Genomic DNA, 140,576 nt, shown 5'->3' on the forward strand with positions numbered 1-140,576 from the left:
CCATCCACAGCCTCAGGATCAACTCTGACATCATAATCAAAAAGGCTGACAAAGGAGGTGCTGTCGTCATCATGAATAGGTCGGAATATGAACAAGAGTCTGCTAGGCAGCTCTCCAACACCACTTTCTACAAGCCATTACCCTCTGATCCCACTGAGGGTTACCAAAAGAAACTACACCATCTGCTCAAGAAACACCCTGAAAAAGCACAAGAACAAATCCGCATAGACACACCCCTAGAACCCTGACCTGGGGTATTCTATCAGCTACCCAAGATCCATAAACCTGGAAATCCTGGACGCCCCATCATCTCAGGCATTGGCACTCTGACAGCAGGATTGTCTGGCTATGTAGACTCCCTCCTCAGGCCCTACACTACCAGCACTCCCAGCTATCTTCGAGACACCACTGACTTCTTGAGGAAACTACACTCCATCTGTGATCTTCCTGAAAACACCATCCTAGCCACTATGTATGTAGAAGCCCTCTACACCAACATTCCACACAAAGATGGACTACAAGCCGTCAGGAACAGTATCCCTGATAATGTCACAGCAAACCTGGTGGCTGAACTTTGTGACTTTGTCCTCACCCATAACTATTTCACATTTGGGGACAATGTATACCTTCAGATCAGTGGCACTGCTATGGGTACCCGCATGGCCCCACACTATGCCAACATTTTTATGGCTGACTTAGAACAACACTTCCTCAGCTCTCGTCCCCTAATGCCCCTACTCTACTTGCACTACATTGATGACATCTTCATCATCTGGACCCATGGAAAAGAAGCCCTTGAGGAACTCCACCATGATTTCAACAATTTCCATCCCACCATCAACCTCAGCCTGGACCAGTCCACACAAGGGATCCACTTCCTGAACACTACGCTGCTAGTAAGCAATGGTCACATAAACACCACCCTATACCGGAAACCTACTGACTGCTATTCCTACCTACATGCCTCCAGCTTTCATCCAGACCACACCACACGATCCATTGTCTACAGCCAAGCTCTACGATACAACCTCATTTGCTCCAACCCCTCAGACAGAGACAAACACCTACAAGATCTTTATCAAGCGTTCTTACAACTACAATACCCACCTGATGAAGTGGAGAAACAGATTGACAGAGCCAGAAGAATACCCAGAAGTTACCTACTACAGGACAGACCCAACAAAGAAAATAACAGAACGCCACTAGCCATCACCTTCAGCCCCCAACTAAAACCTCTCTAACGCATCATCAAGGATCTACAACCTATCCTGAAGGACGACCCACCACTCTCACAGATCTTGGGAGACAGGCCAGTCCTTGCCTACAGACAGCCCCCCAACCTGAAGCAAATACTCACCAGCAACCACACACCACACAACAAAAACACTAACCCAGGAACCTATTCTTACAACAAAGCCCGTTGCCAACTGTGTCCACATATCTGTGCAGGGGACACCATCATAGGGCCTAATCACATCAGCCACACTATCAGAGGCTCGTTCACCTGTGCATCTACCAATGTGATATATGCCATCATGTGCCAGCAATGCCCCTCTGCCATGTACATTGGCCAAACTGGACAGTCTCTACATAAAAGAATAAATGGACACAAATCAGATGTCAAGAATTATAACATTCAAAAACTAATCGGAGAACACTTCAGTCTCTTTGGTCACTCGACTACAGACCTAAAAGTGGCAATTCTTTCAACAAAAAAAGCTTCAAAAACAGACTCCAACGAGAGACTGCTGAATTGGAATTAATTTGCAGACTGGACACAATTAACTTAGGCTTGAATAAAGACTGGGAGTGGATGTGTCATTACACAAAGTAAAACTATTTCCCCACCGCTTCCTCACACGTTCTTGTCAACTGCTGGAAATGGTCCTCCTTGATTATCACAACAAAAGGTTTTTTGTTTTTTTGTTCCCCCCTCCCCTTCCTGCTGGTAATAGCTCACCTTACCTGACATGCATTCGATGAAGTGAGCTGTAGCTCATGAAAGCTTATGCTCAGATAAATTTGTTAGTCTCTAAGGTGCCACAAGTACTCCTTTTCTTTAAGTCCATTAATGGCTATTAGCCAGGATGGGTAAGGAATGGTGTCCCTAGCCTCTGTCAAAGGGTGGAGATGGATGGCAGGAGAGAGATCTCTTGATCATTACCTGTTAGGTTCACTCCCTCTGAGGCACCTGGCATTGGCTACTGTTGGTAGACAGGATACTGGGTTGGATGGACCTTTGGTCTGACCCAGTATGGCCATTCTTATGTTCTTATGTTCTTAAGTGGCACTTGTCGGAGGGAAGCACAGCTGATACCCAAAGCCTGGGACACCGAGAGGTGAAGGCTCGAGGCCTAAGACCTGGAGGGGGAGCACTCAGAAGAGACCACATGAGGGGACAGAGGCACAGCTAGCCTGGAGCTACGATAGTGTTTTTTTTTATAAGATAGGGAGACCAAAGCATATTTGTACTTGGAGGGAAAGGCACATGCTGAGAGAGATTGAGAAGGAGAGTGAGAGGGGGTGAGGGAGTTAGGAGGAGTCACTTGGGCAGGAACAGAAGAGGGCATAGAGGAGGACAGCAGGAAGGATGTCTCAGTGTCTGGCAGAGGAGAAGGAGGAAAGTGTACTGGGAAGTGGGGAGTTCATCCTAGATCTTATCGCTAAGGCTCTTGTTCAAAACAAATTATTCTGGGGCAGTTCCATGGCCCGTGTTCTACAGGAGGTCAGACTAGATGATTACAATTGTCCCTTCTGGCCTTGGAATCTATGATTTTTTTTCTTTGAGGACATCAGCAAGGAAAGGGAGGAGGGAACAGGATAGGGAGGATCTGAGGAAGGAGACCAAGGGGGTGAAGAGGCAGCAAGAATTTGATAAAGGAGGAGAAGTAGAGACATTTAGCTAAGAAGATGGCAGAATTAGAGGAGGAAAGAGGGACCTGGGACTGGAAAACATCAGCATCATTCGTTATGAGACCGTCACCAGAGAGACTCAGCAGCACAAGAACAAGGGTATAGAAAATAGCTGTTGGGAGGTCAGGAAGGAAATTTTGTCAGGAAGGATTTTTCCCTGATGTATTCTGTTTTGTTTTTGTCTCCTTATTCTGAAGTATCAGAGAGGATCATGGCAGGATATGCGACACCAGATAGGGTGGGCCAGTGCTCTGAGGCAGTACTGAGAATTCTCTCAGGTGCCTGGCTGGCAGGTTCTGGCTCACATGCTCAGGGCCTGACCAATCATCATATGTGGGGCCGGGAAGAAATTTTCTCCAGAGGGGTGGGGGGGGAGGGAGGGGTCTGCAGCATGGGACGTGGGTCACTTGCTGGAATCAGCTGTGTATATGTCACCTAGTCAGTTCCTTGACACAGTGCGGGGCCTCAGGCATTGGTGGCACCTTGGTCTTTCCTACTCTCTGCTTGTGGCTTACCATAGTTTAGTCTCTTGAGGGCTGAAATACTTTAATCCAGGTTATTGGACTGAAAGAGGGGGTAACTGGGTGGATTTTTGGCCGGTGATGTGCAGGAAATCACACCAGAAGATCTTAAATTCTATGACTATGGGTGAGCCAGGCCATTATATTTTTCAGTGTAAGCAGGTGTAGGCTGGATCAGTACTTATATGGGAGACCTCCAGCGAATACCCACAATGCTACAGGTGTGCTCTCCCTATCTGAATCAGTACTAATACGCCAATGCCTCAGCATGATGGGAGGGGGGTGCCATGCTGCACATTTCATCTGGCATGTAAAATCAAAGTCCTGGCCCCTTGTGGTCACTACAGATTCCTTGGCTCTTTCCTCCATGAGCTGTGCTGTTAATCCCTGGGTCCTGAACATGCCATGATTCAGGCAATTCCTTTCTAGTTCCTTACAGTTTCGGCTTGGTCACTGAATTCCTTCTAATCTGTCCTAAATGCTGTTCAGTGTTGCTGTTTGACTATTCAACATATGCTATACATGACTCCAGAGTAGGGCTGCCAACCCTCCAGGATTGTCCTGGAGTCTCCAGGAATTAAAAATTAATCTTTCATTAAAGATTAGCTCATGTGATGAAACCTCCAGGAATATGTCTAACCAAAATTGCAGCTTTCTAACTGCTGAAAACTGAACACCCTTGCCCTGCCTTTCCCCAAGGTCCCACCCCTGCCCCACCCCTTCTCCGAAGCCCCAGCCCCTGCTCACTCCATCTCCACTCCCTCCGTTACTCGCTCTCCCCCAGCCTCATTCACTTGCTCATTTTCACCTGGCTGAGGGTGGATTTTTATGAGCTTGTGCTGTGCAGATTTTTCTATACAGTGCAAGACAGTATTATTTTGTGTTTATCTCCCAAAAGGGGTGTGCATGTGAGTGCTTGGGGAGTCCTCTCTCACACAGAGCTGACTTCAGTTTGTGCCTGCAGTGGGGTGTGGCCCTACCTGTGTGCATATGCTGCAAGAGGCTGGAGAACCTAATTCAGCAAAGCAGTGAGAGGGAACCCAGGCTGTTCAAGCAGGAGAGGCTCAGTGAAATCCCAGTACATCAGGTGGCATCCCAAAAGGGGGGTCCAACCCATCACACTGGGGATGAGGGGTTTGGGGTGCAGGAGGGAGTGCTGGGCTGGGGCCAAGGGGTTCACAGTGTCAGAGGAGCTCCAAGATGGGGCAGGCAGTTGGCGTGAGGGAGGGGTTCTGGGCTGAGGCAGGGGATTGGGGTGTGGGAGGGGGTACAGGCTCTGGGCTGGGGGTGCAGGCTCTGGGGTGGGGCCAGAAATGAGGGGGTCAGGGTGTGGGAGGGGACATGAGGCTGGGGCAGAGGGTTGGGGTGCAGGGGGGTTAGGGTTCTGGCTGGTGGTACAGGCTCTGGGGTGAGGCCAGGGATGAGGGGTTTGAGGTGCAAGAGGGGGCACCGAATTGGGGATGAGGGGTTCAGAGCGTGGGAGGGGACTCAGGGTGGAGGCAGAGAGTTGAGGTGCAGGAGGTGGTTCAGGGTGCGGGAACTGCAGCCAATGGGAGCTGCAGAGGCAGCAACTGTGGGTGGGGGCAGTGCATGGAGCCCCCTGGCTGTCCCTCTGCCTAGGAGCTGGAGGGACATGTCACAGCTTCCCAGGAGCCTCACAAAGTCAGGCATGGAGGCTGCCTGCCCCGCTGGTGCTGCAGGAGTTCCAGTCAAAAATTGGATGCCTGACAACCCTACTCCAGTCTGGATGAAGCAATCTCTGTATAGGCACAGCCTGCAAGTTTCTTGAAGAACTTGGTGGAAGGAAGGTGCTTTTTAATTATTAAAAAATCCAGGTGGGAGTGGAAGACAGTGAAATAAAAACACCTGATTCCTATAGCAGTGATTTTAATATTGACAGAACCTCACTGGTGCCAAGGCATGAATACAATCTGCACTCAGCACCCTCCAGGAAGCTCTACCACATTGCAAGCATCTCAAACAATAGTGCAAGAGATTTCAGAAGTCTTTATGACATCACCAAGACTTCAGCCAATAGCATGTTGGATTTCACAAGACTGCCTGACATTGTCAAGGCTTCACCCAATAGTGAAGGTGCATATGGAAACCTTAGAACATCAACAAAGCTTCAGTCAATGGCACAGAGGCTTTGGGAAGCTTTGATGATGTCACCAAGAATTCAACCATTACTATGGCAGTTTTGACATCACCATCCTTTATGACATCACAATGATTCAGCCAATGATGTGTGGGTGTTTGGATACCTATATGACATCACTGAGCCTTCAGCCAATAGGATAGTGGCATTCAGAGCCTTTACATCCCTGTTATCTTTTTGATCCAGTCTAGGTAGTTGATGACCTTGGTGTAGAAGCCATAGCTCTTGTGACAGCCGATGCCCCAGGAGACGATCCCGGTGGCTATCCAGCGCTCACTCGCTGAATCCTGCACAGTGAAGACACTCCCACTGTCCCCCTGGCAGGTATCTTTCCCCCCACTGGGCGAGCCAGCACAGAACATGTTCTCAGAGAACACCATGGCCTTCCCATTGACCTCCTTTTCCTGCAGCCATTTCTTGCAGGATCTCTGGTCACCCACTGGCAGTGATACATACTTCAGCCGGTCTGCGAGAACGTTTTTCTCTACCCCAAAACCGCTCACGTAGCCCATGTATCTTTCGGTGTAGAAAGTGCTGTTACTAGCATCTGGGAGGCAGACAGGCAGCAGGTTGGGGCCCAGTGGCACTGGGTCCCGCAGTTCGATTAGTGCAATGTCCCCATTGAAGTTGTTCTCATCATCAGGATCATAGTCAGGATGCACGGACACGTTGCGAACGGGGTGGTTACCCAGCTCATGGATCTTATTCACCTCCGTGTGGCCAAGGAACACTTCGGCCTTCTTAGCCACCTCGGCAGGGCTCATCCTCCCAACTGTCTCTGTCACTGACCTGCGTTCCTTGGGATAGATGGTGTGAGCAGCTGTCAGGATCCAGCGGTCACCCAGCAGCGCCCCACCCCCGAGCCCAAATATGTTTGTTTTCGCCTGCCATGGGAAGCTTCTCGGCGGTGCTGTGCTGCCACCGATGATCCGCTGGATTCCAGTGACGGGATTGTCTGGCTTCCCACACACTGTGGGGAGGGACAGGAACCAAAAAGGCTATTACATACTCTCTTCTCTGGCTGTCTCTCTCTTCACCCCATACCTTTCAGTTCCCTGCTCCCCTGCTCTCATGCTGTCTTTCCATCTGGATTTCTCCATCTCCTGCACTGCCACCTCCCTCACAGACAGTCCCACATTACTGTCAGTTCCACTTCTCCATCTCTCGCTCCCTCTCTGCTTGTCTCCCTTGGTTCGTGCTGACCCTCAAGGCATATTGCTGAGTGCTGAACACAGTGAGATGTTCCCTACTTACCTGGTAAACATATGGGGATGTCCTCATGGCCGTCTTCGTCTGCCCAGGAGCCCTGAGCGGAGCAGTTGTATGTATCTGAGGGAAAAGAGAAGAAGATAATGAAACCAAGGACTGCAGGGAGCGATCATCAGGCACAGGGGGAACGGGGAGATAGTCCCTCTGTCTAGGGCACTGGAACAACCCCACCTGGCATGCTCTGCTCAGCTCTGGGCCCCCCTCAGTTCCAGAGAGATAGTAACAAGTTTGAGGGAGCTCAGAGAAGAACCACAGAAACGCTCAGAGGGCTGGAGGGGATTGAGGGGTAATGATATGCTCATTGAAAGTTATATTATTCAGTCACTAGATGACCTGAGTGCTGAATAGAGTTCAGGGTGTGATCTCAGGTAAATTTGAGCTGGTTTAGCTGTATGCGTCATGTACAGCTGGTTTGTCTAACACATCCCTCCTGTGTAAGAAGGACTGGGATTCCTTGATTCCACATATCATGACACTGAGTTCTGGGAGAGATTCAAAGAGCTAAGTCCACCTGGCATGGAACAGTCATGACTAGAGAGGGGGTGGGAAAATGTGAGGATCTTTGCAAGTGTCTGATGGGTTCAAAATCTGAAGATTTTTTTTTTGAGTGGTTGGGGGGAGGTGAGAATAGGTTGAGACTGAGCCAAGGCAAAGGAGCTCAAGAGTCTTCCCCCTGCACTGGGAGCCAAAGGGATGCCAGAGCCCCATTCCAGAGCACAAGGAACTAGGAGCATGGGGAATGGATAGGGGGATGCTTCTAGCCTAGGCCCAAGGGGCTGCGTGGGGAGATGGGATCTGAGGGAGCATAGCAGGCACCGTCCCCAAGCACACCCCCCACAACTGTCCCCATCACACCCCCATGTGGCACAGCATGGCCCTGCAGTTCCACTGCCCCCCTCCCCCTTGGGTCTTGCAATGGTTTACTCTGAGATCACAGTACTTAGACCAAGATTACCCCTTTACTGGCTTATTTATTAACTTTTAAACAGAGCACAGAACTCTTTAGCTCCTCACCCCCACCCCTCTCCTGGGAGCCTGTGTGCTAATTCAGAGACAGGCCCCCTCTCTTAAAAGGTCAGGAGTCCCACAGCCCCCTCCTGGGCCTGTGCAATAATTTAGGCAGGCTTACTCTCCTTGCATTCAAGAGTTCCACCGCCTTCCTTCCAGTACTGTGCTAATTCAGGCCAGCTGCAGCCTTAAACCAGCTTCTCCCAGCTGGCCCTTTTTCAATTCATTTCTTCCAGCCCCGTATGAGGAAAGCTCAGCAGCCCTCCTGTTAGGAGAGACGAGGCAGCAAATACGCTGCCCTCCTTCCCAAGGCTCATCCTAATTGGCTGGGAGTAAAGGGAGCCTTGCCTCCACCCTACATTAGGAGGCTCCTGATCCCAGGCCCTTAAAGAGATAGTAGTCTTGGTTTTCCCCAAACACTAATTCCCCGGGACTGCTTCCTTTCTCCTGTATCTGCCTCTGCCATTCCCCAGGTCCTCGTGTTCCCCCAAACTCCTGGATCCTGAAAGAGCCAGGCCATGGAACATAGGTTGACTGATGCCTAGACTCTCTACTGCCCTTAAACGAGACGGACCACCCTTGTTACCAATGCTTTCCCAGCTCAGATTGCTATGGCTCTTCCTGGGTCAGAACTCACCGCTCCCTCTGTTGGTGACTATGCGGTAATAAGGCTCCTTGCACCGGTAGGTGATCACTGACTGGTAGTCGTTGTTCCCATGTTCGCTAACATAATTGAAGGCCCCGTTGGTGAGATTTTTGGGGTCACCACAGTTCACAACTACAAAAGAGAACAAGGAGAGCAGTCAAGGGGGAGCCACAGTGCTCACTGCAGCAATGAGGTTCAGAAACTCATGCAGGACTCAGTTGGAGCCCATGATGTGACGGAGGGATGGGGACTGTTCATGAGCCCGCTGGAGGGGATGCAGGGCCAGTCTCCATTTGGCAGAGACTAGAGTTGCTTAGAAAATGGAGAAAAAGGCACACAAAAATTCAAAGTTGTTCAAACCTGACCTATTTTTTTAATTTAATGACACTTTATCAACATTTTTATCAAAAAGGGTTACATATTTCAATAATAATTCTGATTAAAGTAATGAAAATATTGCAAAAACCAAAAGAAAAAAGAGATCAATAGGGTTTTTTTGCAATAGTTTTTAGGCGGGGGGAGGCTATTTTTGTACTAAACATGTTTTTATTTTAAAAATGTTGCCCAGCCCCAGTGGAAAGCATGGTGGCCATTTGACACCCCCCTGAGTGCAATGATTTTGGGGAGGGGTGGACTCAGTCTAGGGCCCAGTAGGACCTATGCCTAAGGACCACAATGCCTAAGATACTGCCAGAACTGGCATTTATGAGTCCTCTTGCTGACAATAGAAAGGCCAAGGACTATGTGGGTTATGGAGGATGTACTCCCCACTCACCCCCTGGGGTCAGGTATCGGTTCGGGGGGATAATCCATGTGTGGGGGTGGGATTATTGACTCACTTTCACACCGGGGCATGGGTCGGTGCCAAGTCCCATCATCCTGGCAGACAGCGGTGAAGGATGCCAACTTCTGGTCACCCTTCAGGAAAAAGAAGAGAAGAGCTGAGGACCACATGTAACCTCAGGTTCCTGCCCCCGACCCCAAATCATGGGGAGGGAGCCTCGTGTCTGCCTTCTCACTGCTGCCCAACTCTGCTCCTGATGTCCATCTCAGTGCCCTTCTGTGACCCATGAACGTTTCCTCCTTACCCAACCTACTACCCCTCCGTCACGCATTGGCCTTGGATACCCCTATTTCAGCAGGCTCATGCTGCAGCCTCTTTATCCCAGCCAGAAAAACTTGCAGTCACCAAACTGGTAAGCTCTGATTCTACCCCAGAGACACCTACTCCTGGGGATGGGGCACCTGTTCCTGTGAAAAGGCAGGGAGCGAAGAGGGGGGAGGAGATTGCAAGGAGGAAAAGAGGGAGAAGAGACTGGAAAGGAGGAGACTTCGGCAGAAGAGAAGAAGGGAGGAATGGAGAAGAGAGCAGAAGGGTGGGGAGAACAAGGGTCTCACCTCCATCAGTTCATACCCAGTCTGGCAGCTGACAATGAAGTAGTCACGAAATCTGTACAGGGGCTGCAGGTCTTTGATGAGGGTAAATTGGTCCTTTGGCACAGGCTGTGGGCACCTGATTCCTGTTGGGGAACACGCAAGGCTTTAGCAAGCAGCATGCTCAGGCCTGGAGTAGCTCTGGGAAGGGAGCCACTTACTCTCTGAGCTGTAGTGGATCCTCCACCCATGACTGAACCCTGACTCATCTGTGAAGAACAGCACATCCACCGCATTGCTGTTGGTTTCGATGCTGCCAGGTGACACCTTGCCACAGAACTCACCAATTTCTCTCCCATGTGCCTGGATCTGGAGAGGAAGAAAGCCAGAGCTAGAATCACACCAACAGGCCTCTCCACACCAGTACCCACTCCTCCCCTGCATCAGGCCAGACCAAGGGGCCCATATGCCCCAATGCCCCTCAGTGGGCCTGTGATCCATCTACTTTGGGGTCCCCATTGCCAGATCAGACTAATGGGCCAGTCCCTGCTTCTCCCAGCCTGGGGTCAGACCTATGGGTCCATCTAATCCTGAATCTAGGGAAGTGGAGAAGGATGAGGGATGAGGAAGTAAAATGGAGCAAAGAAGGACGTTTTCTGGTTAGAATCCAGGAATCACCCCCAGCACTGAGGGGTCTCGGAGGGGTCCAGAGCCCCATTGCACAGGATGCTGGGGACTAAGTACCCCGGAGGATGGACTGGGGAAAACAACTTTGCTGTGGACCCTGGGCATTCCCCCTTTTCTAATCTCTGCTCCCTCCTGCCAGCAGTGCTGGCCCTGAGAGCTTCTAGATTGTCGGGCTCAACGGGTAGTGATCAATGGCTCCATGTCTAGTTGGCAGCCGGTGTCAAGTGGAGTGCCCCAGGGGTCGGTCCTGGGGCCGGTTTTGTTCAATATCTTCATAAATGATCTGGAGGATGGTGTGGATTGCACTCTCAGCAAATTTGCAGATGATACTAAACTGGGAGGAGTGGTAGATACGCTGGAGGGGAGGGATAGGATACAGAAGGACCTAGACAAATTGGAGGATTGGGCCAAAAGAAATCTGATGAGGTTCAATAAGGATAAATGCAGGGTCCTGCACTTAGGATGGAAGAATCCAATGCACCGCTACAGACTAGGGACCGAATGGCTAGGCAGCAGTTCTGCGGAAAAGGACCTAGGGGTGACAGTGGACAAGAAGCTGGATATGAGTCAACAGTGTGCCCTTGTTGCCAAGAAGGCCAATGGCATTTTGGGATGTATAAGTAGGGGCATAGCGAGCAGATCGAGGGATGTGATCGTTCCCCTCTATTCGACACTGGTGAGGCCTCATCTGGAGTACTGTGTCCAGTTTTGGACCCCACACTACAAGAAGGATGTGGATAAATTGGAGAGAGTCCAGCGAAGGGCAACAAAAATGATTAGGGGTCTAGAGCACATGACTTATGAAGAGAGGCTGAGGGAGCTGGGATTGTTTAGTCTGCGGAAGAGAAGAACGAGGGGGGATTTGATAGCTGCTTTCAACTACCTGAAAGGGGGTTCCAAAGAGGATGGCTCTAGACTGTTCTCAATGGTAGCAGATGACAGAACGAGGAGTAATGGTCTCAAGTTGCAATGGGGGAGGTTTAGATTGGATATTAGGAAAAACTTTTTCACTAAGAGGGTGGTGAAACACTGGAATGCGTTACCTAGGGAGGTGGTAGAATCTCCTTCCTTAGAGGTTTTTAAGGTCAGGCTTGACAAAGCCCTGGCTGGGATGATTTAACTGGGAATTGGTCCTGCTTCGAGCAGGGGGTTGGACTAGATGACCTTCTGGGGTCCCTTCCAACCCTGATATTCTATGATTCTATGATTCCCTGGGAGAAGCAGGTTTGTTATGGTCTGATGGCAGGTGGGACACAGGTTTGGACTGGTTTCCAGTACCTTGAGCTGGTCGTAGGGACAGTGGACCTGCTGGTGATCATCGATATCAAAGGGCTCCAGGAACTTGAGGGTGATGGCCAGCCCCCTGTCCAGGCGGATGCTGTAGTTGCACCGCAGCTCCGCAGGGTAGGGCAGGGGGTACTCCGGGCTCGACAGGTACCCAGAGGTCTCTGTGAACAGCTCACTGCTGCACTCCACTTGGGGAGGAAAGAGAGCACCAGTTACAATGGGTACAAAGGAGGCAACCTCTCGTCCCACCAATTGCTTCCTAGGTCATTCCTCTTTCCCTTTCCCCTCTGGGCGGTGTCGAGCTGAAGAATGAAATTGTTTCTTTTCTTTAATTACTATTATTAATAAGACTCCATATTGTAACTCAAACTCCATTTTAAAATGCTTACTCCATTTTGGAAAATGCTGCTGTAATCTTATTAGTTTAGTTTAGATGTGTGAATGAGGTATGTATGGATAAGGGAATCAACCTCCAGCCCCAGCCTGTCCTGATGAAATAAAGTGTAAACACCAACAGCTGAAAATTCAGACAACAGCCCTAACAAAGTAAGAAGAGTCCACCCTCAAAAGAAAAGAACAAAAGTGCAATTGAAGGAAGATCAAAGCCAGGTCAGAGGCTGAAAGTCACGTCTGCAATCACACCGAACTCAGAGGCAGCATGACACAGCAAGACCTATAGACTCTGGATTCAAACTAAAAGCCTATAAAAAAGATTGGTGAGATGGAAGACTTTGGGTAACATTCTGCTGCCAACATTGAAGGTCATTGGTGCATGCCTGACAGAGACCCAGCCCTTCCTCGTGCCCGGCTTTCCTGGCCAGTTAGCCGCCACGAGCTATGAACCGAAGCTGCTAAATCAAGCCATGGACTCAAGCTACGTTCAGGACTAGTAACTATCCAGCTGCTGCAGAACATTTGATATATGTGTGTGTGTGTATAGGTATTAGGTATTAGCTATTGGTCATAGATCAAATTGTTATCATAATAAACGTGGCATCTTGCCTTGTCCCCTGAAACAACCTTGTGTAGTTTTATCTGCATAACAGCGGCTCCCACACTTGGGTCCTATTCCCCTGCGTCAATCTCTGCACCTTTCACTCACCTCGGCAGGAGTGGTGGTCGCTCTGCAGCTGGTAACCAGGGCGGCAGGAGCAGATGTAGCCACCCACATAGTTGTGGCAGAGGTGCTGGCACAGAGGCCCCTCGTCTTCCTCAAGGGCATTGCCATGGGCACACTCATCCAGATCTGAGGGGAGAGGGGGTGCCAGGCAAAGAGAAGAAAGAGTTAAACCTGACTGAAAGCTCTGTACTGGTGGTGCTGCGGGTCTGGCTACTGTCCTGGGGTCTCTGCCTGTTGGGGATGGGGCCCAGGGCTCCTCTGCATTCTCCTGGTGAGGAGCAGCCCTGTGTACCCCTCCTGCATGGTGTGGAGCTCTCATACTCACCCACAGCTTGGTAATAGGCCAGGAAGCCCTTGTAGGGGATAAGGGTGCCGTTCTCTTCGTTGGAGAAGTCAGAGTGGAACATCATCCTCATCCGGTTCCCTTTGGACACAAACTCCCTGACTCCTGGGTGGTTGCCTGTGGCTGAGCCTAGTTGGCCACAGTACCGGCCCAGGTCCTTCTTATCTGCTGTGATCTGTCAAGAAGAAAGCGGGAGGGGAAATCATGAGAATTCGTGAAGTTCAACTTGCTCCATGTATCACCATTACCTGGTCTATGCATCTCTAACTCCCTCCCTCTCCTTTGTGCCTGTTGGATAGCAAGGAGAGCCTGCTTGCTGTTGAAAAATGATTGTGCCCTGAGGTCACCAGCTTCCCCTCCCCAGCCCTACCCCAGGTCTCTGCTGCACGCACCTTGATGTAGTCATAGAGACAGGACTCAGACGGCTCCAGGTCGAACTGCCAGAAGTTCAACTTCACCACAAAGCCCTTTGGGACTGTAATGTCCCAGGTGCTGATGTTGTTGTTGGGGTACGGCTTGGGGTAACTGGGGGATGTGATCTCCCCAAAAAGCTTCCTTGGGGTTGGGCTGGAACTGACCACTCCAAAGAGGAGAGACCCCCACAGGAGGAGCAGGGGGAGCCTGTGAACACAATGTACATGGAGCATGAGTTACAGACCAGCCATAGATCTGGGCCTTATTCAACCAGTAGAAACTTCATGGGAGGCTCATGCGTAGTCCAATGGACCCCTGGGTACACTGGGTATCGACCAGGTGTTATAGAGCCAATAGAGACATAGGAGACATTGAAGAGACCCAAGATCCAATCAGGTACCAGCTGGGCATCAGGTACTAGCCAAGAATATGGTTCCCTCAGACCAGGAAGCCATTTCAAGGGAAACTAGGCACGAACCCCATGGGCACTGTCTGTTTGTTACACACCAGCCATGGACCTGGGTCTCTTGGAACCAGGGGGAGGAACAGTAAGAGATCCAGCCTTATAGGCTCTGAAGGTTTCCCTCCACCTGGCTTTGGGCCACCTGATTCAGCTTGTGTTTGTTAGCTTGGGAGCTTGCCCAGCTCAGCAGTTCAGGGTCCAAAGGTCCTCAGTATGGCGGGGAGTCATCCCCAGCCATGCCTGGGTCCCTCTCCTGTGACCCCCTGTTGAGGGAAGGGGTGGGGCCTGTGCAAGGTCTAGCTAATAACGTCTCCCTCTCCACAGGGTGTGGTATGGAAATCTGGGCAGGTTAGTTGTCCCTTCACATCCTGGTCCCAATCTCGGGGTTACTTGGGGAGTGAGGCCATTACGCTCCTCCAAAATACACTCATTCCCCTTCCCCGGAAGGAGATCAGCCAGGGGGGATTCAAACGCTGCACCACTTCGAACAGGAGGATTAATGGGATAATAGTGGGACATGGATTTAACCCCGTCCACCTCTCATCCTTCCCCAAGGAGTTGGACCCTTCAGTCCTCTCCCCCATAAAGATGCCACCACCTCCCTCCCCAGGCCAGATTGGCAGCACTCACATGTTCTTAGTCTTGTCTGATGTGTGTATGTCTCTCTCTCTCTCCCTCCAAGCGCTCTAACCAGGCGAGTTGTAATCAAATGCAAACTCTTAACCCTGCCAGATCTAATTCAACGAGGTGGGGGAAGACCCAGAGGAGAGGGACGGAAGAGAGACAGTTAGGTTACAAAGCGATTGGCATCGTGAATGGGTTTCATTAGTCCACATTCTGCTGCCCTCTGCTGTCTCTTTGCTGGAACTGTGGCCGTGAACTTTTTTTTTTTAAAGCAAGATCCAGCAGAGTTGTACACATTTGTGTGTGTGTATAGATAAGGTTGCTCAAGAGACACTTAACTGGAAATTTCCCTATATTAAAGTGCAATTTTGGGGGGAGTTTTGTTTTTAAAGGTGTCATAAAAAGGAAAAAGAAATAGGATTTGTGTTCTTCCTGCCCTTCTTTTTTGAGGCATTTTTCTTTTGTGGGAAGAAAGTTTGAAATGTTATTCTTAAAAAATTTAAAAACTGCTCCTTTTTACCTTAGAAATATCAATACTGCCAGGTCTTTGCCTTACTGTTTTGCTGAAGAGCTCCTCAGAGGTGTGAATCAGCAGCTTCCTTGATGAGGAAACAGGAATGTTAAATCTTTAACAAAGAGAAGTTTTCTTTCAGCTGTTTCTTCTGCATTTGTGTTAAATAAGTGTTAATGATAATAAACAAAGCTCAGAGAGTTTAAAACACTATGAATACAAATACCTTCCTCTCTCCCAATTAGTCAGGCCTCTCTGGTTGTTCTGCAGTTGTCTACAGAGTCTTCCAAGGGAAATAGGATGTACAAGAACTGAATTATGAATGTGAAAAAAAAACAGTAAAAACAAACAATTTTTCAGGCTTTCTTCATACAGTAGGGAAGAAGGCTCAAGCCCAATATTATTGTTCCTCTGTACATGAACTTTCAGTTTAGATTTTCCTGGCTTTCTAATGTTGGGGTCTCTAAAATGTCAATGATGTCTTACAGATTTTTCTTTAAAGACACTGATACTTCTCAAGCTTAACACTATTTTTCTGGGAATCCACAGTAAAGAGTCCAAGTCTATGAAAAGAGTCACAACAATGAAATAATGTAAGTGTCCGAGGGTGAAGGAAGCATTTCAAGATGTTTATGCATGTGTATTTAAGGCTGTAGAGAAACTGTACATTATACATATTGTTATATTGTCTGAAAAAGAACATGTGACCCTGTAATTAATGACTCTCATAATAATGTACACACACAGGACCAGAGTTAAGGTTAAATGGGCAATATTAACTCTGGCATTTCCTGACTTTTGAGTGCTTTGCTGTGCATGATGCACATTCTCAGGCAGCCTCAATCAAGACCCTGGAGGGAAGCTCTCTAGCACAGGACACCATCAGGAATGAAGCTCACAACCAATGGGCACAATCTGTAAGGAATTTCAGCCCTAGGACACTGCTAGGAGAGAAACTTGTAGCAATGGGGCACCAGTAGGAGGGAAGCTCACAGCCACAGGGCACCAATGGGGCCCAGTTTAGGGTCATAGAGCATTATTGGCAAGGAAGCTTGTAGCCATAGAGCATCAAAGCTTGCAGCTACAGGGCACTGTTTGCAGGGAAGTTTGCTGCCACCAGACATGACTGACAAGGAACCTTGTTCCCCCAGGGCACCGCTGGGAGGGAGAGTGATAAGACCCATGGGAATGACACCCATAGGACACTGTGTGAAAGCAGCTCATAACATCAGCTGGTAACATAACATCTGGGTACCCCACTCTCTTACAAAGGAACATCACTATGTGAAATGCAATTGTGTGTGTGAAAGGAGCCTAAGACTAGAATAGGGTGAGTGGGGGAAGTGTGTGTGCTACAAGTCAGGTCTGGGGTTTACTTGTTCATAAAGAAGGCAGAAATGTTTCAATACCAGGCCAGATGCCTCTCTTTTGTGGCATCAGCATGCCATGGGTGTGAGAATCTGTTTGCATGTGGCTGTCATGCCATTTCACTTCCATGGGAGTAGCTGTCTTTACAGCCGGTTACAGCTCCTAACCCTCTCTGTTCTCATGTGTACTTAGCATTAAGATTCTCCTCATAGGCTGATGGTTTCCCTGCAAAGCAGCTGTCTTGGGAATGCTGGTTTTGAATTCAGCTGTTGGAGAGAACATGAACTTTCCAGCTTAAAAGAGTCACTTGGACCTTTTGTGGAGGGCACAAGTAACCCTGAAAATTCTCCAAAAGCTTAATTTTCCAGAGGCTTGCTGGGCTCCCACCAGGGTGTGTTTATCAGGGACCCCCTCCCTCTGAGGCACTGCTTTCAAATGAATCTTTTACCCTACAGGAAACTTTCCCTTCCTCACCTGTACTCCTCACCCTTGGATTGCAGGGAGAGGCTGTGAGCACAGAGTGACTGGGGCAGCCAAGGTGAGGCAGATGGAGTGAGGGAGGAGAAGAGTCCATTGCCGGGGGCATGGGGACCAGTTCCAGTTTTCCTCCTTCAGTGGGAAGAAGGTCCTTCCAGGGTTGCCAACTTTTGGAATGTTGTAATAGTAATGTGTCCCATGAATTTTACATTTATTTTAAAGCCCCAGCTCCTGGGGGTCATGTGACTATATGAGACTCTCACCTTTCATTTTAAATAAATGAATTTCTAATTTCTAACCCTCAGTGTTGCAAAGAAAAGCTTGGAAATGTGACCCCTAAAGGTACAGAATTCCAAAAGCAAATACAGAGAAAACATTTATTATTGTATAAAATCCCATGACTTAGAATCCCTGTGATTTTGGGGGGTCTAACTCATTATTTTTGACTGTTTGGGCTGGTAATGTTGCTTCCCACGTGGTCCTTGGTTCCAATTCAGTTTCAATCCAGAGAGGCACTCAGAGGTCAAGGGAGGAGGGAGGTGCTGGATATCAGCAGTGGCCACTAGGGGTCAGCATGTGTCCTGAGAATGCTGGGGGTCCAGGCTTATAGGGCAGGATTACTCTCCTTCAGATGAATGGGCAGAGATGTGCTGGCCATGGAACCCTAGCTTCCTTCTGACCACGAGAGGTCTGGCCCCTGCCCTATTCTTCACCCCCCGCCCAGCCTGAAGAGAGCACAAGGTGAAGGTAGCCACGGGATCGCTCAGGCAAGACAAGCCCTAGGCCCCTCTCTGCACCAGCTGCTCCACAGCCCTGCCCCTGTGGGTGAGGCAGATTCACTTCCCATTTGGGCCCAGTTTCCCCCTTCCATCTGGAGTTCAGACAAGCAGTGACTGCACCACTCCACCTTTCTCCACCCCTCCCCTCTGGCTGCGATACCAGAGCTCTTATTCTGAAAGGATCTCACTGAAACCTGAAGCCACATTTCCCTCCCACTCCACAGACAGGCCTCCCTCACTTCCCCACCCCCATGACCTCCCTCCTTCTTTTCCTTCTCACACTGATTGGGACCCGCCTCATCCCACAGACTGCCCCAGCCATCAGAAATTCCCCCTCTCTTTTATTGTCCCCTCGCTTCTTTGCAGACAGATCTGGGGCTCTCCTCGCTGTGGAATTCGCCTGTGGATGGGTCTCAGCTTGTCTGCACAGCACATCACCACGGAGCACTAACCCTTGTGGGGGTACCTGGCCTCAGCTTCTCTCCCAGCACTGAGTAGGGACCAGAACGGAGAACCAAATCTGGGTCTCCCATATGACAGCACAGGGCCAGGGCACTAACCTTTAAGAGGCACCAAAACCAACTCTGCAGGTCTCCCAGTCCCCAGGGAGTGAGAGAGTGGGCTGGGGAATGTAAGCTGGGTGTCACATGCTTTGGCACCTAGATGCAAGATGAACTTAGACGGTAATAAGAAAACACAATTCAACAGAGGTTGTGGCCACTTGTATTTTTTATTCCAAAGAGTGGGGTGGGGGGGTGGGAGCAGATTTGATAGCTTTGGTCTTGACTCTGCAATGAAACTAGTTCTGTCCAAATGGGTTAGTGCCCAGTACTGGGAAGGTGTTGTGGTTACTTCACTTTCTGGAAGATCTGTACACAAACCTCATCTTCTGCTGTCATGCGCTTGGAAGAAGAAAGGGAGGGAGGGAGATAAAAGAAGAGACTTTGGGCAGGTCTGCTGGGGCTTCTCAGTTCAAACCCACAGTTCTCATGCTTTCTAGTCCTGGCTCCCCCTGCACACAGCACTGCCAATGCCCCTCAAACCTGACCCACACCAACCTCCCTGCTATTCCAGTCCTGACTGCCACCTGCATGCAGCTCTGCCAGTACCCCATAGGTCTCCCAGTGCCCCAGAGCCCTTACTCACAGCCTCCCTGCTATTGAACTCCTGCCCCCTATGCAGCTCTGGCAGTGCCCCATAGTTGTAACCCACAGCCTCTCTGGTATTGTATTCCTGCCCCTCACCCCACACAGCTCTGTCAGTGATCCATTGCCCTTACCCATAGCCTCCCTGTATTTCCATTTTTCTCTTTGTGCCTTAAGAGGTTTTGCTGAGGTTTTAAGTGTCACACATAGGAAACCTTGTGTCTGATTCATCTCTTCCCTTTTCCTCTCACAAAACCCCAGAAGCAACAGTTAAATTTCAGGGCAGGGCAGGGACATTGGCCAATTCACACTGAGCTCAGCCTAGTCAACTTTTGAACCCTACAGGAGGATGTTTGTGTGAAGTGGCCGTTGCCCAGAGAAACTCTGCATAACCTATGGGGCCTAGCTTGGGATCCAAGGCAGGGAGGAATGATCATCCCATTCTGAGCCTCTGGCATTCCCCCAGTGAATCCCCTCTTGAGACTCCCCTTTCTGGGGTGTTAGTGTGCCGCACCCTACTCAGAGCTCCGTCTCACCAGATGCAGATGGTCCCCCTCTAGCCAATGCCTCCAGCCCCGGTTCCTCTTCTCTCCTTGCTGCTCACACACCAGCTGATCCCCTTCCCAGGAGACGACTGTCTGAAAGGGGTTGGGGGAGAGACAGGCAACACTGTCAGGCATAGGAAAAGACCTTGTCTGCTTCTTTGTACTGTCACCTTTCTACACTGACCCACTAAGTGCCCCTCTCTCTAAGACATTTTCAAATGCAGCTCCTGTTTTGAAGGGTTTTTTTGTTGTGTTCCTAACTTTAGATCCCTTGGGTCTGTTTGTCATGTATGCTGAGCAACCTCAGTATCTTATAAGGTCAGACATTTCATGACATGCGATGAATCTGTTTGTTCCAGTGGATAAATCATCTGACTTTCTGATTTTTTTTCAGGGCATTGCTGCAGGGGATAGATTTAAGGGTATCTGGGTACTGAAATTTTAGACTTCTGGGCTCTATTGTTTATTTAACCTTAACTCTCATTTCCCTGCTCATCACACATATTCATCATTAGACCTGAACACATTAGCTATTAGCCCATCAGATCCAGCATAGCTCTGAGCTGAAGTCTACTCTGGCTCCTGCATCAGAAACAGGATTGTTCTGATTATTAGGCAAAGCCCGGGCCACTGGCCACAGTCAAGCTGCCCTTTAAGTCGCTGGTCTGTCCTCTCAGCCCTCTCACCAGGCACTTGCGTCCATCCACTGGCCCCAGGTCCTCTTCAAACTCCTTTCCCAGGTCAAAGTCCATGATGTAGTTGCGCAGTGAGGTGATTGTGCGGATGGTCATGTGATCTCCAGCATGGATTATCTCCTTGTCTGGCTTCAGGAAGCAAACCAGTTTTCTCAGGGCCACATTAATGTCTAGGTGGGGTGAGGTGGAGGAAACAGATCATGGGGTGTTGGCAGCAGTGAGCTTCCCATAGCAGTGCCCTTCCATGCTCCTCCTTGGTTCTCTTGCTACATTCTCCTTAATGACCCTCACTGCCCCATCAATACATCTCATTTTCTTCTCCAAGCAGGTTCCACCTGCCCAATTCAGACTGCCCACCCCTCCTGCACAGACTGGTGGATGTGCAAGGCTACAAACTGGGTTCATAGTCAGAGAGTTTAGGGCCAGAAAGTCCCACCAGATCATCTAGTCTGATCTCCCATGTATCACAGGTCACCAACACCACTCAGCACCCACACCCTAAACTGGACAACCATAATTAGACCAAAGTATTACAACTGCCAGGAGACTAGACTTTTGCGTGCCACAGGCAGAGAATAGGAGGGACCAGGGTGCACCACCTGTGTCTGAGGCCCCACAATGGCAGGGAAGTGATTATGTGAGAAATAACGGGAAAATCCTGGCTAGTGACCCACACCCACACGCTGTAGAAGAAGGCAGCTCCCCCCCGCCGTCACTGCCAAGCTGACCTGGGGGAAGATTCCTGACCCCACATAAGGCAATCAATTGGACCCTGAGCATGTGAGCAAGAACCAGCTAGCTAAGCATATGAGAGAGAATAATCAATGCCACCTCAGAGCCCTTGCCCGCACAACATCCCATCTCCAGCTGGGGCCATCTTTGATGCTTCAGAGGAAGGAGACAAAAAAGCCCCAAATCCCAGAACACGTGTGCCGGGGGAGAGGCGGGGTTCTCTTCCTGACCCCTGCAGGTGACTGGCTGAAACCCGGAAGCATGAGATTTTAGGAAGATCAGACATAAACCAGAAGGGAACTCAGGGCTACCGAGCCCTGCTCTCCGCCATCACAAACAACCCATCATACAATCCCTCTTAAATTTCTCCAGCTCTTTCGAAAAACTAATTGTTTGCTTCCCCCATCCCTAACTCCTGCTGGGAAACTGTTATAGAATCTTACTCCTCTGATGCTTAAAGTCAACGGGACGGGGCGGGGTCGAAAAATCCCACCCCCCTTGGGGTGCCCTGGGAGGTGACATCTTTGGAGAGGGAGGGGTGGAAAAGATAGAAGGGGGAAGCAACCAGGGAAGGGTGTGGTTACCTAAAGCCCGAAGGTAACCGTCCATGTTGTCTTGGGAGACGAATCGATAATAGCCGGTCAGATTGGGAGGCATCACAGGGCAGATGGGCAGAATTGATGGTTGGAATGAGACAAGGGAAGGAGAACAGAAGGGATGAGACCGAGACAAAGCTGGGGACCTTGGACTCCCTCCTCCTCTTTGGTTCCTCTCCTGCTTTCTTTCCCTTAGTCTTGGGGTGGGAGGTGTTATATAGCAGCCCCATGGACAGGCGTCTTGCTGCCGTAAGAGTCCCATTGTTCCTTACTGGGGAACACAGAAAGGGCTGGGGCTGGCTATGTTCCTGGCACCTCCACTTCAGTGTGGGAAGGACCAGTGGGAGCAACAAGCGATCAGACACCAGGCTGAGCTTCCCGGGCCTTCCACACTGGAATTTTTAACTCACGGGTGCCAACCAGGAAGTGTCTGGCCGGCCTCCTCTCTCCATAATTCAGACAGAGTGAGCTTTCTCACAGCAGTGCTCTGCCACTGCCTAACTCGGGAGACACCCCGGCAGCTGTGAGCTTCCCCACGGCAGTGCCCTGTCACTGCCCAACCCGGGAGACACCTGGGCACTTACTCCCTATCAGGTTGAGCTTCATGACTGCTGTGGCCAGGGCTGCTGACTGAGTCTGGGGAACCATGGGAAATTGGAGAGCAAGGGACCCATACTCGCTGCCGCCCTGCTATTTCGTCCCTTCCCAGCGCAGGTGCCCTCCACCCTTCACACACAGCTCTACCGCTGCCTCTCAGCACTACGCTGCAGCGCCCCCGCTATTTCAATCCACCCGCCCCCCGCCGCGCTGCCAGCGCCCCTGCAGAGCCCCTCACCAGGGGCTCTGGAACAGTTTGTTTAGTGCGGGTGCTGACAGCCTTTGAACCAAACCGTGAACCCTGTACAGGATGGAAACCACTTCACGTCAGGGGGTGCAGCAGCGCCCCTAGTTCCAGCACCTCTGCCCCTCATCCCCAGACTCTGCTCCCCCAGCCTCCTCGAGCTTGCAGCGAGGAGGGAAAGATTGTCTCCCACCCCTGTGCCTCGCCTCCCCACCATTGGTCCCTTCCCCCCCTGCAGCACCTGGCTCCCGCGCCCATCGCATTGGCTGCTGGCGCCCATCAGTCAGTGCTGGGCTCTGCTGACATCATGCTGCAGTAGAGGGGGTGGGCTGGGGCAGGGAGTGGAGCAGTGCGAGCTCGCTCCATCCATCCCTCCCTCCCCGCTCCGAGGGGCTGCGAGACCAGCCGGCCACCTGCTTAGAGCTCTGCGGCTCGGCGCCCTGCCCTCCGCCCCACAGAAGCCTGAGAGGAGTGAGAGCACAGAGGGGCGGCTGCACATCACCACGGAGCAGGAGGGAGCCGGCTTCCAGGATGGGCTACCCGCCGCCCGTCGCCTCCCTCTTCTTCCTATGTGCCTTGCTGGCCAGCAGTTTCTGCAACAAAGGTGAGCGGAGGCCCCCCAGGGCCAGGTGTCCCGGGGGGATGAGGGGTCCCTCCGGATTGTGGGCTGGAGCGCAGCGCTCGGGAGCCATCTGCTTTCCAGTCATGTCAAGAGATGACACGCAGCTGCGATCAGCTCATCAGATCCAGCTCCTGGCATGGCGGTGTCTCCAGCTCCCAGCTTGGTGCTGAGCGCTCTGCAGGATCCCTGGTTCTCTCTGTTCATTGCTCCGGTTCCTGTTCACATTGTCACTCTAGTTCTGTTACCCACTTTTCTTCTCTGTCTCCCTCGCTCTTTCCAGCTCTTTCTCACGTTCTCAGATCGCCTAGTTCTTTCTTCCTCCGAGTTTAGTTCTTCAATTCTTTCTCTCCCCACATATCCTTCCTTTATTTCAGCTCTCTGGCTGTAAGTACCTTGCTTTTTGTTTCTGTCTGTTGAAATACAACATGTAAAATAATTGAGCTATCCAGCACCACACAACATGCCTCTATCTCCATCCTTTGATCCTAGAATTGTCCTTCCAGCATCTGTCTATTTGATTGATTTAAATGGAAATATGTAACCTATGTGAGTTGCATATAAGAGCAAGAGTATTTTATGTGCTAAATATGGGGATACCAACCTAGAGCTCATACATTCTGAGCATGGATGTTGTCCAAAAACACATACAGAGAGAGAGGTTACAAGATCTATGGCTGTAGGCACAGATGGGGAGAGAGAGAGAATAATTTAATACGGCAGAGTAGCATACAAGGGGGCAGAAGGGATGCCTAGGAACCGGGAGTTCTGGGCCCCTTCGCTCCCCATCGGAAGATGCAAAGCTGGTTCTGGTTACTGGGTGCAGAGCTATGTGTGTATCAGTTTTGGAGGGGGTAACCCCCTTATTATTTATTTATTTATTTATTATTATTTGTACTGCGGTAGCACCTAGGGGCACAATCATGGATCAGAGCCCCCTTGAGCTAAGTGTCCTCCATTTCCCCTTGCATCTGCCTTTAACAAGTGTCTTTACCTCTCATGGGATCTTTCTTGGGGGTGGCAAGGGCCTTCCTCTGCCCCCAAATCTTCCCATGATCCCTGGAGACTCCCCTCCCAAGAAATCACCCCGGTGCCTTCCAATTGAGGGACGGATACAGTCAAGATTTATCCCTCTGCCATCAGCTTGTTGCCCCAGCAACGGGGCATACCTGGTATTTACAGCCATCTATTCCCACCTCTATTACATAGTTTATAAATCAGAACCTGGCTCAGAGTGGAACAGGATCAGGGCTTTTCTGTGGGAGGGTATGGTGAGATATGGAATTGCACACAGGAGGGGGTCCCGTTGCATACCGATGAGAATAAAGGGACAATGGATGTTTCTCTGGGTTTCAACACAATGCAGTATTAATCAATATGGTGAGATATAAATCCCAACCCACGGCCTTTCCTGCTACGCAGGCTGGATGTCCCCTTCTGATGCACCTTAGTCCTGACCTGGAGCCCTGCTTGCTGCCTGAGTCCTGGACTTGCTACACACAGCTCTGCCAATGCATCTCAATTCTGATCTGTGGAAATGAGTGGCTGACTCTTATAGGGGTCATGCTGAATCAGGACTGATCCCAATGCCCCAACATGGTGCAAGGCAAAGCTCTGCTGCAGGAAAGGACCCCTATATTAGAAATGGTGCCCTTGAGGTGAAAGGCTCTGTATCCTTTTCCCCAACCCCTCTGAGTCCATGCTGTGTGGTCAAGCATTGCCTAGGTGTGACTGTATCCTTATCTCCCTGGACAGGGGGTGGGGAAGGATTAGCTGGGAGATGGGGGTTGAAACTAGGCCATTGCATTATAATCCCTGAGACCCATTCAGCAGGGATTGGATGGTGGGGAGGCGGTGTTCATTTGTAATGATTTTCCTTCTCCCTCTCACTCCCTTCCTCCTCTTTTCTCTCTTTCCCTGCCCCGGAGCTTGTGTGATAAAGATTAATTTGCTATTTCTGGGCCTGTGACATTTTTCAGAGCCTCCTGTTGGCTGCTGTCTCGAAGCTGAGTCTGGCCAGGCTCCAGCCAACGAGATTAGCACTTCGGGCAACAAGGAGGGGCCAAGGGAATATGGGACATACCATGGAGCCAGGGATGAAGGAGAACGGGACTCATGGAGTGGGACATATGCATGGAGAGAGCAGCACAAAATATCTATTCTGGAGCCCTTCAAACCCTGGCCCCACAAAGAGGTGGGGCAGAAGTGGTCAGGTTGCTCCTCGGGAATATTCCCTATGGAGACCCTAAGGGCGGCTCTGTCCTCTAATAATGACTTATTAAGCTGGGGGCAGGGTGGGATTTAGTTCTTTGAATCTCTCCTCAGAACTTGACTCCTCCAGCCTCTGGAGAATTGCTGTGGCTCTTGTCTGAGCTCCCTCCTAGGAATGAGGGCCCCAGAACAGAGCACAGTATTCCCAGTGGAAGCTCTCCAGAGCCACATAGAGTGGAACTATCCCTCCCTACCCCTTATCAGCCTACTTTGGGCCCCCTTTATTTCAGGGTTGAGCATGGTGCCCCCAGCCTGCATCTAGGGAGCCATTAGCTCTATGATTGTGGCTAACTTGTTCATATCCTCCTCTTCCTGTACCCCCAAACCCCCTCAGCAAACAAGCACAAACCCTGGATTGAGGCTGAATACCAGGGCATCGTCATGGAGAATGATAACACAGTCCTGCTCAACCCACCGCTATTTGCTCTGGACAAGGATGCACCATTGCTCTATGCAGGTATCTGGGTAACAGGCTTGGGGTAGAGGAGATGGGGCGGACAGAATCAGAAAGAGAGAGAGGATTGGATTGTCGCTCAGCACAGGGACTTTACAGCACCTCTGGCAAGGGCCCCAGTGCAGGTTAGAACAGTGTATGGGCTGCCCTAACATGCATCAGTTGCCTGTGGCCCTGGGAGCCTTTCACAAAGCCAGGAACACCCTGGGCAAGACTCCTGCTTCCCCTAGGAATGCCCTGTACTGGGGGCTTCTGCAGAAGGTGATCTACCCTGGTAACGGGTGCCAGCAATGGCATAAAGAAGCCATGAGGCAAGCATGAATCCACATGCAGGGAGATAAAAGTGAGAGCATGAGAAGGGAATGGGTGAGGGAGAAAGGAAAGGGGTGTTCTCAAGATGAAATGGTGGGGGGGGGGCATAAGAATGGCCATAATGGGTCAGCCCAAAGGTCCATCTAGCCCAGTATCCTGTCTTCCGACAATGGACAATGCCAGATGCCCCAGAGGGAATGAATAGAACGGGTAATCATCAATTGATCCATCCCCTGTCGCCATTCCCAGCTTCTGGCAAACAGAGGTTAGGGACACCATCCCAGCCCATCTTGGCTAATAGCCATTGATTGACCTATCCTCCATGAACTTATCTAGTTCTTTTCTGAACCCTGTTATAGTCTTGGTCTTCACAACATCCTCCGTCAAAGAGTTCCACGGACTGACTCTGCGTTTTATGAAAAAATACTTCCTTTTGTTTGTTTTAAACCTGCTGCCTGTTAATTTCATGTGGTTCTTGTGATATGAGAAGGAGTAAATAACACTTCCTTATTTACTTTCTCCATACCAGTCAAGATTTTATAGACTTCTATCATATCCCTCCTTAGTCGTCTCTTTTCCAAGCTGACAAGTTTGGAAGAGGGACAAGTTGCAGAGAGATGGTGAGGTGTGGTGTAGATGGGCAAGGACTGGGTGGCAGGGGAAGGTAACTCCTTGCTGTCCTCATTGGCCTGTTCCTCTTCCCCTTTCTGTCTCTCTCCCTCTCCTCCCCTGCTCTGGGGGGCACCAGGTGAGATATGTGGCTTCCGGATCCATGGGGCAGGGGTGCCCTTTGAAGCTGTGATCCTGGACAAGGCCACGGGTGAGGGGCTGATCCGGGCCAAGGAGCCGATGGACTGTGAAGCACACAAGGAACACACCTTCACCATCCAGGCATACGACTGTGGAGAGGGACCTGATGGGACCAACACCAAGAAATCCCACAAGTGAGGCAGGAGTGGGGGGCTGTGGTGGCTGGAGCCTACCTCTTAACCTGCCAAAGCCCAAATGGGGCATTCAGTGTATCACAGAGACCCAATGTGAGGGGGGGGGCAGGGACACAAATGATTCATGCAGGAAACTAAAACTGCTGTGGGATTCTTTCCTCCAGTGTGAAGAACTCTTTCTAGAACCTCCAGTTCACCAGTCTGCATTTTTTATGCCAATCATTGCCAATAATAAAAGTGAGGGGACACCAAGTGTGTGTAGACTGTCAGTAACTATGGGGCTAAAATGAGTGACACCTTTGAAATGAGAGATGTCTGAGAGCTGTGTCCTAGGGGTCAGTGCTTTGTGCTGCTGTATAGGCCGGACCCTCAGGTTACATTACTAAGAACATAAGAATGGCCATACAGGAACAGACCAATGGGCCATCTAGGCCCAGGACCTGTCTTCCGACAGTGGCAGGTGCTAGATGCTCAGAGGGAATGAACAGAACAGGGCAAATTTATCAAGTGATCCATCCATTGTCGTCCAGTCCCAGATTCTGGTAGTCAGAGTTTTAGGGATACCCAGAGTATGGGGTTGCATGCGTGACCATCTTGGCTAACAGCCACTGATGGACCTATCCTCTATGAACTTATATAATTCTTTTTTAAACTCCATTACAGTTTTAGCCTTAACAACATCCCCTGGCAATGAGTTCCACAGGTTGACTGCACATTGCGTGAAAAAGCATTTCCTTATGCTTGTTTTAAACCTGCTGCCTATTAATTTAATTGGGTGACCCCTGATTCTTGCATTATGTGAAGGAGCAAATAATACTTCCTTAATCACTTTCTCAACACCATTCATGATTTTATAGATCTTTATCATATCCCCCTTTAGTCATCTCTTTTCCAAGCTGAATAGTCCCAATCATTTTAATCTCTCCTCATATGGAAGCTGTTCCATACCCCTAATAATTTTTGTTGCCCTTCTCTGCAATTTTTCCAATTCTAATATATCTTTTTGAGATGGGGTGACCAGAACTGCACACACTACTCAAGATGTGGGCATACCATGGATTTATATAGAGGCATTATGATATTTTCTGTCTTATTATCTATCCTTTTCCTAATGGTTCCTAACATTTTGTTAGCTTTTTTGACTGCTGCTGCACATTGAGCTCATGTTTCCAGAGAACTATCCTTAGTGAGTCCAAGATCTCTTTCTTGAGTGTTAATTTAGACCTCATCATTTTGCCACCTCACTCTTTACCCCTTTTCCAGATTATTTGTGAATATGTTGAACAGCACTGGTCCCAGTACAAATCCTTGGGGGATACTGCTACTTACCTATCTCCACTGTGAAAACTGACCCTTTGTTCCTACCCTTTGTTTCCTGTCTTTTAACCAGTTATTGATCCATGAGAGAACCTTCCCTCTTATCCCATGACAACTTACTTTGCTTAAGAGCCTTTGGTGAGGGACCTAGTTAAAGGCTTTCTGAAAGTCCAAGTGCATTGTATCCACTGGATCACCCTTGTCCACATGTTTGTTGACCTCCTCAAATAATTCTAATAGATTGGTGAGGCATGATTTCCCTTTACAAAAGCTGTGTTGACTCTTCCCCAACAAATCATGTTCATCTATGTGTCTGACAATTCTGTTCTTTGCTATAGTTTCAGCCAATTTCCATCCCAGTCTCTCTCTCATGAGAGAGGCTGGCCCAGAGCTCCCTAGAGGTCAGTGCTGCTGTGTGGAGACCCAAATCTCATTCCCTGTCCTGGACTTTAATTCTTTGAGTGCTGGGATGCGGCTGGCACTCCCTAGGGATCAGTGCCTTGGTCTGTCTTGCGGAAGACTAAGTTTCATTCCCTGATCTGGTCTCTTGCTTCCTCTATCACTGCCTCATCAACCAGCTGCTTATTCATCTCTGTCTCCATCAGGGCCACCGTGCACGTGCGGGTGAATGACGTGAATGAGTTTGCTCCGGTCTTTGTGGAGAAGTTATACCGTGTGACGGTGACCGAGGGGAAACTCTATGACCACATCCTGCGGGTGGAGGCCATTGACGGAGACTGCTCCCCCCAGTACAGCCAGATTTGCTATTATGAGATCCTCACCCCGAACATCCCCTTCCTGATTGACAATGATGGTGAGAACCTGCCTCTGTATCCCTCTGAGACCACAGTTCACCCCATGTGCCCCAAGCCACCTCTGCCTGGTCCATTCCTCCATGTATGTGTGCTGTGTGATCCTTTTAGCTTTCCTTACATTCCTCCAGCCATCTACCTTGGAGTAGAGACAGCAGCCCTTTTGTGTTCAGAAGTGTTTCAGCATGTTACTGAGCACAACAAAATGACATTGCATGATGACATAACTTTTTGGTTCTGCTGTGTTTGTTATTGTGATGGCTCAACAATAAACCTTATTTTAGAATGAGACTCTCCTTATGCGTTGTGAGTGGGGAAATGGAGCAATGTTCTGCTAATGTGCATTTCTGTTTCTTTCTCACTCTGTCTTCCTCTCCCTTCTTTTTCTCTTTCCCTGTCTCTTGACTCTTGTCTTTCTCTCTCTGTCTCAGTCTCTCTGCTCCCCCTCATAGAATCATAGAATATCAGGGTTGGAAGGGACCTCAGGAAGTCATCTAATCCAACCCCCTGCTCAAAGCAAGACCAATCCCCAATTTTTGCCACACATCCCTAAATGGCCCCCTCAAGGGTTGAACTCACAACCCTGGGTCAGTGCTCAAACCACTGAGCTATCCCTCCCCCCAATACCTGTCTCTCTCTCTCTCTCTACTAGGGAACATTGAGAACACAGAGAAGCTGCAATACAGTGGAGAGCACCTATACAAGTTCACAGTCACAGCCTACGATTGTGGCAAGAAGCGAGCATCTGATGATGCCGAAGTGGAGATCCAAGTGAAGCCCACCTGCAAACCCAGCTGGCAGGGTATGAAGCCTCCTCTCCCACTCAGCTCTCACCTTGACTTCCTTCTCACCCCAGCCCCTCCCATCATGGCCCAGCTACCCCACCCATACCAACATAAGCCTACCCTGTCACCCTATCCCCTTCCTTCTCATACCCTAACTCTTCCTCTATACCTTCCCCTTTCACCCTTCCTTCGTCTCCCCAAACCCATGCAGTGTAAAGACTCTCCCCCGACCCTAATCTGTCATGATAGTGTAAAGATCCTAACCTCTTACCTTTCACCTTACCCACCAACATCTTCAGACAAACACAAAGCTGATTGCAAATGTGTACAAATTTTCATGTATTTGCTTAACTACAGGCAAACTTATCAGACCCATGTGCTGTCATCCTATTACAAAGCTATGGGGTAACAAACATCAGTGTGGGGAGATCCCTGCTTGCATCTGTGGAAAGTCTTGAGTGTTTGCCAGGTGCCATATTATAGGTGGGGCTGGTCTATTATTAAGGTTGCCCAATGCTACCCATTATATGACCCTGTTTTCAGTTTCTTATAACTTTGCGAAACTTTAACTGTTAGGGCTGAAATTTCCCATGCCTGTTGCCTGCCTCCGCTTGAATTTTTTTTTTTTTAATTTCAGCCATTTCCAAATATGTTTTAAAAAATTCTAGTGACCTTTACTTTGGACAGTTCTAGAGCCCCTGTGCTTTGGAGCAAGGATTGAAATTTGCCAGGGAGTGGCCATTGTGTCAGGGATGTGCCCAGTGATGAGCTGCCAAAATTTTAACAACCGGTTCCCTCCTCACCCCACAAGGGGGTCGTGGCCCACCCCGCCCCCCAGGGACTCCTGCCCCATCCAACACCCCGCATTCCTTGATGCCCCCCCCAGATCCCTGCCCCATCCACCTCCATCCCCTGTCCCCTGACTGCCCCCAGAACTGGGCAGGAGGGTCTCATGGGCCACCATAGTGAGTGCCCACCCCGCCCCTAAGAGCCAGAGGGACCTGCCGGGGGGCGAGGTGGGGAGTCCTGGTGGTGCTTATCTGGGGCAGCTCCCAGGAAGCATCTGGCAGGTCCCTCTGGCTCCTAGGGGTAGGGGAGCGTAGCTGGGGGGGGAGCAGGGGGAGCGGCTGCTCCCCCCACTGATCACATCAAAAGTGGCGCCTTAGGTGCTGACTCTGTGGGTGCTCTGGGGCTGGAGCACCCACGGGGAAAATTGGGTGGGTGCAGAGCACCCACCGGCAGCTGCCCGGCCCCAGCTCACCTCACCTCCGCTCCTTCTCCTCCCCTGAATGCACCACCCCACTCTGCTTCTCCGCCCCCTCCCCCGGCTTCCCGCGAATCAGCTGTTCGTGTGGGAAGCGTGGGAGGGCTGAGAAGCAGGCGGTAGCTTCGCACTCAGGCCCAGGAGGCAGAGGTGAGCTGGGGTGGGGAGCGGTTCCCCTGTGCGCCCCCTCCCGGGTTACCTTCTGTGGCGCAGGCGGCCCTCCTCATGCCCCCCCACCCCAGCTCACCTCCGCTCCGCCTCCGCCTCCCTGGGCCTGAGTGCGAAGCCGCCGCCTGCTTCTCAGCCCCCCGGCTTCCCACGAATCAGCTGATTCGCGGGAAGCCGGGGGGGGAGGGGGGGGGCGGAGAAGCAGAGCGGGGCGGTGTGTTCAGGGGAGGAGGCAGAGGTGGAGCAGAGGTGAGCTGGGGCCGGGTGTGGGGTGGGGCGGGGAGCTGCCGCTGGGTGCTCTGCACCCATCAAATTTTCCCTGTGGGTGCTCCAGCCCCGGAGCACCCACAGAGTCGGTGCCTAAGGTGCCACTTTTGGCCAGTTGTTAAATTTAGAAGCCCTTTTAGAACTGGTTGTCCCTCGGGGGTCAACCGGTTCTAAAAGGGCTTCTAAATTTAACCGGTGCAAACTGGCTCCAGCTCACCACTGGATGTGCCTTTTGCTGTCCCTGTGAAAACCCAGCCAGATCTGGCCAAGTTATAAGGCTTTGAAAAATCACAGTTTGCTCATGCTCAGCACAGACTTACTGGAGTTTAACAGCTAAAATCTCCAAAGACCCCATCCGCACTGAGCATGCTCCACCCCCTCCCAGCTCCTAGTGCTGACTAGGATTGCCAACTTTCTATTGGCACAAAACCAAACACCCTTGCCCCGCCCCTTCCCCAAGGCCCTGCCCCCGTTCACTACATTCCCCCATCCCTCTGTGACTTGCTCAGTCACTTTCACTAGGTTGAGGCAGGGGGTTGGGGTGTGGGAGAGGGTGAGGGTGAGGGCTCTAAATGGGGGTGCAGGCTCTGGGGTGGGGCCGGGCATGAGGGGTTCAGGGTGAGGGAGGGGGAGTTTGTGGGGGGGCTCAGGGCTGGGGCAGATGGTAGGGGCTCAGAGTTGGGGCACGGGCTTACCTCAGGTGGCTCGCAGTCAGCAGCGCAGTGGGGCTAAGGCAGGCTGCCTGCCTGGGCTCCGCAGCACCACGGACTGGATTTTTAACGGCGCGGATCCCTTTTTGACCAGGTGTTCCAGTCGAAAACCGGACATCTGGTCACTTTAGTCCTGACCAGAGTGCATGTGCCATCTCCACAGAATGACTGAGCATGTTCCATCCGGTCCAGGGCTACAGGGGCACACCAGACTTTCCCTGTAATTGCTACTCCAGGGGAGGTGGGGCTGGACACTGGAACTGAGAACAGGAAGCCTGTGTCACCTGTGGTCTCAGTCACTCCCACCCTGTGCTGGCACTAGGCAGCATGGAGGAGGAAGCCATCTGATTCAAATGCAGAAGGTACAAAAGCTGGACCTGGGGTGCTGCTGGGGGAGTAGACTGGGATAAGATGCTGGGTGGGTTAGGGCAGAGATTAGGACTGGAGGCCATCAGGGGGCAGAGATTGAGAGCTGGGAGCCAGAGGTAAGCAGAGACTGGGACTGGCTGGGCAATGAGACTAGGTCTGGGAGCCATGGGAGGGAAATTTGGAGGTGGTGGGGAGGGAAAACTGAGATTGGATGAGGAGCTGAGGGAAGACTTGGATTGGCAGGGCAAGGAGACTGGGAGCATGGGTAGGCTGGGACTGGGATGGGGAGTCTGAAGGGGTGAGGCTAGAATTTACTGGACAAGAAGCTTGGGACTGGAATCAGAAGCCTGACAATTGGAGACTGGGACTGATTAGGAGAGGAAAATGGGACTGGGACAAGGAGCCAGTAGAGACAGGACTGGGATTGGGACAAGTTGGAAGGGATGGGGCAGAAGGGGTCAAGTCTGAGGGGGAACAGACAGAAGAGTCAGTGCCCACTAGAGTACACTCTCATCCAGAGCCTTGAATGGAACCCAGGATCTCAGAGTCTCACCATTCCTCAGCTGTCAGCAAATACCTGGTAAACCCACTGGCAGTGTGTCCCATGCCGCTCTAGTTCTGGTCCACACAGAGGATAACAACCTACTATTGCTCTCAGTTACTCCGTTAGCTCAAGTGGCAGGGGTCTTTGTGTTGGATCTAAAGTTTCCAACCCTGCTGAGGAACCATAAGGGTGTCAAATTCCATCATGTGTAATCATATTCTGTTTATTCAGTTTTATTTTTTAAAAAACTAGGAAATTACATTTAAAAAAAACCTTATGTTAAAAGAACATTGTCTGCAAAGTCTCACTCAGAAGTTAGGAAATGGCAGTATTAAGGTTGCATTAGAATAGTCTTTAATTGTGTGATCACTTACTCTTTTTTTCTTTTTCTTTTTTTTTTCTATAGAACCCCTGCCTTATTCAGAACACAGAATTGGTCATCATCTGAGATAAATCAGGGCTGTGTAGGGAAGAGGGCTGTTGTCTGTAGGACCTTTGCCTCATTTGTTGCAGAAATTGGAAGGCATGTACTGAAGGAAGCAGGGAGTTGCAGGAAGAGAAAAGAGGGTCTCATGGTTAAGGCTGCCCTGGAGAATTGGATTCTATGCCTGCCTCTGCCACAGAATGCCTCTGTGATACTGGGCAAATCACTTCATAGAAGATTAGGGTTGGAAGAGACCTCAGGAGGTCATCTAGTCCAGCCGCCTGCTCAAAGCAACTAAATCATCCCAGCAAGGGCTTTATCAAGCCGGGCCTTAAAAACATCTAACGATGGAGATTCCACCACCTCCCTAGGTAACCCATCCCAGTGCTTCCCCATCCTGCTAGTGAAATAGTTTTTCCTAATATCCAACCTAGACCTCCCCCACTGCAACTTGAGACCGTTGCTTCTTGTTCTGTCATCTGCCACAACTGAAAACAGCCTAGCTCCATCTTCTTTGGGAACCCCCCTTCAGGTAGTTGAAGGCTGCTATCAAATCCCCCCTCACTCTTCTCTTCTGCAGACTAAATAAGACCAGTTCCCTCAGCCTCTCCTCATAAGTCATGTGCCCCAGCCCCCTAATCATTTTTGTTGCCCTCCGTTGGACTCTCTCCAATTTGTCTACATCCTTTCTGTAGTGGGAGGCCCAAAACTGGATGCAGTACTCCAGATGTGGCCTCACCAGTGTCGAATAGAGGGGAATAATCACTTCCCTCAATCTGCTGGCAATGCGCCTACTAGTGCAGCCCAATATGCCTTTAGGCTTCTTGGCTAACGGCATATCCAGCTTCTTGTCCACTATAATCCCCAGGTCCTTTTCTGCAGAACTGCCACTTAGCCAGTCAGTCCCCAGCCTGTAGCAGTACGTGGGATTCTTCCAACTTAAGTGTAGGACTCTGCACTTGTCCTTGTTGAACCTCATCAGATTTCTTTTGGCCCAATCCTCCAATCTGGCTAGGTCTCTCTGGACCCTATCCCTACCCTCCAGCGTAGTATCATCTGCGAACTTGCTGAGGGTGCAATCCATCTCATCATCCAGATCATTAATGAAGATGTCAAACAAAACCTTTGGGGCACTACGCTTGATACTGGCTGCCAACTAGACATTGAGCCATTGATCACTACTCATTGAGCCCGATGATCTAGCCAGCTTTCTATCCACCTTATAGTCCATTCATCCAATCCATACTTTTTTAACTTGCTGGCAAGAATGCTGTGGGAGTCGGTATCAAAAGCTTTGCAAAACAGACTTTTCACAGGTGGTCACTAATTGTGTGTTCCTTGTTTTCTGGAGTCTGACTTGAGACCCTGGGTCTGATTTGCAAAAGTGCTGGGTACTCACAGCTGCAACTGAAGTTAATGGGAACTGTGCTCTGAACATATACATTTCTATATAATGCTAAGTACTCTGATTTTTCAAATTGGTGTTGGTGTTTCAAACAACAAATTGGGTGTTTCAAATTGGGCACCCAAAATTAGTGCTCACTTTTGCCCTTAATCTCTCAGTGCCTCAGTCACCCAGCTGTAAAATGGGGATAATACCACCCCCTTGTTTCACAGGGGTGTTGTGAAAATAAATTCATTGATGTTTGTGAAGTGCTCAGATACTGTAGTGATGAGCGCCATAGTAAAGTCCATGAGGAAATTAATTCTGCCTTCAGAGCAGGGTTTCAATAGTATGCAGTAAATGAGGCCTGGGGTCAGATATTGAATTACATGGAGAAAAGAAAGTATTGAATAGCTGCTTATTTAAAGAGCCCCCTCCATACTGTGCACTGAATGAAATGGGTCCTGTGGAACAGTATGTGATCATGTCACTTAAGATTGTGCCATAATGCATGTGCACAAGGAAGCAGAATTTCTGGCATACTTGTGAGTGCTTGGCTTTGCAACCTTAATGTAGTTTTTATGTGTGTTTATTATGAATACTGTATTTAGGTGACCACTGATTTTGGGTGCTTCAGTTTGAGACAACTTGGGCCTTTCAGAAGTGCTGAGCACACACAGGTCCCGCTGCAGTCAGTAGGAGCTGGGAGGATTCAGCACCTCTGAAAATCGGGCTGAGAGATGTCAAAAATCCAAGGGTCTCTGTGATATCCATCAGTACCAGGGCTATAAACACACAAAACCCACTCTCTAATCTCCTGTGAAATCTCCGCCTGTGTTGACCCCAGCTTTAGAAAACCCAGTGGATAGGTTAACTTTTCAATGTGGAAAGGGCCAAAAATCTGTCATTTCCAGGGAAAATCAGTAGTGGTGGAGGGTATGTGCCAGCTGCCCTGACCTGGGAAGGCCTCAGGGCAGGGCCCTTAACTCCTCTTTCTCTCTCTCTCTCTCCTCCAATAGGCTGGAATAAGCGGATTGAGTACATGCCAGGTGCAGGCAGTCTGGCACTGTTTCCCAGCATCCACCTGGAGACATGCGATGAGCCGCTGTGGAACATCCAAGCTACAGTGGAGCTGCAGACGAACCATGTGGCCAAAGGGTGTGATCGTGACAACTACTCAGAGAAGTCACTGCGCAAACTCTGTGGTGTGCATTACTCCTTCCCCAAGTGGAGCCAGGGTGTGGCGGGGGGTTTACCCTCCCTCACCCCACTCCACAGGGAGCCAAAGGGATGCAGACCTTCCAACTCCTGCACCAAGTAGAGCCTGGGGGATACCTGGCCCACCCCCACCCCCAGCACTGAGAGGGGTCATGGGACACTACCCACACACTGAAGGGAGAGGACCCCCTACACCTTCCTGCAGCCCCTGCCTTCCGGGGAGTCATGGACCTGTCCCTCAGCACTGAGGGGAGCCACTGGAACAATCCCTGCATCCTTTCCACCAAAGGAGCCCTAGGCAGCTCCCCCTGTCCCTCTCCTGATATCTCCCACTGGCCTGAGGGGAGCTGCCGGCAACCCCTCTGCATCCTCAGAGACCCCCGGCACCTTCCCAACCCCATGTCACACTCCACCCAGCCCCTTCTACTCTTCGTCCCTGTGAGTCTGTCTCTGCCTTGACATCTGTCTCTATCTCCGTTCTGTACCTCGGTAGGTGCTGCCTCAGGTGAGGTTGACCTGCTGCCTGTGTCCAGCCCCCTGGCCAACTGGACGGCACGGCTCTCAGTGCATTACAGCCAGGACAGCAGCCTTATCTACTGGTTCAATGGCAGCCAGGTGGCCCAGGTGCCTGTGGGCATTGGGGTGGGTGCTCACGAGAGGCTCAGTGACCACTTCACCCTGTCGCTGTGGATGAAACATGCTGTGGTGCCTGGCAAGGGCAAGAAGGAGGAGGAGACAGTAATCTGCAGTACGGTGCAGAGTGGTGAGACACCCTGGAGACAGACCCTCTTCCTGTGAGACTGATACTCCCCACCATGAACCCTCAGAATAGACTCTCCTTCCAGATGGGAATCTCTTCCCAGCTCCAGACTAGAATGGACCATTCCATCCTGGTGGGATTCTCTCCCTGCCCCCTTCCCCGGCCAGGCTGGGCTCCATTGTAAGTTCTGGGAGCAGCCAGCCCCAGGAGAGATACCCTGACCATATTGTAAGGGAGAGGGGGTGGAATGGTTTCTTCTGCACTATTCTGAGTGCAAGGCTCATGTCCTGTGTGATGAGTGGGTGGGATCTCAGCCCAGTTGCTCAAGCTAACCCAGCTCTCTAAGGGTCCCAGGCTAGTGCTTTGTGGACTTTTCTTTGATCTTTCATCTCCCTCTATGCCCCCTCTCCCTCTCTGCAGAGGATGGCTACTCTCACTACTCCCTGGCTGTGCATGGCTGCCGAATTGCTTTCCTATATTGGCCTTTGCTGGAGAGTGCGAGACCTGTCAAATTTCTGTGGAAGTTGGAGCAGGTGAGGAAGGATCTGCCTTTCTCTGTCTCTCTCTTTCTCCCTTCCTCTGCTTGCTGATCTCTCCTTCTGCCTTTCACAGGTCTGTGATGATGAATGGCATCATTATGCCCTCAACCTGGAGTTCCCCACTGTCACACTCTATGTGGATGGTGTGTCCTATGACCCTGCGCTCATCCATGACAATGGCCTCATCCATCCCCCGAGGCGGGAAATTTCCCTCATGATCGGAGCCTGCTGGGCTGGTGAGTGCCCTCCCTCAGTATTGCCCCAACGAAGGGGTGGACTGGAGAGGAGGCAGAAGGGTCCAGAAGATGTTCTACCTAATGCCAAGCAGTGGCCAATGCAATGAGAGCACTATGGCCAGCTCAAGAGGCATTCTCAGCATCAAAACCAGTGTGGTGCCCCCCAATGGACCAACCCAACAGTGTCTTGGTGCAACTCAGTGGGCAATGGCAGTACAGGCAGCATCCCTGTGGATACACCTGCACCTGCATGGATCCCCTCTAGGGTCAGAGGGGAGTTCAGTCTTTGTAGTCATTCAGTTCTTGGCCTCTGCTAAGGCTTCCAACAAGGAGGCCACTCAGTGCCAAGAGTGACGCTGGTTTCATTGATGAGGGTTCCTATATCATTAGGAATTGAACCGAGACACCTCATCTCATTCCAAATGGGAGGCAGGGTGGGAGGGCTGTGAATGGTGTCAGATAGGAAAAGACTCTAGGCCACTACAGACTTGGGGCCAGATTGGAGCCAACGCCCTGGAGATGAAAGGCTCCTTTCCCCAGTTCCCTGTTTTCCTGCAAGGTATATTCTAGTCCAGGGGTGGGCAAACGACGACCTAGGGGCCACATCTGGCCCTTCAGCTGTTTTAATGTGGCCCTCAAGCTCCCGCCGGGGAGTGTGGGCCAGGGCTTGCCCGGCTCCATGCCATAGCTCCCAGAAGCGGCGGCATGTCCCCTTTCCGATTGCTATGGGTAGGGGCAGCCAGGGGGCTCTGCACACTGCCCCTGCCCCAAGCACCACCCCCATAGCTCCCATTGATCAGGAACCATGGCCAATGGGAGCTGCAGGGGTGGCGCCTGCAGACAGGGCAGCGTGCTCAGTCCCCTGGCTGCCCCTACGTGTAGGAGTCAGAGGGAGGACATGACGCTACTTCCGGGAGCTGCTTGAGGTAAGCACCACCCGGATCCTGCCCCCCTATCCCCCTCCTGTGCCCCAACCCCGTGCCCTAGCCCTGATCCCCCTCCTGCCCTCTGAGCCCCTCTGTCCCAGCCCAGAGCACCCTCCTGCACCCCCAACCCCCCATCCTCAGCCCCACCCCAGAGCCCGCACCCCGAGCTGGAGCCCTCACCTCCTCCCACACCCCAACCCTCAATTTCATGAGCATTCATGGCCCACCATACAATTTCCATACCCAGATGTGGCCCTTGGGCCAAAAAGTTTGCCCACCCCTGTTCTAGTCCCTCTACTCAGAACCCTCAGGACTACAGTCAACTAAATGTAGCTGCAGTCTGTCTTCTCCACAGCAGGACTGAGCCCCATCTTGCAATCATGCCTCCTCTTGGACAGAGATCCTCTTATAGCACAGCACCCTACCATGTGTAAGCCACAAAAATTGTTCCGCTGCCCTGTGAGTTCCCCCTGGAATTATCTAGCTTTCAAACGGAAAAGCTAAGTGGCCTGTGAGAACTGGCTAAGATCGATAAGAAACATCAATCCATTAAGTTCATAAGGTCAATATTGGTGGGAGGCAGAAAAAACCCTATACATTCACCTCCACATCTGTCAGCCATCTGACTGTCCCCTCCCTGCTCTGCAATGTGAGGCCTTTGCTATTGAAGGGCCTAGTGCTGAGCAGAGTGTGCCAGCCAGGTGTCTCTCTCTTCCCTGGCTGACACAGCCCTCTTGTCTTTCCTGACCTTATAACTCACCTGCTCCCAAAGGCTGATACTTAGGCAATGATCGGAATGTTTTCCTCTTGCAGAGGAGAAAACCAAAGAGAAAATCAGAGGGAACGAGAACTCCACAGATCCTACACAAGGTATGGACTGGGGGTGAGGACTGCCCCCTTCTCCACCACGCATGACTTCCGTCCGCTTCTCGCATGGCATTTGTTCCACACAGCTCCCTCTCCCACCCCATCTTTTCTGGGAGGAAAACTCTTGTTATTTGGCAGCATACTGATCTCTGTGGAACGTGAGAGGACTGGTGCAGGGATCAGTGGAGCCTATTTTGGGGAGACTCAATATGTTTATCCTGTGGGAAACAGGTAAAATGGTCCCCACTCCTGATCATTAAAGCTGGTCACTGAGGACAGTGTGGGAAATGAAGAGCAGGGACACAGAAAATGCAACCTCTCCCTAAATTATCTAATGGGGATTTGACATTCTTTACGCCCTCATGAGAACCACAGTGAGCAAAACAAGACTGGGTGGGGGAAACCATCTCTGTCAAGGGCTCTGTGTCCTGGCAGACACTTCTCTCACTCTCTCCATCCTTATCTGCCTTAGTCTCTTTCCTTCTATCTGGGTTTCCCAGACTTTATTTCTCCCCCTTCCCTTAATCCCTCCTCCTTGTTGTCTTTGTCTTTCCCCATCCCACGCTCACTTTTGTCTCTCTCTACCTCCTGCATTCCTGTCTCCCTTACACTCTCACTTTCCTTCTCTTCTCTCCATCTCTGTTGCCTCTCTCTCTCTTGCTTCCCCTCCCCACCCCCCGCACTGTCTCTGTCTCTCACATCCTCCTCCTCCTCCTGTGTTCCCCTTAGGAGACCCTCTGCTGATTCACCACTACTTCCATGGTTACCTGGCTGGCTTCACCATGCGCCCCGGCAGCCTGGAGAGCCGGGAGGTGATTGAGTGCCTCTATGCCTGTCGTGAGGGGCTTGACTACAGTGACTTTGACAGCCTTGGCAAAGGGATGAAGGTATGCCCCCTCCTCAGCTCGCATGAACCTCCCCCACTCTCCCCTTCCGCCGTCTCCTGCTGCACCCCAGGAATCTCCCTGTACTCCTCTTCTGCGTCTCTTACTCCAGAATCAAAGCATCCACGAGGGACTCTTCAGTCCATTCTTTCCTTTCTCCCCCCCCCCCCGCATAGGTTCATGTTAATCCCTCCCAGTCCCTGCTCACACTGGAGGGTGACGATGTGGAAACCTTCAACCATGCAATCCAGCATGTGGTTTACATGAACTCGCTGCGCTTTGCCACGCCTGGAGTCCGGCCGCTCAAGCTCACCACCACTGTCAAGTGAGTGCAGAAACTCCAGGTGGAACCTCTCCCCCAGGCAAATTGGAGGGAATCTGTTGGAGTGTTATCCTACAATGTATCCCTTTGTAGCTCATAGCAAGTAGCACCTCATGCTAAGCTCACCAATCAGACAAGACTGTATTGTTAAAATTCACTACCCTTTGTTGCTTTTTAATTCGGGGTTGATACTCTCAAAATGTACAAGAATAAACCTAAAAAAAGTAGGAAAGTTTGTCCCAGTATATTTTGGGAGTATAAATATAATATGGATACAGAGCCATCACCAATGGCACTTGTGCACTGGCATCTGGTCGGACACCCCATTCGCTCTTGTTCGCTTTTGCTCTACCTATGGGTTGGAGCTTGTGGTGATGATGACATCACAGTGCCATCTCTAAATGCAATGGTGCAATTCCCAGAATACCACTCTGCAGAGCACAGAAGGTTGTGGGGAAGCACTTAGAAGCTGGCAGTCACAAGATGGTCCCCCCCTTGCCAACAGTACTAGAAAGGCGAGTTACCCCCTCCAGGATGAAGCTGGCAGACATTGGTGTGTAGGTACTAACACACTGTCCCGTTCCTCTGTCAGGTGCTTCAGTGAAGAATCATGTGTCTCTATCCCTGATGTGGAAGGCTACGTGGTGGTGCTGCAACCTGATGCCCCCCAGATCCTGCTGAGTGGTAATGCTCACTTTGCTCATCCTGCATCAGACTTTGAGAACCCTGATGGGGTCCCCCTGTTCCCTGACCTCCAGGTCACCTGCTCCATCTCTCACCAGATGAAGGCCAAGAAGGATGAGAGCTGGCATGGCACAGGTGAGTGGGGCACATGGAAAAGGGGCTTACTCACAAACAGGCAATGAGAACACAAAATAGGAAGTATTGTTACTTAGAAATTGGAAATGATGTCACTAGAACAGAAAATGACGTCTCTTAGTTACAGGAAGTGGTGTCACTACCAACACAGAAACAGAAAATAATTTTGCTTAGAAATAGGAAACAGTGTCACTGGAAAAACTTAAATGGGAAGTGACATATTTAGAAATAGGATGTGGTGTCACTTGAAACAGTTCTCTGTATTCCCAGAACCCCGTCTCTTTCTTTTCTTTCCCTGTGTTCAGCTCTACCCCACCCAGTTTCCTGCTTACATACTCACTCCGTGCTCCTCTCCCAGTCTCCTGTCCCCATCTGCTCCCACACTTTACCTCCCTTTCCAGAATCCATCACCTTACATTTTAACTCTGCCACCCCTATTGCCCTGAACTCTCCTCAGTCTTTCTCCTCCTTCTCTTTAGCCTCTCTCCTGCTCCCCACATGTCCCTGTCACCCTTAATCTCCTCTAACACCACACATTCTCCTGAATCCCCCCCATCTCCTTCACCACACCATGTTATCTTGCTTCTCAGCCTCTTCCTACATCCCCTTCAGATTCCCTTCCTGCACCCCACAGTCTCCTACCACACTCCTTCAGCCTCCCTCCTGCTGCCCACATTTCCTACGTTGCTCTTAGCATCCTGTCCAACCTCCCTAGAGCTATAGCCATCTTCCCTGAGGGCAGCCTGGCTTCAGTTCCATTTAAAAGAATGGGGATTAGTGGCCACTTTACTAGGGCAGCCTCACTTCCCCATGCAATTACTACTGTCTTGACTGAGGATAGGTTGGCTTTAGCCCCATTGAAAGTAATGAGAGATGGTGGCCATTTTCAATAAGGGAATATTTAAAAGAGTTATGCCAGCATTTTTAAGATCATTGTGTGGAATCTTTTTTTTAAAGTCTCATGTATCTGAGCTGGTAACACTGCAGTATCAACAGAACCATTCCAGGCAAGATGTGCTGTCACTAAAAATCCCCAAAGTGTCTCATTCTTAGAACATGAAGTAATTGTTTTAGCAAGCAGAAGCAATGTCATTAGAAGCAAGAAGTGGCAACCACACCAGCAAATAACATGACAGACAGGAAGATACCACTCACAGTGAGAACTGCCAACAGAAAGTGACATAATTAGCATGACGGCATAGTGCAGCACAGATGTGATGCAGACAAGGTCTCTTATTAAGTGGGTATCATGAGCTCTGTCCATTTTGAGCACTGGTTTTGCTTTTTTTGATCTCTTGATCCCTGTCTCTATACCTCTTAGTGACAGACACGCGAATGTCAGATGAGATTGTCCACAACCTGGATGGCTGTGAGATCTCCCTGGTGGGAGATGACCTGGACCCAGAGAGGGAATACCTGATCCTGGATGGAGCATCCCTGCAGCAGCGGGGCCTGGAGCTCATCAACACCTCTGCCTACTTCACCATCACAGGTAGACTCTCCCCCGGACAGGACTTCCTGTTTCCTGTCTCCTCCACTTCCTGCCAGTCACAGCCAAAAGAATTGCTTGCCAGATGTTAGAGATGAAGAAGCCTCAACACACTGACTGAGACCAGGGGAGGATTTGTCCTGTCCATCCATTCCCTGGACTCTTGGTTGAGTGATAGGGCTCCTGGTCTGGAAAGGGAGGCGTTACCCCAGGCTCACAGCGCTGCGGTGCGGGATCTGAGTTCCTTTCCTTTGATTCAGTTGTACTCTGCTCCCCTCCCCTTGTGGTCTGCACTTCTCCATTCCAGAAGTGTTTCCCATGTTGCCTGTGGGTGGCAGTGGATCCCACTGGTTGTGTGCAGGTGCATTTCCTAGTGGGGGGTTGGAATCCGACATGTGTGACTGTGGCTGCTGGACCCTACCTTACCTTCCCTGGACATTAATGATAGCCACTAGGGATTTCCTGGGCCCTTTGAGGTTGCAGACACCTCAAGGAAGCCACACCTAGCTCCGCTCCCTTTTAGGTATGAGCCTGGTTTGTCCTTCCCACACAACTTTTCTTTAGGCTCCACAGTGTTGTGTCAGGTGGACCTTGATCATTTGGAAATGGAAGCTCCCTTACCCCACACCTGAATCTGTCTCTCTCTACCCCTGGCCCCAGGCGTGGAGAGCATTGCGGTGTATGAGGAGATCCTCCGCCAGGTCTCATACCACATCAGACATGGCGCTGCCCTCTATGAAAGGAAATTCTGCCTTTCCTGCACCGAGATGAATGGACGCTACTCCAGCAACGAGTTTATTGTTGAGGTACAAAGCCATCAATGACTGTGTACGTGTGAAGGCCTGATCTCATTAAATCCAGAGACTGAATCTCTTCCTCTTCCCCTTCCACAGGTGAACGTCCTCCACAATATGAACCGGGCTGCTCATCCTAACCACATCCTCAATTCCCAGCAATTCATGCACCGAGGTCACCATCTACCAGAACTATCTGGGCACAGCCTGGCCAATGTCCATCACAACTCCAGTATGCAACCCTGATGATTTGGTGACAGCCTACATGCAGAATTATCCCAGGGGCAGATTTGTGTAGAAACCTACAGTGACTCCCTGCTGGCATGTCAGGACTGACCCCAGTACTAGGCAGCACTATGCTGCAAGGAGTGGTGTGATTGACTAAGCAGGGGGTGCTCTCCCCCAGAGTCAGAGCTGGCTGTGGTGTGGGGCTAGGGAAGAGGTGATGTTCAGATGAAATTTAAATCTGAAGCAACAGCTTCTCATGGTCACTGCAGATCTCCTCTCACTATTTCCGAGTCAGGTTATAAACCCTGGGCTCCTGGCAAAACCCAATACTGGGCGATTCCTTTCTGTCTCCGTATCCTCCCGTCTTAGTTTTAATCACCTAGAAGATTCTTCTTGGCTTTCTGTCATATACTGTCATTCATCAACTCCCAGAACTCAGTCCAGAGGTGGCTGCATTTTAATGCTTGGAGTAGTGGTTCATGAGGTTGGTTGATGTGCGTAATAGTCCTTTGAGATCCTCCTCCAGACAGGGCTAAGAAGAGTGGAGTGGCTGGGACTGCTTCATTTTACATTTCTCATAGAAACTCTGCACAGGGCTGATTAATGCAATTCCAGAGATGCCTCAGCAGCAGAGAGAAATTTAAAGAGCAGAGTCCAGGTTGAAGCTGATCTAAGAGGAGAACTGGGATTAGAAGGCAATGAACAAGGCAGATACAGGGAAGCAGCTCCAGACAGTGAGGGGGCTGCTGCAAAGGAAGTGGTGACTCTTGCTGCCAGAGGTGATAGAGAAGAGCAGGGAAGAGAGCAGTGGCCAGATTCATTGGTTCGCTTTGCTGCTTTGTGCTACTTTGCCAACACAAAGGAGCCGTAGAGCCAGCTTAACTGGCCCCAGGAGGAGAACAAGTGTGTGTGTGTGGGGGGGTTCCTGGCTTCTAGAAGTCTGCTGCTTGTGAGATAGGGGGCAGCTGGTACAAGTGGAAGCAGGCCACTACAGGCATGACCTGAGGAAGCTTAGTGCCCCCTTTGCCCCTCCCTTCCTCTGCTGCACTCACAGCAGTGCAGCCAGCCTGGAGAAGCTGCCCCTAAGTGTGCAATACTGACTGGAGCTACTCCATGGAGGGTCCAGCCAGGGTCTCAGCAAAGGAGGCAGCTAGGGCTAGAGGGCAGGGAAGTGAGGGCTGGGCTGGGGCACTCAGGAAGTCAAGTCTAGGAGGGCAGGGGAAGTACTGAGAGTTTATGAAGGCAGTGAGTGAGGATGGGACATGCTTGGCATGCGGGGCTGCAGCGCACATGAAGCTGGGCCTGCAGCCAGGCAAGGAGCAGAGGCAGATTCCTGCAGCTGGGGCTGCCCTATAGCAATACCCAAGTATCCCTGGCCTCTCACAGGTTAAAGGCAAGACAGTCTGGGAACCTTTGTTTGGTCAGATGTTTGTAACCTCCTTATCCCTCCCCCTCCAGTGGTCCCCAGTGCAGCCACCATCATCATCGTGGTGTGTGTGGGCTTCTTGGCACTCATGGTCATCCTGGGGATCCTGCGTATCCACTCCCTGCACCGCCAGGGGGCTGGGCACGAGGCTGCAGGGGCTGCTGGGGGAGGCCATGCAGGAGCCAGCAGCAAGGAGAGTGACATGTTCTGGGATGACTCAGCCCTCACCATCATCGTCAACCCCATGGAGGTGAGATGGGACAAGGAAGGTGGGGTTGGTTTCTGGTTGGCAATTGATGCTCTAAGCCAGAGGCAGGCAAACGTTTTGGCCTGAGGGCCACATTGGGTTTGGAATATTGTATGGAGGGCTGGATAGGGGAGGGGAGTGTGGCATGGCCTGCCCCCCCATTCCTCTCCCGCTTCTCGCCCCTACGGCCCTCCCCCAGGACCCCTGCCCCACCCAACCACCCCTTCTCTGTCCCCTGACCGCCCCTGGAACCCCTGCCCCTGACTGACCCCCCAGCCAACCCCCCCTTTCCTTCCTAACTACCCCCCCTCCCCCCAAGGACCCCTGCCCTATCCAACAACCCCTTCTCCCTGTCCCCTGACTGCCCCCGGAACTCCTGCCCCTGACTGCCCCCTGCCACCTTATCCAATCCCCCCTCTCCTTCCTGACTGCCTACCCTGGGACCCCTGCCCCCAGTCCCTACTGCCCCCTGCTGCCCTATCCAACCCCCCCCTCCTTCCTGACTGCCCACCCTGGGACCCCTGCCCCCATTCAACCCCTCTGTTCCCTGTCCCTACTGCCCCCCGCTGCCCTATCCAACCCCCCCCCCTCCTTCCTGACTGCCCACCCTGGGACCCCTGCCCCCATTCAACCCCTCTGTTCCCTGTCCCTACTGCCCCCTGCTGCCCTATCCAACCCCCCCCGCTGCCCTATCCAACCCCCCCTCCTTCCTGACTGCCCACCCTGGGACCCCTGCCCCCATTCAACCTCCCTGTTCCCCACCCTCTGACCACCCCCCTGAACTCTCCTGCCCTCTATCCAACCCACCCTGCTCCCTGCCCCCTTACCGTGCAGCACAGAGCACCAGGTCAGGCCGGGCTCTGCAGCTGCGCTGCCCCAGGAGCTCGCAGCCCCCGCCCGGAGCATTGCACCAGCGGCGCAGTGAGCTGAGGCTAGGGGCGGGGGCGAGCCTCGCAGGCCAGGGGCTCAGGGGCCAGGCAGGAGGGTCCCGCGGGCCGTAGTTTGCCCACCTCTACTCTAAGCCCTCTACTTACCCCCATGCCCCTTCTTCCCAGTCATACCAGAGCTGCCAGGAGAGGCCAGCAGCAAGTGGGGAGACCAGAGCTGTAGATGAAGTGGAGGAGGAGGATGACGACAGCAGCGACTCAGACACACCGGACACCCCAGGCAGTGATGACGGAGATGACCAGCACATTGTCGGCAAAAGAGATGGCCCCTGCTGCTACTAGGAGCCCTGTGCTGTGGGAGGAGGGAAGCAAGGATGCTAAAAAGATAGATTCCCCACCACCACCACCCAGCCTGAGGGGGTCACTGCCCTCTTCCCCTTTTTCTCTCTCCTTGTGTATATAAATACACATTTCCCCCAACCCCCCCTAATTTCTCTTGCCTGTTTCCTCTTCCTCTGCCATTTTCACTAGGGGGAGGGCACTTTCTACTCTTAACCCCTCTCTTCTTCTCCATAGCACCCCAGAAACACAGGCTGGGGCATGGGCTCCTTGCCCATACTCCCTCACATTAGGTCCCTCTCCTGAGGATGGGATAGTATAGGGACCCATGTGAAGGGAGTGGAGCGTTTAGGAGCAGCAGGGAAGAAGAAAACACCCACCAGCAAGGGTTGGGCAAGCGGGGTCAGCTGCAGGCCCCCACATATTATATATATATATATTGTATATTTTTTCAATGTTGTCATTTGAGGTTTATTCTTGTTTGATGCAAAAAACAAAAACAAAAAAACCCCCCACAAACCTGCAGCTTGTGTCGCTTTGTAAAATTGTCAATAACCCTAAACAAGTGAAGGAAGGAGGGAACGAGGTGGATTTTAAAATAAAAGGATTTAAAAAAAAAAGACTCAAGGCCTCTGGGATTCTTCATTCTGAAAGGCAGAGGCTGGAGTGGGTGCTTGAAGGGCAGCAGTTAGCCCTATAGGCCCTCTTGACTGGCAAAATGGCATGATTTTCCAACCTGTTACCTCCACTTAGGTAGCTGAAAACCATAGGTATTTTGTCCACAGCAGGGCCTTAGTTTTAGACAGTCTGGTCCCCCCGCAGTGGGTTCAAGGAGGTTGGGGGATTAGTCCCTCAGATACAGACTAAATTGAAAACATCAAATCTTATTTTTTCCCCATACACTTAAGTGTATTAACAAATCCCTCAACTTCAACGCTTGCATCCACCCTCTAAATGACATTCACAGGCACAAAACAGTATGTTTCACACACCAGGAATCCAGCTTGGTTTTTATATCTACTGTTCCTCATGTCACAGTACCTCCAGTAGAGGAAGGCAGAGCTGGGCCCTTGCAGGCTCCTTCCCTGCAAAGAACACACTTGAGAGAGGGATAGATGGGGCCTATAGTAACATAAGCTGCCCAGGCCAGAGCTCCCCCTGCCAGGATGCATCCTGCTTCTCTTGATACATGGGGCTGAGTTCTAACCCACTACCCTGGCCTCTCTTAAGAAGGGGAAAAAGGCAGAGTTAATTGCTCAGCTGTATGATTCTTTCCATAGGTGATTGCTCCCTTAAGGAGATAATGTAAGATGCCTGCTAAGTACCATGCACTAGGATGTCTATCAGTTAGGTTTGGAGAATCCTTTGGAAGAAGATAGAGTTGTAGGGGCTAGGACTCTGTATAGAGACCCTGACTATGTGTAGAATCCCAGGGAGTAGCTGAAGGAGTAGCAAAATCTGTTTGCTGCATCAGTTTCTTCAGATTTGTTTACTCTCCCTATCCACTGACTACATGTCCAGCTAGGCCCATAGGCCAGGCCCAAGAAGAGTAGAGCTCCTGGGGCTGTTAACTATACATGTACTTTCTAGTGATGGGGATGGCCAGCTAGGGAATATATAAAAATTTATTTATCCTCCTCTCTCTTTCTCCACTGCACTCCATGCTCTTGGGCTTTGCACTAGGATCCCCCACTGAACATATTCTAGCTGGTTTACTGCCACCTTAGAGCATCAGACCAGTTACACTTTCTGGAGGTTGATGCTAGAGGCCACGCACCATCCAGAACCACCACTCTGGCCTGAGAACTCTGCATCCTGTCAGCAGACAGTAGACTGCCACACACAAGTGCATCACCACGCAGGCCTCCTGCTACAGAGTGAGCAGCACTACCTTGTGGAACAGGAAAAACATGTCAGGTTACAAGACCTTGGCTCTCCCGTGCACAGCCAGCAGCCTCAACAAGGGGCTGGTGCATTTGTGCAGGGTCACAGTTTGGTGGCCAAGTGGATGATCAGTTCATAGGTAGCCATCATGATAGCTGTGTTGGGGATCTGGCGCATCATCTGGGCCAGGAGTCCTCGGTACAGAGCCAGGGGTCCCTCTTCTTGGGCCACCAGCCGCAGGGTCTGCAGAAAGGAGCGATAACGGGACCCTTCTTCCCGCAGCCGTGTCCGGACAACCTCTGGGAAAACAAAGGGATGGGACCTTAGCAGAGTCACCCTCCAGGCCAGGCCTCTCCCAGTAGGAGGGTGGTGGAGGGGAGGATGGAGCAGCTCACCGTGTGGGTATGCAATACATGAGGCACATGTCTTGGAGATGGCAGCAGCTGCCATGAGTCCAAAGAAATCATGGCTGTTAGGTGCAAGTGCAAAGGCTGTTGGGAGGAATGGCTGCTGCTCCCGCAGCTGTTGTTTCAGCGCCTCATAGATGACAAAATGGATGACTGTCTCGGAGACTCCAGCGTAGGAGGCACTGATTCCACGGTAAAATCCACGCAGGCCCTCAGTGCGGTACACTCGTATGGCACACTGGAGGGCATTACTGTGCTTCTCCCCCCTTGCCCTGCAGAGACCAAGGGGGGATTAGAATCACCCACACACAGCTCTGCCACTGCCCCTCAATACTGCTCAACAGCACATCCCCCACCCCTGCCAAAACATATACCCCTTGTTATTCCTGGCCTGGGTATCTCGCAGCTGTGTTTGGAAGCTCATTAATAACTGCTACTTTTCCAGTGTCCTGAAAGCACACATTCTGTCAGTGGGTCACCCCCAGCCCCATGCAGTCTGTGTGTACACACGTGCATGCGCTACCTTCCTTACCTGGCTTCCAGCTGCATCCTGGTTTTCACCAGCCAGATGGGATTGGTAAGTGTGGCGGAGGTGACCCCTAGGGAGAAGAAGGTCAGAGGTCATGACAGGTACCAGAGTGGTGCTACAACAGTGCAGACAGTTTGTGGGGAGTTACTGGTGGGTTAGCTCTTTGAATGCTAGTTAATCTGCAGCTGTGTACCAATTTGGGCATAGTTTGGGGGTCCCCTGGAAGTGCTCTGCTGGGAGTGAAGAGTTCTAAGGTGAAGTTGGCTCTGCTTCCCCTTACTGGGAGCCACCCATCCTGTGCACACCTCTGTATTTGGCACTGGTACAACCACAGCTGGAATACTGTGTCCTGGTCTGGTGTCCATAATTCAAGGAGGTTGATACATTGGAGCGTGCTCAGAGAAGAGCCAGGAGAACAATTAAAAGATTAGAAAACCTGTTTTACAGTGAGTGACTCAAGGAGCTCAATCTGATAATCTTAACAAAGGGTAGGTAGAGGGGTGACTTTGATCACAATTTATAAGTATCTACATGGGGAACAAATATTTAATAATGGGCTCCTCAGTCTGGCAGAGAAAGGTCCAATGGCTATAAATTGAAGCTAGACAAATTCATATGACAAATAAGGCATAATAACCATGAGGGTAATTAACCATTGGAACAATTTAGCAGAGGTCCTAGTCCTTGAGAGGTCCTTGACCATTTTTAAATCAAGATGGGATGTTTTTCTAAAATATGTGTTCTAGGAATTATTTTTGGGACATTCTGGCCTGTGTTATGCAGAAAGTCAGATGAGATGATCACAATGGTCCCTTCTGGCTTTGAAAACTATGAATCTCATCGGTTTCATTATAGCCTCATTTCCCCCACCCCTGGTGCCTGGAACCAGAAAGAAGGAGGCTGAACCTGGAAGGAGAGGCAGGAAACAATGAGACTTGCTGAGGATGGAGGGTCTCATTAGAGCAGAGGTCGGCAACCTTTTAGAAGTGGTGTGCCGAATCTTCATTTATTCACTTTAATTTAAGGTTTCGCGGGCCAATAATACATTAACGTTTTTTAGAAGGTCTCTCTCTATAAGTCTATATATTACATAACCAAACTGTTGTCGTACGTAAACAAGGTTTTCAAAATGTTTAAGAAGCTTCATTTAAAATTAAATTAAAATGCTGATCTTACACCACCGGCCTGCTCAGCCCGCTGCCTAGGCCAGCAGCGGGCTGAGCGGGGCCTGTGGCCGGAACCCCGGCTGGCAAGGGGCCGGCAACCAGAACCCCAGACCGGCAGTGGGCTGAGCAGTTCAGCCCGCTGGCAGTCTGGGGTTCCGTCCACGGGCTCCTGCCAGCCAGGATCCTGGCTGCTGGCCCCCCTCAGCCCACTGCCGGTCTGGGGTCCCAGCCCTGTCCATATAGAGTAGGTACCTACCTTCTCCCTGGTTCTAGCCATTCTCTTCCTCTCTCTGCACTGAGATGAGGGTGGGAGTGTGCTGAGAACAGGGCTGGGGGTGAAGGAGCAGGCTGGGGGTTGGGGTGCAGGGTCTGGCCAGGAGCTAGAATGAGGGAGGGGGCTCAGGGTTGGGGCAGGAGGTTTGGGTGTGGAGCACTTACCTGGGCAGCTCCCATTTGGTGTGAGGGGTGCAAGTGGGATTGTGGGGGTGTGTGTGTGCAGGAGCTCCTGTTTGGTGCTCAGGGTGGGAGTGGGGATATGAGGGGTGCAAGAGTCAGGGCATGGGGTGTGCGGGGGCTGGGTATGTATCGGGGGTGCCGGAGTCAGGGCTGGGGTCGTGGACTGGGGTCGTGGGGGTGCTCCCAGCCCCCTACCCTGAGCGGCTCACAGCAAGGGACTGGAGGGGATATGCTGATTCCACCCCCTTCCCCAAGGTCTCTGGAGCAGAGAGCGCGCTCCACTTTTCTCTTGCCCCTCTGTACCAAGGGCCATCAGCTGATCGGCTGCAGGGAGGGAGAGGAGGAGGGGCAGGAACCCAGCACGTTGGGGGAAGAGGCAGGGGGAGGGGGAAGCTTGCATGCCCTGCAAGGAGAGAGCGGTGGGGGGGGGGGTGGAGAAGAGCGGGCCAGGCAGGGTAGGATTTTTAATGGCAGGGTGCTCTCTGCCGGGGTAGGCAGAATGCAGTGTGCCATTTAAAGTTGGCTCGCGTGCCATCTTTGGCACGCGTGCCACAGGTTGCTGACCCCTGCACTAGAGAAAGGGAAGACAACAGGAGTAGGAAAGGCAGTGGGACTGCTGAGATTGTGTGTGTCGGTTAAGTTACCTGGGTCCCCTGTAGGGAACCCTGTTTCCCAAGGCAATCAAAGAGCTAATGTAGTGATACTCAGACTGAGGCTTGTGAGCCGCAAGTGGCTCTGTAGTGTCTCCTGAAGCTCTTTGCAGCGCACGATATTAAAACACTGGATTTAATTATTAACCAATCAGGATGCCTTTACTAGGTTATTAACCAATTGTAGTTGATAAAATAATAGTGGGTCAGTCATTTTGCTGTGAGAATTATATCTTAAAAAACTAAATATTTCCCATCATACTGTTTAAATATGAATCTACAGCACTATAGTAAATGAAATGATGAAGTGGCTTTTTTGGGTAAGGCTGATCGCTAATTTGTCTCCTGAACCCCACTGAGGTCTGAGCATCACTGGGCTAAGGCCTAGATCATTGACACTGAGAAGCAACATCAGGTGAATTAAGAGAGATTGTTTCTGTTGTGTTTCACTGACCTAGAAAGCTGCTGCAGCAGGATGAGGTGGGAGAAAGAGCTTCAGAAGGGCCAACAAAGAAACGAGGGGATTATGTGAATGAGAGTGGCCTGAGCAGTGACCCCAGATGGTCAAATACCCTCATGTTTACAGGGATCCCAGGCTGAATGGGCCCACTGGTCTAATCCGGCATTGGAGAAGCTCACCTGCACAGACTGCCGAGAGCACATGAACTTTCTTGGACTCAGGTCTGAAGACAACATTGAGCTTCTCCTTAGCCCCAGCATAGGCAGCAAAATAGATGGCCCTGGTTGGGGAGAGACATACATGTCCAGTAGCAATCCACCCGAGAGGAGTAACAGAAGCATAAAGGGACCTTGTTTCCACATAACTTAGCCCAGACAGACCCTGCACTGAGGATACCTCAGCCAACAGCCACACGTGGACACCAGGTGTCAACCCAAGCCTCACAAGGAATGGTGAGGGGCCTCCATTGAGTGTCCCCATGGAGGGGCCAGAGACTGCACTGTATCCAGGGCCTGGACACTGTGGGGAGGTGGGACAGTGACTGGTAAGGACCCTAGGAGAGTGTACCCTAGCGAGACCCTATTTGGGGGGGGGGGGGAAATATCCCCCCCGAGTGATTCTTACCTGGACGGGGCGACTCCAACAAGGTTGGGACCCAGGCCTCGGAAGAGGGAGCGGATTCCTTCCTTCTCCAGGATGGCCCTGTGGAAGAAAGGAATAAATAAAATCAGAGAAGGAGTGGGACCAGGCTGTCTGCTCTCCTAGTCCTCCTTCCCCTCCGTTTGTCCCTACCAGCCCTTCCGCTTTCTCTACATCTCATTCTCTCTGCATCTCTCCCTGGACTCCTTCCTCTCGCTCCTTTCCTCCACATTTATCTTGCTCCCCTCATTTTCTGTTCAGCCACTTCTTCACTCTCCCCTCAGTATTTCTTCATTTCCCCCAATTTACCTGCACAATCCAGAATCTGTTTATTCACCACCAGCTGTGACCTTTGTCCCAGCAGCTGCCTCTCAGAGCTTACCTTCATGTCAGTGCTGCACCGGTACCACTGTAGTGCTTTACTGAAGATGCTACTATTCCAACAGCAAGAGCTTCTCCTGTCAGTGTAGTTAATCCACCTTCGTGAGAGGTGGTAGCTATGTCAATGAGAGAAGCTCTCCGACTGTCACAGTTCTGTCTACACCTGGGGTTAGGTCAGCATAACTGTGGCTCGGGGTGTCCGATACAGATCTGTAGTAAAGACCTGGCCTCAGACTCAGAGGGTATGTCTACACTGCAATCAGACACCCACGGCTGGCCCCTGCCAGCTGACTCAGGCTTGTGGGGCTCTAGCTAGGGTGTAGACACTGCAGCTCAGGCTGCAACCCGAGCTCTGGGACCTTTCCACCCCACAGGGTCCTAGAGCTGAGACTCCAGCCCAAACCTGGACATCTACACTGCAATTAAACAGCTCCATGAGCCCAAGTCAGCTGGTATGGACCAGCTGTGGGTGTCTGACTGTAGTGTAGACATACACATAGCTGAGAGACAGGAAGCACACTGAGACACACCAAGACACACCCTGTGCCCTGAAGCCCTTTCCTCCATGACTTTCATCTCTAAGTCCCACTTCCATCCCCCACCCTTCTCCAATTGCTGGCTGGCTCTCCCAGCCTGAACTCCTCATGCTGCTAAATTGCCCATGCAAGTAACCCTTGTGACATTATTGACATGAACTGTGACTGTATAGATCATTGTTACAACCAGGGTCCTATGGTTGCACCTGGTCTTGTACAGAGGGGGTCAAGTGGGATGTTTATGGAAAGGTTATAGTTTGCTGGCTATGATTATGCTGTCTGTATGTGGGTATCATTTTTGTACTTGAAGTTATGAATATTGGCTATGTACTTGTATCTCAATGTGTTTGATTCTAAGTTGCCTCAGTGAAGCATTTAGTCAGCTTACTGAGAATAGTCCTCTCTCAGGAAGCGTCCACTCAAGAAACACTTAACTGACAATGGACTTTGGGAGACGCCAATCCACATCTGAGCTTTCCTGGGAAGGTTCAAAGTAACATGTAAACAGTGGCATCAGCTTGCAAAAAGCTGAATCATTCATGGACATGTGACTTGCCCAGGTAGCTACAAACTCCATCTTGTTGCTGTGATTTTGCACAGGAGAACAAAGGGGTTTCCACCCACAAGAGAAAGAATATTAAAGACCCTGGAAAGCCCTCCATTTTGTCTTCAGCTGGTTCAAGGGATGGCTTCTCCACCCCAGAGGGATGCCTGAAAGAAACTGGAACAAAGGACAGTAACTACGGGGGTGTTAGTGATTGCTCAACCCAGACTAGGAAGGAGTCCAAACTATGAAAGAAGCTTATTGGAACATCTCTGGGGGTGAGATTTCATCTGTAATCAGTTTCTTTATGTATTAGGTTTAGACTTACGTGTTCTGTTTTATTTTGCTTGGTAACTTACTTTGTTCTGTCTGTTATTACTTGGAACCACTTAAATCCTACTTTTTATATTTAATAAAATCAATTTTGCTTATTAATTAACCCAGAGTAAGTAATTGATACCTGGGGGAGCGAACAGCTGTGCATCTCTCTATCAGGGTTACAGAGGGTAGACAATTTAGGAGTTTACCCTGTATAAGCTTTATGCAGAGTAAAAGAGATTCATTGGGGGTTTGGATCCCATTGGGAGTTGGGTGTCTGGGTGCTGGAGACAGCAGCACTTCTTAAGCTGTTTTCAGTTAAGTCTGCAGGTTCAGGCCCTGGGTCTGTGTTGCAGCGGGTTAGCATGTCTGGCTCAACAAGGCAGGATTCCTAAGTCCCAAGCTGGCAGGGAAAACGGGCTCAGAGGTAGTCTCAGCACATCAGGTGACAGTCCCAAGGGGGACTCTGTGACCGAACCCGTCACAACCCCCTCCCCAGCTCACCTCATCAGCTGGAGCACGCCAGGTGAGGGTGAGGCTGGACGCACAAACCCCCCATTCAGCCCCTGCAGCTGCATCTCAGGAAGGCAGAGAGGGCGCAGGGCCAACGAGGATGACTGCAGACGTGTCTTCACCACTTCCAGGGGGCAGGTCAGGATGGCTCCAGCTGTGCCGCCACATCTGGGGAGACAGCGAGGGCAGATTGGAGTGAACAAGAGTTACTCCTCAGAAACAGGGGGCAGCAGCTCTGACCTCCCCTGCATTGTTTCCCTGTTGTCCAGGCCCTCTGGCCTTTGTCACGTGTGGCCTCTGGCTCTGGCACTAATTAACGTGCTGGCTCTAACAGCTCCTGGCCAGCCCTGCTCAGGTATCAGCATTTGAGAGAAGCTAAGACCAGGGAGAGGACTCAAACTCACGACCTTTGCACCGGAGCTGCCCACAGCAAATAGCTCAGCTGCCCAGTCCCACCATAGGACTTTGCTGATGACGTCAGCAGCTGACTTGACAGCCCTGAAGAGGGTATGAGCTGCAGGTCCCCAGAGCAGATTCAGTCCCTGCATTAGCAGGGCCAGTGCCCACATTTTGTCCACATGCCTCAGCTTGCCATGGAGGAACCCCCCTTTTAGTCTGGAACCCATTCACTCCTGGGCAATTGCTGAAGCTGCCACTGAAGGAGCCAGTTAGTAACAATTGCACTTGTCCCACCAGGCCTGGGCTGACATCCACCAAACTGGTTTATAACATAAAAGCCACTAATGGCTTATATGACTTATGGTCACTTTTGACCCAGGGCCAGACTGGCTCTGGTGCCCTAGAGATGAATGGGATACAGGGACTTTCTCCAGTCCCTTTGAGGCAGACAGACCCCACAATATAAGGCCAGACTAGAATCAGAAAAATCAGAAGGCCCCATAGTCCATGCCCATGGTTTGTCCGTTCAGGGCCTTTGGATGAGCCTGGCTTGTTTGCACCCCAAAAGACTTGCTTACAGAGATGAATTCTAGCTGGTGACCCTGGCCCTTAGTAGTGGTGGGTGGGGCAAGGGGAGTTGAGAAGCTGACAGATTTTTCTTGGGATTGGGATTTTTAAGTCTCTTTCTCCGACTACCTGAACATTTTGCCCTCCACTTTGTGTCCAAAGGCACATGGAGGGTAAAATTCTAAGCAGAGGTCCCAGGGAGAGAGGCAGCATGATGGTTATTTGAGGTAACAGCCTAAGAGATCTGATGATTCAAACTGATATTTACAGAGGAAGTTACCCAGCAAGGTCAGATCTAGTGTGGGGAGCCTCAGAGTGGGAAGCAGAGAATGGCTGATGGGCATCAATAGAGCTGTGTGGAGGCAGAGGACTGCAATACCATGGGGTCTGATCTCTATGGCTGGAGTTCTGAAGAATGGTCTGACACTGTCGGGGGAGGAGACGGACAGAGGCGCACCCTGGAGGGTCAGACTTGCAAGCTATACCTCTCCCCTTCCAACCCCGCGTTCCCTGTCCCCTGCGTCCTCTCCCCCCTTCCTCCATCGCTGTCTCTCCTTCCTTCCTTCTCCTCTCCAGCATTTTCCTCCCTCGCTCCCTCCCCAGAGACAAGGGAAGTGCCTGGGAAATGCAACCGAGGCAGGTCGCCAGAGAGCCAGCCCTGCTCTCTCATGAGAAGATGCGCTCGGCCTCAAGTCCAGGGTACGGGCTTGTGATAAAGTGCAGGCAGCCACACCTTGCCACGGACCTCTCCCCGGCAGAGGGAGGCTGGAAGTTTCCTGTGGGGGTGATTCCCAAGCCCTCTGATTCCGGCTCCTTGATTTATTTGCCCCAGAAGTTTTCCCTGGCAGGAGAAAGGAACCAAAGATGAACCCTCCTTGCGTGCACAGCTGGGTTGCCATGAGGCAACCTGCACACAGAATGGGACAGAGCTGCCCAATGTAGTGTGTGGAAGAGACAGAGAACAAGGGAGACCCGGGTACAGGGTAAGGCGGCTTAGGGGAATGGACCGAACTGCGCCCCATCCCATTTTGGATGAAGCAAAAAAAAAATATTGGGGGGCACTGCTTTTTAGCACCCCCAAATCTTGGCGCCCTAGGCAGCTGCTTAGTTTGCCTAGTGGTTATACCGGCCCTGCCTGCAGTTGAAATGGTTAAAAACTGTAATGACATCAAATGCAGACAGCAACTCCAGCAGTGAGCAGGGCTGCCCATTGCATAAGTATTACATTCTAGCCCTATCTTCCCATATTATTTTTGGCTTGGTAAGAACGGTCCCATCATGGCACCTGATGTCTTTTAGTGTCATCAGTAGCAATTACAGCTGGCAGGAGCCTGGGGATTGGACACAATTTAGCTAGAGAGCCAGTATCAGGTTCAAAAGGCAACTCTGGGACACCCAGTTCAGGGTGGTGTGGAGAACTCAGCTGAACAGCCTGACAACATATGAGACGCAAAAGTCAGCCCCACCTGAGTCCCACGTCAGATCATTGAGTGTTGTACAGTCTGGAGGGCTCGGAAGTAAATCTTGATAGTCATTTAGGGCATCAGAGCAAGGAGTTAAATAGCAAAAGGCACATGGGCAAAAATAAAACCTATCAATGCATCTATACCAAGTTGAGAAGCCTGAAGACAAAAGTTAGGTGAACTACAATGCCAGGCTATGGAAGAGGAGCTTATTGTCAGAGGCATTACTGAAACACAGATGACTTACAAAGCAATGAGATACCACAGTTAAGGCTAAGATTGTGTCACAGAATCTGTGACTTCCAGAGACCTCTGTGCATTTTCTGCTTCATCCCTGCCATGGGCAGATTCTGCAACTCCCAGCCACCGTGTGTAGGACCCCAGAGCCGCAGCAGGGGTTGGTGATGGACCCCCACTCCCTCCCTCCCCATTTTGTCAGTTATTTTTAGTAAGAGTCAGGGACAGGTCATGGGCTTCCGTTAATTTTTGTTTATTGCCCATGACCTTCACTAAAAATAACCGTGACAAAATTCTTAGCCTTAACCGTAGTACCTGGCTATGAACTATATGCAGAGGACAGATGTCATAACCATACAGCCAAGAGTAGCCTAGAATTCCCCCTTACCTGTAAGGGATTAAGAAGCTCAAATAACCTGGTTGGCACCTGACCAAAAGAACCAATGGGGAAAGAAGATACTTTCAAATGGTGGGGGGGGGGAGGGGGGAGAGAGAGAGAGAGAGAGAAGAGGAAGCTTTGTTTGTGCTCTTTATTTGTGTGTTTTTTCTGCACTGAGGGGAGTCAGTCAGAAATCCATCTCCTCCAAACAATCCTGAACCAGTCTCTAATATTAAAAAAAAAAAAAGTAAGTAAAAGCCAGGCAAGGTGTGTTCGATTATCTTTTGTTTTAGCTTGTGAATCTTCTCTTTGCTATAGGGAGGTTTATTCCTGTTTTTTGTAACTTTGAAACTAAGCCTAGAGGGAGTTCCTCTGTGTTTTTAAATCTTTTGTTACCCTGTAAAGTTTTCTTCCATCCTGATTTTACAGGAGGTGATTCTTTTACCTTTTCTTTAAATAAAATTCTTCTAAGAACCTAATTGATTTTCAGTGTCCTCAAGACCCAGGAGTTTGGGTCTGTGATCACTTGTAACCAAATTGGTTAGGACAGGGGTCAGCACCAATGAAAAGTGGTGTGCCGAGTCTTCATTTATTCAGTTTAAGGTTTTGCGTGCCAATAATACATTTTAACGTTGTTTAGAAGGTCTCTCTCTATAAGCCTATATATTATAACACTAAACTATTGTCGTATGTAAACAAGGTTTTCAAAATGTTTAAGAAGCTTCATTTAAAATTAAATTAAAATGCTGATCTTACGCAGCCGGCCCGCTCGGCCTGTTGCCGGCCTGGGGTTCTGTTCAACTTAGGCTGGAAGCGGGCTGAGCGGGGCCTGCGGCCAGGACGCGGGCTGAGCGGGGCCGGTGGCCGGGACCCCAGACCGGCAGTGGGCTGAGCGGGGCCGGTGGCCGGGACCCCAGACCGGCAGTGGGCTGAGCGGGGCCGGTGGCCGGGACCCCAGACCGGCAGTGGGCTGAGCGGGGCCGGTGGCCGGGACCCCAGACCGGCAGTGGGCTGAGCGGCTCAGCCCGCTGCCACTCGGCCCACTGCCAGTCTGGGGTTCCGTCCGCGGGCTCCTGCCAGCCAGGGTCCCGGCTGCTGGCCCCGCTCAGCCCTGTCCACATAGAGTAGGTACCTACCTTCTCCCTGGTTCTAGCCATTCTCTTCCTCTCTCTGCACTGAGATGAGGGTGGGAGTGTGCTGAGAACAGGGCTGGGGGTGAAGGACCAGGCTGGGGGTTGGGGTGCAGGGTCTGGCCAGGAGCTAGAATGAGGGAGGGGGCTCAGGGGTGGGGCAGGAGATTTGGGTGTGGAGCGCTTACCTGGGCAGCTCCCATTTGGTACAAGGGGTGCAGGTGGGAATGTGTGTGTGTGGGGGGGGGGGGTGCAGGAGCTCCCGTTTGGTGCTCAGGGTGGGAGTGGCAATGTGGGGGGTGCAAGAGTCAGGGCATGAGGTGTGGGGGGGCTGGGTATGTGTGGGGGGTGCCGGAGTCAGGGCAGGGTGTGTGTGAGGAGGGTGCAGGAGTCAGGACAGGGGGCTGGGGGGGGGGCTGGATATGCATGGGGGGTGCCGGAGTCAGGGCTGGGTGTGTGTGTGTGTGGGGGGGGGGGGTGCTCCCTGCCCCCTGCCCTGAGCGGCTCATAGCAGGGGGCTGGAGGGGATATGCCGATTCCACTCCCTTCCCCAAGGTCCCCGGAGCAGAGAGCGCACTGTGGCTCCGCTTTTCCCTCCCCCCCTCCGTAGCAAGGGCCATCAGCTGATCGGCCACAAGGAGGGAGAAGAGGAGGGGCAGGAACCCAGCACGTGGGGGAAGCTTGCCTGCCCTGCAAGGAGAGAGCGGTGGGCGGAAAAGAGCGGGCCGGGCAGGATTTTTAGTGGCGCGCTGCTATCTGTCCGGGTCTGGCAGACAGCAGCATGCCATTCAAAATTGGCTTGTGTGCCGTGTTTGGCATGCGTGCCATAGGTTGCCGACCCCTGGGTTAGGATATTATTCTCAAGCCTCCCCAGGAAAGGAGGTGTAAGGGCTTGGGGGGATACTTTGGGGGAATAGGGACTCCAAGTGGTCCTTTCCCTGAACCTTTGTCTAAATCACTTGGTGGTGGCAGCACACCATCCATCCAAGGACAAATACAGATTTGTGCCTTGGGGAAGTTTTAACCTAAGCTGGTAGGAATAAGCTGAGAGGGTCTTTCATGTGGGTCCCCACATCTGTACCCCAGAGTGGGGAGGGAACCCTGACAACAGATTAGGTAGTAGAGGGGAGGGAGCAGTGCTAGACCCAAGGGATTCAACTATGATAAACCAATTTGAATGGATGCAAATCCCAAGACATAAGAATACAAGTATATAAGCAGGGTTTCACTCCCTGCCTGCAGATCAGGGAAAGGTTTTTGAGTGCAGTGGTGAGTGGCACCACAGAGGCATCACAGAGGCAACAAAGTCCAATAAAATGCTACTAAATGGGTGATTTCAACTGGGCAAATGTCACAATGAGACAAAGTTTAGAGAAGCAATTTCTTGGTACTTTAAAGGATTACTTCTTGGAAAAACTAGTGCTACAGCACACAGGAGGAGAGGCTATTCATAACTTAGCTGTGTGTAACACACAATTTATTCAAGTAATAACTGTAGCTGAGTCACTTAATACTAATGACCGCAATATCATCCTAAGGGGAGCAAAGATACTAAGAACTTGCATAGAAAGGAGGATTTAAAAATAAAAAAGTGAGGAACCTAGTCAAAAAGGCTACAAGGTCAAAAGCAAAGAAATTAAAATCCTTAAGTGAATTATAGAAGCTGCTTAAGCAACCATAAGGGAGCCCCAATTGAAATGCAGATCTGTATACTGGTATTGCTAAATGGCAAGGCTCAAGAGGTTCTCTCAGGGTGCTAAAGACTAGAAGTATATCAGGAACAAAAGGTTTCAGAGTAGCAGCCGCGTTAGTCTGTATCCGCAAAAAGAACAGGAGTATTTGTGGCATCTTAGAGACTAACAAATTTAAATTTAAAATTTGTTAATCTCCAAGGTGCCACTAGTACTCCTGTTCTTTTATCAGGAATAAAAGATATTCTAACAATAGCATAGCTCCAATACTAAATGGGGATGGTAAAATGATTCATAATTACGCAGAAAAAGCAGAAGTGTTCAATAAATATTTCTTTTCTGTGTTTGGAAAGAAGCAGGATTATGTACTCCTATCACAAGGATGGCAAATACCTTCTAGTCCTTTAGTAACTAAAGAGGATGTTAAATACTATCCACCAGAGACAAAAAATTTATCAGCAGGCCCAGATAGCCTCTGAGAGCAAGAGATGTCCTTAACCTGCACCCAAGCATCCTAAATTAAATTGGCTATCTTTTAATAAATTTTTGAACACCAGGAAAATTCCAAAAGACTGGAAGAGTGTTAATGTTGTGCCAAAATTTAGGAAGGGCAAGGGGATAGCCTGGGATACTATAGGCTGGTTAGCCTGACATCAAACCTGGGCAAAATAAGGGAAAAGAGGATATGGGAGTCAATCAATAAAGAATTAAATTATGGGAATTTAATGTCAATCAACATGGTTTTATGAAAAATCGTTTGTCAAACTAACTTGATTTCATCCTTTGATGAGATTGCAAGTTTGGTTGATAAAGGTAACTATATAAGTGCAATAGTCAGACTTTTGTAAGGCATTTGACTTAGTACCTGACATTCTGATTAAAAAATTAGCACTGTACAGTACCAAAGCACACGTTAAACGGATTAAGAACTGACTAGCCAACAGATCTCAAAAAGAAGTTATCTATAGAGAAATCATCTAATTGGGAGGGGGTTGGTGTCTAGTGGGGTGATGCTGTTCAATATTTTCATCAATGATGTGGAAGTAAATATAAAAATCACTGCTGATCAAATTTGCAGATAACGCTAAGACTGGCAGTGATAAATAATGAGGACAGGCCGGTCACAGAAAACAATCTGGATTTTTTGGTAAACTGGGCCCATTCAAACAAAATAATTTTAATACAGCCAAAAGCTGTATCTAGAAAAAAGAATGCAGGCCATACCTACAGAATGGGGGACTGTACCTGGAGATGCCATAACTATGAAAAGAATTTAGAAGTCATTGTGAACCAACAACTTAACATGCACTCCCAGAGAGATGTTGTGGCAAAAAAGTCTAATACGATCCTAGAATGCGTAAACAAGGAAGTAGTCAGCAGGAACAGGGAGTGATTTTACCTCTGTATATGGCATTGGTGAGACTAATACAGTAATGGTTCATCCAATTCTGGTGTCCGCATTTTAAAAAAGATATTGAAAAATCTGGCGAGGGTGCAGAGAAGAGCCACAGAAATGACTCAAGGGCTAGAAACAATGCCTTATAGTGAGAGACTTAAAGAGATCAATCAAAAAGAAGATTAAGATGTGACTTGATTACAGTGTCTGTACCTACATGGGGAGAAAATATCAGGTACTAAAGGTCTATTTAATCTAGTGGAAAAATGCCTAACAAGAACCAAAGGCTAGAATTTAAATCCAGACAAAAATGCAAATTAGAGCCGAAGCACAAACTGTTAGCAGCAAGGGTGATTTAACCACTGGAAACAACTACCAAAGGAAGCAGTGGATTTCCCAACCCTTGATGTCTTCAAATCAAGACTGGAAGACTGTCTGGAAGATATGCTTTAGTCAGTTTGGGCTCTGTCAAGGTTCCTCCCCCACTCTGAACTCTAGGGTACAGATGTGGGGACCTGCATGAAAAACCTCCTAAGCTTATCTTTACCAGCTTAGGTCAAAACTTCCCCAAGGTACAAAATATTCCACCCTTTTGTCCTTGGATTGGCCGCTACCACCACCAAACAAATACTGGTTACTGGGGAAGAGCTGTTTGGACACGTCTTTCCCCCCCAAAATACTTCCCAAAAACCTTGCACCCTACTTCCTGGACAAGGTTTGGTAAAAAGCCTCACCAATCTGCCTAGGTGACTACAGACCCAGACCCTTGGATCTTAAGAACAATGAACAATCCTCCCAACACTTGCACCCTCCCTTTCCTGGGAAATGTTGGATAAAAAGCCTCACCAATTTGCATAGGTGACCACAGACCCAAACCCCTGGATCTGCGAACAATGAAAAAGCATTCAGTTTTCTTACAAGAAGACTTTTAATAAAAATAGAATTAGAAATAAGAAATCCCCCCTGTAAAATCAGGATGGTAAATACCTTACAGGGTAATTAGATTCAAAACATAGAGAACCCCTCTAGGCAAAAACCTTAAGTTACAAAAAAGATACACAGACAGAAATAGTTATTCTATTCAGCACAATTCTTTTCTCAGCCATTTAAAGAAATCATAATCTAACACATACCTAGCTAGATTACTTACTAAAAGTTCTAAGGCTTCATTCCTGGTCTATCCCCGGCAAAGACAAAATATAGACAGACACACAAACCCTTTGTTTCTCTCCCTCCTCCCAGCTTTTGAAAGTATCTTGTCTCCTCATTGGTCATTTTGGTCAGGTGCCAGCGAGGTTACCTTTAGCTTCTTAACCCTTTACAGGTGAGAGGAGATTTCCTCTGGCCAGGAGGGATTTTAAAGGGGTTTACCCTTCCCTTTATATTTATGACAGGCTCAATACAATGTACGTGTAATGGTATGACCTGTGTTTGCAGAAGGTCAAGTTGGATGATCCAATGGTCCTTTTTGGCCTTACAATCAATGAATCGGGTAAAGAAGCAATGCAGTTTCTTTGCATGAGTCTTCATGCAGGATGAAAGATGTTGGGGCGAGGATGTTGGCGCGATATCTAACACAGACCTGCTCTTTTGTGGTAACAAAGCGGAGGCACTGCCAGAAACTGACATCTCAAAAGAGGAGATGCTGGAATAAACTGGTAAATTAAAGAACAAGTCACCAGGAGTAGATGGCGCACCCATGTATTCTGAGGAATTTAAGAATGAAGAGGCTGAGTTGCTAATAGGAATATGCAACCTAATTAAAATCAGCTACTGTACTGGAGGGTAGCAACTGTTGTACCAATCCCTGAAAAAGGCACTAAGAGTGATCCTGGGAATTACAGATCAGTGAGTCTTACCTCTGTACCAGGAAAACTGACTGAAATAATAATTAAAAATAGCATTATGAACCCTTTGTGTGAACAAAACAGGGACAAACCACCACAGCTTCTGCAAAGGGAAATCTGTTATAATTCTTTGAACTTATCAATAAAATAGCGAATTAAGGAGAACTGGCTGACGTAGCTTTCAAAAAGCCTTTATTAAAGACCCTCACAAGAAGCTGTAAAGGAAAGCAAGCAGCATGGGGTGAGAGGTGAACTTCTGTCATGGAACGGAAACTAAGAGAAAACAAAGAGTAGTATAAATAGCCAATTTTCATCATGGCAAAAGGTTAGGAATGAGCTGCCTTGTTCTATACTAGGATTGATATTGTTTAGTTAATGATTTGGAAAGCAGGGAGGGGTGAACAGTGAGGTGGTAAAATTTTTAAATGACAATTATTTAGATTAGTCAAGACTGGAGAAGACTGAGGAACTTCAGAAGGATCTAACCAAGTGAGGTGAATAGACAAAATAAAAGTAGATTAGATTCAGGCATGACAAATGCAAGGCAATGCACACTGCAAGGAATCATCGGAATTCCTCCTACATCTTACTGGGTTCTCAATTAACTGTAACCTAGGTGCCCTTGTGGTCAATAAAAATCTCTGTTCCATGGGCAGTGGCAATCAAAAATTCCAATAAAATGTTACGATGCAGAGGAATGGGATGGAGAATAATACTGGAGCTATTCCAACATCTTTATAAAAGTAACGGAATGCCCTCACATAGAACACTGTGTTCATCTCTGGTCACCCTCTCTGGAAAATGACATAGATGGAACAGAGCCAGGGTATGGAGATGGGGAGCAAAAATGGCTTGAGGCCTGGAGAGGATTAGGAGGCAAGACTGAAAAGACTAGTTTAGAGAGATTAAGAGGGGATATGATAAAGGTATACAAAATAACAATGGGAACTGAGAGGGTAGGTGGGGTACTCTTTACTCTCACAATAAAAGGCTATGCATCCGATGAAGTGAGCTGTAGCTCACGAAAGCTCATGCTCAAATAAACTGGTTAGTCTCTAAGGTGCCACAAGTACTCCTTTTCTTTTTTCTTTTTACGAATACAGACTAACATGGCTGTTACTCTGAAACCTGTCAATAAAAGGCAGCAAATTGAAAACCAATAAAACACTTCATACACGCATAATTACCCTGAGGAATTCATGGTCACAAGATAATCAGAGTCCAAGACCTTAATGGGATTAAAAAAAAAAAAAGGAGCTGACATTTATATGGATAATGAGAACTTCAGTTACATTAGTAAGGATTAAAACCTCCGGAAGTTTGGAAGGGATCTAACCTCTCCAGTTCAGGGAACAAGCTGACTTCTAGCCATTGGGGGTCAGGAGGAAACTTTCCTGGGGGGAGAAGAGAGGAAGATAGGTTCCCCTGCAGGGTTTCCTGCCCTTTCCTCTAAAACTGCTGGTACTAGCCACTATCAGAGACAGGGCACTGGACTAAACAAACCGTTGGTTGGACTCAATTCAGAAATTCCCATGAGATACAGTTGCTGAGCTCAGTGAAATATAAGGGCAAATAGAAACTGGATATCTGAATATAATAATAATATTTTGCTCTTTGCTGGCACCAATAATTGGAGCATTACAAAACACTTTAAAACATTAATAATTTAGGTCTCACCCTCACCGTATCAGACAAATAGCTGCTATTTTCCCCTCTTGTATAAAAGGGGAAAATGAGACAAAGAGGTGCGAAGGGACTTGCTTAAGGTCTCACAGCCAGTCACTGACAGAACTGGGATTAGATCACACACACCCCAATTCACCTATTCCCATAGCTGGGAACAAAACCTTGATTCTTGACTCCCAGGCCTCCTCTAGCCATCAGTGACCAGGCCCCATTCCCTTCTAACATTAGCCAAGTGCAAAAGCTACAACACAATGTAAAACAGAAGATATACAGGAATTTGTCCTTTATTTTGCTAATCATAAGGTTTGTTCTTGGGGAGCAGCCAAGATGTCCCTGGACTGACTATGCTGAGATGAGTCCTGATCCAATTCTCATTCCCCAACTCCCCTCAATCTCTGCACCCACACATTTCCTGCTGAATTCAGGTGGGTGATCTAGGTGGAAAAACTGGCCTAGCAACCAAGCAGCCTCACTCTCTAAGGTTCTATTCTACATAAGTACAGTCCTATCCACTTGCACAAGGTACCACATACACGTTCAACATGATTAAGCCTACACTTGAGACTGGAATAGGAGAGTGTAAGTCAGGACTGAAGCGCATTGCCAGTAACCAGGGAGTGGGGAAGGATAGGATTCTCTGCACTGAACCCTTTAGCAGGGAGCCAGAATTTATGGAACTGGAATGTGCAGGGGAGGAGGCGCCATCTCTTTTCTCGTGTTCCAGCCACCATGAGGGTGAGGGACAGAGGGAGATTCATGCAGAGAATCTGGGGCTGATGTGTCCCTAATCCCACACCGTGCTCCCTTCAGGAGAGGATGGAGAGAGGCAAGGTATACAGAAGCAATCACTGAAAGGGAAGAACACAGGGTGTACAACTATCACACTACATGAGGGTGTAGTGTGAGAGTTGGGGAGACTGGAGACTCATGTCCCCATCTGGCCTTGAGAATGGACGAGTCAGGGATTTGGTGGGATAACAAGGAAAGAGACAGGGGTTTTACAGCCCAGATGTGTGGGAGGAATCTGGCACTCAAGAGGGACAGCAGAGAAATACATGCAAATGTGCCCCAGAAACAGAAGGCAAGGCATCTGGGAGAGGAATAGGTGAGACAAGTGTGTACCCCCAGAAGCAGGGTTGGGGTCAGGCATGTGGGGGACAACACAGATACAAGATTTCTACCTTAGAAATGGGAAAGCACATGTGGGGGACACTCAGGAGAAGGCACAATAAGAGATACACAGTTGAACCCGCCCAACTAAGAAAAGGAGAGGATCCAGATAATGGGGTGACAGATATAGGGATGGGTATCCCCTAAACTCAAGTTGATGGGACCATGACACAACCCAGAGAAGGGGTATCCCAGTCACTGCCGCGTGGCTCGGGGGGGGGGGGGAGGGGAGATTTCACATCCCAAAGCACAGTGTCCGTAGTCTGTGCCTGCCTGCAGCTGCCCCAGTAGATTCTGTTGATTATGGGAGGGGAGAGAACTGTGACTATGGGCTCGGGACAAAGAACTCTTGAGCCCTAGCCCCCTCCCTAGCCCCGTCCCTAGGAGGAGCCCTGCTAGCTCCCCTAGCCGTGGTGTTGGTGGATGTGGTGAGCTCTTCAGTCCCCTCCCCTCTGGGTCCCGCCTGGGCTTCCTCCGGGCTGGTTTGCTCAGCCTAAGAGACAGGGCCACGTGCGCAGAAACAAAACTCATGCGTTTCCCGCCCCCATTCCCTCCTTCATGCCGCAGCGGAAGGCCTGCGGGCCAGGAACCGCGGGGGGAGGCTCCCCGCAGTGCAAGGGGAAAACCAACCCGCGAGCCCCGCCCGCCTCAGGGTCGCTCGCTCGCTCACCCTCCTGCGAGCAGGTGCAGCAGCGTGCTCCGACAGGGCATCACCGCCGCGCTCTGCCTCTAGAGCTTCTGTCCACCAGCGGGAGCCCGCGATTACCCCCGGACCGCAAGCGCCGCGCTACGCTCCTTGCTTCCGCCCAGCGGCGCAGCCCCCCTCTCCCATTGGTCCCCAGCCGACCGCTCCGCCGTGACGCAATGGCCGGACGAGTAAGGCGCCCCGCCCGAGCGGAAACAGTTTGTCCTTTGTCAGGTTAGGTGCCTGACATCGGAGAGTCAGGATCCGCCTGTTTCGATTGGACGCCCGCTGCCAGCCCGGCCCTGCCAGCCCCGAGCGCGGCTCGCTGGCCCAGGGGATCTCCGGCGTGGGAGGCGGAGGGTGGCATGCCTGGGGCGCACATCGTGTGTGTGGGCGGGAGTGGATTGTCGAGCGGCCGGTGTTTTCGGCCCTCGCACAGGTCGGGAACAGGAGGGCGCTGCAGTGGAGTCTTGGGAGTGTCGTGGGGCGCAGGGGCCGAGAAGAGTACAAGCTGGGAAAGGTCTCCCGCAGATGGAGAGGGGCACAGGCTGGGGTGGGGGATTGGGAAAGGCAGTAAAACAGGTGGGTTGCCTGCGGAGTTCATATCTTAACGGTTAAGGATTCAACATGTCTGAAATGCCCCTGTATGGTTTTCCTGCTTCCTTGCCATTTTCTAAACTCTACCTCCGAGTGAAACGTGCCTGTTTTTTGTTTTTGTGTTTCAATCTAGCCATAGCTCCTGCGGAAAGATAGATTAACTGCAAGCTTCAGGACTCTCCCTTGCTTTCCCTGTATATCTAAGGGTGCCAGCAACGACTGATAATAAAATTCTCACTCTCTCTGTAGCACCTTCCGTCCTAGGAACTCAGAGGTCTTTGCAAAAAAGCAATTAATCCAATGTCACAACAAAAGAATCTCATTATCCTTAATGCAAAATGGGGAAACTGAGGCACATAAAAGCAAAGTACCTTGTCCAAGATTGATAGCAGGGAAGTGATAGAGCCAGGAACAGAACCCAGGTGTCCTATGTTCTATTCTTCATGCTCAATCAACCAAAGCCACAGTCTCTCTGTGCTAATGTATAATTTTATATGAAATCTGGCTAGTACACACTAGAGGCAGAAAAGTCTCCTGAAAGGATTAAGTCCCTGGCTTTGTATGTAAAAGATTGCCTAGACTTGATACTGCAGTTTGAACATCAGTGTACATAGGAGATGAGAGCTCTTTAGCCCAAGAAATTGTGTGTGCTTCCACAGACTCTTTGTTTTATGGGTCTGAATTGATTCAGAATCTGCACACAAATCATGTTCACCATAACACTGCCCTCTTATACTGCAGGTTTCAGGTCACCTGTGGGATTTGGGATACTCTTAGTTATTCTAATGTCATGTTTTTCTTCATTGTGTTTTAATAGCGGCTGGTGCAGGTGCTAGCTTGGCAGCCTCTGGGAGCTGAATCATCTGTACAGTGAGTATAGCCTGGGCAGTGGCAGGCCAAGCTCCCCATCCCCCAGTAACATGCCTCAAGGGTGTGTCTACACAGCAATACAAGATGTAATTGCAGCATGGGTAGACATATGTGCCCTAGCACAGCTAAGAATAGCAGAGTCAAACAGTGGCTCAGGATTCAGTGTGGGGTGTGCAAGCATCTTGGGAATGCTGGGTATATATTTGCATTGCTAGGCTGTGCTGAAGCCTGTGGCACCACATCTACACTATTTTTAGCCGTGCTAGTGCTAGTAAAGCTAACGCACATATGTCTACCAGTGCTGCAGTCACACTTAGGATTGCAGTGTAGACATACGCACAGGAGAGATGGTAATTCAGTCCTGGGTCTTTCTGGTGAGACCACCAAAAAACAGCCAATTAGAGCTCTGTGGACAGGCCTCATTACTTTTATGTTCTCCCTCTTGGGTGGAATCACACAATATTCCAACTCTCAGATCAGGAAGTGGGCTGTAGTCCCCTGTGTACCATCCATGATTTCTTAGCCAGGTCCAAGTCTAACTGGGTTTTGGCCCCTGCTGTAGATTTCTCTTTAGGAGCTATAACTATTGATTTTTAAAGTGACCAAGTAGGTTCCTTAAAGAAAAGTATTTTTTGTTCAGAACCATGGCATTCAGTGAAACAGCTTCTTAAGACAATAACAGTCTATATGCATTTATGTCTTGCCTATGGCTTAAGCAGGCCTAGCTTATTCCAGACTCCCCACTTCTGGACTCTGAGATGCAACATATTTCCATGCAGATCCAGTGTCTCCCTGTCTCATTGGAAGCTTTGCTCTTAATAGTTCCAAAGCACTTTGTTTAGATTTCTCTCCTGGATCCCCCTCCCTTGAGTCACCAGCTAGGCAGTGTCCCAAGCAAGGTAGAAGTAAAACTTCAAAGGAGCTCACAACTTTATTGTTTTTGAGTACCTGCAACATTGTTTGCTTTCTGCCCAGTGTAGCCAACTTTCCAAAGATTTAGCTCTGATAGTCACATAGCAAACAATACAACAGCAATCCACAAGCAGATGGACATGTGATATTCATAAAAGCAGCTTCCACATTCTCCATGGTGTCTATTCAGGAATCCTTCAGTGAGCTCTGAAATTCAGACACCTTTGGAGCAGGGCACAGCAGTTATTAATACAGGGATCTCATCTCACCTACCTCTGAAATGAGCCAAGAATACAAGGGATCTTCACCAGACTGAAATAAAGGCTCCTGAAGGGGTAGAGAATCCCAGTATGTCACTGTTTCCCCACCACATCCTCTGATAAGGAGGCAAAGAAAACCAGTATGTTCCTATCCCGTCAATGTAATAGCTGTTGGGAGAGGGAAGGGGATAGAAAATCTTGATCCCACCCCCCCAACACCTGCTGAGGCAGGGTTACAGAATTAAAGTATGTCCCAGTCCTCCCAGTGTGGGAGCTACTGTTTGATATCAGAGCAGCAGGATTCACAGTTCTTAGATCTGTCATTCCCTGAAACTGTTCTGCCCTGTGCTGGTCATAACACAGAAGTAAATGAGAAGACCCAAATTGCAGGGACATAGGCTGGAGCATTCAGACCCTGGAATCTAAACCTGCAGGAGACTTTCCCCTCTGACTCGGTACTGATCCCCCACCCCCATTGCCAACAGGGTGCATAGGCTGCTTTGCTGCAAGGAGTAATGTGGGTGACACATTGGAGAGTTCTTCCTTCTGAGCCAGTTCTGATCCCACGCTTTTACAATGGATGATCTTCTGGCCAAGATGCTGGAGACCAAGCAGATGAGCTTTTGCCAGCCTCCACAGTAAGATGGGGGGGACTGGAGGGCTGGGGGAAGAAATGGCTGTCCTCTGCTCAGGGGATTAGGGCTTCTGTCAGCCCCCACCCCCATCCCCCAGCAAGGTGGTATGTCTTGAGGGGCACCAAAAGAGGGAAGGGAAGGGTGTGTCTGATGATCAGGAGGTTAGGGCTTCTCTAATCCTCATGGAGAGTTGGGCTTGTTACTGAGCTTCTTCTCTTTCTCTCCTGCATCTAGGGTGACCAGACAGCAAATGTGAAAAATCGGGACAGGGGTCGGGGGTAATAGGAGCCTATATAAGAAAAAGACCCTAAAATCGGGACATCTGGTCACCCTACCTGCATCCCAGGTGTGGCAGCCCTGGCTCTGTCTGAGAACTCCCTGGGCAGCTTTCTCATGATGGTTGGTGCTAAAGAGTTTCTTTGGTTGCTTTCTCAGGGTGCCTACTGTGACACCCTGGCACCCCAATATTCACCACTGTCATAGAATAGAATCATAGAATATCAGGGTTGGAAGGGACCTCAGGAGGTCATCTAGTCCAGCCCCCTGCTCAAAGCAGGACCAATCCCCAACTAAATCATCCCAGCCAGGGCTTTGTCAAGCCTGACCTTAAAAACCTCTAAGGAAGGAGATTCCACCACCTCCCTAGGTAACCCATTCCAGTGCTTCACCACCCTCCTAGTGAAAAAGTTTTTCCTAATATCCAACCTAAACCTCCTCCACTGCAACTTGAGACCATTACTCCTCGTTCTGTCATATAATTAGGATATGTTTTGCACAAAGTGTGCCTTGTGATATATCTTTCTAAAATTTTTGGTCTTCTACACATTAATATCTCGTTGGATTGTATGTGCTATCGTATGTGAAGTTATGAAGTTTGGCTATGTATGTGTTATTGAAATATGTTGTGAGGTTGAAAACACCCACAAGCAGCCTTTCAGGTACAACAATAAAAAGGCCAAACAATGTCAATGTCTTATTGAGGAAATGCACACAGGCACAAGGATTACCCCAGGAACTGTGTACAATAGAAATGTCTCAGAGCTATCACTACACAATGGGAACTGTTTGACCCAGGTCACAGCAAAAGAGCTTTCCAGCAAGTGGGAAGAAGATATAAAAGGGAGAAATGACATCATGATGGTACCTCACTCCTCCTACAACTCACCTGGAAACACCTGAGGAACAAAGACTGAACTGGGGGAAGTGATGGTCCCAGGCTAAAGGGATTTCTAGCCTGTGTATGAAAACCTGGGAAACCCAAGCTGCAAAGCAAAGGCAGCTTGTGCCTTAAGAATTTGCCAGTCTGTTTATCGCTCAGGATGAGAATTTGCTAATTCATATCCTACCTATCTAGTATGTTAAGCCCAGTTTGCATTATTGTTTATTTACTAGGTAATCTGCTTTGATCTGTTTGCTATCATTTATAATCACTTAAAATCTATCTTTTGTAGTTAATACATTTATTTTATGTTTTAATCCAAACCAGTGTGCATTTGAGCTTGGTTACCACAAGTGTGCATGGTCCTCTTCACATTGAGGGAGGGGCAGACCGGATGTTAAACCCATATACTGGTCAGATTTGACCAGGGCAGGATGGTACTGCTCTGGGGTCCTAGGCTGGGAGGCTGGTGGTTAGAACGCCTGCATGTAACCGCAGCTGGGTGTGTCCCTACCTGTGTGAATGCTGGTGAAAGTGCAAGCTTGTAGGGCTTTGCAGCTTGTCACAGTAGCACAGTGTAAGAGGGAGCCCAAGCTGGTGAGTCAGAGGGCTCAGGTACCCCAGTTCCAGGTAGCACCCCGGGGGGAACCCGTCACACCTACCCCTTTAGGAACTCTCATTGGTAGTCTTTCAGGGTGTCTGGCCCTTTAAGAGCTCTTTAGTCCTATCCTCTCAGGTGACCAATGTCTTTAAAAACTCCTGGGATTATCCTCCAGACTAGAGCTATTTATAAAGTCTCCTCTGGGTTCCTGGCCTTTTGAGGGCTGGTCTGTCATGTTGCCATGATGAAATTAATTTATAGTGCATAACAAGAACTTTATGGAATCTATAGACTTCAATGGCACTGTTTAAATTAACGGTCTACATATAGACATCTACATAGATTACATGCAAATAAACTATGCTAAAAGAAAATTATTTAGGTCACAATACCAAGCATTCAAAAGTTAGGAATATCAGAATTAAGGTTCTCGGTGCAACCTGAATCTAGCACCCTTGTGCATATCAATTATGATATCATCTTTAAAGGCATGTTTTTACAACAGGACTGCTGTGTCTTTCAGTAGACAGGAAGGGAGGTGCTCAAGGAATGAAGCGTTGCCAACTCCTGTGATTACATCACAAGTTTCATGATATTTGGTATTTTTTCTAGCCCTTGTGGCTGTGGAGACAATCTTGACAGCAATACCTCAAAAGGCTCAAAACCCAGAAAGCAAACAAAAAGAACCCAGCATTTATTATTTTTAAAATATCATGATTTTGGGACCTGACTCATGATTTTTGAACACTTGGGGTCAGCAATAATGGGAATGAAGCAGCTGTTCAATATTTCTTATTTCCCCTCATCTTTTACTATGTGGCCCTTTGCCTTATTTACTGCATAGCTTCCATGTCCTGCATTATTTCTTATTATTTATTTCTTCATGGGATTTTTTTGATACTCATCAGCATAGTATCTGAGCCTCCCAAATATTAATAAAAGGCTCTCCACATCTCTACTATGAAATAAGAGAGCACTATTATTCCTATTTTATAGATGGGGAAACTGAGACAGACTTTCCTGAGGCCACACAGGGAATCAATGGCAAAACAAGAATTAGAACTCAGAAATTTCTTAATTACTGAGTCTGTGCACATGCTTCCAGACCACACAGTATTACTGCCAGAGGTGCTGAGCACCCACAGCTCTTATTGACCTCTGTTGCAGTTGTGAGCACTCAGCATTTCTGTGAATCAAGTCCCAAGCTGGTCTGTCTCAAGTTGAGCATTCAGAAATTAAGGAATGCAGTTAGTGGCCACCTGCTAATATTCTGATTTAAATAACTTGTCCAACATCACATGGGAAACTTGTGGCAGAAGCAGGGATGGGACTGAGTTCTCTTCTACAGTATTAACTTGCCTAAGCCACAAGACCATCTTTTCTCTTCTTGCAGCCCTTCCTTCCTCATAATCTTTACGTGTCTTCCAACTTCTGCAAAAATGAGGCAGGGATCCTACAAACAGCCTCATTCACTGCACAACCCTGATTCATTCCTTGTGCACCTAGCATTCTGTGCACTGAATTAAGGGTATCCCATAGTGCTCTCTCAGGGTGGTATTCTCACATGGTGCCTTCTTTGGTCTTTAGAGTTCTCTGGTCTTGCCCTCTCAAATCACCTGTCACTTTAAGAGTTTCCTGTACTGCTGGCTCTGGTCGTTTGATCAATGGAAAGCTTCTTGTATTACTTTAGCACATGTAATATGGGCTCATAAAAATCAAAGGATTTATCAGGACACTGAAAGTAAAACTCCAGCACACACAAGCTGGACTTGATTTCCTCCTAGAACCATGAGCAGATTAGATACAACAACATAATATGAAAACAAGACAAGAATTTAGTAGTAAGGTAAAAGATATAGCACCACCTCCTCATGGAGGGGCTGTCAACACTGATCATTACACATGGTAGCTAGCCCTTTAAGAGCTTGTGGGGTGGCCTCTCAGAACACCTAGACCTAGCACTTCACAAACTTCCTGGTGCTGCTCTGATTTGGCTCCTGCCCCCCTTCTGGTGCTGCTGTCCCCCTTCTGGTGCTGCATCCACCCCGTCAAGTCATTCTAGGGGTGGCCACACCACAACCTGTGAGGCCCAGGCCTGCAGTGCGGTTCCTTCTCCTGGGGGGAAAGGCCCCCCTTCTGGTGCTGCTGTCCCCCTTCTGGTGCTGCTGTCTTAAGCTTTGTCTTCACTAGGAAAGAAAGGCTCCTCCATCTGGGTTACCTTGATCAGCTAATGTGTTAGAACTACAACAGCCTTGGCTACATTAGGGTGTCAGCATACATATATTGACATGATCTGGCTAACATATGCTTCAAACACACCTTTCTTCCTAGTGGAGACATGGCCTAAGTGGGGTTGACCCCTTAAGAGAGCTTCTAGGTTCCCTGAAGTGGTGCCTAGCTCTTTAACAGCTTCCTGCACTGCTCTATTGCATTGCCTCACCCGCTAAGCCCTGGGTGGGTTTCTCTCTCAGGGAGAGGGTGAAAAGCTTTTTGTGCTGCTGTGCCATATTCTCTGGCCTTCTAAGAGCTCACTGGGCTGCTCGTTTAGGCAGCCTGGTCCTTTAAGAGCATTCTGGTGGTACTGCTCTGTTAGGGTGCAGAGGCCGTGGGGCGGCGGGGCTTCTTCTCAGGGTGCGTGGCCCTTTAAGAACTCCCATAGCTGTTCTTTCTTGCTGCCTGGTCCTTGAAACTTCTCTTTTCTCCTGGGACTTGTCTAAACACCGAAATTGCACCGGTTTAACTCAAATCAGTTAAAACACTACTTGAATTAAATCCTGTTTATTTAGAGCCGTTTAGTGCAACTTCTGAGTTTAGACGGGGTAGGGGCCCCTGTGTGAATGGCGCTGTAAGAGAGCGCTACCTCGCAGAGGGTGCCTGCCGCTGGCTCTTTAACACTTCCCCTGCCCGCCGCTGCCCTCGTAGAGCGCTTGTCCCTTTAAGAGCTAGCCCCGCCCCCAGGTGCCTGGTGAGTGTTGCAAAAGCTACGGTAGGGGCAGAGCCAAGGTAGCGTATGGAAAGAGGGGAGCCCCCAGTCCCCCTTCCCTGCCCCTAGCTGGGGTGGGTGAGCTCCGGGCCCTCGTGAGACAGTGAGATGTCTGGCTGACCGGGGCGGCTGAGGCCTTGCAGCTCTGGGGAGTGGGTTGCATCTGCCCAAGCGCAAGGGGACGGACAATGAGGCCCCCGGGGAAAGGGAGGCCCAGCAAATGACAGCGTGTGTGTGTCAGGGGTAGCAAAGGGTGGGGGAGGATGACTAGGTGAAGTGAGTGAGACAGCGGGACGGCGGCGGCAAGAGCTGGGGAAGGTGGGGATCCCTCCCAAGGGCAGATGCAGGAAGGATGGGGGCGGGGGGGGCTTTCTCATGGCGTCCGCAGCAATTTCCTTCTGCATCCCCCCCCGTCAAGTCATTCTAGGGGTGGCCACACCACGACCTGTGAGGCCCAGGCCTGCAGTGCGGTTCCTTCTCCTGGGGGGAAAGGCGCTCTCGGCCCCCATGGTCATTCGGTCCTTGGCCTTTGCTCAGGCTGGGGGTGGAGTCTGTAACATGTGTACCCGTCATGCAGCTCAGATGAGACCCCACTAGCTTGTTTATGGAGCAGATGAGTGCTCTGCATCCCAAAGCCCTACCATCACGTGTGCTTTGTTTCCTCCCCCCCCAGACGGGGTGAGGTGCAGTGCTCCCTGCACTCATCATGGCCATGAGGGAGCTGGTGGAGCCTGAGTGCGGGGGTTCTAACCCCCTTATGAAGCTGGCTGGCCACTTCACCCAGGACAAGGCCCTGCGGCAGGAGGGGCTCCGACGTCCCTTGGCCCGGCCCCCTGCAGGTCTTGGGGCAGAGGCAGTGAGTACTGGGGAATGGGGAGTCCATCTGATGCTGATGTGAGGAGTGTTGGCATTTCTGTTATGTTGTGAATGAGGGGCAGGGATGCACTGGGGGTTTGGGGAGTGGAGGTGTGTCTGAGCACACTGGGAGGCTGTCAGGACAGGTGAGAGTGTGGAGGTTGGGAGGGGGCTGTCATCTTAGTGGGAGAAGGGCTATGAGGGATCATGGGGCCTAAGCAGGGGATCTGTCTGGGTAGGATGTTAGTCCTGCTGTGTGTGTGGTGTGGGTCTGTCATGAGTGGGGGTATGGTACAAGTCAGTCCCATGGTAGTGGGGAGGTGATGCTGGAGGCCAGGTCCCATCACTGGGGTGATTGTTTGGCGTCTTTTCCCACAGGTGACCAAACCTTTGGGAGTGGCCTCTGAAGATGAGGTAAGAACAATTGTATCTCTCCCCTTATCATCTTTCTCACTGCTACATTCTCTCTGATCCCTCTTCACTCTTCCTGTGTCTCATTCCCTTTTTGCCCTCCCTTCTTTCTCTCCTGTTTTCAGTTCCAGAGCTCCTGCTGGGTATTTCTCATCACAGACTCTCTTTTTCTCTCCCTGGCAGCTGGCTGGAGAATTCCTACAAGAGCAGAATGCCCCCCTGCTCTCCCGTGCCCCGCAAACCTTTAAAATGGATGATCTGCTGGCTGAGATGCAGGAGATCGAGCAATCAAGCTTCCGCCAAGCCCCACAGCGAGGTGAGGGGAGAGGGGGAAGGACTAGGGGCATTGGGGCTTCTGCCAGGCCCTCCTTCCTCTCCTCCCCTCCCCCCCCCCCCAAGGTGGTATGTCTTGAGGGGAACTGAGAGAGAAGGCCTGCTGAGCTAGGGCAGGGGGTATCTGAAGATTAAGAGGCTAGGCTTTCTCTAATCCTCATGGGGGTGGAGCACTTGGGGCTTGTCACTGAACCATCCCCATCTCTTGCTCTTTCCCAGCTCCAGGTGTGGCAGCCCTGGCTCTATCTGAGAACTGGGCCCAGGAATTTCTGGGGGCCGCGTATACTACAACTGATGTCTCCCCAGATTACAATGAGGCTGACTGGTCGCAGGAGTTCATTGCGGAGGTGACAGGTGAAGGCTCACCTTGTGTGTTTGGGTTGGGTGTTGCCTGGTAGCATGCCCCCCTCCGTTCTCCCATGCAGGGGTTGTCTGTTGTGTGTGAGATTAGAGTGCATCTGGTAGATGCAGCAGATAGTATTCAGAGTAGGGCACTCCGCCCTAGCAGCTTGCCTCGGTGGGAATGTCACTCTTTTATACAATTTGAGGGACGAAATTAACCTGATTTAGAGTTTAGGGCCAGAAGGGACCACCAGATCATCTACTCCAGAGGTGGGCAAACCCATGGGACCATCCTGCCCGGCTCATGAGCTCCCGGCCGGGGAGGCTAGCCCCCAGCCCCTCCCCTGCTGTCCGCCCTCCCCCGCAGCCCACTGTGCCACCAGTGCTCTGGGCGGCAGGGCTATGAGCTCCTGCTGGGCAGCACAGCACTATGGCTGGCTCCGGCCGGGCGGCGCGGCTGCCAGTCCTGGTGCTCTAACCAGCACAGTATGGGGATGGGGAGCAGGGGGGTTGGATAAGGGGCAGGTGGTCCCGGGGGGCAGTCAGGGAGCAGGGGGTGGTTGGATAGGCTTGGGAGTCCTGGGGGGCCTGTCAGGGGGTGTGGATAGGAGTCTGAGAGCAGGGGAGGTTGGATAGGGCGGAGGTCCCGGGGAGGGGGGCAGTTAGGGGTGTGGGGAGTCCTGGGAGGGGGCGGTCAGGGGACAAGGAGCAGGGGGGTTTGAATGGGTTGGGGGTTCTGAGGGGGGCAGTTAGGGGTGGGGGCCAGGCTGTTTGGGGAGGCACAGCCTTCCCTACCTTGCCCTCCATACAGTTTCGGAACCCTGATGTGGCCCTCAGGCCAAAAAGTTTGCCCACCCCGATTTAGTCTGACCTCGTGTATGTCACGGGCCACCAGCACCTGCACTCTGGTCTCATTTTAGTTGTTGGGTTTAAAGTATTACAGCCCCCAGGAGACTAGAGTATTGTGTGTATTAGTAAATCATGCAAGCAACCCCATGTGGGCCTTCCTATTGGGGTGCAGGAATGTCTTATTTTGGTTTAGCTAAAATCTTTTGGGAACAGGTTTAATCTAAAGTAAGATGCTCTTACACTGAAATAAGAGTGTCCAGAGAGAAGTTTGCACCAGTTTAACTAATTTGGTTTAAAAAACTTTAATTTAAACTAGTGCAGCTTTTCCACATAGACAAGGCCGAATCGCTGGTCTCTCCCTGGCTACATGTAGCTCTCTGATGCTCCTTGTTGGGGTGAAACTTGGGTCCTGGCCCAGAGGGGAATATTTTGTTGAATGTTTCAGCCAAATCTGTTGTTCAGTTTCTGTGATCTGTGAGGAGAGGGGAAAAAAAAAATCAGTGTTTCCCACTTCAAAATAAATGTTGTGGGGTCCTTTCTGTGCCTGAAAACAAATGCAATTAATGTTTCCTACTGGGAGGGGAATACTCTGCTTCCCACCAGCCAATACTCTAGCCAATATCTCCGGTCCCTTGTTGCACCAGCTGGGGAAGTGACTTGACCAAGGTCACACAGCATGTAGAAGATGTGGGATCGACTCTAGTCTCCTCCGCTCTAACCAACAGAATCTCTACCTTAAACTGTTGGGCAGCAGTTAAACGGCTGCTATGCCCCACCCCAGAGGTGGCTTCTTTTCATTGATCAGTGAAACTGTCCATATTTATTCCTTTCATACACCTGTTGGAAACAGGCATCATAATTAACATTTATGATGATCCTGAGAGGCTCTGATGAAAGGAGCTAGAAATTTACAGTGCATTATTTGTTTTCCTGATGCATACAGCAGCCCACTTTGCTGCTGTCCATGTGGGATGAGACTATATTTTTGCAAATGCAAAAAAAGTTTTGTTTTTTTAATATAAAAAAGTAAGAAAATTGGCACTTTGCCTAAAATGAAATCTGTCTGCATAGATTAGTTGAATCTGAGGTTTGTTTTATTTTCAAGTAAACAAACAAAACTAAGGAAATGAATGGCAAGAAACCTCTGTTAATGTAACAATCTGGACTACAAATCTAACTGTAAATTGGAGAGATCCAAATTGAAGTTTCTCTGAGCAGTGTTCTATTTTGTCTTCTTGGTTCCTCACTCTTCTCCCACCACCCAATCACCTGTACAGACCCTCTGTCTGTATCTCCTGCCAAGTGGGCAGAAGAATATCTGGAGCAGTCAGAGGAGAAGTTGTGGCTGGGGGAAACAGAAGACCAGTCACTGGCAGATAAGTGGTGAGTTTCTCTGTTCTTCCCTCCTACATCCACTAATGTCCAGGGTGGGTGAGGTGTTGGAGATGACGGAAATCCACTCTGATCTCAGAACTTTTGGGTCTCAGCCAAGTTCTCAGATCCTTGGTTGAAGAAAGCGGAAGAGGCAGAGCCTCCTCCACCCAAGACTGGCCATTTCTACTACAACAACATAACTAAACACGGGGATCCTGGTTTCATAGGGCTTGTCTACACTGTGGCAATAGATGCATCGGCGGTCGATTTAGCGAGTCTAGTGAAGACCTGCTAAATCAACAGCTGATTGCTCTCCCGTGGACTCCTGTACTCCACCTGATCGAGAAGAGTAAGAGGAGTCAACGGGAGAGGGTCGCCCATCGACAGCATGTAGTGTGGATCCTGCAGTAAGTAGATCTAAGCTACATCGATTTGAGTTACACGATTCACATAATTCAAATAGCGTAGCTTAGACTGACTTTTCCCTTTACTGTAGACAAGGCCATAGAGTTTAAGGCCAGAAGGGACATTATGATCATTTAGTCTGACCTCCTGCATAAGACGAGAACAGAAGGTTAGATTCACAAAGGTACTTAAGTGCCGAAACACCAGATTTAGGTGCCCAAGTTCCAGTTTTAGGCTCCATTGCAACTCACACTCCTGCCAAACTCTGTAGGTACCTAAACTTACTCGGTGTCTACGTTTGCAGGGTAAAAGTTCCCCATGTTCCTAAGTTTCTGGGCATGTGTATAGTTGCCTCAGAGTAGGTGTCTGGGCACCTAAGCCCCAGAACGATTCACAAACTCAGGGAAGATCAATGTTCACCTGTCTAAGTCCTGTGGGTGCCCAATCCAGTAGATGTGCTCAGAGGCTGCCTACTGCATCAGGTCCCATTCAAAATCCATCTGGAGACGATGGTGGTGACAGCAGCCCCTTATAACTTTTAGCCCAGTGGTTAGAGCACTTGTCTAGGATGTGGGAGAGGCAATTTAATTCCCTCCTCTGCCATAGGGGAGAACAGATTTGCACAGGGGTCTCCCACCTCTCAGGTGTGTGCTCTAACCACTGGGCGATAGGATATTCTGGTGTGGGGCTCTGAGCCTCTCCTGCTGAAGCTGTTCTATTGTAGATAAATAATTTTAAAAATTCATGGGAGCCAGGGGACTGGACTTAGGGTCTCCCACCTCCCAGGTGAGTGCTCTAACCACCAGGCTACAGAGTCATTCTCTCTCCCTCTGGCCAATTACCCTTTTTTAAGAGTGGGCCTGGTGTGGCAGTGCCATCTGTGCCATAGTATAACCGGTACTGAATCTCAGACATTTTTCATTTTGATCACGCACCTCTACATGACTATATGCATTGCCATACACACCTCTCAGCCCCCAGTATTTCACATTGAGCTGTACGCCCATGTGTGTTTACCAGTGTCCACAGTGAGTAGAAGTTTCATAGTTATCAGGGAAACTCCCCACAGATTTATCTCCTTCCTCATTCAGATCTTCTGTAGGCATGTCTCCAGTACCACCCTATTACACCAGTCACAGTATGTGGTCCTAGTCTCAGCTCAAAGTTCTAAAGCCAGCAGATACCTGATCAATTCTGACAAATCCCTCCCTCAGCACTCCTCCTACCATTTGAGCAAGCTACTTGCAAACACCATTTCCCGCAAGTGAGGACTTAGGCTGGTGTCTTCAGATTCCCACGGCCTTTCTCCCTCTGCTTCTAGTCTACTACTTGATCACCACCACCTCTCCCCATGCTTGTTTCCTTTCTACTTTGGACATGCTCCCCAACCAGCTGGGGCTATTCTCCCACTGCAAGCCTGACCTGCTTCTTCTTTCCCTGCTTCCCTTGACATTCCTTTCCTACTGGTGACCTCTGTTCCTTGAGGTTAATTCCAGTTTCTTTATCTGCTCTCGCTTAATGGCCCCCAGTAGTCACAGAGCACCTGCAGCTTCTCTCACGGTAGCCATGGGGCCAATTGCCAGAGGCCAGCCTTAGATAGTTGTAGCTACTAGTCAAGGGAGGGGTGGCAATTCCAAGGCTGAGCATGCTTGAACCTTGCAATGGTGGCACTAGGGACTCTAAATCCTCAGCGCTGGCCCTAGGCAGTTGCAGACTCTGCAGTTAAGCACTTCCCTCCTCTAGGCCGTGTCTTTAAGTACCTGAGATGCCCATCACCTGCAGCAGAGGCCACCAATTCCCACGCACCACTCGGTTACCACATAGTCGTGCAGCCTGAATGATTTTGGAGGCTGGGGTGCCAGGAGGTTCCCATCCCCGAGCAGCAGCTCTGCAACACGCTCACATGGCCCCCCTCTGCTGTGGGAGCAGGACCTTGTGAAGACAGTGGAGTTACCCTGTGTAAACCATTTCTGTCCAAAACCTGTTGAAGTGAGTGGGAGTCTTTTTTCATTATTTTTAATGGGCTGTGTATAGAAGCAAAGGACCCCATCCTAGACTTTAGGAACAAAGTGCATTCTATGCTGCACAGGTTTACTGTTGTAACAGGAAGGTCTCACATTACCTAGTGAATAAGCAACACCTCCCACAGCACCTAACTTTTTCTGAGAGGCTTCCCACCCAATTACTAAATGTAAACCTGCTTCACTTACAAGGGCTGAAAATATCAGGTAGTATGGTCACAAAAGCAAGGCACTTCTGAATTCAGTAGGAATTTTGGATGTGCACAGAACACAGACAGGACTGGTTCCTGCATGGTTACAGAACTGCAGTAAAGTGGAACAATTTTCAGCTTGTGTGATTGGAGGATATTTGGATCCATATTATAATACTGTCCTACATAAATGAGGAAGAGTTGAGGTGCCTTTATTATTCTTTTGTTCCACTCTTCGTGTCTATGGGGAATTTGCCAATACAATATTACTGTCTTCCTTTTAAACAAACACAACTTAAAAAAAAAACGGTAATGGCTGTTGAAAATAGCAATTCCAGTCCTAGTTAGTGCTGGGGAGATGCCAGCATTTGTTGCTCAATTTTATCCTACTTTTTCTACAGCAAATTACAGTGGATCAGCATATTTGATTTGGGAGAAATGAAGTAACAGCAGCCTAAATTGAGCTTGAGCACTCCTGAATTTTAAGGGTGTTCAAATCTGGAAGGCAGGTGCTAGATTCCCTTTCTGAATACTAGATAAATCTAGAAAGGAAAAGTCAATTACCACTTCCATGGCTCAGAAGTGGAAATCCTACATGCCTGGTACTGTATCTAAAGCTGCCCAGGTCCTCTGGTAGAGCCTCCCCTCCCTTACTTTTCATTTTAACTTCTAGTGGGATCCACATACCTCCCTTGCTAGGCTTCAGATAGAGAGGTGCACTGTCCATTTAGTCCACCCAATTCCTTCTTTGGGGGCTGCCAGGCGAGGTCACACCAGCATCCCTAATCCAGTCTGGGGAAGTCTTCTGAGGGTGATGTCTGGGCCAAAGCCTTCTACTCCTTGGGCATACTTGTTCCCCATTCACAGTGCCACCCCCTTCTAATAGCCAGTACTCCATTCATAGCAAGCTGTGGTGCATGGGGTCTCAGCTTCCTCACTCCCTCCCCCGCCCTTTCCTGTTGATAGCTGCCAAGGGAATGCTGGGAAATGTAGTTACTTCCCTGCTCCAGGGCTGGCTCTATAGGCAGGGAACTGGCCAAGGAACTACAGCTCCCAGGGCCCTGTGAGTTCTCAGCTCCCATGCTGGATCCCTGCTGCTCCGAGGCTCTGCTGGGAGAGGAGAGGAAGTGAGTGTTATGGGGCTCCTTCTGAGCTTGGGCCTGGCGCTATGGCACCATTGGCGCCATGGTAAAGCTGGTACTATTCCTAACTTGTTTTCACAAGAAATACCTTACGTGCTGAAGAGTCTGACTCCAGGAGAGGGGCTTCTGGCTGTGGATCACTAGCAGACGCAGGTGCCTATCTCTGTGCCCTGCTTAGGTGACTCCTCACCGAGTCTACTGGCTTTTGTGAATCACATTCTAAGGTGCCCGTCTTTCTTCAATCATTGTACAGGGAGCCTGGATGCCTGACTCTGGCTTTATGGATCACAGTGTTGTTCCTGTGATTTTTCTGGGTGCCCGAAAGTTAGGCATTGCAGTGCTCCACAGAACACCACCTAAATTCCTTTGTGAATCTAGCCCAGGGATGTCAGCACAAAGACCAGTAACTTCTGTTTGAGCTAGAGCATATCCATTAGAAAGATATTGAGCCTTGCTTTAAAGATGTCAAGTAATGGAGAATCCACTGCATTTCTAGGAAGTTATTCTAATGGCTAGTTATCCTTGCTGTTTAAAAAAAGTTGCACTTCATCTTCAATCTAAATGTATCTAGCTTCGTTTTCCAGCCATTGGATCTTGTTTTGTCTTTGTTGGCTAGATTAAAGAGCTCTCTCCCATCAGATATCTTCTTCCTGTGTAGCTACTTATAGACAGTGACTAAGTTACCCCTTCACCTTCTCCTTAATAAGCTAAATAGTCTTAAGTCACTAGAATGCTGGTTTTCCAGACCTCGAATCTTTCTTGTTCTTTTCTGAACCCTTTCCCATTTTGCAATATCGTCTTTCAAATGTAGACACCAGAACTAGACATTTCCAGGAATGGCTTCACCTATGTGTATACAGAAGTAAAGCCGCCACTCCTACACCTGTTTGCTATTCCCATGTTTATATGTCCAAGGATTGCATTTGCCCTCTTAGCCAAACTTTGCACTAGGAGTGCCTGTTCAGTTGATTATCCACCCTGATCCTACATCCTTTCCAGAGTCACTATTCTCCAGGACACAGCCCCAATCCTGTAGGTGTGACCTCTGTTCTTTATGCCTAGATATCTGACCTTGGTTTTGGCAGAATTAAAACATATGTTGTTTGAATGTAACCAGCTTATCAAGGGATCCAGATTGCTCTATATAATTGATTTATCCTTATTATTTCACTCCACCAATCTGTGTCATCTGGCACAGTTATCACAGCAATGACTTCCAGATTGTTGATAAAGATACTGAATAGTGTTGGACGAAGAACAGATCATGTGGGCTCTCCAGCCCTAGGAACTATTGTGTGGCCTGATGCAGAGAGAGGGGCAGACTGTGAATAAATATGGAGCCCCCTACTGCTAAGTTTCAGCTCAGACTCTGTCTGTCTCTCTGGTAACAGGTATGAGGAATATCAACCTGAGGATGATCTTAAGAAAACTGCCAACGATTTCCTTTCTAAAGTGGATGACCCCAAACTCAACAATTCTGAGGTGAGACATGCCATGGAGCCCCACCAAGGGGGAGAGGGGAGACCTCCTGCCATTCTGCGTCTCCCCTCTTTTCTCCCTCTAGTTCTGGGGGTTGAGCCCTACAACCCCCAGGATCATGCCTTCCACCATACAACTCCGATGATCCCCTTTTCCTTCTGGTTCTATTGATTCTGGGGGCCCAGATCTGCCTAGCAAATATGGAGAGTTTGGTGAGGGTTGTTGGTGAAGGTTTCTTCCCACATTTCATTTCTTTGCCGCAGTTCCTAAAGTTTGTCCGCCAGATCGGAGACGGGAGGGTGTCGATCGAGGCTAATCAGGTGACCCTGACCCCCAGAGACCAAGATCAGGCAGAGCAGTGGGCAGCTGAGTTTATACAGCAGCAGGTAGGACCCCAGCCCCAGCTGCTCACAGGTGTGCAAACTTCCTTGCAGCACTGCCCAGCCTGGGAGAGGGGAGGAACAATGGCAGGGTGAACTTTCTTTCAACAGGGTCCTGTTAACACTCAGCCAACAGTGGCGTGGGGCTCCCAGAGCATGAGCTTCTCCAGAGCAGTGCCTAACCAGGAGCAGGGATGGGCTCTGGCAGTGTGAACTTCCTCACAGTGATGCCTTGGCAGGTGGGAGACTCCAGAACATGTCTGCTCCATTGCAGTATCCCTGTGCAATTAGTGCTCACTTGCAGAGAGAGAGAGAGAGAGGGGGTCCTTACAGTACCCACTGCTGGAGGGGAAGATGCATTGCATTGCTTTTTAATCTTACAGTCTCAAGGTGCTACATGTTATTTCCTTCCCTCTAGGGGGTGTCGGATGCCTGGGTGGATCAGTTCAGCCGAACTGGGAATGCGTCAACTCTGGATACAGAATTTGAGCAGGCCAAGACTGCTCTAGAGGTAAAACTGGAGGGGAGAGTGTGACGTTCCCCTCTGGTGTTACCTGGACCGGTGATCTGCTAAGGCACTCCAATCCTTGACTCTGGGAGTCAGCCTTGCCCTGCTCTGCTGTTAGAACCCCCCGCTCCTGGGCTGTTCATGCACAGCCTCTGGCATGTAAGCTGCTTGGATTGTGCAACCGAATGACACTAGCCAATATCTCCAGTCCCAGACAGAACCCTAGGAACCTCCTGTGATAGGGTGGGTCACAGAGACCCCCTTGGGACTGCCACCTGATGTGCTGGGACTACCTCTGAGCCCGTTTTCCCTAATAGCTTGGGACTTCAGTACCCTGCCTTGTTGAGCCAGACACACTAGCCTGCTACAAACACAGCCCCAGGTCTGAACCACGTCCCCCAAAAGTTGCCAGCTTCACTGAAAACAGCTTTAGAAGTGTTCCTTTCTCCAGCACCCAGATACCCAGTTCCCAATGGGGTCCAAACCCAAATAAATCTGTTTTACTCTGTATAAAGCTTATACAGGGTAAACTCATAAATTGTTCGCCATGTATAACACTGATAGAGAGAGAGAGAGACACAGCTGTTTGCTCCCCCAGGAATTAATTACTTGCTCTGGGTTAATTAATAAGTAAAAAGTGATTTTATTAAATATAAAAAGTAGGATTTAAGTGGTTCCAAGTAATAACAGACAGAACGAAGTAAATTACCAAGCAAAATAAAACAAAACATGTAAGTCTAAGCCTAATACAGTAGGAAACTAAATGCAGGTAAATCTCACCCTCAGAGATGTTCCAATAAGCTTTTTTTACAGGCTAGACTCCTTCCTGGTCTGGGTCCAGCAATCACTCTCACCCCTGTAGTTACTGTCCTTTGTTCCAGTTTCTTTCAGGCATCTCTTTGGGGTGGAAAGGCTATCTTCTGAGCCAGCTGAAGACAAAATGGAGGGGCTTCCAGGGCCTTATATAGTCTCTCTTGTGCAACATCACAGCCACAAGATGGGGTCTCTAGCCACCTGGGCAAGTCACATGTCTGAATGATTCAGCTTTTTGCAGGCCGACGCCACTGTTTACATGTTAGTTTGAACGTTCCCAGGAAAGCTGAGATGTGGATTGGCTTCTCCCAAAGTCCATTGTTAGTTAAGTACTCCCAATTACTTGAATAACCCCTTCACACTATGTTGACCAAATTTGCCTTATGTGTTTCCTACAGCAAACACTTAAATACAAGCGTAGAGCCAATGCTCATAACTTCATATATAAAAATGATACATGCATATAAATAGGATGAATATATTCCATAGATCATAACCTTTGCAAAGATATGTTACATGGCATATCTAGCATAAAACATATTCCAGTTATGTCATATTTACACTCATAAATATATTTCTATAAAGCATTATGGGGTGCAATGTCACACATCCGTCTTGCAGTGTCCAGTTATGCCCACTGGACACTGCAAGCTTATATGAGTTCATCAGTTTAACAAAGAAATTGATATGTACCAGGCTTGTTATCCTAAGGGGAGTCTCTGACATGCTTCAAACGCACTGCTTCAGGTAGAATAAACAAACAGATTTATTAACTATAAAGATAGATTTTAAATGATTATAAGCCAAAGCATATACTTGCATAACAAGTCGGATTTGGTCAAATGAAATAAAAGCAAAACGCATTCTAAGCTGATCTTAACACTTTCAATGCCCTTACAAACTTAGATGCTTCTCACCACAGGCTGGCTGGTTGTCCTTCAGCCAGGCTCTCCCCTTTTATCAGCACTTCAGTCGCTTGGTGGTGATGTCTGTAGATGGAGGCGGAAGACAGAGGTAGAGCGTGGCAAACGTCTCTCCCTTTTATCATGTTCTTTCTTCCCTCTTGGCTTGCGCCCCCTCCCCCCCCCCTTCACAGTCAGGTGAGCATTACCTCAACACAGTCCCAAACTGACCAAAGGAGGGGGGGACTCACTCGAGAGTCATAGAATCATAGAATATCAGGGTTGGAAGGGACCTCAGGAGGTCATCTAGTCCAGCCCCCTGCTCAAAGCAGGACCAATCCCCAATTAAATCATCCCAGCCAGGGCTTCTAAGGAAGGAGATTCTACCACCTCCCTAGGTAACGCATTCCAGTGTTTCACCACCCTCCTAGTGAAAAAGTTTTTCCTAATATCCAACCTAAACCTCCCCCACTGCAACTTGAGACCATTACTCCTTGTCCTGTCATCTTCTACCACTGAGAATAGTCTAGAACCATCCTCTCTGGAACCACCTCTCAGGTAGTTGGAAGCAGCTATCAAATCCCCCCTCATTCTTCTCTTCTGCAGACTAAACAATCCCAGTTCCCTCAGCCTCTCCTCATAAGTCATGTGTTCCAGACCCCTAATCATTTTTGTTGCCCTTCGCTGGACTCTCTCCAATTTATCCACATCCTTCTTGTAGTGTGGGGCCCAAAACTGGACACAGTACTCCAGATGAGGCCTCACCAATGTCGAATAGAGGGGAACGATCACGTCCCTCGATCTGCTCGCTATGCCCCTACTTATACATCCCAAAATGCCATTGGCCTTCTTGGCAACAAGGGCACACTGCTGACTCATATCCAGCTTCTCGTCCACTGTAACCCCTAAGTCCTTTTCCGCAGAACTACTGCCTAGCCATTCGGTCCCTAGTCTGTAGCTGTGCATTGGGTTCTTCCGTCCTAAGTGCAGGGTCCTGCACTTATCCTTGTTGAACCTCATCAGGTTTCTTTTGGCCCAATCCTCCAATTTGTCTAGGTCCCTCTGTATCCTATCTCTGCCCTCCAACGTATCTACCACTCCTCCCAGTTTAGTATCATCCGCAAATTTGCTAAGAGTGCAATCCACACCATCCTCCAGATCATTTATGAAGATATTGAACAAAACCGGCCCCAGGACTGACCCCTGGGGCACTCCACTTGACACCGGCTGCCAACTAGACATGGAGCCATTGATCACTACCCGTTGAGCCCGACAATCTAGCCAACTTTCTACCCACCTTATAGTCCATTCATCCAGCCCATACTTCTTTAACTTGCTGACAAGAATACTGTGGGAGACCGTGTCAAAAGCTTTGCTAAAGTCAAGAAACAATACATCCACTGCTTTCCCTTCATCCACAGAATCAGTAATCTCATCATAGAAGGCGATTAGATTAGTCAGGCATGACCTTCCCTTGGTGAATCCATGCTGACTGTTCCTGATCACTTTCCTCTCGTGTAAGTGCTTCAGGATTGATTCCTTGAGGACCTGCTCCATGATTTTTCCGGGGACTGAGGTGAGACTGACTGGCCTGTAGTTCCCAGGATCCTCCTTCTTCCCTTTTTTAAAGATTGGCACTACATTAGCCTTTTTCCAGTCATCTGGGACTTCCCCCGTTCGCCAGGAGTTTTCAAAGATAATGGCCAATGGCTCTGCAATCACATCCGCCAATTCCTTTAGCACTCTCGGATGCAACTCATCCGGCCCCATGGACTTGTGCACGTCCAGCTTTTCTAAATAGTCCCTAACCACCTCTTTCTCCACAGGGGGCTGGCCATCTACTCCCCATGTTGCGATGCCCAGCGCAGCAGTCTGGGAGCTGTCCTAGTTAGTGAAGACAGAGGCAAAAAAAGCATTGAGCACATTAGCTTTTTCCACATCCTCTGTCACTAGGTTGCCTCCCTCATTCAGTAAGGGGCCCACACTTTCCTTGGCTTTCTTCTTGTTGCCAACATACCTGAAGAAACCCTTCTTGTTACTCTTGACATCTCTTGCTAGCTGCAGCTCCAGGTGCGATTTGGCCCTCCTGATATCTTTCCTACATGCCCGAGCAATATTTTTATACTCTTCCCTGGTCATATGTCCAACCTTCCACTTCTTGTAAGCTTCTTTTTTATGTTTAAGATCCGCTAGGATTTCACCATTAAGCCAAGCTGGTCGCCTGCCATATTTACTATTCTTTCGACTCATCGGGATGGTTTGTCCCTGTAACCTCAACAGGGATTCCTTGAAATACAGCCAGCTCTCCTGGACTCCTTTCCCCTTCATGTTAGTCCCCCAGGGGATCCTACCCATCCGCTCCCTGAGGGAGTCGAAGTCTGCTTTCCTGAAGTCCAGGGTCCGTATCCTGCTGCTTACCTTTCTTCCCTGTGTCAGGATCCTGAACTCGACCATCTCATGGTCACTGCCTCCCAGATTCCCATCCACTTTTGCTTCCCCCACTAATTCTTCCATGTTTGTGAGCAGCAGGTCAAGAAAAGCTCCCCCCCTAGTTGGCTCGTCTAGCACTTGCACCAGGAAATTGTCCCCTACACTTTCCAAAAACTTCCTGGATTGTCTATGCACCGCTGTATTGCTCTCCCAGCAAATATCAGGAAAATTAAAGTCACCCATGAGAACCAGGGCGTGCGATCTAGTAGCTTCTGCGAGTTGCCGGAAGAAAGCCTCATCCACCTCATCCCCCTGATCTGGTGGTCTATAGCAGACTCCCACCACTACATCACTCTTATTACTCACACTTCTAAACTTAATCCAGAGACACTCAGGTTTTTCTGCAGTTTCGTACCGGAGCTCTGAGCAGTCATACTGCTCCCTTACATACAGTGCTACTCCCCCACCTTTTCTGCCCTGCCTGTCCTTCCTGAACAGTTTATAACCATCCATGACAGTACTCCAGTCATGTGAGTTATCCCACCAAGTCTCCGTTTTTCCAATCACATCATAATTCCCTAACTTTGCCAGGACCTCCAGTTCTCCCTGCTTGTTGCCCAGGCTTTGTGCATTTGTATATAGGCACTTGAGATAACCTGCTGATCGCCCCTTGTTCTCAGTATGAGGCAGGAGCCCTCCCCTCTCACACGCTCCTGCTTGTGCTTCCTCCCGGTATCCCGCTTCCCCACTTACCTCAGGGCTTTGGTCTCCTTCCCTCGGTGAACCTAGTTTAAAGCCCTCCTCACTAGGTTAGCCAGCCTGCTCGCAAAGATGCTCTTCCCTCTCTTCGTAAGATGGAGCCCATCTCTGCCCAGCACTCCTCCTTCATGGAACACAATCCCATGGTCAAAGAATCCAAAGCCTTCTCTCCGACACCACCTGTGTAGCCATTCGTTGACTTCCACGATTCGACAGTCCCTGCCCTGGCCTTTTCCTTCCACGGGGAGGATGGACGAGAACACCACTTGCGCCTCAAACTCCTTTATCCTTCTTCCCAGAGCCACATAGTCCACAGTGATCCGCTCAAGGTCATTCTTGGCAGTATCATTGGTGCCCACGTGGAGAAGCAGGAAGGGGTAGCGATCCGAGGGCTTGATGAGTCTCGGCAGTCTCTCCGTCACGAATCTTAGCCCCTGGCAAGCAGCAGACTTCTCGGTTTTCCCCGTCAGGGCGGCAGATAGATGACTCAGTCCCCCGGAGGAGAGAATCCCCGACCACCACCACCCGCCTCCTTCTCTTGGGAGTGGTGGTCGTGGAACCCCCAACCTCAGGACATCGCATCTCATGCCTTCCAACCAGCGGGGTCTCCTTCTGCTTTCTCCCCCCAGACGTATCGTCTGGTCCACTCTCCGCAATGGTACCTGTGGAGAGAACATGAAAGCGGTTAGTTACCTGTGTCCAGGAGATCCTCTGTTGTTGCCTAGGCTAGTGTCCTTTGTTCCTGTGATGCTGGGCTGAGTTTGTCCCATACATGCCCCGATGAGGTGTGAACTGCCTCTCTGCTCTTGGGGAGTTTTTGCATGGACTTGCTTTAAGCCATGAGGACACATTTTCAGCCTCATAACTATATACATGAAATTATAATCTCTAACATTACTTTAACAACAATTACTATAACATCACTATAACAACAATGCTCAGTGCATCATGAATCTTCTGAAGACGCCCAACATGACAAACTTTGCATTGGATACCACACAATCATTTTATAAGGATGAACATGGGGGTGTAAGGTGTTCCCACGAGGTACAGAATGTCACACAGAGATTGGGGTATGAAGGGTGCTTTAGGGCCCCAGAACTGGCTGAGCCCCCTTTCTTGCCATGTAGGGGAGAGATGAGGAGGAGGAGGGCTCAGAGCTCTAGAGAGCGGAATCTCCAGGGAACATGTAGGGGGAGTTCAGCAGGGTGCTATCCTTTAACCTCCTCCTCCTCCTCCTCTCTTCAGTCAGATGTGGATTTCTGGGACAAGCTTCAGGCAGAGTGGGAGGAGATGGCCAAGCGAGATGCAGAGGCTCACCCTTGGCTCTCAGATTATGAGGACCTCAGTACCTCCTCCTATGACAAGGTAATGGGGGGGCAGTGAATGTAGGTCTGAGTGCTGTGCTGGGCAGTTTTGAGAGCTTCCAAAATCCCTTCTCCCAGGCTGGGTACTGAGAGGGCTGCTGTCCCACTCCTCTTAGTGTCAAAGGCCAGGCACTGTTCCTAACAGCCAGTCTCTTGTCTGGGCATGGGTGGGGCACTGCTGTGAGGAAGTTTGCTGTTGCCAGAGACTCTGTCAATACCTTTGAGCAGGGGTCAGACTGGAAAAAATGTATGGGTGGTTCTTGCCAAAGCCCTGCCCACTGCTGAAGATGCAAATCAATTGTAACACACCAGCAGTTAATTCTGGTGCTCCCCACAACACAAGCCATTTCTTTCTGTGTCCCCTATATTGATGGAGACTCCCTAAATTTGGTAAACTTACACACAGCCCTGCACAACTGATACATCTCTCCTCAGGCTGGGGCATGGGATCATTCACCCCAGACTGAGTGGGGAGCAGAGGGGGCAGGAGCTGTTTTGCCCCAGTCTGCTGTGAGCTGGCACACTCCAACCCTGTGCTCTCAGGAGGGAAATACCAGCCACTCCATGTGCTGAGGTACCAACTGTTCATCACCCATTGCAGTGTCTCTGGCTGTTGGAGCTGAAAGGGGTGGGAGAAGATAGTAGCGGGCTTGCAGAAGTGTTGATACGGCACGTGGGCGCGCATCAGCTGTTTCTGAGTCATGCCCTTGACCCACCTGTCTCCTGCCCATAGTGTTAACCCCTTGTTTTCTGTCTCTGGTAGGGTTACCACTTTGAGAAGGACAATCCCATGAGGGATCATCCACAGGCATTTGAAGAGGGGCTGAAGTGCCTGGAGAAGGGTGACCTCCCCAATGCTGTCTTGCTCTTTGAGGCTGCGGTGCAGCAGAAACCTGACCACATGGAGGTGAGCGGGGCAAGGAGAGCAGGGCTTCTCCAGGTATCTTGCCATTTGGAGCCTGGCCAGCTCCCGAAGCAAGGTCAGGCTGGGTCAGTCTAGGGATGGGAAACCCACTTGTCACAGTTTCAAAGCAACTGCACTTGGATCCTCACTTTCGTGGCCCACTCCAGGGGTGCTCAGCCTTGTCTCAGGTTTCTAGCCCTCACCTGTCCTGGGCAGGGCACCCATGTCCCACTCCTTTCTGGCTGGGAGTTTTACAGCTGCACAGCTCCCTGCCATACACTGTCGCCAGCAGGCCAGTCTGCCTAATGGCCAGAGCCTCTGCGTTGCTTTCTCTCCACAGACAACAGTGTTTTCACCAGTGACTACACAGCTCTCCCAAAGCAAAGTACATTTATTCTAGGGCAAAAGCATCACAGAGAAACCATGTTAAAAACAATAAAAGTTCTTACCCACTTGCTAAGTACAGCAGCAATCACCCACCTTCCACATGTAGAGTCTGGTAAGCCAACGCCCTTCCAATCCTTCCGCAAGGCTTGGGCCTCCCCTTGGACAGAAGGTCCTGCCCGTTTGCTGAATCAAAATGAAGGTCCTGAATATCTTTAAACTCAGCCTTTTATACCAGAAGCCCTTTCTTTCACTTGATCTCTGGAAGATCCAGCTTGTATCATTATATGCAAACCTCCCTTAGGTAAGGTGCTTCTCTGGAGATGTTTACAATCCCCAGGGTAATCACCCCCATTGTTTTTAGCTCCTGGAGGAGCTGGGGTAACCTGCCCCCATGGAGTAGAACATGATCATACAGAGAACTTTCATGAATGTAATACAAGGGTCCCCCGAGATACGGTCTGGATTTGCAATATGGCCCACCACTCCAGTGCTGGGGCAGCTGTGCTGCAGGGGGTGGTGTGGCTGACTCCAGTTCTCAGGTGTGTAACTCTGGCTGTGTACTTGTATGTGAACCCCAGGGGGCTCACTGAGAAGATGGTCAAGCTGTGTGCACCTGACCTATGGTTCAGAAGGTCTCCCAATGTAAAGCTGATTAGAATCTTGGGGATATAACTGAGATGGGTCAGGTTCTAGGGTATCTGTCTTCCTGAAGCACCAGACTCCCTGCATGAGATGCTGAAGTCCTTACCGTGGTGGCATTGGAGTCACGAGGTTAGTGATGCTCAGTGTCTTCAACAGCCACACAAATGCTGAGTCTTTTGAGTCAGCTGAGGACTTGACAGCTAGGGCGGGTCGGTCCTAGGCATCTGGCTCAACTCATAGACAGCTGGCCTCACTTCTGATTTGGTGTCCTGATTAGGACTGGAGGTTGGACAACTGGAGAGCTTACCCATGTCCTGGCCAGATCACTATCTCTTGTGGTTTGAGGTCAGGGCACGCTGCTCCATTTGGGTGAAGACCAGTTCTGACAATCTGCTGTCAGCAATGGGAATGAAACACTTGAGGGAGATAAACATGCCACTCTATCAGTGGTTTGATAGGACTATGGGCTCCTGTCCTTGCCATTGATTATGTGGTCTCTTAGGCACCCACTTCCTTGGCTTTGTCCTTACAAGTCACCATGGTTTAGACTCTAGAGGGCCAGTGACAGACTGAGAGGGAATATTGCTGGAATGGCCATGGTGGAAGTCTTGGGCCCATTCTGCATGGTGTGCTATGGCTGTGCAGGAGACAAAGAAGGGATGCTTTGCCTTCATCCTAGTATTCACAGTGCCCTGATCAGGAGGCTGGTCTGAGTCCTTGCTGTGAGAATGAAATTAAGATTCGGATGAAACTCTGTTTTCCTGGGGACAGGGCAGTGTTCTGAGGGCACACATGTTCAATCAGCTCTGCTTGAGTCTCAGGTAGGTAGTTTCACACTGAGGCTCTGGAAGGGAGGGGGCACTTAGTCATCACCTGTGTTGGCTCATGAAGGCCATTGACAAGTGGCTGGGTCCATTGCTGGTGGAGAGCAACACTTCTCTTTAAGAGAGCAGGGTACTGGCTTCCCTGCTTAAGGGAACTTTTGTATGGCTTATGCTTGTTACTTCATGCTGTCAGTCCAGCCAACTGTCAGCCTGGATCAAACCTTCCGTTTCTGAGTGAGATGATGGAACACACTTGGGGTGGGGAGTGAGACAACTCGTGATATCTAGCTGATTTAAACCTCTTAACGTTAGTCAATTAGGGGGCAGCTGTGGGTGCAGCAAGGACGCTGTGTTAGCTACATGGGTAGCTCTGGTGATGGATGAAGATCAAATCAGGTGTCAATGCTGCTATATTTAGTTCTCTCAGCTGCCTCAGTACTGTCGATCATGACATAATGAATTGCCTGTGGACCACAGCAGGCTGCTTGTGACTGAGTCTTTTATTTCTTAGCATTCCTACTCCAATATTCTGTCCACTGGGCTGTGCTACCTCTCGGAAGCCCTCAATGGCCGGAGACCTGCTTCTTTCTTCCTCACCCTGCAGTCTAGTCCCAGTTGTGATGGGTGGAGGTGCTAAAGCTGGAGCCCCCAGGGTTTAGCAGAGAGGGGACTGCTGGTAGCATATTGTGTGTGGGGACAACTCACTCCCCCTCCACCTTTCCAAATAGCCCAAACCTGCTGACTTCCAGGATGCATTGCAGAGCCCACCTGTTTTCCTGGGGAGTGTGGGAGAGGTGAGGGTGCTTATGCGGGGTTAGTTAACACGGGCTCTGTGGAGTGGGCTGAGGCTGCTGACTTGGGTACATCTATTTTTAATCTCCAAAAAAGGTGCCCAGGGCACAAGATGGTGCCTTTAATTGTACTTGCAATGTGAAGAAGTATAAATAAGTTTCTCTGTTTCTGCATCAGGCCTGGCAGTACCTGGGAACCACCCAAGCAGAGAATGAACAAGAGCTGTCTGCAATCAGTGCCCTCAGGCAGTGAGTAGCTGATGAAGAGGGGATCTAAAGCAGGACTCCTGGGTTCTGCTCATGGCTCCTAGAGGGGCTGGCTTGCTGGCCACTAATGACAGACCATATCTCAGTTGCCCCACTTGCACTGGAACTTTGTTCAGCCTTTTTTTTTTTCCCCTGAACCAAATGCAAACTCGGAATGATAAGTTTACTGTGGGCTGCTGTAACCAGCTGGTTTCTGACCCAATCAAGGTCTCCTGCCCCCTAATGGATCCTTCCTTAATTTGCCTGGACACTGGCGCTTGCTGTTCAGCCTGTTTATAGCCCACCCATGTGGCTGGAAAAGAGTTCTTAAAAGGCCACTGAAGCTTCCTATCCACATCTCCAAAGATGCGAATGCTGTGCGCTCTCTCCCACTCTGTCCTGCAGGTGCCTGGAGCTGCAGCCAGGGAACCTCACTGCACTCATGGCTTTGGCCGTCAGCTTCACCAATGAGTCTCTACAGAAGCAGGCATGCGAAACCCTGCGTGACTGGCTGCGCCACAAGCCAGCCTATGCCCACCTGATGGGGAAGGAGCCGGAAGGGAGCAGCTTGGCATCCAGCTTGGGGTCCTCCAAGCGCATCCTGGGCTCCCTACTGTCTGAGTGAGTCTGGGTGATGGGGAAACTGGGGGAGGTGCAAAATATCCCAGTCCTGCTTGTGGTCTTGTAGCTGGGTCCATTAGGGTGGGGGTGACCCCAGGAAGAGTTGCGGGGAGCTTGTACCCGTCAATGGATGAGTTCCCTCGTTCTCTCCCTCCCTAGCTCCTTGTTCATGGAGGTGAAGGACCTGTTCCTGGCAGCCGTGCGCAGTGACCCCTCGGCCGTGGACCCCGATGTGCAGTGCGGCCTGGGCGTCCTCTTCAACCTGAGCGGCGAGTACGAGAAGGCCGTGGACTGTTTCAGTGCCGCGCTGAGCGTGTGCCCCAACGTAAGGGGGCAGAGTGGGTTTGGGGGGGGAGGGGCTGATTCAGGATCCTGTGTGTGTATGGGGAAGTGGGGCTGGGCTCTGCCCTGGGGGGAAAGGCCGGTGGGGTGAGCAGCAGGCTGACCTGAGGGGGTGGGTAGGTTTGAATGCTGGGTGGAGTGGGGAAGAGATAGGGTGGGATGCCTGATGCCCCTGTCACTTGCTTCCGGCCCCTTGTTCCAGGATCACCTCCTGTGGAACAAGCTGGGTGCCACTCTGGCCAATGGGAATCGCAGTGAGGAGGCTGTGGCTGCCTATCGCCGGGCACTGGAGCTGCAGCCAGGCTACATCCGTTCCCGCTACAACCTGGGCATCAGCTGCATCAACTTGGGGGCCCATCGGTGAGTGGGAACGAGGGGCCAGCTGGGGGTTGGGTGCTGGCGGTTGGGTGCCAGGTCTGCTATGACCAAGTATCAGTGGGGGCCAATCAGTTAGTTGGGGGGGGAGCTAGGGGCTATTGGTGAGGATGTTCCACTTGGTCCCTTTGGGTGTAGGATGTGCTCCTTAACCCTGGCAAGGAGGGAGCAGAGAATGTTTGTCTGCCCCAGGAGCAAAGTACCAGCCAACATGTCTCCCACACCCTCAGTTCTCAGTATCAAAGGGAGGGAGCATCTCAGAACTACGGAAAGGATCTGTTGCAGTGATTGCCTTCAAGCTTGCGCCTGGAGGTGAGGCTGTCAAGCCACGTCCATTAAAGCTTAGACATTGGCTCCATTGGTCCTGTGGGCCAGTGATGAGGGGTGTGAGGTGCAGCGGTAAGAAGAATGGCTGGAGGAAGTGTGGAAGGGTGATTATTGAGCCATCCAAAGGGGATCTAGAGGGTCCTTCTCACCCATAGGATGTGCAAACCTTCCCAATTAACTGTCTCCCTCCCTCCCTCCCTCCCTCCCTCCCTGGTCATGCTGGTAGTGAGGCAGTGGAGCACTTCCTGGAGGCCCTGCACATGCAGCAGAAGAGCCGGGGCCCACGAGGCCAGCAAGGTGCCATGTCTGACAACATCTGGAGTACCCTCCGCATGGCCCTCTCCATGCTGGGCCAGAGTGATCTGTATGGGGCAGCCGATGCCCGTGACCTTCCCACCCTGCTCCAGGCCTTTGGCCTCCAGCAGTGACTCGAGGACGGGCTCCCCTGTGAGTGCAGGGTGGGCCCAGGCCAGTAGTTATGTCCCACAGGCCCCTTCTGGGGGAAAAAAAAGTTTACTGGGGTTCACACACATCTATTCTTCAGTTGCTGGGGGCAAGTCATTGGCTGCCATTTCTGTAGGACCTCCCACGGTAGAGGGTAACTTCTCTCACCTGCATCTTGTGGCCTGAGCATCTGTGAGCAGCTCACGTGGCACCATCTCCCCACAGGACTCTGACCCTCCACAGGGACGTGAGCTGCTGGCACTGGGAAGCAAATCAGTGGGGGGTGGAAGGGATGGGGAAATAGGAACGTATCAGGATCACTTCTTATAAGATAAAATAAAAAGCTTGCGTTTGTGATACCCTCCAATAGTAGCCCCAGTTGCTCATGTCAGACCCTGTCATAACAATGCTGTCCAGCTGAGACTGTCGGCTCAAGCAACTGGCTCTGGGTGTGCCGGTTAGGGTTAGAAAGTAGGATTACTTTCTAGTGCTGGGGCTGCCTGTCCTGGTTTGCTGTGGGGTCTGAGAGTGTCTGGGCTACTAACCCTGGGTCTTTCCCAACTGAGCATGGAGCCCCACCCCCACCACGTGTGTGCAGTGGGTAGGTCACTTTGTGAGGCTTGTAGGTTTTTTTTCCCTTCTTCCAGGTACTGGTAACAGTGTCCTGGTTCTGAGCATCTCACTGGGCTCGTGCTCACTTGGGATTTGGGAGAAGGCTCTGAGACTGCAGTGGGGAGAAGAGTCCCTGGGGCTGAGTTCAGGGGGGTCACCCAGGGACTGGGGGAAAGCTGGCTAACTATAAAAGCACCTTGGCCAAAAGCAGGGTGGGGGTAAGGTCTTAAGTTTCACTTGATTGTCTGTTATTGTAGAATAAATTGGGAATTATTTTCTCTGTGCAGATGGTCCTCCCCAGCCTGTAATTGAATCTTGTGAATTATAAATATCTGTATATGATTTTTGGAGGGAAAGTTTTTTTTAATTGTAAAATATTTTGTATAATAGAAGGGAAAAAATTAAACTCATCAAAATATTGTAGTGTCTGGCTGTGTGTGTGTATTGGAAGGGTGTACGAGCATTCGTGTGGGGAAGCTCCTGTGGAATTGGAGAGGATGCTACCCCTGCTCTGGGATGGTTCGACATCCACAGAAAGGATGTTGGGGTAGAGTGTAACTGTAGAGGGTTGCTGCTGATGTCTGTGTCTCCCCCTACCCTGCACCTTTGTGGGACATTAAGGCAGTCTAGGCCCCCACCACTTGGAGTTCTGGTGCCAGACAAAGGCCCCCAATCTGCGCAATAGTCAGTGGCAAAGGTGGTCTTAGATGGGCTCCCCCAGAGAGTGAGGGGAGGTAGCCTAGCACCCCCCTTGAGTACTTTATCTTGGGGCAGGTGGGTGGGTGGGTTCTTTGGCTGGGTCTGCTGCACTTTTCTCCTGCCATGTGCAGAGCCCCTGTTGGGGTGGGGTTGGTGGAGCTCATCAGAGTGGTGGTCTTGGTATTAACACCCTGTTCAGATGAATGGGGCAGTTTCTACCTCTCAGAGCTGGTGATTCAGGTGCTCCATGGATGCCCCGGCATCAGTTCTGCTCAGGCCATGTTTTCCAGCTTTTCTTGCTAACCATGAAGGCTAGAAACTTTTTTAATAGTGAAAGCTGAGCTTTTGCTGTGGTCACAACTGTGGGAGTTGGGACCCTGGGCATCACAGACCTACACCTATGACGTAATCTGTCACTGTCTGGGACCAGAATGTACTCTTGCTGCCCTGGGCCCCTTCCCCATTTCAGTGGGGAAGAATTGGACAGGGAAGCTTTCTCAGAGCTGGATCAGGAGAGTGACCATGTGCATGGACCTGTCTCATATAGGTCTCTTCCTTCTCCCTGCCCCCCAGTGCCACGTCTTCATACTCTAGCTGTTGTGGGAGGAAGGGAGGGGTGTGATGGGGAAAATGTTAAATATGCTACCAACCTGCATCTCTGCACAGGACACAGCCCTCATAGCTTTGCCCCTACAAGGGGGCTTTGCACTGGTATTCCTCAGAGCTGGAGACTTTTCTAAGAAGTCTGACAGCTGCTTCTGTGGCAAGGGTCTCCCCCTATCCCAGATCAGCTCATCCGAAGGAAGGGGTTAATCTCTTTAAAATGCCAGGTGCACTGAGCTGCAGCCATTCTGGGATCACCAGGTAACATAGGTCTGGGGGCAGTGAATGTTCATCCAGCACAGCATGGCCTCTCACTGCTCTCATATGTGGCCCCTCGCACAATTGGCACTCTATGCTGGGAGAAGCACTGGCCCAAGGGCTTCCCAAGCCCTTTCAGCACCAGGCTCGAGCCTCCTTGCCCTGCTGCACTAAAGGACTGCCTGTGTAACTTCTCCCTGTGGAAAGACCCTGGCTCAGCTCTAAGGCCTAAATATTCAGAAGCATCCACTGCTTTTGGGTGCCCACCACACCTGGGGGCTGAACACCCACATCTTTCCTGGCCTTCAGAAGGAGGGTTAGATAGGTGTAAACTTCCTGCCTGTCTTTGGAGCTTTCCAGCCTTATTGCTACATTTCTTCAGCTGCAGTGACATCTAGTGGTGAATCCAGAGCTGTGTACCCTTTGACTCAATGTTTTCTTGCTTGTCTCAAAGTTCACAGCATGTGAAAAGAGCCCAGGAGCCTGGCCTGCTTGTCTTTGATTCATACCTGTTTCCTTTTAGTGTGACACTCAGGGCCCGAGTTCCAGCCAGAGGGATTTCATTCTGCTTCTTATGGCAGCAAAGCCGTCATTGAGCTGAATTCCTAAAGATGAATTTTTATTGGTACTTGTAGCTGAGGCCAAATGGGGCTAGGTTCTTTAGTGTCCAAGTTTGAATTTACAAATGTCCCCCTTCTATTCCAGTGGTGGGCTCCCTACACAGCTCTGCCAATACCCCTCAGTCCTGCAGCCCCTTCTATTCCAGTCCTGGGCTCCCCACACAGCTCTGCTGAAACTTTCAGGTCAGCATAGTGGCATAACAGTACTGTGTGAGCATTATGAAGCACTGGGTATATTTTCTGATTGCAATACTATGAGCTGTGAAGCAGAAGCTTCCACAACCACCTGCTGTGCACTGAAGTAGCCCTGGGACTTGCTACCTTCCCTTTCCCTCACTGCAAGCTGAGGTTGGGGACCTGTTTGTACTATCAGTGCTAGGGCTCAGGAACAATTGCTAGGAAAGAAAAGTGGCTAGATATGAGAAGTTTTCCAGCTGTTTATTACACTCAAGTGATTAGACCTGAGGGGATACCCCTAACCCTATCCCATGGAATTAGTGACAGCAGGCCCTATCTTGGGTTGATTAGCATAGAATCAGTGAGTGAGGGCAGAGAACTCTGAGATTCTCTCTTGTCCATCTGCTGTGGGCAAGGCATGGATTGTTCCACACAGCCTTCTTTTAAATGGCCCCAGGGATGGAGCTCCAGTGAGAGATGCCTCCACCAGCTGCTAGACCTTTTTGATATGAACAAATGTTTTCTGAAATCCGGTCTTACAGCTTTTGTTCAGTGTGAGGATACAAATTGGGCTTGAGTTGCAGCCCACTTTACCATCCTCCTATTGCACCTATTGTATCCCTTTGCTCTTCCAGTTCTAGTTCACCAGTACATCTGTTGTGATGATCAGGCATTGGGTGGCAAAGTGTTAAGATAGTACTAAAGCCCTCATTTCATTGTCACAGCAATTGTGGTCTGGGCTGTTGTGTATATTGACTGCAGTCTGCTCTCCCCTCAGCAACCACCCCACTGGAACCATTTCAGACCTTATTCTGCACACCCTCAGATAAACGAAACAAGAGTATTCATGGAATTCCAAAATTCAATGGTCATTCGTGGGGGGAGAGCTGCCCTTTTGTGTATTTATGCTCAGTAAAGGCCTGCAGAGGGGAGATGCTGGTTATAATTATTTGTTGTTAGAGTAACTAGGAGCCCCAGTTATGGAGCAGGACTCCAGTGTGCTGGGTGTTGTACAAATGCAAGACAGAAAGACAGTCCCTGCCCCAAAGCACTTACAATCTAACGATAAGACGAGACAAAAATGGCTTTTTGCTATCAGATTACTTTCTTTGGGAAAAGTCAATCTAGTGTTGGATTCTGGCTCAACAGTTGTTAAGGCTATTCCTGCTCTTTAAACAAACGTGAGCTATGCACAAAAAGGGGAGAAAGGACAGAAAAGAAAGGGAGACGCCGCTCACTGATGCTGACTTCCATTTATATGCTATAGGCAGGATGGGCAGCTCAGTCATAAACAGGTGTGGTTCAGATACAGGGCCCCTGTTCACTTCCCTTGTCTTGCATGATACCTAGCTGTCATGCTCTAGCATCCTCCCACTGTCTGTCTTCTGTCATGCTGAGGCAAAGCTACTTATGCAGTCTTCACCTGTCAGACAAGTTACGGTGATGGTATCATGCAGTTTACAGTATTATTAACACCTAGTCTTCAAAAATCAGGCCCCCAAAATCATGAGATTAAAAAATGCAGTTCTTTTTCTTTGCCTGCTGGTCTCTGAACCTTTGGTGGACATTCTGTTCCCATTTTCAGGCTTTTCCCCACCACTAGGAGGACTAGTGACTCTTTTTTTTTTTTTTTTTAAATGAAAGCTGAGATTTTCCCACAGTCAGGTGGCTCCAGGAGCAAAAGGCTTAAAGAAAATAGAAACTGTGAGATGTCTCATAATAGTTAATTTCAGTCCTGGTTCAGCCTGGAATCAAGAAGAAGCCAAAAAAGACAGAGGGGAGAGACTAGAATGGGGATGAAATGGGACACAGGTCATGGAGATGTCAGTATCTTAAATCTCTCATCCCAGAGTTTGTCAAATGCTCTCCATCAAGTAATATCAAAAAGGGTAGGACAAAGTTTCTATCAAACTAGTCAAGTATTCAGAGTTCAATGTACAGCCGCTTTCCCTCATTTTAACAGCATTTGAATGTGTTGCTAAACACTTAACAATCTTAATTCTTCAGCCATATTAGGAGATTTGAAAACCCTCTTAATCAATTATCAGGGGGTAGCCTTGTTAGTCTGTATCCACAAAAACAACCGGGAGTCTGGTGGCACCTTAAAGACTAGCAGATTTATTTGAGCATAAGCTTTTGTGGGTAAAAACCTCACTTCTTCAGATGCATGGAGTGAAAGTTACAGATGCAGACCTAAATATACTGACATATGAAGAACCACTTGTGAGGTAACTCCCTTCTCTTCATGTGTCAGTATATTTAGGTCTGCATCTGTAACTTTCACTCCATGCATCTGAAGAAGTGAGGTTTTTACCCACGAAAGATTATACTCAAATAAATCTGTTAGTCTTTAAGGTGCTACCGGACTCCTGTTAATGCTTCATTTGATATAAACTGAGTTTGAATCAAATGAAGCATTAACATCAGTCCTTAGGCTCTGCTCTGAGCTTCCTTTCAACAACATTACAGAACAGAAGAGAGTAAAAGACGTTCCTGCCTCTTTCACCTTCTTTAGACTTGAACCCAGCTCCACTCCTGGTCCAACAAACCCACCCTGGACACTCAGCCAGTGAACAGCTGAGAGTTCACCAGCTGGAGCAGCTGAGCTGGGAGCTGTGCTCCTGACAGAGCTTCAGGTATCAGCTCTCTCCCTCCCCAACCTGACAGGAGGCAGGGCAATGGAATAACTCATACTGAACTGTCTTGGAAGCAGAGCTAGCAGCTCAGCTTCTCTGGTAACTTCCAGGCCAATGCTCTGCAGTGTAGTTCCAAAATAAATGTCTAACTTCATATTGCAAGTTATGCCCCTAAATATAGTTACATTAGATCCCAGCTTGGGGCCTCTATGGTTTTTTTTGGCCTTGGCTATGCTACAAAATTAGGTCTAGGTAAGTTGCCTTGCATCAACCTACTGCGTGTCTCTACTCAGATTTGTTGCTATCTGATGTAAGTGTCCCACTACTGTGATGCACTAAAACCAACTCACTGAACAGCACAGAACTATGGTCGACCTACTGAGAGGTCCATGCAGTGTGAGTGTAGACGCTGCGTGACATGCGTTGACCCTAACCATCCTCCAGCAACTGTCCCAAAATGCTCCATTCCCTGTGACCATGACTGCTCTGGTCACAATTGTAACTTCCCCATCCTCTACCCAGCAGTCACAGAGACTAGAAGCCAACCACTGTGTATTTTTGAAATGCCTGTTCCTGGCAAGCACACCTAGCTGTGCTCCTGCCTGGAGCAAACAGGAGGTATTGGATCTCCTGGGCCTGTGGGGAGAAGAGGCTGTGCAAGCTCAGCTACAGACCAGCTGTAGCAACATGGATCTCTTCAAACAGATTGCATGGGGGATGCAGGTAAAGGGGTATAACAGGGATCAGCAGCAGTACCATACGAATGCAAAGGGACTGCGCCAGGGACACCACAAAGCCAGGGAGGCCAACAATCAATCTGGTGCTGAGCTGCAGACCTGTTGCTTTTACGACAAGCTGCATGCCATGCTTGGCAGAGACCCCACCAGCAGCCTGCACACCGCTACGGATACCACGGAGGAACCCAAGTCAGAGGCCCCTGCCATGAACAGCAATTGGGGGGGTGGGGTGGGGTTCAGCCACACCACTAGCCTGTTCAAGTCTATCCAGTCCTGCCAGCCAACCATTGACAAGTCTGAAGAAGGGGAAGGGTCCTCTGGTAAGTGTGTGCATTTAAAAATGGCACTTGGCCCAGCCCTTTCACTACGTTACTCATACTCGAAGAGGCAGTGGTACAGCAAACAGTGGGAGAGTTATCTGCTTTTCATGCTCTGTAGGGCTAGGCAGGGGGAGGAGACATGTGGAACAGTTTGTTTCTGTACATAGACATGTCCCTTGGATCCTCCCAAGGGATCTCTAGGAAACTTCCATGGAGGTGCTCTACAACCCTCTTGCAAAAGTTTCTAGAGATGACTGCCTTATTTCTTCCTCCACGTTGGGACGCTTTTCCACACCACTCCATGGTGAATTTAGCTGGCACCATTGCATACAGGCCCAGGTACGTTCCCCAGTAGCCATTGTGCTCACTGTGCCTTTTGTTATTCTCAGGAGCACAATATCAGCGAAAACCACCACCACCTATGGAAAATAGTGTCAATATTCAGTCCAATTGCCCTATACTCATACCCATGGAATAGGGACCAAAATGTCATTGTTTCATGCAACCAAAATCCCTTTCCCTCCCTCTCATCCCCAGCAGGCCATACTCACCATCGCAAGCAGTGCTGTGCAGAGGTGCTCCAAAGCTGAAGTGTCAATAAGCATGGCTTAAAGTTTTCATGGGAATAAAGGAAGGGAGTTTTGAACCTTATATTTCCCTTTGTGTTGTCTGACAGTAAATCAAGTGATACAGCTGTCTGGTTTTATCAGCAGCTGCGGCTATCACAGCCTTCGGGGTGTCCCCTCCATTCCTGCAGAATGCCTGACCCTGATCAGGAGGAGAAACAAGAGAACTAGGGAGGAATCATAGAATCATAGAATATCAGGGTTGGAAGGGACCCCAGAAGGTCATCTAGTCCAACCCCCTGCTCGAAGCAGGACCAATTCCCAGTTAAATCATCCCAGCCAGGGCTTTGTCAAGCCTGACCTTAAAAACCTCTAAGGAAGGAGATTCTACCACCTCCCTAGGTAACACATTCCAGTGTTTCACCACCCTCTTAGTGAAAAAGTTTTTCCTAATATCCAATCTAAACCTCCCCCATTGCAACTTGAGACCATTACTCCTCGTTCTGTCATCTGCTACCATTGAGAACAGTCTAGAGCCATCCTCTTTGGAACCCCCTTTCAGGTAGTTGAAAGGAGCTATCAAATCACCCCTCATTCTTCTCTTCTGCAGACTAAACAATCCCAGCTCCCTCAGCCTCTCTTCATAAGTCATGTGCTCTAGACCCCTAATCATTTTTGTTGCCCTTCGCTGGACTCTCTCCAATTTATCCACATCCTTCTTGTAGTGTGGGGCCCAAAACTGGACACAGTACTCCAGATGAGGCCTCACCAGTCTCGAATACAGGGGAACGATCACATCCCTCGATCTGCTCGCTATGCCCCTACTTATACATCCCAAAATGCCATTGGCCTTCTTGGCAACAAGGGCACACTGTTGACTCATATCCAGCTTCTCGTCCACTGTCACCCCTAAGTCCTTTTCCGCAGAACTGCTGCCTAGCCATTCGGTCCCTAGTCTGTAGCGGTGCATTGGATTCTTCCATCCTAAGTGCAGGACCCTGCACTTATCCTTATTGAACCTCATCAGATTTCTTTTGGCCCAATCCTCTAATTTGTCTAGGTCCTTCTGTATCCTATCCTTCCCCTCCAGCGTATCTACCACTCCTCCCAGTTTAGTATCATCTGCAAATTTGCTGAGAGTGCAATCCACACCATCCTCCAGATCATTTATGAAGATATTGAACAAAACCGGCCCCAGGACCGACCCCTGGGGCACTCCACTTGACACCGGCTGCCAACTAGACATGGAGCCATTGATCACTACCCGTTGAGCCCGACAACCTAGCCAGCTTTCTACCCACCTTATAGTGCATTCATCTAGCCCATACTTCCTTAACTTGCTGACAAGAATACTGTGGGAGACCGTGTCAAAAGCTTTGCTAAAGTCAAGAAACAATACATCCACTGCTTTCCCTTCATCCACAGAACCAGTAATCTCATCATAAAAGGCGATTAGATTAGTCAGGCATGACCTTCCCTTGGTGAATCCATGCTGACTGTTCCTGATCACTTTCCTCTCATGTAAGTGCTTCAGGATTGATTCTTTGAGGACCTGCTCCATGATTTTTCCAGGGACTGAGGTGAGGCTGACTGGCCTGTAGTTCCCAGGATCCTCCTCCTTCCCTTTTTTAAAGATTGGCACTACATTAGCCTTTTTCCAGTCATCCGGGACTTCCCCCGTTCGCCACGAGTTTTCAAAGATAATGGCCAAGGGCTCTGCAATCACAGCCGCCAATTCCTTCAGCACTCTCAGATGTAACTCGTCCGGCCCCATGGACTTGTGCACGTCCAGCTTTTCTAAATAGTCCCTAACCACCTCTATCTCCACAGAGGGCTGGCCATCTCTTCCCCATTCTGTGATGCCCATCGCAGCAGTCTGGGAGCTGTCCTTGTTAGTGAAGACAGAGGCAAAAAAAGCATTGAGTACATTAGCTTTTTCCACATCCTCTGTCACTAGGTTGCCTCCCTCATTCAGTAAGGGGCCCACACTGTCCTTGGCTTTCTTCTTGTTGCCAACATACCTGAAGAAACCCTTCTTGTTACTCTTGACATCTCTTGCTAGCTGCAGCTCCAGGTGCGATTTGGCCCTCCTGATATCTTTCCTACATGCCCGAGCAATATTTTTATACTCTTCCCTGGTCATATGTCCAACCTTCCACTTCTTGTAAGCTTCTTTTTTATGTTTAAGATCCGCTAGGATTTCACCATTAAGCCAAGCTGGTCGCTTGCCATGTTTACTATTCTTTCGACTCATCGGGATGGTTTGTCCCTGTAACCTCAACAGGGATTCCTTGAAATACAGCCAGCTCTCCTGGACTCCCTTCCCCTTCATGTTAGTCCCCCAGGGGATCCTGGCCATCTGTTCCCTGAGGGAGTCGAAGTCTGCTTTCCTGAAGTCCAGGGTCCGTATCCTGTTGCTTACCTTTCTTCCCTGCGTCAGGATCCTAAACTCAACCAACTCATGGTCACTGCCTCCCAGATTCCCATCCACTTTTGCTTCCCCCACTAATTCTACCCGGTTTGTGAGCAGCAGGTCAAGAAAAGCGCCCCCCCTAGTTGGCTCCCCTAGCACTTGCGCCAGGAAATTGTCCCCTACGCTTTCCAAAAACTTCCTGGATTGTCTATGCACCGCTGTATTGCTCTCCCAGCAGATATCAGGAAAATTAAAGTCACCCATGAGAATCAGGGCATGCGATCTAGTAGCTTCCGTGAGTTGCCGGAAGAAAGCCTCGTCCACCTCATCCCCCTGGTCCGGTGGTCTATAGCAGACTCCCACCACTACATCACTCTTGTTGCACACACTTCTAAACTTAATCCAGAGACACTCAGGTTTTACCACAGTTTCGTACCGGAGCTCTGAGCAGTCATACTGCTCCCTTACATACAGTGCTGCTCCCCCACCTTTTCTGCCCTGCCTGTCCTTCCTGAACAGTTTATAACCATCCATGACTGTACTCCAGTCATGTGAGTTATCCCACCAAGTCTCTGTTATTCCAATCACGTCATAGTTCCTTGACATCACCAGGACCTCCAGTTCTCCCTGCTTGTTTCCAAGGCTTTGTGCATTTGTATATAAGCACTTGAGATAACCTGTTGATCGCCCCTCATTCCCAGTATGAGGCAGGAGCCCTCCCCTCACAGACATTCCTGCCTGTGCTTCCTCCCGGTATCCCGCTTTCCCACTTACCTCAGGGCTTTGGTCTCCTTCCCCCGGTGAACCTAGTTTAAAGCCCTCCTCACTAGGTTAGCCAGCCTGCTGGCAAAGATGCTCTTCCCTCTCTTCGTAAGATGGAGCCCGTCTCTGCCCAGCACTCCTCCTTCATGGAACACCATCCCATGGTCAAAGAATCCAAAGCCTTCTCTCCGACACCACCTGTGTAGCCATTCGTTGACTTCCACGATTCGACGGTCCCTGCCCTGGCCTTTTCCTTCCACGGGGAGGATGGACGAGAAGACCACTTGCGCCTCCAACTCCTTTATCCTTCTTCCCAGAGCCACGTAGTCCGCAGTGATCCGCTCAAGGTCATTCTTGGCAGTATCATTGGTGCCCACGTGGAGAAGCAGGAAGGGGTAGCGATCCGAGGGCTTGATGAGTCTCGGCAGTCTCTCCGTCACATCGCGAATCTTAGCCCCTGGCAAGCAGCAGACTTCTCGGTTTTCCCCGTCAGGGCGGCAGATAGATGACTCAGTCCCCCGGAGGAGATGTTCAGCGAGCTCCTGCAAGCCAGTGCTGCATCAGAATGTGAAGAAAGGGCCTGGAGGGCAAACATGGCAGAGCTGGAAAGAACAGACAGGAAAAGAATCCCAGGAACCCCAGCAGGGAAAGGATTGGGAAATGCACCAGGACACAGGGCTGTCCTTACCCAGACGCAAAATATGCAGCTGCATAAGGCACCAGGAAATGTAGGGCACCAAATTTAGGGCAGTCCCTCCCCCCCGCCCCCCCCCAAGCCTCAAGGCTGGGAGCCAGGGGGAGCAGAGCGGAGCAGGCTGGAGCCAGGTCACTCCACTCACCAAGTGGCAGGAAGTGGAGCAACCTGGCCCCAACCTGCTCCACCAGTGAATGCTGGAGGGGTGGTTTCTCCCCTGCCACCCCCAAGCCTTCCCCCGCCCCAGAGACCTGGGGCTGCACACACACTCCTCGCATGGGGCTGCCTAGGGCACCAAAATGGCTAGGAATGGCTCTGCCAGGACATAATGGTTCTTCTCAGGCAGCAAACCCAAATGCGGAAGATCCAAAAATCCCAGGCGCTCCATCCTTTGCAGTGTTAGAGAACTCTATTGCTGCAACTCCTGATATCCCCCACCCCAACATACCATGTGGCATCATTGGCCACATCCTTACGCTACCACTCCCACTGTAGGAAAGCAAGGAAAACCAGAGCTTCACATACATCAGCTGTGGTTCTCACAGGTCAGTATATTTGAAGCCACAAGAAACGACATTAGTGCACTGAAACAGTTGTTTGCTGATTTTCCAATTTTAAAGTTTTGTTCTGTTAATTTATGTTCAAAGTTTGTATTGCATTGTCTGTTGTTTTTTGCACATTGTTTTTCTGAAATGTTTTTTGCAAAAAGAAAAGGAGGACTTGTTGCTCCTTAGAGACTAACAAATTTATCTGAGCATAAGCTTTCATGAGCTACAGCTCACGTCATCGGATGCATAAACTGGAAAATATAGTGAGGCGATTTATATACACACAGACCATGAAAAAATGGGTGTTTATCATACACATTGTAAGGAGAGTGATCACTTAAGATGAGCTATTACCAGCGGGGGGGGGGGGAACCTTTTGAAGTGATAATCAAGGCGCGCCATTTCCAGCACATTTCCAGGAGTTAACAAGAACGTCTGAGGAACAGTGGCGGGGGTTGGGGGAGAAATAAACAAGGGGAAATAATTTTACTTTGTATAGAGACTCAACCACTCCCAGTCTCTATTCAAGCCTAAGTTAATTGTATCCAATTTGCAAATTAATTCTGATTCAATAGTCTCTTGCTGGATTTGCAGTTTTTTTGTTGTAATATCACAACTTTCATGTCTCTAAATGCGTGACCAGAGAGATTGAAGTCTTCTCCAACTGGTTTTTGAATGTTATAATTCTTGAAGTCTGATTTGTGTCCACTTATTCTTTTACGTAGAGACTGTCCAGTTTCACCAATGTACATGGCAGAGGGGCATTGCTGGCACATGATGGCATATATCACATTGGTAGAAGTGCAGGTGAACGAGCGTCTGATAGTTTGGCTGATGTGATTAGGCCCTATGATGGTGTCCCCTGAAGAGATATGTGGGCACAGTAGGCAACAGGCTTTGTTGCAAGGATAGTTCCTTTTATTTTTAATTCAGGCATCATTTGCATTATACTTAGCATGGACATGGTTTCACTTTTGATCACTAGACACCGCCCCCCCCCCCCGCGTCATATTAAATTCACCCAGGACAAGAGCAGGGAAAGTGAGTCCTCCAGACCTCCCTACAGAGGCTGCACAGAACTAGCCCATTTGAACCCAGCAAACTGAGCTAAAAGGAGCTTCAGGGCCTTAGCAGCTCAGTTCCTGGGTGGGACAAGACAGAAGGATGCTCCTCTTTGAGGACAGGGGCTCCACCGGCTGTGTTAGCTTAATCTGGGAGAGCGCAGCCCCAAGAACTTTAACCAAAGGCGAGGGGTGAGGGTAAAGGGGGCCAGGTGGAAAGCAGCCCTGGGAAGTAGCAGCAACTAATTGGCTGCTCTTTAGAGGGTCCCTGGCTTTGACCCAGGAGTAGAGGGAGAGCCCGCGTTCCCCCACTGGCCACCCACAAAGAGTCAAAGACCCTGAGAAGGAGCCCGGGCTCGTTTGGGAACTCAAGTAACGCGCTGACTTGAAAAGCCCCAGAGCTGTGGGGAGGGGGGGGGGCTGAAGAACCTGGTGAGGGTGTATCTGCAGCGTTGTTGGACTTTTGCTACCTCAGAAGTTCGTTTTGATCTTGGCACCTCGGAAAGAGGGCTGACCCATAGGAGGCCTCAAGCTAGTGGATTGCCGCCAAGAAATTTTGGCAACCTGTACTGCATGCTTACTATAGGAAAGGCCTGCAGCCCCACAAAGACCAGCAAGAGGTGCGTGGGCCACGTCACAGTTGGACTTGTCATACACTGCTCCCTTGACATCTGTGCTACTTCAGTCCGACCAACTCGCTCTTTTCCATAGGCGTTACACTTCACGTTGTGTGAAGAAGGCACAGGGACGAGCGGCGTCTGTGGGTAGGATTAGATTTTTCGAGCGTCGCTCACAATAGAACTTATCTATCCGGTGAGCAATGCTGGTGATAGGCCAGCTGGTGATTCCTGCCCCTAAGCAGGAATATTTCCCCACCCACACACACGAACACAATACTAAAACATGCAAGTTTTTATAATAAAAAGCGAAAGGGAGCTGCTTGAGCTGCTTGTGGGTCTAAGCAATTGCGAAGTCTTGCTTATGCCTAGCGCCAGTTCTTCTAGTGAGATAAGCGAGAAGTCAAACAATAAAAAACAGACAAGTGGGAGAGAGGGAGACGGCAGAGAAAGAAATTAAAGGCCTCTAGACGGAAATGAAGATTTTCATAGAAAAGGCAAAACACTGGAAAGAAATTTATATGGACAGTAGCTGAGGCCAAGATTCTTCCATGATTTGCATCCCTATAAATGCAGTTCCTACCCTGAGAAAACGCCTAAACCAACAGTGTCAATATCAGCCAGAGTCCAGCAGAGCAGCACAAGAGTCACAATTTCCCTTTTTGCAGTTTCTCCAAGAACCGAAGAATCAGCGCAGGCTTGGACGACAACAATTTGAAACCCTCTCGCTCCAGCTCTCAGCTCTCTGATCCTTTTGGGACCCGAGTCTCTTGTTGCACGTCTGGGGAGTGCAATTATTATAGTTGTGATTTTTCACCGACTGGATCTAAAGCAGAATGCTGGCTTCGTGTGAGCTCATTATTATCTCCCTTAGTGTCTCCAGGTTTCCTCCCACCATGGAGTGTAATGCTAAGCAACGTCATTTATATCTTTTTTCCGTGGACTTCTGCACTCGACTGCAAACACAAAGCATTCGGACTCTTGTGGAATTGTGTAAACGTGGTCAGTCCCTGGTGTGCCACCTGGCTTAGCGTCTTCATCTCGCTAAAGTTTGCCAACTCCACCTAATCCTTTTTTTCTCTTGTTGAAGCTGATTATTATTTGGCTGGTGCCAAGGCTGCTCCTGGACTCCCGGATTGTTTTCTTCTTCAGTGCCATCCCAGTAGCTTGATGTTGGGATGATCTACGCAACTCAAGAAAAAGCCCAGAAGGAAACAAAACCTTGACTGATTCTAAGGCTATCCCAGATCTCTTCCATATGCCCTAGGGAAGTAATTGTAGCTGCCATCCCTTTCATTATATTCTTGGTTTCATCCATACTATTGCTCATCGCTCAATGGCAAGACACAAAGAAAATGAAAAACAATTGTTACTGGTCTGAAAGTTCTCCGTGTGAAAGCCCATAGCAATGCCATGAAATCTCTGCTTTCCGTCTTCACCCGCTTCATTATATATTTTGTGACTATACGACTATAGTATTATAGTATACTATTATGTCATTCCGACGGAGACAATAAAATTTCAAAACCCTTATGAAGTTCTACTTTCTGCATATCCTTCTGGACACCTCATTATTTAGGTTCTGACCAATCCAAAGCCGAAACCGTTATCAGGAAGAGTCTGCTGCATACAAGCAAATGCCGCCCGTGAATCCTATTACAACACCCCAAAGAGGGGGCCTTTCACTCTCATCCAACATAGGAAGGGACTCAAATCCATAGTCTCCATTTCACATGAGATGTTTTTTTCCTCCATGCTATTCCTCAGATAAATGATTTGCTGAATTACTGTTTCACTCCCAGTCCTGCGTGGGAAAGGCTCCCACCTTTTTACGCTCTCCTTCTCTCTTCTCACAGATCCTTAATTAATAACCACTCTTTCCATGAACTAGTCTTACGTTAGCCTACGGCAGCACCCTTTTCTGAATTCTTGGCTTGCATTTCAGTTCGGTAGCGTTCAGTTATAACGTCTGTGTCTTATTGTTTCTTTGGCACAAACCAATATATATTAAGTTGCTATTTAGGGCCATAACGAATACTTTTCTAATAGGCCATTATTCAACATTGTGAAATATTGGTGATTGAAATCAAGTGTAACTGCGTGTGTAATTATCAAATAGAGGCATAGACCCTAGATCTGGGACACAGCGGCATACAAGAGTAAAAAGCTGAAAGGCCACAATCTGAAGACTTGCCCCTTTCACAGATATGGTTAAGTATGCTTGCACGATTCCTTGTACAGCTTTGGGTGCTGCAAACACTGCGATCTCCTGAGTGCAAATACTTATTGAATTGTCTAAGGCAATTAGCAAGCTTTGAGAGGATAGAACTGTCCCAATGAGACACATTTTTGTGTGTGTGTGTGTGTGTTGGGGGGGGGGGGGGATTCACAGTGATACTTTGCCAAGTGTAAATCAACGCTAGTCCACAGGAGTGCTTCCTGAACAGTAACAAATGCCACTCTTCTGATGCAGAATTTCTGATTCCAACAAAACATGACTTTCCCCACCTCCAATGCCTGGGAGAAATTGTAGTGCCAGCTAATAGTGATTCTGTTTATTTAATTGCTTTCCTTGAGAATGACATAGTAGTACCTGGTTATTTTAATGCTTCATTCTTAATACCATACACCGTGATGTAAATTTCCTACCATGTAAAGAATGCGTGGATTGTGCCATTCCTAGCAAATCCTGGGAAGCAAAGCGCACCCCAAGTTCTTCAGATTTGCACCTTCATGCAAAGTCCAAGCTCCAACGATGTTAAGGCAGACGAAATGCATGGACTGTGTGTCAGTCAGATGTTGTTGTCAGAGAACACAGTAGGCATTCCTTGGTAATGCTAATTGTTGCTTCCAGTAAAATCCCTATTTCTTAGGCACAAACCAGCAGATAGCTACATTAATCAGCATAGCCAGCTTCTTGTGCAGATGCGAGCCATCTGAAGGACATTAGCTAACCACAAGAGGGAAAGGGACTGGTTTAGACACCAAGAGCTGTAACGAGGGGCTTGTCTAGACTCAAAGTTTCCTTTGCCATTATTCTCAATAGCTGGTGCTCCACTGGGGGAAGCTGTAGCACAAACAGTATTACTCCGCAATACCAACTGGCAGATGGTTCACTGTTCTGTAGCAATAATTCCTATCAGCCCTGATACACTCACTACACCTAACATGCTGCTTTCACAGTATTTATCCAAACGAGGGTCGTCTTGAGCCTCGTGCTTATTGAGTGATTATATTTGGAGGCGATATTTAAGGAGTTATGTAGGTGTGCTGAAAGAGATGTTCTTAAAATACATTTAAGAGGCAGAGCTGACAAACAGACGTAGGCTGTTTGTTCTCTGCGTTCTCCACTGGCAACTGGTAGAGGAAGTCTTAGAAGTATGCCCAGAGCAACCGAAGCATTTGGCGAGGGGGTGGTCATCTTATTTGCGCACATCTATTCCAGGGGAGCCTTTGGCCTTCCTCCTGCTGAAATGTAACCTGAAAGGGCTTTCAGTTCATCACCTAAATCACTCGCATCAACCTCGCGCATGTGCTCATGTCTCAGCACTGTCTCTCGTGCCCTGCATCGCTGGTGTAGATCTTCTTCAGCTACAGTGAGGAACTCCTCACTATACCAGAAGAAGACCTACACCAAAGTTCCTCACTATACCTGAAGAGGATCTACACCAGCAATGCAGGGCACACAACATCCCAGATATACTGCTGTCTTCGTTCCTTGAGGCGCATGAAACGTTCTTCAACTGACTGTATTGCACAATCTAGCACCTGGTTAAAGAATTCACCTTAGAATTGTTGTCGGGGTCTCTTATGGGATTATCCCGTGCCTCGTGATCAAAATGGCTTCTTCTTCAGTGACTCTTGTGAATTGTTAGTCTGCAGCTGTAAAAGCGGCAAAGAATCCTGTTGCACCTTGAATGGGTGTGAAAACAGCTGCACTGTGACGTTCCTCTGCCAACTTCTCTGCACTCTTCAGAACGCTTTGAAAGCTTTCATCTGACCGGTAAGACTGTAGGTCTGACTTTGCTTTGCTTTGTCCAACTGTTCCTTTGCTCCAGGTATATCAAGGGCAACACCTTGGAGTCTCTTGCTTACCACATTTATTTCAAACAGTAGGTCATGCCACAACACTAAGCCACAGGGAAATGTGCCGTTATGTATGTTTCTGGTGAGTCCAGTTCCCTCTGCGACTGTTAGCCCACGAACACTTTCCGTCATATGGAGCATAATCCTCCATAATGGGTTTCTGAGTACAGAAGCCAGGGCCCCTCCACTTCGTCACCGTTGGGGCTTTCACGCCAGTCATGTGTGGGGAAACTTCTATTTTCCTTGTCTTTGGGGAGCCAGAAGTTTTTTTCCACTTGCTGTGGCCCACGCACTACAAGGAAGTCCTTCGGGCTACTGCTCAAGTGGGTCCACAGTCCTGGATCATCTAGACTTAAGAAAGTAGACTCAGCAGCGGCTGTTTCTTGCGCCTCCACCACACTCTTCTCCGTTCTACGCTTGTCTTCAGGCATGTGCATGGTTGCATCCATTTGAGGTGGAGCGATGGGCGCTGCAGTAGCTCATAGGTCACCTGCACTCTGACTACCTGGAAGATCAGGCATCTCTTCAGTGGGGCCGGAAGGCTCACGGTGAGCATTTCTGTCTGTATAGCTCAGGAAATTTATGTAAATGTCATGTAAATTTCCTGTCATGTAAAGAATGCGTGGATTGTGCCATTCCTAGCAAATCCTGGGAAGCAAAGCGCACCCCAAGTTCTTCAGATTTGCACCTTCATGCAAAGTCCAAGCTCCAACGATGTTAAGGCAGACGAAATGCATGGACTGTGTGTCAGTCAGATGTTCTTGTCAGAGAACACAGTAGGCATTCCTTGGTAATGCTAATTGTTGCTTCCAGTAAAATCCCTATTTCTTAGGCACAAACCAGCAGATAGCTACATTAATCAGCATAGCCAGCTTCTTGTGCAGATGCGAGCCATCTGAAGGACATTAGCTAACCACAAGAGGGAAAGGGACTGGTTTAGACACCAAGAGCTGTAACGAGGGGCTTGTCTAGACTCAAAGTTTCCTTTGCCATTATTCTCAATAGCTGGTGCTCCACTGGGGGAAGCTGTAGCACAAACAGTATTACTCCGCAATACCAACTGGCAGATGGTTCACTGTTCTGTAGCAATAATTCCTATCAGCCCTGATACACTCACTACACCTAACATGCTGCTTTCACAGTATTTATCCAAACGAGGGTCGTCTTGAGCCTCGTGCTTATTGAGTGATTATATTTGGAGGCGATATTTAAGGAGTTATGTAGGTGTGCTGAAAGAGATGTTCTTAAAATACATTTAAGAGGCAGAGCTGACAAACAGACGTAGGCTGTTTGTTCTCTGCGTTCTCCACTGGCAACTGGTAGAGGAAGTCTTAGAAGTATGCCCAGAGCAACCGAAGCATTTGGCGAGGGGGTGGTCATCTTATTTGCGCACATCTATTCCAGGGGAGCCTTTGGCCTTCCTCCTGCTGAAATGTAACCTGAAAGGGCTTTCAGTTCATCACCTAAATCACTCGCATCAACCTCGCGCATGTGCTCATGTCTCAGCACTGTCTCTCGTGCCCTGCATCGCTGGTGTAGATCTTCTTCAGCTACAGTGAGGAACTCCTCACTATACCAGAAGAAGACCTACACCAAAGTTCCTCACTATACCTGAAGAGGATCTACACCAGCAATGCAGGGCACACAACATCCCAGATATACTGCTGTCTTCGTTCCTTGAGGCGCATGAAACGTTCTTCAACTGACTGTATTGCACAATCTAGCACCTGGTTAAAGAATTCACCTTAGAATTGTTGTCGGGGTCTCTTATGGGATTATCCCGTGCCTCGTGATCAAAAGGGCTTCTTCTTCAGTGACTCTTGTGAATTGTTAGTCTGCAGCTGTAAAAGCGGCAAAGAATCCTGTTGCACCTTGAATGGGTGTGAAAACAGCTGCACTGTGACGTTCCTCTGCCAACTTCTCTGCACTCTTCAGAACGCTTTGAAAGCTTTCATCTGACCGGTAAGACTGTAGGTCTGACTTTGCTTTGCTTTGTCCAACTGTTCCATTGCTCCAGGTATATCAAGGGCAACACCTTGGAGTCTCTTGCTTACCACATTTATTTCAAACAGTAGGTCATGCCACAACACTAAGCCACAGGGAAATGTGCCGTTATGTATGTTTCTGGTGAGTCCAGTTCCCTCTGCGACTGTTAGCCCACGAACACTTTCCGTCATATGGAGCATAATCCTCCATAATGGGATTCTGAGTACAGAAGCCAGGGCCCCTCCACTTCGTCACCGTTGGGGCTTTCACGCCAGTCATGTGTGGGGAAACTTCTATTTTCCTTGTCTTTGGGGAGCCAGAAGTTTTTTTCCACTTGCTGTGGCCCACGCACTACAAGGAAGTCCTTCGGGCTACTGCTCAAGTGGGTCCACAGTCCTGGATCATCTAGACTTAAGAAAGTAGACTCAGCAGCGGCTGTTTCTTGCGCCTCCACCACACTCTTCTCCGTTCTACGCTTGTCTTCAGGCATGTGCATGGTTGCATCCATTTGAGGTGGAGCGATGGGCGCTGCAGTAGCTCATAGGTCACCTGCACTCTGACTACCTGGAAGATCAGGCATCTCTTCAGTGGGGCCGGAAGGCTCACGGTGAGCATTTCTGTCTGTATAGCTCAGGAAATTTATGTAAATGTCATGTAAATTTCCTGTCATGTAAAGAATGCGTGGATTGTGCCATTCCTAGCAAATCCTGGGAAGCAAAGCGCACCCCAAGTTCTTCAGATTTGCACCTTCATGCAAAGTCCAAGCTCCAACGATGTTAAGGCAGACGAAATGCATGGACTGTGTGTCAGTCAGATGTTCTTGTCAGAGAACACAGTAGGCATTCCTTGGTAATGCTAATTGTTGCTTCCAGTAAAATCCCTATTTCTTAGGCACAAACCAGCAGATAGCTACATTAATCAGCATAGCCAGCTTCTTGTGCAGATGCGAGCCATCTGAAGGACATTAGCTAACCACAAGAGGGAAAGGGACTGGTTTAGACACCAAGAGCTGTAACGAGGGGCTTGTCTAGACTCAAAGTTTCCTTTGCCATTATTCTCAATAGCTGGTGCTCCACTGGGGGAAGCTGTAGCACAAACAGTATTACTCCGCAATACCAACTGGCAGATGGTTCACTGTTCTGTAGCAATAATTCCTATCAGCCCTGATACACTCACTACACCTAACATGCTGCTTTCACAGTATTTATCCAAACGAGGGTCGTCTTGAGCCTCGTGCTTATTGAGTGATTATATTTGGAGGCGATATTTAAGGAGTTATGTAGGTGTGCTGAAAGAGATGTTCTTAAAATACATTTAAGAGGCAGAGCTGACAAACAGACGTAGGCTGTTTGTTCTCTGCGTTCTCCACTGGCAACTGGTAGAGGAAGTCTTAGAAGTATGCCCAGAGCAACCGAAGCATTTGGCGAGGGGGTGGTCATCTTATTTGCGCACATCTATTCCAGGGGAGCCTTTGGCCTTCCTCCTGCTGAAATGTAACCTGAAAGGGCTTTCAGTTCATCACCTAAATCACTCGCATCAACCTCGCGCATGTGCTCATGTCTCAGCACTGTCTCTCGTGCCCTGCATCGCTGGTGTAGATCTTCTTCAGCTACAGTGAGGAACTCCTCACTATACCAGAAGAAGACCTACACCAAAGTTCCTCACTATACCTGAAGAGGATCTACACCAGCAATGCAGGGCACACAACATCCCAGATATACTGCTGTCTTCGTTCCTTGAGGCGCATGAAACGTTCTTCAACTGACTGTATTGCACAATCTAGCACCTGGTTAAAGAATTCACCTTAGAATTGTTGTCGGGGTCTCTTATGGGATTATCCCGTGCCTCGTGATCAAAAGGGCTTCTTCTTCAGTGACTCTTGTGAATTGTTAGTCTGCAGCTGTAAAAGCGGCAAAGAATCCTGTTGCACCTTGAATGGGTGTGAAAACAGCTGCACTGTGACGTTCCTCTGCCAACTTCTCTGCACTCTTCAGAACGCTTTGAAAGCTTTCATCTGACCGGTAAGACTGTAGGTCTGACTTTGCTTTGCTTTGTCCAACTGTTCCATTGCTCCAGGTATATCAAGGGCAACACCTTGGAGTCTCTTGCTTACCACATTTATTTCAAACAGTAGGTCATGCCACAACACTAAGCCACAGGGAAATGTGCCGTTATGTATGTTTCTGGTGAGTCCAGTTCCCTCTGCGACTGTTAGACCACGAACACTTTCCGTCATATGGAGCATAATCCTCCATAATGGGATTCTGAGTACAGAAGCCAGGGGCCCTCCACTTCGTCACCGTTGGGGCTTTCACGCCAGTCATGTGTGGGGAAACTTCTATTTTCCTTGTCTTTGGGGAGCCAGAAGTTTTTTTCCACTTGCTGTGGCCCACGCACTACAAGGAAGTCCTTCGGGCTACTGCTCAAGTGGGTCCACAGTCCTGGATCATCTAGACTTAAGAAAGTAGACTCAGCAGCGGCTGTTTCTTGCGCCTCCACCACACTCTTCTCCGTTCTACGCTTGTCTTCAGGCATGTGCATGGTTGCATCCATTTGAGGTGGAGCGATGGGCGCTGCAGTAGCTCATAGGTCACCTGCACTCTGACTACCTGGAAGATCAGGCATCTCTTCAGTGGGGCCGGAAGGCTCACGGTGAGCATTTCTGTCTGTATAGCTCAGGAAATTTATGTAAATGTCATGTAAATTTCCTGTCATGTAAAGAATGCGTGGATTGTGCCATTCCTAGCAAATCCTGGGAAGCAAAGCGCACCCCAAGTTCTTCAGATTTGCACCTTCATGCAAAGTCCAAGCTCCAACGATGTTAAGGCAGACGAAATGCATGGACTGTGTGTCAGTCAGATGTTGTTGTCAGAGAACACAGTAGGCATTCCTTGGTAATGCTAATTGTTGCTTCCAGTAAAATCCCTATTTCTTAGGCACAAACCAGCAGATAGCTACATTAATCAGCATAGCCAGCTTCTTGTGCAGATGCGAGCCATCTGAAGGACATTAGCTAACCACAAGAGGGAAAGGGACTGGTTTAGACACCAAGAGCTGTAACGAGGGGCTTGTCTAGACTCAAAGTTTCCTTTGCCATTATTCTCAATAGCTGGTGCTCCACTGGGGGAAGCTGTAGCACAAACAGTATTACTCCGCAATACCAACTGGCAGATGGTTCACTGTTCTGTAGCAATAATTCCTATCAGCCCTGATACACTCACTACACCTAACATGCTGCTTTCACAGTATTTATCCAAACGAGGGTCGTCTTGAGCCTCGTGCTTATTGAGTGATTATATTTGGAGGCGATATTTAAGGAGTTATGTAGGTGTGCTGAAAGAGATGTTCTTAAAATACATTTAAGAGGCAGAGCTGACAAACAGACGTAGGCCGTTTGTTCTCTGCGTTCTCCACTGGCAACTGGTAGAGGAAGTCTTAGAAGTATGCCCAGAGCAACCGAAGCATTTGGCGAGGGGGTGGTCATCTTATTTGCGCACATCTATTCCAGGGGAGCCTTTGGCCTTCCTCCTGCTGAAATGTAACCTGAAAGGGCTTTCAGTTCATCACCTAAATCACTCGCATCAACCTCGCGCATGTGCTCATGTCTCAGCACTGTCTCTCGTGCCCTGCATCGCTGGTGTAGATCTTCTTCAGCTACAGTGAGGAACTCCTCACTATACCAGAAGAAGACCTACACCAAAGTTCCTCACTATACCTGAAGAGGATCTACACCAGCAATGCAGGGCACACAACATCCCAGATATACTGCTGTCTTCGTTCCTTGAGGCGCATGAAACGTTCTTCAACTGACTGTATTGCACAATCTAGCACCTGGTTAAAGAATTCACCTTAGAATTGTTGTCGGGGTCTCTTATGGGATTATCCCGTGCCTCGTGATCAAAAGGGCTTCTTCTTCAGTGACTCTTGTGAATTGTTAGTCTGCAGCTGTAAAAGCGGCAAAGAATCCTGTTGCACCTTGAATGGGTGTGAAAACAGCTGCACTGTGACGTTCCTCTGCCAACTTCTCTGCACTCTTCAGAACGCTTTGAAAGCTTTCATCTGACCGGTAAGACTGTAGGTCTGACTTTGCTTTGCTTTGTCCAACTGTTCCTTTGCTCCAGGTATATCAAGGGCAACACCTTGGAGTCTCTTGCTTACCACATTTATTTCAAACAGTAGGTCATGCCACAACACTAAGCCACAGGGAAATGTGCCGTTATGTATGTTTCTGGTGAGTCCAGTTCCCTCTGCGACTGTTAGCCCACGAACACTTTCCGTCATATGGAGCATAATCCTCCATAATGGGATTCTGAGTACAGAAGCCAGGGCCCCTCCACTTCGTCACCGTTGGGGCTTTCACGCCAGTCATGTGTGGGGAAACTTCTATTTTCCTTGTCTTTGGGGAGCCAGAAGTTTTTTTCCACTTGCTGTGGCCCACGCACTACAAGGAAGTCCTTCGGGCTACTGCTCAAGTGGGTCCACAGTCCTGGATCATCTAGACTTAAGAAAGTAGACTCAGCAGCGGCTGTTTCTTGCGCCTCCACCACACTCTTCTCCGTTCTACGCTTGTCTTCAGGCATGTGCATGGTTGCATCCATTTGAGGTGGAGCGATGGGCGCTGCAGTAGCTCATAGGTCACCTGCACTCTGACTACCTGGAAGATCAGGCATCTCTTCAGTGGGGCCGGAAGGCTCACGGTGAGCATTTCTGTCTGTATAGCTCAGGAAATTTATGTAAATGTCATGTAAATTTCCTGTCATGTAAAGAATGCGTGGATTGTGCCATTCCTAGCAAATCCTGGGAAGCAAAGCGCACCCCAAGTTCTTCAGATTTGCACCTTCATGCAAAGTCCAAGCTCCAACGATGTTAAGGCAGACGAAATGCATGGACTGTGTGTCAGTCAGATGTTCTTGTCAGAGAACACAGTAGGCATTCCTTGGTAATGCTAATTGTTGCTTCCAGTAAAATCCCTATTTCTTAGGCACAAACCAGCAGATAGCTACATTAATCAGCATAGCCAGCTTCTTGTGCAGATGCGAGCCATCTGAAGGACATTAGCTAACCACAAGAGGGAAAGGGACTGGTTTAGACACCAAGAGCTGTAACGAGGGGCTTGTCTAGACTCAAAGTTTCCTTTGCCATTATTCTCAATAGCTGGTGCTCCACTGGGGGAAGCTGTAGCACAAACAGTATTACTCCGCAATACCAACTGGCAGATGGTTCACTGTTCTGTAGCAATAATTCCTATCAGCCCTGATACACTCACTACACCTAACATGCTGCTTTCACAGTATTTATCCAAACGAGGGTCGTCTTGAGCCTCGTGCTTATTGAGTGATTATATTTGGAGGCGATATTTAAGGAGTTATGTAGGTGTGCTGAAAGAGATGTTCTTAAAATACATTTAAGAGGCAGAGCTGACAAACAGACGTAGGCTGTTTGTTCTCTGCGTTCTCCACTGGCAACTGGTAGAGGAAGTCTTAGAAGTATGCCCAGAGCAACCGAAGCATTTGGCGAGGGGGTGGTCATCTTATTTGCGCACATCTATTCCAGGGGAGCCTTTGGCCTTCCTCCTGCTGAAATGTAACCTGAAAGGGCTTTCAGTTCATCACCTAAATCACTCGCATCAACCTCGCGCATGTGCTCATGTCTCAGCACTGTCTCTCGTGCCCTGCATCGCTGGTGTAGATCTTCTTCAGCTACAGTGAGGAACTCCTCACTATACCAGAAGAAGACCTACACCAAAGTTCCTCACTATACCTGAAGAGGATCTACACCAGCAATGCAGGGCACACAACATCCCAGATATACTGCTGTCTTCGTTCCTTGAGGCGCATGAAACGTTCTTCAACTGACTGTATTGCACAATCTAGCACCTGGTTAAAGAATTCACCTTAGAATTGTTGTCGGGGTCTCTTATGGGATTATCCCGTGCCTCGTGATCAAAAGGGCTTCTTCTTCAGTGACTCTTGTGAATTGTTAGTCTGCAGCTGTAAAAGCGGCAAAGAATCCTGTTGCACCTTGAATGGGTGTGAAAACAGCTGCACTGTGACGTTCCTCTGCCAACTTCTCTGCACTCTTCAGAACGCTTTGAAAGCTTTCATCTGACCGGTAAGACTGTAGGTCTGACTTTGCTTTGCTTTGTCCAACTGTTCCTTTGCTCCAGGTATATCAAGGGCAACACCTTGGAGTCTCTTGCTTACCACATTTATTTCAAACAGTAGGTCATGCCACAACACTAAGCCACAGGGAAATGTGCCGTTATGTATGTTTCTGGTGAGTCCAGTTCCCTCTGCGACTGTTAGCCCACGAACACTTTCCGTCATATGGAGCATAATCCTCCATAATGGGATTCTGAGTACAGAAGCCAGGGCCCCTCCACTTCGTCACCGTTGGGGCTTTCACGCCAGTCATGTGTGGGGAAACTTCTATTTTCCTTGTCTTTGGGGAGCCAGAAGTTTTTTTCCACTTGCTGTGGCCCACGCACTACAAGGAAGTCCTTCGGGCTACTGCTCAAGTGGGTCCACAGTCCTGGATCATCTAGACTTAAGAAAGTAGACTCAGCAGCGGCTGTTTCTTGCGCCTCCACCACACTCTTCTCCGTTCTACGCTTGTCTTCAGGCATGTGCATGGTTGCATCCATTTGAGGTGGAGCGATGGGCGCTGCAGTAGCTCATAGGTCACCTGCACTCTGACTACCTGGAAGATCAGGCATCTCTTCAGTGGGGCCGGAAGGCTCACGGTGAGCATTTCTGTCTGTATAGCTCAGGAAATTTATGTAAATGTCATGTAAATTTCCTGTCATGTAAAGAATGCGTGGATTGTGCCATTCCTAGCAAATCCTGGGAAGCAAAGCGCACCCCAAGTTCTTCAGATTTGCACCTTCATGCAAAGTCCAAGCTCCAACGATGTTAAGGCAGACGAAATGCATGGACTGTGTGTCAGTCAGATGTTCTTGTCAGAGAACACAGTAGGCATTCCTTGGTAATGCTAATTGTTGCTTCCAGTAAAATCCCTATTTCTTAGGCACAAACCAGCAGATAGCTACATTAATCAGCATAGCCAGCTTCTTGTGCAGATGCGAGCCATCTGAAGGACATTAGCTAACCACAAGAGGGAAAGGGACTGGTTTAGACACCAAGAGCTGTAACGAGGGGCTTGTCTAGACTCAAAGTTTCCTTTGCCATTATTCTCAATAGCTGGTGCTCCACTGGGGGAAGCTGTAGCACAAACAGTATTACTCCGCAATACCAACTGGCAGATGGTTCACTGTTCTGTAGCAATAATTCCTATCAGCCCTGATACACTCACTACACCTAACATGCTGCTTTCACAGTATTTATCCAAACGAGGGTCGTCTTGAGCCTCGTGCTTATTGAGTGATTATATTTGGAGGCGATATTTAAGGAGTTATGTAGGTGTGCTGAAAGAGATGTTCTTAAAATACATTTAAGAGGCAGAGCTGACAAACAGACGTAGGCTGTTTGTTCTCTGCGTTCTCCACTGGCAACTGGTAGAGGAAGTCTTAGAAGTATGCCCAGAGCAACCGAAGCATTTGGCGAGGGGGTGGTCATCTTATTTGCGCACATCTATTCCAGGGGAGCCTTTGGCCTTCCTCCTGCTGAAATGTAACCTGAAAGGGCTTTCAGTTCATCACCTAAATCACTCGCATCAACCTCGCGCATGTGCTCATGTCTCAGCACTGTCTCTCGTGCCCTGCATCGCTGGTGTAGATCTTCTTCAGCTACAGTGAGGAACTCCTCACTATACCAGAAGAAGACCTACACCAAAGTTCCTCACTATACCTGAAGAGGATCTACACCAGCAATGCAGGGCACACAACATCCCAGATATACTGCTGTCTTCGTTCCTTGAGGCGCATGAAACGTTCTTCAACTGACTGTATTGCACAATCTAGCACCTGGTTAAAGAATTCACCTTAGAATTGTTGTCGGGGTCTCTTATGGGATTATCCCGTGCCTCGTGATCAAAAGGGCTTCTTCTTCAGTGACTCTTGTGAATTGTTAGTCTGCAGCTGTAAAAGCGGCAAAGAATCCTGTTGCACCTTGAATGGGTGTGAAAACAGCTGCACTGTGACGTTCCTCTGCCAACTTCTCTGCACTCTTCAGAACGCTTTGAAAGCTTTCATCTGACCGGTAAGACTGTAGGTCTGACTTTGCTTTGCTTTGTCCAACTGTTCCATTGCTCCAGGTATATCAAGGGCAACACCTTGGAGTCTCTTGCTTACCACATTTATTTCAAACAGTAGGTCATGCCACAACACTAAGCCACAGGGAAATGTGCCGTTATGTATGTTTCTGGTGAGTCCAGTTCCCTCTGCGACTGTTAGCCCACGAACACTTTCCGTCATATGGAGCATAATCCTCCATAATGGGATTCTGAGTACAGAAGCCAGGGCCCCTCCACTTCGTCACCGTTGGGGCTTTCACGCCAGTCATGTGTGGGGAAACTTCTATTTTCCTTGTCTTTGGGGAGCCAGAAGTTTTTTTCCACTTGCTGTGGCCCACGCACTACAAGGAAGTCCTTCGGGCTACTGCTCAAGTGGGTCCACAGTCCTGGATCATCTAGACTTAAGAAAGTAGACTCAGCAGCGGCTGTTTCTTGCGCCTCCACCACACTCTTCTCCGTTCTACGCTTGTCTTCAGGCATGTGCATGGTTGCATCCATTTGAGGTGGAGCGATGGGCGCTGCAGTAGCTCATAGGTCACCTGCACTCTGACTACCTGGAAGATCAGGCATCTCTTCAGTGGGGCCGGAAGGCTCACGGTGAGCATTTCTGTCTGTATAGCTCAGGAAATTTATGTAAATGTCATGTAAATTTCCTGTCATGTAAAGAATGCGTGGATTGTGCCATTCCTAGCAAATCCTGGGAAGCAAAGCGCACCCCAAGTTCTTCAGATTTGCACCTTCATGCAAAGTCCAAGCTCCAACGATGTTAAGGCAGACGAAATGCATGGACTGTGTGTCAGTCAGATGTTGTTGTCAGAGAACACAGTAGGCATTCCTTGGTAATGCTAATTGTTGCTTCCAGTAAAATCCCTATTTCTTAGGCACAAACCAGCAGATAGCTACATTAATCAGCATAGCCAGCTTCTTGTGCAGATGCGAGCCATCTGAAGGACATTAGCTAACCACAAGAGGGAAAGGGACTGGTTTAGACACCAAGAGCTGTAACGAGGGGCTTGTCTAGACTCAAAGTTTCCTTTGCCATTATTCTCAATAGCTGGTGCTCCACTGGGGGAAGCTGTAGCACAAACAGTATTACTCCGCAATACCAACTGGCAGATGGTTCACTGTTCTGTAGCAATAATTCCTATCAGCCCTGATACACTCACTACACCTAACATGCTGCTTTCACAGTATTTATCCAAACGAGGGTCGTCTTGAGCCTCGTGCTTATTGAGTGATTATATTTGGAGGCGATATTTAAGGAGTTATGTAGGTGTGCTGAAAGAGATGTTCTTAAAATACATTTAAGAGGCAGAGCTGACAAACAGACGTAGGCTGTTTGTTCTCTGCGTTCTCCACTGGCAACTGGTAGAGGAAGTCTTAGAAGTATGCCCAGAGCAACCGAAGCATTTGGCGAGGGGGTGGTCATCTTATTTGCGCACATCTATTCCAGGGGAGCCTTTGGCCTTCCTCCTGCTGAAATGTAACCTGAAAGGGCTTTCAGTTCATCACCTAAATCACTCGCATCAACCTCGCGCATGTGCTCATGTCTCAGCACTGTCTCTCGTGCCCTGCATCGCTGGTGTAGATCTTCTTCAGCTACAGTGAGGAACTCCTCACTATACCAGAAGAAGACCTACACCAAAGTTCCTCACTATACCTGAAGAGGATCTACACCAGCAATGCAGGGCACACAACATCCCAGATATACTGCTGTCTTCGTTCCTTGAGGCGCATGAAACGTTCTTCAACTGACTGTATTGCACAATCTAGCACCTGGTTAAAGAATTCACCTTAGAATTGTTGTCGGGGTCTCTTATGGGATTATCCCGTGCCTCGTGATCAAAAGGGCTTCTTCTTCAGTGACTCTTGTGAATTGTTAGTCTGCAGCTGTAAAAGCGGCAAAGAATCCTGTTGCACCTTGAATGGGTGTGAAAACAGCTGCACTGTGACGTTCCTCTGCCAACTTCTCTGCACTCTTCAGAACGCTTTGAAAGCTTTCATCTGACCGGTAAGACTGTAGGTCTGACTTTGCTTTGCTTTGTCCAACTGTTCCATTGCTCCAGGTATATCAAGGGCAACACCTTGGAGTCTCTTGCTTACCACATTTATTTCAAACAGTAGGTCATGCCACAACACTAAGCCACAGGGAAATGTGCCGTTATGTATGTTTCTGGTGAGTCCAGTTCCCTCTGCGACTGTTAGACCACGAACACTTTCCGTCATATGGAGCATAATCCTCCATAATGGGATTCTGAGTACAGAAGCCAGGGCCCCTCCACTTCGTCACCGTTGGGGCTTTCACGCCAGTCATGTGTGGGGAAACTTCTATTTTCCTTGTCTTTGGGGAGCCAGAAGTTTTTTTCCACTTGCTGTGGCCCACGCACTACAAGGAAGTCCTTCGGGCTACTGCTCAAGTGGGTCCACAGTCCTGGATCATCTAGACTTAAGAAAGTAGACTCAGCAGCGGCTGTTTCTTGCGCCTCCACCACACTCTTCTCCGTTCTACGCTTGTCTTCAGGCATGTGCATGGTTGCATCCATTTGAGGTGGAGCGATGGGCGCTGCAGTAGCTCATAGGTCACCTGCACTCTGACTACCTGGAAGATCAGGCATCTCTTCAGTGGGGCCGGAAGGCTCACGGTGAGCATTTCTGTCTGTATAGCTCAGGAAATTTATGTAAATGTCATGTAAATTTCCTGTCATGTAAAGAATGCGTGGATTGTGCCATTCCTAGCAAATCCTGGGAAGCAAAGCGCACCCCAAGTTCTTCAGATTTGCACCTTCATGCAAAGTCCAAGCTCCAACGATGTTAAGGCAGACGAAATGCATGGACTGTGTGTCAGTCAGATGTTCTTGTCAGAGAACACAGTAGGCATTCCTTGGTAATGCTAATTGTTGCTTCCAGTAAAATCCCTATTTCTTAGGCACAAACCAGCAGATAGCTACATTAATCAGCATAGCCAGCTTCTTGTGCAGATGCGAGCCATCTGAAGGACATTAGCTAACCACAAGAGGGAAAGGGACTGGTTTAGACACCAAGAGCTGTAACGAGGGGCTTGTCTAGACTCAAAGTTTCCTTTGCCATTATTCTCAATAGCTGGTGCTCCACTGGGGGAAGCTGTAGCACAAACAGTATTACTCCGCAATACCAACTGGCAGATGGTTCACTGTTCTGTAGCAATAATTCCTATCAGCCCTGATACACTCACTACACCTAACATGCTGCTTTCACAGTATTTATCCAAACGAGGGTCGTCTTGAGCCTCGTGCTTATTGAGTGATTATATTTGGAGGCGATATTTAAGGAGTTATGTAGGTGTGCTGAAAGAGATGTTCTTAAAATACATTTAAGAGGCAGAGCTGACAAACAGACGTAGGCCGTTTGTTCTCTGCGTTCTCCACTGGCAACTGGTAGAGGAAGTCTTAGAAGTATGCCCAGAGCAACCGAAGCATTTGGCGAGGGGGTGGTCATCTTATTTGCGCACATCTATTCCAGGGGAGCCTTTGGCCTTCCTCCTGCTGAAATGTAACCTGAAAGGGCTTTCAGTTCATCACCTAAATCACTCGCATCAACCTCGCGCATGTGCTCATGTCTCAGCACTGTCTCTCGTGCCCTGCATCGCTGGTGTAGATCTTCTTCAGCTACAGTGAGGAACTCCTCACTATACCAGAAGAAGACCTACACCAAAGTTCCTCACTATACCTGAAGAGGATCTACACCAGCAATGCAGGGCACACAACATCCCAGATATACTGCTGTCTTCGTTCCTTGAGGCGCATGAAACGTTCTTCAACTGACTGTATTGCACAATCTAGCACCTGGTTAAAGAATTCACCTTAGAATTGTTGTCGGGGTCTCTTATGGGATTATCCCGTGCCTCGTGATCAAAATGGCTTCTTCTTCAGTGACTCTTGTGAATTGTTAGTCTGCAGCTGTAAAAGCGGCAAAGAATCCTGTTGCACCTTGAATGGGTGTGAAAACAGCTGCACTGTGACGTTCCTCTGCCAACTTCTCTGCACTCTTCAGAACGCTTTGAAAGCTTTCATCTGACCGGTAAGACTGTAGGTCTGACTTTGCTTTGCTTTGTCCAACTGTTCCATTGCTCCAGGTATATCAAGGGCAACACCTTGGAGTCTCTTGCTTACCACATTTATTTCAAACAGTAGGTCATGCCACAACACTAAGCCACAGGGAAATGTGCCGTTATGTATGTTTCTGGTGAGTCCAGTTCCCTCTGCGACTGTTAGCCCACGAACACTTTCCGTCATATGGAGCATAATCCTCCATAATGGGATTCTGAGTACAGAAGCCAGGGCCCCTCCACTTCGTCACCGTTGGGGCTTTCACGCCAGTCATGTGTGGGGAAACTTCTATTTTCCTTGTCTTTGGGGAGCCAGAAGTTTTTTTCCACTTGCTGTGGCCCACGCACTACAAGGAAGTCCTTCGGGCTACTGCTCAAGTGGGTCCACAGTCCTGGATCATCTAGACTTAAGAAAGTAGACTCAGCAGCGGCTGTTTCTTGCGCCTCCACCACACTCTTCTCCGTTCTACGCTTGTCTTCAGGCATGTGCATGGTTGCATCCATTTGAGGTGGAGCGATGGGCGCTGCAGTAGCTCATAGGTCACCTGCACTCTGACTACCTGGAAGATCAGGCATCTCTTCAGTGGGGCCGGAAGGCTCACGGTGAGCATTTCTGTCTGTATAGCTCAGGAAATTTATGTAAATGTCATGTAAATTTCCTGTCATGTAAAGAATGCGTGGATTGTGCCATTCCTAGCAAATCCTGGGAAGCAAAGCGCACCCCAAGTTCTTCAGATTTGCACCTTCATGCAAAGTCCAAGCTCCAACGATGTTAAGGCAGACGAAATGCATGGACTGTGTGTCAGTCAGATGTTCTTGTCAGAGAACACAGTAGGCATTCCTTGGTAATGCTAATTGTTGCTTCCAGTAAAATCCCTATTTCTTAGGCACAAACCAGCAGATAGCTACATTAATCAGCATAGCCAGCTTCTTGTGCAGATGCGAGCCATCTGAAGGACATTAGCTAACCACAAGAGGGAAAGGGACTGGTTTAGACACCAAGAGCTGTAACGAGGGGCTTGTCTAGACTCAAAGTTTCCTTTGCCATTATTCTCAATAGCTGGTGCTCCACTGGGGGAAGCTGTAGCACAAACAGTATTACTCCGCAATACCAACTGGCAGATGGTTCACTGTTCTGTAGCAATAATTCCTATCAGCCCTGATACACTCACTACACCTAACATGCTGCTTTCACAGTATTTATCCAAACGAGGGTCGTCTTGAGCCTCGTGCTTATTGAGTGATTATATTTGGAGGCGATATTTAAGGAGTTATGTAGGTGTGCTGAAAGAGATGTTCTTAAAATACATTTAAGAGGCAGAGCTGACAAACAGACGTAGGCTGTTTGTTCTCTGCGTTCTCCACTGGCAACTGGTAGAGGAAGTCTTAGAAGTATGCCCAGAGCAACCGAAGCATTTGGCGAGGGGGTGGTCATCTTATTTGCGCACATCTATTCCAGGGGAGCCTTTGGCCTTCCTCCTGCTGAAATGTAACCTGAAAGGGCTTTCAGTTCATCACCTAAATCACTCGCATCAACCTCGCGCATGTGCTCATGTCTCAGCACTGTCTCTCGTGCCCTGCATCGCTGGTGTAGATCTTCTTCAGCTACAGTGAGGAACTCCTCACTATACCAGAAGAAGACCTACACCAAAGTTCCTCACTATACCTGAAGAGGATCTACACCAGCAATGCAGGGCACACAACATCCCAGATATACTGCTGTCTTCGTTCCTTGAGGCGCATGAAACGTTCTTCAACTGACTGTATTGCACAATCTAGCACCTGGTTAAAGAATTCACCTTAGAATTGTTGTCGGGGTCTCTTATGGGATTATCCCGTGCCTCGTGATCAAAAGGGCTTCTTCTTCAGTGACTCTTGTGAATTGTTAGTCTGCAGCTGTAAAAGCGGCAAAGAATCCTGTTGCACCTTGAGTGGGTGTGAAAACAGCTGCACTGTGACGTTCCTCTGCCAACTTCTCTGCACTCTTCAGAACGCTTTGAAAGCTTTCATCTGACCGGTAAGACTGTAGGTCTGACTTTGCTTTGCTTTGTCCAACTGTTCCTTTGCTCCAGGTATATCAAGGGCAACACCTTGGAGTCTCTTGCTTACCACATTTATTTCAAACAGTAGGTCATGCCACAACACTAAGCCACAGGGAAAAGTGCCGTTATGTATGTTTCTGGTGAGTCCAGTTCCCTCTGCGACTGTTAGCCCACGAACACTTTCCGTCATATGGAGCATAATCCTCCATAATGGGATTCTGAGTACAGAAGCCAGGGCCCCTCCACTTCGTCACCGTTGGGGCTTTCACGCCAGTCATGTGTGGGGAAACTTCTATTTTCCTTGTCTTTGGGGAGCCAGAAGTTTTTTTCCACTTGCTGTGGCCCACGCACTACAAGGAAGTCCTTCGGGCTACTGCTCAAGTGGGTCCACAGTCCTGGATCATCTAGACTTAAGAAAGTAGACTCAGCAGCGGCTGTTTCTTGCGCCTCCACCACACTCTTCTCCGTTCTACGCTTGTCTTCAGGCATGTGCATGGTTGCATCCATTTGAGGTGGAGCGATGGGCGCTGCAGTAGCTCATAGGTCACCTGCACTCTGACTACCTGGAAGATCAGGCATCTCTTCAGTGGGGCCGGAAGGCTCACGGTGAGCATTTCTGTCTGTATAGCTCAGGAAATTTATGTAAATGTCATGTAAATTTCCTGTCATGTAAAGAATGCGTGGATTGTGCCATTCCTAGCAAATCCTGGGAAGCAAAGCGCACCCCAAGTTCTTCAGATTTGCACCTTCATGCAAAGTCCAAGCTCCAACGATGTTAAGGCAGACGAAATGCATGGACTGTGTGTCAGTCAGATGTTCTTGTCAGAGAACACAGTAGGCATTCCTTGGTAATGCTAATTGTTGCTTCCAGTAAAATCCCTATTTCTTAGGCACAAACCAGCAGATAGCTACATTAATCAGCATAGCCAGCTTCTTGTGCAGATGCGAGCCATCTGAAGGACATTAGCTAACCACAAGAGGGAAAGGGACTGGTTTAGACACCAAGAGCCGTAACGAGGGGCTTGTCTAGACTCAAAGTTTCCTTTGCCATTATTCTCAATAGCTGGTGCTCCACTGGGGGAAGCTGTAGCACAAACAGTATTACTCCGCAATACCAACTGGCAGATGGTTCACTGTTCTGTAGCAATAATTCCTATCAGCCCTGATACACTCACTACACCTAACATGCTGCTTTCACAGTATTTATCCAAACGAGGGTCGTCTTGAGCCTCGTGCTTATTGAGTGATTATATTTGGAGGCGATATTTAAGGAGTTATGTAGGTGTGCTGAAAGAGATGTTCTTAAAATACATTTAAGAGGCAGAGCTGACAAACAGACGTAGGCTGTTTGTTCTCTGCGTTCTCCACTGGCAACTGGTAGAGGAAGTCTTAGAAGTATGCCCAGAGCAACCGAAGCATTTGGCGAGGGGGTGGTCATCTTATTTGCGCACATCTATTCCAGGGGAGCCTTTGGCCTTCCTCCTGCTGAAATGTAACCTGAAAGGGCTTTCAGTTCATCACCTAAATCACTCGCATCAACCTCGCGCATGTGCTCATGTCTCAGCACTGTCTCTCGTGCCCTGCATCGCTGGTGTAGATCTTCTTCAGCTACAGTGAGGAACTCCTCACTATACCAGAAGAAGACCTACACCAAAGTTCCTCACTATACCTGAAGAGGATCTACACCAGCAATGCAGGGCACACAACATCCCAGATATACTGCTGTCTTCGTTCCTTGAGGCGCATGAAACGTTCTTCAACTGACTGTATTGCACAATCTAGCACCTGGTTAAAGAATTCACCTTAGAATTGTTGTCGGGGTCTCTTATGGGATTATCCCGTGCCTCGTGATCAAAAGGGCTTCTTCTTCAGTGACTCTTGTGAATTGTTAGTCTGCAGCTGTAAAAGCGGCAAAGAATCCTGTTGCACCTTGAGTGGGTGTGAAAACAGCTGCACTGTGACGTTCCTCTGCCAACTTCTCTGCACTCTTCAGAACGCTTTGAAAGCTTTCATCTGACCGGTAAGACTGTAGGTCTGACTTTGCTTTGCTTTGTCCAACTGTTCCTTTGCTCCAGGTATATCAAGGGCAACACCTTGGAGTCTCTTGCTTACCACATTTATTTCAAACAGTAGGTCATGCCACAACACTAAGCCACAGGGAAATGTGCCGTTATGTATGTTTCTGGTGAGTCCAGTTCCCTCTGCGACTGTTAGCCCACGAACACTTTCCGTCATATGGAGCATAATCCTCCATAATGGGATTCTGAGTACAGAAGCCAGGGCCCCTCCACTTCGTCACCGTTGGGGCTTTCACGCCAGTCATGTGTGGGGAAACTTCTATTTTCCTTGTCTTTGGGGAGCCAGAAGTTTTTTTCCACTTGCTGTGGCCCACGCACTACAAGGAAGTCCTTCGGGCTACTGCTCAAGTGGGTCCACAGTCCTGGATCATCTAGACTTAAGAAAGTAGACTCAGCAGCGGCTGTTTCTTGCGCCTCCACCACACTCTTCTCCGTTCTACGCTTGTCTTCAGGCATGTGCATGGTTGCATCCATTTGAGGTGGAGCGATGGGCGCTGCAGTAGCTCATAGGTCACCTGCACTCTGACTACCTGGAAGATCAGGCATCTCTTCAGTGGGGCCGGAAGGCTCACGGTGAGCATTTCTGTCTGTATAGCTCAGGAAATTTATGTAAATGTCATGTAAATTTCCTGTCATGTAAAGAATGCGTGGATTGTGCCATTCCTAGCAAATCCTGGGAAGCAAAGCGCACCCCAAGTTCTTCAGATTTGCACCTTCATGCAAAGTCCAAGCTCCAACGATGTTAAGGCAGACGAAATGCATGGACTGTGTGTCAGTCAGATGTTCTTGTCAGAGAACACAGTAGGCATTCCTTGGTAATGCTAATTGTTGCTTCCAGTAAAATCCCTATTTCTTAGGCACAAACCAGCAGATAGCTACATTAATCAGCATAGCCAGCTTCTTGTGCAGATGCGAGCCATCTGAAGGACATTAGCTAACCACAAGAGGGAAAGGGACTGGTTTAGACACCAAGAGCTGTAACGAGGGGCTTGTCTAGACTCAAAGTTTCCTTTGCCATTATTCTCAATAGCTGGTGCTCCACTGGGGGAAGCTGTAGCACAAACAGTATTACTCCGCAATACCAACTGGCAGATGGTTCACTGTTCTGTAGCAATAATTCCTATCAGCCCTGATACACTCACTACACCTAACATGCTGCTTTCACAGTATTTATCCAAACGAGGGTCGTCTTGAGCCTCGTGCTTATTGAGTGATTATATTTGGAGGCGATATTTAAGGAGTTATGTAGGTGTGCTGAAAGAGATGTTCTTAAAATACATTTAAGAGGCAGAGCTGACAAACAGACGTAGGCTGTTTGTTCTCTGCGTTCTCCACTGGCAACTGGTAGAGGAAGTCTTAGAAGTATGCCCAGAGCAACCGAAGCATTTGGCGAGGGGGTGGTCATCTTATTTGCGCACATCTATTCCAGGGGAGCCTTTGGCCTTCCTCCTGCTGAAATGTAACCTGAAAGGGCTTTCAGTTCATCACCTAAATCACTCGCATCAACCTCGCGCATGTGCTCATGTCTCAGCACTGTCTCTCGTGCCCTGCATCGCTGGTGTAGATCTTCTTCAGCTACAGTGAGGAACTCCTCACTATACCAGAAGAAGACCTACACCAAAGTTCCTCACTATACCTGAAGAGGATCTACACCAGCAATGCAGGGCACACAACATCCCAGATATACTGCTGTCTTCGTTCCTTGAGGCGCATGAAACGTTCTTCAACTGACTGTATTGCACAATCTAGCACCTGGTTAAAGAATTCACCTTAGAATTGTTGTCGGGGTCTCTTATGGGATTATCCCGTGCCTCGTGATCAAAAGGGCTTCTTCTTCAGTGACTCTTGTGAATTGTTAGTCTGCAGCTGTAAAAGCGGCAAAGAATCCTGTTGCACCTTGAATGGGTGTGAAAACAGCTGCACTGTGACGTTCCTCTGCCAACTTCTCTGCACTCTTCAGAACGCTTTGAAAGCTTTCATCTGACCGGTAAGACTGTAGGTCTGACTTTGCTTTGCTTTGTCCAACTGTTCCATTGCTCCAGGTATATCAAGGGCAACACCTTGGAGTCTCTTGCTTACCACATTTATTTCAAACAGTAGGTCATGCCACAACACTAAGCCACAGGGAAATGTGCCGTTATGTATGTTTCTGGTGAGTCCAGTTCCCTCTGCGACTGTTAGCCCACGAACACTTTCCGTCATATGGAGCATAATCCTCCATAATGGGATTCTGAGTACAGAAGCCAGGGCCCCTCCACTTCGTCACCGTTGGGGCTTTCACGCCAGTCATGTGTGGGGAAACTTCTATTTTCCTTGTCTTTGGGGAGCCAGAAGTTTTTTTCCACTTGCTGTGGCCCACGCACTACAAGGAAGTCCTTCGGGCTACTGCTCAAGTGGGTCCACAGTCCTGGATCATCTAGACTTAAGAAAGTAGACTCAGCAGCGGCTGTTTCTTGCGCCTCCACCACACTCTTCTCCGTTCTACGCTTGTCTTCAGGCATGTGCATGGTTGCATCCATTTGAGGTGGAGCGATGGGCGCTGCAGTAGCTCATAGGTCACCTGCACTCTGACTACCTGGAAGATCAGGCATCTCTTCAGTGGGGCCGGAAGGCTCACGGTGAGCATTTCTGTCTGTATAGCTCAGGAAATTTATGTAAATGTCATGTAAATTTCCTGTCATGTAAAGAATGCGTGGATTGTGCCATTCCTAGCAAATCCTGGGAAGCAAAGCGCACCCCAAGTTCTTCAGATTTGCACCTTCATGCAAAGTCCAAGCTCCAACGATGTTAAGGCAGACGAAATGCATGGACTGTGTGTCAGTCAGATGTTCTTGTCAGAGAACACAGTAGGCATTCCTTGGTAATGCTAATTGTTGCTTCCAGTAAAATCCCTATTTCTTAGGCACAAACCAGCAGATAGCTACATTAATCAGCATAGCCAGCTTCTTGTGCAGATGCGAGCCATCTGAAGGACATTAGCTAACCACAAGAGGGAAAGGGACTGGTTTAGACACCAAGAGCTGTAACGAGGGGCTTGTCTAGACTCAAAGTTTCCTTTGCCATTATTCTCAATAGCTGGTGCTCCACTGGGGGAAGCTGTAGCACAAACAGTATTACTCCGCAATACCAACTGGCAGATGGTTCACTGTTCTGTAGCAATAATTCCTATCAGCCCTGATACACTCACTACACCTAACATGCTGCTTTCACAGTATTTATCCAAACGAGGGTCGTCTTGAGCCTCGTGCTTATTGAGTGATTATATTTGGAGGCGATATTTAAGGAGTTATGTAGGTGTGCTGAAAGAGATGTTCTTAAAATACATTTAAGAGGCAGAGCTGACAAACAGACGTAGGCTGTTTGTTCTCTGCGTTCTCCACTGGCAACTGGTAGAGGAAGTCTTAGAAGTATGCCCAGAGCAACCGAAGCATTTGGCGAGGGGGTGGTCATCTTATTTGCGCACATCTATTCCAGGGGAGCCTTTGGCCTTCCTCCTGCTGAAATGTAACCTGAAAGGGCTTTCAGTTCATCACCTAAATCACTCGCATCAACCTCGCGCATGTGCTCATGTCTCAGCACTGTCTCTCGTGCCCTGCATCGCTGGTGTAGATCTTCTTCAGCTACAGTGAGGAACTCCTCACTATACCAGAAGAAGACCTACACCAAAGTTCCTCACTATACCTGAAGAGGATCTACACCAGCAATGCAGGGCACACAACATCCCAGATATACTGCTGTCTTCGTTCCTTGAGGCGCATGAAACGTTCTTCAACTGACTGTATTGCACAATCTAGCACCTGGTTAAAGAATTCACCTTAGAATTGTTGTCGGGGTCTCTTATGGGATTATCCCGTGCCTCGTGATCAAAAGGGCTTCTTCTTCAGTGACTCTTGTGAATTGTTAGTCTGCAGCTGTAAAAGCGGCAAAGAATCCTGTTGCACCTTGAGTGGGTGTGAAAACAGCTGCACTGTGACGTTCCTCTGCCAACTTCTCTGCACTCTTCAGAACGCTTTGAAAGCTTTCATCTGACCGGTAAGACTGTAGGTCTGACTTTGCTTTGCTTTGTCCAACTGTTCCTTTGCTCCAGGTATATCAAGGGCAACACCTTGGAGTCTCTTGCTTACCACATTTATTTCAAACAGTAGGTCATGCCACAACACTAAGCCACAGGGAAATGTGCCGTTATGTATGTTTCTGGTGAGTCCAGTTCCCTCTGCGACTGTTAGCCCACGAACACTTTCCGTCATATGGAGCATAATCCTCCATAATGGGATTCTGAGTACAGAAGCCAGGGCCCCTCCACTTCGTCACCGTTGGGGCTTTCACGCCAGTCATGTGTGGGGAAACTTCTATTTTCCTTGTCTTTGGGGAGCCAGAAGTTTTTTTCCACTTGCTGTGGCCCACGCACTACAAGGAAGTCCTTCGGGCTACTGCTCAAGTGGGTCCACAGTCCTGGATCATCTAGACTTAAGAAAGTAGACTCAGCAGCGGCTGTTTCTTGCGCCTCCACCACACTCTTCTCCGTTCTACGCTTGTCTTCAGGCATGTGCATGGTTGCATCCATTTGAGGTGGAGCGATGGGCGCTGCAGTAGCTCATAGGTCACCTGCACTCTGACTACCTGGAAGATCAGGCATCTCTTCAGTGGGGCCGGAAGGCTCACGGTGAGCATTTCTGTCTGTATAGCTCAGGAAATTTATGTAAATGTCATGTAAATTTCCTGTCATGTAAAGAATGCGTGGATTGTGCCATTCCTAGCAAATCCTGGGAAGCAAAGCGCACCCCAAGTTCTTCAGATTTGCACCTTCATGCAAAGTCCAAGCTCCAACGATGTTAAGGCAGACGAAATGCATGGACTGTGTGTCAGTCAGATGTTCTTGTCAGAGAACACAGTAGGCATTCCTTGGTAATGCTAATTGTTGCTTCCAGTAAAATCCCTATTTCTTAGGCACAAACCAGCAGATAGCTACATTAATCAGCATAGCCAGCTTCTTGTGCAGATGCGAGCCATCTGAAGGACATTAGCTAACCACAAGAGGGAAAGGGACTGGTTTAGACACCAAGAGCTGTAACGAGGGGCTTGTCTAGACTCAAAGTTTCCTTTGCCATTATTCTCAATAGCTGGTGCTCCACTGGGGGAAGCTGTAGCACAAACAGTATTACTCCGCAATACCAACTGGCAGATGGTTCACTGTTCTGTAGCAATAATTCCTATCAGCCCTGATACACTCACTACACCTAACATGCTGCTTTCACAGTATTTATCCAAACGAGGGTCGTCTTGAGCCTCGTGCTTATTGAGTGATTATATTTGGAGGCGATATTTAAGGAGTTATGTAGGTGTGCTGAAAGAGATGTTCTTAAAATACATTTAAGAGGCAGAGCTGACAAACAGACGTAGGCTGTTTGTTCTCTGCGTTCTCCACTGGCAACTGGTAGAGGAAGTCTTAGAAGTATGCCCAGAGCAACCGAAGCATTTGGCGAGGGGGTGGTCATCTTATTTGCGCACATCTATTCCAGGGGAGCCTTTGGCCTTCCTCCTGCTGAAATGTAACCTGAAAGGGCTTTCAGTTCATCACCTAAATCACTCGCATCAACCTCGCGCATGTGCTCATGTCTCAGCACTGTCTCTCGTGCCCTGCATCGCTGGTGTAGATCTTCTTCAGCTACAGTGAGGAACTCCTCACTATACCAGAAGAAGACCTACACCAAAGTTCCTCACTATACCTGAAGAGGATCTACACCAGCAATGCAGGGCACACAACATCCCAGATATACTGCTGTCTTCGTTCCTTGAGGCGCATGAAACGTTCTTCAACTGACTGTATTGCACAATCTAGCACCTGGTTAAAGAATTCACCTTAGAATTGTTGTCGGGGTCTCTTATGGGATTATCCCGTGCCTCGTGATCAAAATGGCTTCTTCTTCAGTGACTCTTGTGAATTGTTAGTCTGCAGCTGTAAAAGCGGCAAAGAATCCTGTTGCACCTTGAATGGGTGTGAAAACAGCTGCACTGTGACGTTCCTCTGCCAA

General features: G+C 49.3%; 5 protein-coding genes and 1 pseudogene across 16 annotated transcripts; 3 read left to right on the forward strand and 3 right to left on the reverse strand.

Annotated features, from left to right (window-relative positions):
- Positions 1–5,310: 5,310 nt before the first annotated feature.
- C1R (complement C1r) lies at positions 5,311–15,010 on the reverse strand. Its single transcript, XM_074948032.1, has 11 exons — positions 14,834–15,010; positions 13,719–13,947; positions 13,309–13,501; positions 12,966–13,109; positions 11,855–12,051; positions 10,111–10,258; positions 9,914–10,035; positions 9,355–9,433; positions 8,507–8,647; positions 6,847–6,921; positions 5,311–6,562 (listed from the first exon to the last, which is right to left on the reverse strand). Coding segments are annotated over exons 1-11 (2,142 nt in total). The 5' UTR covers positions 14,836–15,010; the 3' UTR covers positions 5,311–5,750.
- A 3,686-nt stretch (positions 15,011–18,696) lies between these two features.
- Positions 18,697–22,776, reverse strand: RBP5 (retinol binding protein 5). Of its 4 annotated transcripts, none has more exons than XM_074934438.1 (5): positions 22,758–22,776; positions 21,664–21,693; positions 20,339–20,517; positions 19,644–19,745; positions 18,697–18,864 (listed from the first exon to the last, which is right to left on the reverse strand). In XM_074934438.1, the coding sequence occupies exons 2-5, from the start codon at positions 21,686–21,688 to the stop codon at positions 18,811–18,813; spliced, it is 360 nt and encodes a 119-aa protein (XP_074790539.1). In that variant the 5' UTR covers positions 21,689–21,693; positions 22,758–22,776; the 3' UTR covers positions 18,697–18,810. The 4 variants fall into 4 exon arrangements, with proteins under 4 accessions (XP_074790539.1, XP_074790547.1, XP_074790556.1 ...); XM_074934446.1 differs by lacking the exon at positions 22,758–22,776 and adding an exon at positions 22,511–22,660; XM_074934455.1 differs by lacking the exons at positions 21,664–21,693; positions 22,758–22,776 and adding an exon at positions 21,179–21,257.
- A 39-nt stretch (positions 22,777–22,815) lies between these two features.
- On the forward strand, positions 22,816–47,763 carry CLSTN3 (calsyntenin 3). 2 transcript variants are annotated; one of them, XM_074934389.1, is made up of 18 exons: positions 22,818–23,120; positions 25,741–25,863; positions 26,921–27,116; positions 29,039–29,247; positions 29,898–30,047; positions 36,180–36,365; positions 36,872–37,141; positions 37,559–37,671; positions 37,751–37,913; positions 39,653–39,709; positions 40,436–40,593; positions 40,767–40,915; positions 41,505–41,731; positions 43,053–43,223; positions 43,881–44,026; positions 44,114–44,246; positions 45,701–45,918; positions 46,971–47,763. In XM_074934389.1, exons 1-18 carry the CDS (start codon positions 23,048–23,050, stop codon positions 47,142–47,144), a joined length of 2,916 nt encoding a protein of 971 aa, XP_074790490.1. In that variant the 5' UTR covers positions 22,818–23,047; the 3' UTR covers positions 47,145–47,763. The 2 variants fall into 2 exon arrangements, with proteins under 2 accessions (XP_074790499.1, XP_074790490.1); XM_074934398.1 differs by lacking the exons at positions 25,741–25,863; positions 26,921–27,116 and having other exon boundaries at positions 22,816–23,120.
- On the reverse strand, positions 47,608–68,435 carry LOC141974588 (solute carrier family 25 member 33-like). 2 transcript variants are annotated; one of them, XM_074934418.1, is made up of 7 exons: positions 68,260–68,431; positions 55,616–55,792; positions 53,318–53,395; positions 52,873–52,973; positions 49,965–50,031; positions 49,421–49,704; positions 47,610–49,324 (listed from the first exon to the last, which is right to left on the reverse strand). In XM_074934418.1, the coding sequence occupies exons 1-7, from the start codon at positions 68,298–68,300 to the stop codon at positions 49,128–49,130; spliced, it is 945 nt and encodes a 314-aa protein (XP_074790519.1). In that variant the 5' UTR covers positions 68,301–68,431; the 3' UTR covers positions 47,610–49,127. The 2 variants fall into 2 exon arrangements, with proteins under 2 accessions (XP_074790512.1, XP_074790519.1); XM_074934411.1 differs by having other exon boundaries at positions 47,608–49,704; positions 68,260–68,435.
- A 7,820-nt stretch (positions 68,436–76,255) lies between these two features.
- Positions 76,256–99,759, forward strand: PEX5 (peroxisomal biogenesis factor 5). Of its 7 annotated transcripts, none has more exons than XM_074934507.1 (16): positions 76,256–76,273; positions 76,965–77,147; positions 77,525–77,560; positions 77,741–77,873; positions 78,110–78,244; positions 80,359–80,464; positions 85,606–85,696; positions 85,957–86,079; positions 86,492–86,584; positions 92,734–92,853; positions 93,616–93,759; positions 96,579–96,649; positions 97,052–97,267; positions 97,427–97,592; positions 97,812–97,969; positions 98,538–99,759. In XM_074934507.1, the coding sequence occupies exons 2-16, from the start codon at positions 76,998–77,000 to the stop codon at positions 98,737–98,739; spliced, it is 1,944 nt and encodes a 647-aa protein (XP_074790608.1). In that variant the 5' UTR covers positions 76,256–76,273; positions 76,965–76,997; the 3' UTR covers positions 98,740–99,759. The 7 variants fall into 7 exon arrangements, with proteins under 7 accessions (XP_074790608.1, XP_074790576.1, XP_074790589.1 ...); XM_074934475.1 differs by having other exon boundaries at positions 76,265–76,311; XM_074934488.1 differs by lacking the exon at positions 76,256–76,273 and adding an exon at positions 76,276–76,294.
- Positions 99,760–112,424: 12,665 nt separating this feature from the next.
- On the forward strand, positions 112,425–113,849 carry LOC141984602 (taste receptor type 2 member 7-like; annotated as a pseudogene).
- Positions 113,850–140,576: the final 26,727 nt, after the last annotated feature.

Source organism: Natator depressus, chromosome 1, assembly GCF_965152275.1.
Source record: "Natator depressus isolate rNatDep1 chromosome 1, rNatDep2.hap1, whole genome shotgun sequence".
Taxonomy (NCBI): Eukaryota; Metazoa; Chordata; order Testudines; family Cheloniidae; genus Natator; species Natator depressus.

Excerpts from the sequence above, each read along its gene's own strand:
- C1R (XM_074948032.1), bottom strand. Across the intron at positions 13,502-13,718 it reads GTCTCTATGACTACATCAAG|ATCACAGCAGATAAGAAGGA; the intron begins GTGCGTGCAGCA and ends TCTTCTTGACAG. Across the intron at positions 12,052-12,965 it reads CGACCACCACTCCTGCCGAG|TGGAGTGCAGCAGTGAGCTG; the intron begins GTGAGTGAAAGG and ends TTCCTCCCCAAG.
- RBP5 (XM_074934430.1), bottom strand. The coding sequence starts at position 21,736 with ATGCCTCCCAATCTGACCGGCTATTATCGATTCGTCTCCCAAGACAAC. Across the intron at positions 20,518-21,663 it reads CGGTTACCTTCGGGCTTTAG|ACATTAATGTGGCCCTGAGA; the intron begins GTAACCACACCC and ends CACCCCACCTAG. Across the intron at positions 19,746-20,338 it reads TGGATGGACGCAAGTGCCTG|ACAGTCGTCTCCTGGGAAGG; the intron begins GTGAGAGGGCTG and ends AACCCCTTTCAG.
- CLSTN3 (XM_074934389.1), top strand. The coding sequence starts at position 23,048 with ATGGGCTACCCGCCGCCCGTCGCCTCCCTCTTCTTCCTATGTGCCTTG. Across the intron at positions 40,916-41,504 it reads AAGCTCACCACCACTGTCAA|GTGCTTCAGTGAAGAATCAT; the intron begins GTGAGTGCAGAA and ends TTCCTCTGTCAG. Across the intron at positions 45,919-46,970 it reads TCATCGTCAACCCCATGGAG|TCATACCAGAGCTGCCAGGA; the intron begins GTGAGATGGGAC and ends CCTTCTTCCCAG.
- LOC141974588 (XM_074934411.1), bottom strand. The coding sequence starts at position 68,300 with ATGCCCTGTCGGAGCACGCTGCTGCACCTGCTCGCAGGAGG. Across the intron at positions 53,396-55,615 it reads GGCGTGCTCCAGCTGATGAG|GGCCATCCTGGAGAAGGAAG; the intron begins GTGAGCTGGGGA and ends TTTCTTCCACAG. Across the intron at positions 50,032-52,872 it reads GCTCTCGGCAGTCTGTGCAG|GGGTCACCTCCGCCACACTT; the intron begins GTGAGCTTCTCC and ends TCTTCTCCCTAG.
- PEX5 (XM_074934507.1), top strand. The coding sequence starts at position 76,998 with ATGGCCATGAGGGAGCTGGTGGAGCCTGAGTGCGGGGGTTCTAACCCC. Across the intron at positions 92,854-93,615 it reads GTACCTCCTCCTATGACAAG|GGTTACCACTTTGAGAAGGA; the intron begins GTAATGGGGGGG and ends TGTCTCTGGTAG. Across the intron at positions 93,760-96,578 it reads AGAAACCTGACCACATGGAG|GCCTGGCAGTACCTGGGAAC; the intron begins GTGAGCGGGGCA and ends TTTCTGCATCAG.